Source organism: Scyliorhinus canicula, chromosome 15 (assembly GCF_902713615.1).
Source record: "Scyliorhinus canicula chromosome 15, sScyCan1.1, whole genome shotgun sequence".
In the NCBI taxonomy this organism is placed as follows: Eukaryota; Metazoa; Chordata; class Chondrichthyes; order Carcharhiniformes; family Scyliorhinidae; genus Scyliorhinus; species Scyliorhinus canicula.
The window spans coordinates 82,158,602-82,302,780 of NC_052160.1; the positions used below are offsets into that span (position 1 = coordinate 82,158,602).

Here is a 144,179-nt window from a genome sequence, read left to right on the forward strand (position 1 = left end):
TGCGGCCGCATTTGGAGTATTGCGTGCAGTTCTGGTCGCCACATTATAGGAAGGATGTGGAAGCATTGGAAAGGGTACAGAGGAGATTTACAAGGATGTTGCCTGGTATGGAGGGAAGATCTTATGAGGAAAGGCTGAAGGACTTGAGGCTGTTTTCGTTAGAGAGAAGAAGGTTAAGAGGTGACTTAATTGAGGCATACAAGATGACCAGAGGATTAGATAGGGTGGACATTGAGAGCCTTTTTCCTCGGATGGTGATGTCCCGCACGAGGGGACATAGCTTTAAATTGAGGGGAGATAGATATAGGACAGATGCCAGAGGTAGGTTCTTTACTCAGAGAGTAGTAAGGGCGTGGAATGCCCTGCCTGCAACAGCAATGGACTGGCCAACACTAAACGCATTCAAATGGTCATTGGATAGGCATATGGACGATAAGGGAACAGTGTAGAGGGACTTTAGAGGGGTTTCACAGGACGGCGGAACATCGAGGGCCGAAGGGCCTGTACTGCGCTGTAGTGTTCTATGTTCTATAATAACGCAGTCATACAGGCAACGCACAGAATGCATTAACAGATGATGGGGATACACACTGTAATAAAGCAGTCATACAGGGAACACACAGGACGGACACATAGTGATAGGAGAAACACACTGTAATAAGGCAGTCATGTAGGCAACACACATATACATACAGTGATGGGGGAAACACACTGTAATAATGCTGTGATACAGGCAACACACAGTGCATATTTACACACACACACAGTGATAATGTGGAGATGCCGGCGTTGGACTGGGGTGAGCACAGTAAGAAATCTTACAACACCAGGTTAAAGTCCAACATGTTTGTTTCAAACACTAGCTTTCGGAGCACTGCTCCTTCCTCAGGTGAATGAAGAGGTTTGTTCCAGAAACATATATATAGGCAAATTCAAAGATGCCAGACAATGCTTAGAATACGAGCATTAGCAGGTAATTCTTTACAGATCCAGAGATAGGGGTAACCCCAGGTTAAAGAGGTGTGAATTGTCTCAAATCAGGACAGTTGGTAGGATTTCGCAAGCCCAGGCTAGATGGTGGGGGTTGACTGTAATGCGACGTGAATCCCAGGTCCCGGTTGAGGCCGCACTCACAGTGATGTAATGTGGTACCACTGTTTAAGAAAGGTAGCAGGGATAATCCTGGAAATTATAAGCCAATGAGTTTTACATGGTACAGTAGTAGGTAAATTATTGGAGCGACTTCTCAGGGACAGGATTTATATCCATTTGGAAACAAATGAACTCATTAGCGAGAGACAGCGTGGTTTTGTGCCTCACCAACTTGATTGAGTGTTCTGAGGAGGTGACAAAGATAGTTGATGAAATGGTGGATGTTGCTTACATGGACTTCAGTAAAGTCTTTGACAAGGTGCCTCGTGGCAGACTGGTACAAAAGATGAAGTCACATGGGATTAGAAGTGAGGTGGTAAATTGGGTACAGAACTGGCTCGGTCACAGAAGGCAAAGGGTAGCAGTAGAAGGGTGTTATTCTGAGTGGAAGGTTGTGACTAGTGGTGTTCCACAGGGATCTGAGCTGGGGCGTCTGTTGTTTGTAGTGTACATAAATGATTTGCAGGAAAATGTAGCCGGTCTGATTAGTAAGTTCGCGGATGATGCCAAGGTTGGCAGCATGGCAGATAATGTTGAGGATTGTCATAGGATAGAGCAGGACATAGATAGATTGGAGACTTGGACAGAGAAATGGCAAATGGTGTTTAAGATAGAGTATGAGAGTAAACTTGCTCAGAATATAAAAACAGACAGTAAAAGTTTTTACAAATACATAAAACAAAAAAGAGTGGCTAAGGTAAATATTGGTCCTTTAGAGGATGAGAAGGGAGTTTTAATAATGGGAAATGAGGAAATGGCTGAGGAACTGAACAGGTTTTTTGGGTCGGTCTTCACAGTGGAAGACACAAATAACATGCCAGCGACTGATAGAAATTAGGCTATGACAGGTGAGGACCTTGAGAGGATTGTTATCACTAAGGAGGTAGTGATGGGCAAGCTAATGGGGCTAAAGGTAGACAAGTCTCCTGGCCCTGATGGAATGCATCCCAGAGTGCTAAAAGAGATGGCTAGGGAAATTACAGATGCACTAGTGATAATTTACCGAAATTCACTAGACTCTGGGGTGATCCCGGTGGATTGGAAATTAGCAAACGTGACACCACTGTTTAAAAAAGGAGGTAGGCAGAAAGCAGGAAATTATAGGCCAGTGAGCTTAACTTTGGTAGTAGGGAAGATGCTGGAATCTATCATCAAGGAAGAAATAGCGAGGCATCTGGATAGAAATTGTCCCATTGGGCAGACGCAGCATGGGTTCATAAAGGGCAGGTCATGCCTAACTAATTTAGTGGAATTTTTTGAGGACATTACCAGTGCAGTAGATAACGGGGAGCCGATGGATGTGGTATATCTGGATTTCCAGAGAGCCTTTGACAAGGTGCCACACAAGAGGTTGCTGCATAAGATAAAGATGCATGGCATTAAGGGTAAAGTAGTAGCATGGATAGAGGATTGGTTAATTAATAGAAAGCAAAGAGTGGGGATTAATGGGTGTTTCTCTGGTTGGCAATCAGTAGCTAGAGGTGTCCCTCAAGAATCCGTGTTGGGCCCACAATTGTTCACAATTTACATAGATGATTTGGAGTTGGGGACCAAGGGCAATGTGTCCAAGTTTGCAGACAACTCTAAGATGAGTGGTAAAGCGAAAAGTGCAGAGGATACTGGAAGTCTGCAGAGGGATTTGGATAGGTTAAGTGAATGGGCTAGGGTCTGGCAGATGGAATACAATGTTGACAAATGTGAGTTAATCCATTTTGGTAGGAATAACAGCAAATGGGATTATTATTTAAACGATAAAATATTAAAGCATGCCGCTGTGCAGAGACACTTGGGTGTGCTAGTGCATGAGTCACAGAAGGTTGGTTTACAAGTGCAACAGGTGATTAAGAAGGCAAATGGAATTTTGTCCTTCATTGCCAGAGGGATGGAGTTTAAGACTAGGGAGGTTATGTTGCAATTGTATAAGGTGTTAGTGAGGCCACACCTGGAGTATTGTGTTCAGTTTTGGTCTCCTTACTTGAGAAAGGACGTACTGGCACTGGAGGGTGTGCAGAGGAGATTCACTAGGTTAATCCCAGAGCTGAAGGGGTTGGATTATGAGGAGAGGTTGAGTAGACTGGGACTGTACTCGTGGAATTTAGAAGGATGAGGGGGGATCTTATAGAAACATTTAAAATTATGAAGGGAATAGATAGGATAGATGCGGGCAGGTTGTTTCCACTGGCGGGTGAAAGCAGAACTAGGGGACATAGCCTCAAAATAAGGGGAAGTAGATTTAGGACTGAGTTTAGGAGGAACTTCTTCACCCAATGGGTTGTGAATCTATGGAATTCCTTGTCCAGTGAAGCAGTTGAGGTTCCTTCATTACATGTTTTTAAGGTAAAGATAGATAGTTTTTTGAAGAATAAAGGGATTAAGGGTTATGGTGTTCGGGCCGGAAAGTGGAGCTGAGTCCACAAAAGATCAGCCATGATCTCATTGAATGGCAGAGCAGGCTCGAGGGGCCAGATGACCTACTCCTGCTCCTAGTTCTTATGTTCTTATGTTCTTATGTAATACAGCCAAGTGTGAGGTAATGCATTTTGGTAGGTCTAACGTAGAGGGGAAATATACCGTAAATGGCAAAACTTTTAGGAATATAGAAAGTCAGAGAGATCTGGCATGCAGATCTTTGAATGTGGCAACACAAGTGGACAAGGTAGTCAAGAAAGCATACAAAATGCTTGCCTTCATTGGACGGGGCATTCAGTATAAAAATTGGTAAATCACGCGACAGTTGTCTAGAACCTTGGTAAGGCCGCACTTGGAATATTGCTCACAATTCTGATCACCACACTACCAGAGGGATGTGAAGGCTTTGGAGAGGGTGGAAAGGAGGTTTACCAAGATGTTGCCTGGTCTGGAAGGTGTTAGCTATGTGGAGAGGCTGAATAGATTCAGACTGTTTTTATTAGAAAGACGGAGGGTTGAGGGGTGACCTGATAGAGGTCTACAAGATTATGAGAGGCATGGATAGAAACGATTGGCAGGCAATCTTTCCCAGGGTGGAGGGGTCAGTCATAAGGGGGCAAAGGTTTAAGGTTCGTGAGGCAAAGTTTAGAGGAGATGTGAGAGGCAGGTTTTTTATGCAGAGGGTGGTGAGTGCCTGGAACGCGTTGCCCGTGGAGGTTGTGGAAGCAGATTCATTAATTGCGTTCAAAAGGCATCTTGACAAACACATGGATAGGATGGGTATAGAGGGATACGGCACAAGGAAATGCTGAGGACTTTGGCAAAGGTTAGTATCATGACCAGGACAGGCTTGGAGGGCCAAACGGTCTGTTCCTGTGCTGTATTGTTCTTTGTTCTTTGATAGGGGTAACACACTGTAATAATGTAGTGACATGGACAACACACTGTATTTCCACACACAATGATAGGAATACACAATGTAACAATGCAATGACACAGTAACACAGTACACACACACAAACAGTTAAGGGAAACATACTGTAATAATGCAGTGAAAGAGACAACACACAGTATACACACACATTGATAGGGGAAACACACAAATAATGCAGTGATAAAGGCAAGACCCAGTACACACACACAGTGATAGGGCAAACAGACAAATAATGAAGTGATGGAGACAACACACAGAATACACACATTGATATGAAAAACACATTGTAATAATGCAGTGCTACAGGCAACATACAACATGCACACACACAGTGATGGAGCAAATGGGCTGTAATAAAGCAGTGATATAAGCAATGCACCGAATACACACACAGTAATAGGGGAAACACTGTGGTAATGCAGTGACACAGGTAACACACAATACACAGTGATAGGGAAAACAGACAGTAATAATGCAGTAACACAGGCAACACACATCACACACACAATGATAGCAGAATCACACTAATAATTCAGTGATACAGGTAACACACAGTATACATACACACACATTGATAAGAGAAGCACACTGTAATGATGTAGTGACACAGGCGCTAACAGTATACTTACATACATACATTAATATTGGAAACACACTGTAATGGTCCAGTGACAGTAAACACACTGTTAGGGGAAACACACTGTAATATTGCAGTGATATAGGCACTACACAGTGATGGGGAAACACACTGTAATATTGCAGCGATATAGGCACTACACAGTGATGGGGAAACACACTGTAATATTGCAGCGATATAGGCACTACACAGTGATGGGGAAACACACTGTAATAATGCAGTGATATAGGCACTACACAGTGATGGGGAAACACACTGTAATATTGCAGTGATATAGGCACTACACAGTGATGGGGAAACACACTGTAATAATGCAGTGATATAGACACTACACAGTGATGGGGAAACACACTGTAATATTGCAGCGATATAGGCACGACACAGTGATGGGGAAACACACTGTAATATTGCAGCGATATAGGCACTACACAGTGATGGGGAAACACACTGTAATAATGCAGTGATATAGGAACTACACAGTGATGGGAAAACACACTGTAATATTGCAGTGATATAGGCACTACACAGTGATGGGGAAACACACTGTAATATTGCAGTGATATAGGAACTACACAGTGATGGGGAAACACACTGTAATATTGCAGTGATATAGACACTACACAGTGATGGGGAAACACACTGTAATAATGCAGTGATATAGGCACTACACAGTGATGGGGAAACACACTGTAATATTGCAGTGATATAGGCACTACACAGTGATGGGGAAGCACACTGTAATAATGCAGTGATATAGGAACTACACAGTGATGGGGAAACACACTGTAATAATGCAGTGATATAGGAACTACACAGTGATGGGGAAACACACTGTAATATTGCAGTGATATAGGCACTACACAGTGATGGGAAAACACACTGTAATAATGCAGTGATATAGGCACTACACAGTGATGGGGAAACACACTCTAATATTGCAGTGATGCAAGTAACACCGAGTATGCATACACTACACATAGAGCGATAGAGAAAGACACTAATAATGCAATGACACAGGCAACACACAGTAGACGCACAGATAGAGGAAAAACACTGTAATATTGCAGTGATATAGACACTACACAGTGATGGGGAAACACACTGTAATAATTCCTGGGCAGCAGGGTAGCATGGTGGTTAGCATTAAATGCTTCACAGCTCCAGGGTCCCAGGTTCGATTCCCGGCTGGATCACTGTCTGTGAGGAGTCTGCACGTCCTCCCTCTGTGTGCGTGGGTTTCCTCCGGGTGCTCTGGTTTCCTCCCACAGTCCAAAGATGTGCGGGTTAGGTGGATTGGCCATGCTAAATTGCCCGTAGTGTCCTAATTAAAGTAAGGTTAAGGAGGGGTTGTTGGGTTACGGGTATAGGGTGGATACGTGTGTTTGAGTAGGGTGATCATGGCTCGGCACAACATTGAGGGCCGAAGGGCCTGTTCTGTGCTGTACTGTTCTATGTACTGTTCTATGTTCTATGTTCTAATGCAGTAATATAGGCACTACACAGTGATGGGGAAACACACTGTAATAATGCAGTGATATAGGCACTACACAGTGATGGGGAAACACACTGTAATAATGCAGTGATATAGGCACTACACAGTGATGGGGAAACACACTGTAATAATGCAGTGATATAGGCACTACACAGTGATGGGGAAACACATTGTAATATTGCAGTGATATAGGCACTACACAGTGATGGGGAAACACACTGTAATAATGCAGTGATATAGGCACTACACAGTGATGGGGAAACACACTGTAATATTGCAGCGATATAGGCACTACACAGTGATGGGGAAACACACTGTAATATTGCAGTGATATAGGCACTACACAGTGATGGGGAAACACACTGTAATATTGCAGTGATATAGGCACTACACAGTGATGGGGAAACACACTGTAATATTGCAGTGATATAGGCACTACACAGTGATGGGGAAACACACTGTAATATTGCAGTGATATAGGCACTACACAGTGATGGGGAAACACACTGTAATATTGCAGCGATATAGACACTACACAGTGATGGGGAAACACACTGTAATAATGCAGCGATATAGGAACTACACAGTGATGGGGAAACACACTGTAATAATGCAGTGATATAGGCACTACACAGTGATGGGGAAACACACTGTAATAATGCAGTGATATAGGCACTACACAGTGATGGGGAAACACATTGTAATATTGCAGTGATATAGACACTACACAGTGATGGGGAAACACACTGTAATAATGCAGCGATATAGGCACTACACAGTGATGGGGAAACACACTGTAATAATGCAGCGATATAGGCACTACACAGTGATGGGGAAACACACTGTAATAATGCAGCGATATAGGCACTACACAGTGATGGGGAAACACACTGTAATATTGCAGTGATATAGACACTACACAGTGATGGGGAAACACACTGTAATATTGCAGCGATATAGGCACTACACAGTGATGGGGAAACACACTGTAATATTGCAGCGATATAGGCACTACACAGTGATGGGGAAACACACTGTAATATTGCAGTGATATAGGCAGTACACAGTGATGGGGAAACACAGTGTAATAATGCAGTGATATAGGCACGACACAGTGATGGGGAAACACACTGTAATAATGCAGTGATATAGGCACTACACAGTGATGGGGAAACACACTGTAATATTGCAGTGATATAGGCACTACACAGTGATGGGGAAACACACTGTAATATTGCAGCGATATAGGCACTACACAGTGATGGGGAAACACACTGTAATATTGCAGTGATATAGGCACTACACAGTGATGGGGAAACACACTGTAATATTGCAGTGATATAGACACTACACAGTGATGGGGAAACACACTGTAATAATGCAGCGATATAGGCACTACACAGTGATGGGGAAACACACTGTAATATTGCAGTGATATAGGCAGTACACAGTGATGGGGAAACACAGTGTAATAATGCAGTGATATAGGCACTACACAGTGATGGGGAAACACACTGTAATAATGCAGTGATATAGGCACTACACAGTGATGGGGAAACACACTGTAATATTGCAGTGATATAGGCACTACACAGTGATGGGGAAACACACTGTAATATTGCAGCGATATAGGCACTACACAGTGATGGGGAAACACACTGTAATATTGCAGTGATATAGGCACTACACAGTGATGGGGAAACACACTGTAATATTGCAGTGATATAGACACTACACAGTGATGGGGAAACACACTGTAATAATGCAGCGATATAGGCACTACACAGTGATGGGGAAACACACTCTAATATTACAGTGATGCAAGTAACACCGAGTATGCATACACTACACATAGAGCGATAGAGAAAGACACTAATAATGCAATGACACAGGCAACACACAGTAGACGCACAGATAGAGGAAAAACACTGTAATAATGCAGTGATATAGACAGCACACAGTGATGGGGAAACACACTGTAATAATGCAGTGATATAGGCACTACACAGTGATGGGGAAACACACTCTAATATTGCAGTGATGCAAGTAACACCGAGTATGCATACACTACACATAGAGCGATAGAGAAAGACACTAATAATGCAATGGCACAGGCAACACACAGTAGACGCACAGATAGTGAAAAACACTGTAATAATGCAGTGATATAGGCAGCACACAGTATCCATACATACAGTGATGGGGAAACACATTGTAATAATGCTGTGATACAGGCAACACACAGCATATACATACATGCTGTGGGATGGCAGGACTGTCAAATGAGGAGAGATTGACTAGGTTGGGATTGTACTCGCTGGAGTTCAGAAGAATGAGGGGGGATCTCATAGAGACTTATAAAATTCGAATAGGACTAGACAGGGTAGATGCAGGGAAGATGTTCCAATGATAGGTGTGTTGAGAACCAGGGGTCACAGCCTGAGGATTTAGGGTAAACCATTTCGGACAGACTTAAGGAGACACTGCTTCACACAAAGAGTGGTGAGCCTGTGGAATTCATTACCACAGGAAGTAGTTGATGCCTTCATTGGACAGGGCATCGAGTATAAATATTGGTAAGTCATGCTACAGTTGTATCCAACCTAATTTACCGACTACCGCGTAAGGCTCATCGGTTTATAATTTCCAGGATTATCCCTGCTACCTTTGAATATATTCAAGAGGCGGCTGGATATAGCACTTGGGGAGAATGGGATCAAAGGTCAAGGGGAGAAAGCAGGATTAGGCTATTGAGTTGGATGATCAGCCATGATCGTGATGAATGTCAGAGCAGGCTCAAAGGGCCAAAAGGCCTCTTCCTGCTCCTATCGTCTATGTATCTATGTACACACACACACACACACACACTATAGGGGAATATAGGGGATAGGGGAAACACACTGTAATAATATAGTGACATGACAACACACTGTATATACACAGACACCAAGGGAAAACACACTATTACAGTGCAGTGACACAGGCAACACACAGTATACACACACACACATACACACACAAAAGGTAACACATAAGAACAGGCAGTGGCCTTTAATTCCCTCAAGTTTGTCCTGTCATTATGATAGAACATGGTTCATCTGTATCCTAACTCAATTTACTAGCTTTATTTCCATATCCCTTAATATCGGTAATTACCAAAAATCAATCAATCTCGGTTTTGAAATCTTCAGTTGAGAGGATTGGGGGAGGCGTGCTGAGTTCAAGTTATTCTTGGGGTGCAGCATCATTTATTTCTGACCTAATTCCTGAACAGCCTTGTTTTCATTGTTCCCACTGGGGAAAAGGTTTCTCTCTACACATCTGAGTCTGGTCTCTGAATCACATCTATGATTCCTCTGTACTCAAGGGAAAAGCAAGCTTCATTTCGGCAATTTATCTTTGTTATTTCACCCTTTTAGCTCTGGTATCATTCTGTTGGGTCTGCCCTCAATCCCGTCCAAGGCAATGCATTCTTCTGGAAGTGCTGCAACCAAGGCCCAATGATGCAGTTCCTCCAGGGGAAACACACTGTAATAATGCAGTGACACAGGCAATACACAATATACACAAAGAGTGATAGGGCTAAGAGCATATAATAATGCAGTCATACAGGCAGCACACAGAATACACACACAGTGATGGGGAAACACACTATAATGCAGTCAGACAGGCAACACACAGCACACACACACAGTGATGGGGAAACACACTGTAATAATGCAGTCATACAAGCAACACACAGCACGCACACATAGTGATGGGGAAACACTGTAATAATGCAGTCATACAGGCAACACACAGCACGCACACATAGTGATGGGGAAACACACTAATAATGCAGTCATACAAGCAACACACAGCACACACACATAGTGATGGGGAAACACTGTAATAATGCAGTCATACAGGCAACACACAGCACGCACACATAGTGATGGGGAAACACACTAATAATGCAATCATACAAGCAACACACAGCACACACACATAGTGATGGGGAAACACTGTAATAATGCAGTCATACAGGCAACACACAGCACACACACATAGTGATGGGGAAACACACTAATAATGCAATCATACAAGCAACACACAGCACACACACATAGTGATGGGGAAACACTGTAATAATGCAGTCATACAGGCAACACACAGCACGCACACATAGTGATGGGGAAACACACTAATAATGCAATCATACAAGCAACACACAGCGCACACACATAGTGCACACACACACACATTCAGGGGCAGCAGGGTAGCATGGTGGTTAGCATAAATGCTTCACAGCTCCAGGGTCCCAGGTTCGATTCCCGGCTGGGTCACTGTCTGTGTGGAGTCTGCACGTCCTCCCCCTGTGTGCGTGGGTTTCCTCCGGGTGCTCCGGTTTCCTCCCACAGTCCAAAGATGTGCGGGTTAGGTGGATTGGCCATGCTAAATTGCCCGTAGTGTCCTAATAAAAGTAAGGTTGTTGGGTTATGGGTATAGGGTGGATACGTGGGTTTGAGTAGGGTGATCATGGCTCGGCACAACATTGAGGGCCGAAGGGCCTGTTCTGTGCTGTACTGTTCTATGTTCTATGTTCTATGTTCTATGTGATGGGGAAACACACTGTAATAATGCAATCATACAAGCAACACACAGCACACACACATAGTGATGGGGAAACACACTGTAATAATGCAGTCATACAGGCAACACCTAACACACACAGTGATGGGTAAACATACTGAGATAATACAGTTACATAGGCAACACCCAGTACATATTCACGATAGCAGAAACACACTGTAATAATGTGGTGATATAGGTAACACACAATACACACACTGAAAAGGGGAACAACCTGTAAAATGCAGTGATACAGGCAACATACAGTATACACACACAGTGATAGGGAAAACACACTGTAATAATACAGTGATCTGGGCAGCACACAGTGCACACATGGTGATATGGGAAATACACTGTAATAACACAGTGACACAGGCAACATACACACGCGCATACACACACGCAGTGATAGGAGAAACACACTATCATAATGCAGTGATACAGCCGAAACACAGAACACACACACAGTGATGGGTGTGAAAAAATTCCCTATCTTGTGTCTAGAGTGGATGATCTCATACTTCCCACAGTGAACCCTATCTGACTCTTATTTAATCGATCCGTTGTAACTTTCTACTCCTACCCGTGCAAATTTACTGAGCAAGCTAACATACCCTTTGGTCATAATTTGTCGATTGAAGTACATATCTATTATTCCTACTCTATCTTCTTTATCAAATGCCTTCAGGAAGCCAACTTGTATAACATCCATAGGCATTCCCTTATATACCAGATTAGTGACATCCTAAAAATAATGAGGTTAGCTAAATGTGAAAGATAATTTAGGGATCTTTCTGATCATCTCTCTGTACTCTCTGTCATTCTGTCCCCATTAACCAAGTCTAGTCATTTCAAGCTGTTGGTGTCAGACTGTTATGTCTAATATCCCGGTGAATCTCTCCCACACATAGTCATAAGGTCAACACAGTAATAGCTTCAAAATGGGGCAACACACAGTGATATCACATTAACAAATATGCAGTCATGACACAGTACATAGAAGATAAAGGAGAAATGGGAAGGGGAGTTGGTGAATCAATAATAATAATCGCTTATTGTCACAAGTAGGCTTAAATGAAGTTACTGTGAAAAGCCCCTAGTCACCACATTCCGGCGCCTGTTCGGGGAGGCCGGAACGGGAATTGAACCCGTGCTGCTGGCCTTGTTTTGCGTTACAAGCCAGCTGTTTGGCCAACTGTGCTAAACCAGGCTCTAAATTGGGGAGTATGGAGTGAGGCACTGTGTAGGGTAAAGGGGACCTCCTGCTGTGCAAGGATTGGCCTGATGCAGTTTAAGGTGGTGCACAGGGTGCATATGACTGGGGCGAGAATGAGTGGGTTCTTCCAGGGGGTAACAGATGAGTGTGAGAGGTGTGGGTGGGTACCAGTGAATCATGCACATATGTTTTGCGGTTGCATAAAATTGGTAAGATTCTGGGCAGGAATGCTCGCGGTCTTAGCCAACATAAGTGTACTTTACCTGAATACTCGTAGTATTCGGAATAAGGTAAATGAATTGATGGCGCAAATCATCGTGAATAACTATGATTTAGTGGACATCACTGAAAAATGGTTAAAGGATGGTCATGACTGGGAGTTAAATATCCGAGGGTATCAAACTATTCAGAAGGACAGAGTGGATGGTAAGGGAGTTGGTGTAGCTCTGTTATTTAAGGATGACATTCGGGCAATAGTAAGGGATGACATCGGTGCTATGGAGGATAAGGTTGAATCCATTTGGGTGGAAATCAGGAATAGTAAGGCTAAAAAATCACTGATAGGAGTAGTCTATAGGCCATCAAATAGTAACATTATGGTGGGGCAGGCAATAAACAAAGAAATAACTGATGCACGTAGAAATAGTACAGCAGTTATCATGGGGGATTTTAATCTACATGTCGATTGGATTAACCAGGTCGGTCAAGGCAACCTTGAGGAGACGTTTATCGAATGTATCCGCGATAGTTTCCTAGAACAGTATGTAATGGAACCTACGAGGGAACAAGTGATCCTAGATCTGGTCCTGTGTCATGAGACAGGATTGAAAGTTAGGGATCCTCTCGACAGTTTGGTGGAATTTAAAATACAGATGGAGGGTAAGAAAGTCAAATCAAACACTAGTGTTTTGTGCTTAAACAAAGGAGATTACAATGGGATGAGAGAAGAGCTCAGGTAGACTGGGAGCAAAAACTTTATGGTGAAACAGTTGAGGAACAGTGGAGAACCTTCTAAGCGATTTTTCACAGTGCTCAGCAAAGGTTTATACCAACAAAAAGGAAGGACGGCAGAAAGAGGGAAAATTGACCATGGATATCTAAGGAAATAAGGGAAAGTATCAAATTGAAGGAAAAAGCATACAAAGTGGCAAAGATTAGTGGGAGACTAGAGGACTGGGAAATCTTTAGGGGGCAACAGAAAGCTACTAAAAAAGCTATAAAGAAGAGTAAGATAGATTATGAGAGTAAACTTGCTCAGAATATAAAAACAGATAATAAAAGTTTCTACAAATATATAAAACAAAAAAGAGTGGCTAAGGTAAATATTGGTCCTTTTGAGGATGAGAAGGGAGTTTTAATAATGGGAAATGAGGAAATGGTTGAGGAACTGAACAGGTTTTTTGGGTCGGTCTTCACAGTGGAAGACACAAATAACATGCCAGCGATTGATAGAAATGAGGCTATGACAGGTGAGGACCTTGAGAGGATTGTTATCACTAAGGAGGTAGTGATGGGAAAGCTAATGGGGCTAAAGGTAGACAAGTCTCCTGGCCCTGATGGAATGCATCCCAGAGTGCTAAAAGAGATGGCTAGGGAAATTGCAGATGCACTCGTGATAATTTACAGAAATTCACTAGACTCTGGGGTGGTCCCGGCGGATTGGAAATTAGCAAACGTGACACCACTGTTTAAAAAAGGAGGTAGGCAGAGAGCGGGAAATTATAGGCCAGTGAGCTTAACTTCGGTAGTAGGGAAGATACTGGAATCTGTCATCAAAGAAGAAATAGCGAGGCATCTGGATGGAAATAGTCCCCAGCATGGGTTCATAAAGGGCAGGTCGTGCCTAACTAATTTAGTGGAATTTTTTGAGGACATTACCAGAGCAGTAGATAACGGGGAGCCAATGTATGTGATATATCTGGATTTCCAGAAAACCTTTGACAAGGTGCCACACAAAAGGTTGCTGCATAAGATAAAGATGCATGGCATTAAGGGTAAGTAGTAGCATGGATAGAGGATTGGTTAATTAATAGAAAGCAAAGAGTGGGGATTAATGGTGTTTCTCTGGTTGGCAATCAGTAGCTAGTGGTGTCCCTCAGGGATCAGCATTGGGCCCACAATTGTTCACAATGTACATAGATGATTTGGAGTTGGGGACCAAGGGCAATATGTCCAAGTTTGCAGACGACTCTAAGATGAGTGGTAAAGCAAAAAGTGCAGAGGATATCAGAAGTCTGCAGAGGGATTTGGAAAAGTTAAGTGAATGGGCTAGGGTCTGGCAGATGGAATACAATGTTGACAAATGTGACGTTATCCATTTTGGTAGGAATAACAGCAAAAGGGATTATTATTTAAATGATAAAATATTAAAACATGCTGCTGTGCAGAGCGACCTGGGTGTGCTCGTGCATGAGTCGCAAAAATTTGGTTTACAGGTGCAACAGGTGATTATGAAAGAAAATGAATTTTGTCCTTCATTGCTAGAGGGATGGAATTTAAGACGAGGGAGGTTATGCTGCAATTGTATTGGCGCTCGAGGGTGTGCAGAGGAGATTCACTAGGTTAATCCCAAAGCTGAAGGGGTTGGATTATGAGGAGAGGTTGCGTAGACTGGAACTGTACTTGTTGGAATTTAGAAGGATGAGGGGGGATCTTATAGAAACATATAAAATTATGAAGGGAATAGATAGGATAGATGCGGGCAGGTTGTTTCCACTGGCGGGTGAAAGCAGAACTAGGGGGCATAGCCTCAAAATAAGGGGAAGTAGATTTAGGACTGAGTTTAGGATGAACTTCTTCACCCAATGGGTTGTGAATCTATGGAATTCCTTGCCCAGTGAAGCAGTTGAGGCTCCTTCATTAAATGTTTTTAAGATAAAGATAGATAGTTTTTTGAAGAATAAAGGGATTAAGGGTTATGGTGTTCGGGCCGGAAAGTGGAGCTGAGTCCACAAAACATCAGCTATGATCTCATTGAATGGCGGAGCAGGCTCGAATGGCCATATGGCCTACTCCTGCTCCTAGTTCTTATGTTCTCATGTTCTTAGCCAGGGTAGTGGAGGAGGAAGTGGACCCGGACCCTTTGGTGATATCTGGGGTTGCAGAGAAGCCGGAGCTCATGGAGAGGAGGAAGGCAGATGTCGTGGCCTTCACCTCTCTGATTGCACGGCGGCGAATTTTACTGGAGTGGTGGTTGGCATTGCCACCGGGAATAACGGCTTGGTTGGGTGACCTGTACGACTTCCTGTGGTTAGAGAAGATACAGTATCAGTTAAAGGGCTCTGCAGAGGGGTTTGAGAAAAGGTGGAAGGTGTTTGTTACCGTGTTTGGGGAGCTGTCCGTCGCAAGGGGTGGGGGGGGGGGGGGTGGGGGGGGGGGGGGTTGCGGGGTGGGTAAGTGGAAGGGGATGGGGGGAATGTGAAAAAAGGGGGAAAACTGTACAGACTTTATAGTCCATTGCTGGGAAGTATGCTTTCTGGGGTGTTTATGTGTTGTAACCTGTTTTGATACATGTTTGTCATAAAATACATTTTTTAAAAATGAGACAGTACATAGTGTTAACATTCATAATGATCAGAAACAGATAACCCTATGATCAATGCCCTGGGGTAACCCGGTTTCATGGTTTCCATTAAATCTCAATTCCTTTGGTGTTTTCAATTTAATCAAAATTATTTTATCTTTAAGACTCACATTCAGAATATCATGGAAGCCGATCTGGATGGGAAGGACAGAGATGGCATCGCCTGAAAAGTCCATGCCACACAGATTAGTGTCACTCCACCATGAGTGTAATTAACAAAGATGGCTCTATATACATTTGTTTAGGCCCAAGGGCCGAGATTCTCCCCTACCCGGCGGGTTGGGGGGTCCCGGCGTTGTGGAGTGGCGAGAACCACTCCGGCGTCGGGCCTCCCCAAGGGTGCGGAATTCTCTGCACCTTTAGGGGCTAGGCCCGTGCCGGAGTGGTTTCCGCTCCGCCAGCCGGCGCAAACGGCCTTTGGCGCCCCGCCAGCCGGGGCCGAAAGGCCTTCGCCGGCTGGCGGAAGTCCGCGCACGTGCCGGAGCGTCAGCGGCTGCTGACATCATCCCGGCGCATGCGCGGGGGAGGGTGTCTCTTCTGCCTCCGCCATGGTGGAGACCGTGGTGGAGGTGGAAGAAAAAGAGTGCCCCCACGGCACAGGCCCGCCCACCGATCGGTGGGCCCCGATCGCGGGCCAGGCCCCCCCCAGAACCCATCGCCCGCCCGCGCCGCCAATCCCGCCGTCACCAGACGTGCTTTGATTCCTGCCGGCGGGTAAGGCCTGTCAGCGGCGGGACTTCGGCCCATCGCGGGCCGGTGAATCGGCGCGGGGGGCCCGCCGAACCGGCGCAGCGCGATTCCCACCCCCGCCGATTCTGGGGGGGCAGAGAATTCGGGTCACGGCAGGCCGGGATTGACGCCGGCCCTGGGCGATTCTTCGGAGAATTCCGCCCAAGGTGTCTGAAAGGGGTCTAAAATGATACCGTCATAAAATTCTCACACTTGAGGAGCTGAATTCCAAGTGTGCAAATGTCAAATTCTTGTCTAAACTTGACACTAAGAATGGATTGGATTGGATTTGTTTATTGTCACGTGTACCGAGCTACAGTGAAAATTATTTTTCTGCGAGCAGCTCAACAGAACATTAAGTGCATGAAAAGAAAAGGAAATAAAAGAAAATACATAATAGGGCAACACAAGGTACACAATGTAACTACATAACACTGGCATTGGGTGAAGCATACAGGGGTGTCATGTTACTGAGATTGGTCCACAAGGGGGTCATTTAGGAGTCTGGTAACAACGGGGAAGAAGCTATTTTTGAATCTGTTTGTGCGTGTTCTCAGACTTCTGTATCTCCTGCCCGATGGAAGAAGTTGGAAGAGTGAGTAAGCCGGGTGGCAGGGGTCTTTGATTATGAATGGCTACTAATTGGCGCATTGTGAGAAGACATCCCTGGAGCTGACAAAATTCGCTACTCGTTTTGGGAGAAGCTGTTTTCAGAGATTACTATTAGGGCTTTCTGGAAGCCAGGTATTTTCTGCAAACTGGGATATTTTCCTTCAGGCTGGATATTTTCTGTAAGCCAGGGTATTTTGTTGGTCGTTCTGGGTGAGTGTGCTTAACACTCAATTTGGCTCTGTTTCTTTACTTAGCTCTGGATTCGCGAGGTATCGTTAAGATACCGCCACAAGTTCGAGGTGAAGTTCAAAGCAATAAAACCATACACCAATTAGTAAGTCCAAACAACTGAGTTTATTATAATACAATTATAATAACTACCCATGCACACGCTAAAAGGATTAAACTTATTCCTACCGCTAAATAAACTAATACTTATCTCGAAGGAACTGCCAGGTCAGGGAACAAGGCCTCTTGCTCTGCTCTGGTCTGCAGACTTCAGGTTGGTATAAGTTAAAAGGGGTCAGGAGTGTCTATCTCTGGTAGTGATCGTTGTGAGACACTTACTTGCTGGCGGCTGCTGTCCGAACCCTCTCCTCTCTCTCGTTCAAGGTCTTCTTGGCAAAAGCTGGTCGAGGTGCTGGTCCACGGAGGAGTGTTGGTCAAAGAGAGAGGAGGGCTGGATCAGAAGACTAAACCATGTGTGGGTCCTGTCTTTTATAGGTCCCAGGGATCTGCGCCCCTTTGGGCGGACTCCCTTACCTGCTTGGAATCGATTGGGTCTCTTCCCAATCGATATGTTTGAATCCCCCCCAATACTGAGGCTGTTCCTTAGCTACTGGGCGGGCTCTCAGGCTCTTTGTTTTCAAACCTTGCTGGTGCCTGAGTGTCTGGTATCCCTTACAATATTGCAGTTGCTTCCCCAATTGTGTCCATTGTCTCTGGAATCGTCCCATTAACATACTAATTATCCCGATGATTGCCTCATTAGTATGCAGAATGTTCATTTCGGTGCTGTCTGCTTTCTTAGCAGACAGAATCCACACCTGCTAGGTGCAGCCTGCTGGCGATGCAAACATTGTCCATTTTGTCCTATATGCTTTGCGTTCCTCCATTTTGTATTCAGGGAATGGCCAACTTCGGTGGCTACAATTTTCCAACAACATATAAACAGGGTCCGTGCAAGATCCCTGGATGCATCTGCATAGCAGACGGCATCTCCATGTTGGCACAGAACAGGCTGATGATCGAAACTTGCACCCGGAAGCTGCACATTGAGAAAGTTTATAGTCAGAAATGCAACATCAACACAACACACCAACTTTTTCAAATCTATCCATAGGCACCTGTCCTGACACTAGCATACTAGAAGATGCTAATGGAATGCCCACTCCACAAGATGAAAAAGATCTGCAACATTGCTTCAATTTGTTTCAATTCCTTTCACCCGATATACCCAACATTGGCCAGAAAACCTCATCTCACCAGGAAATTCTGAAGAAAACAAACATCTGTCATTTGATGGGACGATCATAAAGATAGATAGATAGAGAAATACAGCACAGAACAGGCCCTTCGGCCCACGATGTTGCGCCGAACTTTTGTCCTAGGTTAATCATAGAATTTTGGACAATTTGTCATGGCCAATCCACCCAACCTGCACATCTTTGGACTGTGGGAGGAAACCGGAGTACCCGGAGGAAACCCACGCAGTCACGGGGAGGATGTGCAGACTCCACACAGACAGTGACCCAAGTCGAAATCGAACTTGGGACCCTGGAGCTGTGAAGCAATTGTGCTATCCACAATGCTACCGTGCTGCCCTTAAGAAGTTAACCTACACTCCCTTATTCTACCCTAATCCAAGTACCTATCCAATAGCCGTTTGAAGGTCCATAAATTTTCCGACTCAACTACTACCACAGGCAGTGCATTCCATGGCCCCACTACTCTCTGGGTAAAGAACCTACCTCTGACATCCCCTCTATATCTTCCACCATTTATCTTAAATTTATGTCCCCTTGTAATGGTGTGTTCCACCCGGGGAAAAAGTCTCTGACTATCTACTCTATCTATTCCCCTGATCATCTTATAAACCTCTATCAAGTCGCCCCTCATCCTTCTCCGTTCTAATGAGAAAAGGCCTAGCACCCTCAACCTTTCCTCATAAGACCTACTCTCCATTCCAGGCAACATCCTGGTAAATCTCCTTTGCACCTTTTCCAAAGCTTCCACATCCTTCCTAAAATGAGGTGACCAGAACTGCACACAGTACTCCAAATGTGGCCTGACCAAGGTTTTGTACAGCTGCATCATCACCTCACGGCTCTTAAATTCAATCCCTCTGCTAATGAACGCTAGCACACCATAGGCCTTCTTCACAGCTCTATCCACTTGAGTGGCAACTTTCAAAGAACAATGAACATAGACCCCAAGATCTCTCTGCTCCTCCACATTGCCAAGAACCCTACCATTAACCCTGTATTCCGCATTCAGATTTGTCCTTCCAAAATGGACAACCTCACACTTGTCAGGGTTAAACTCCATCTGCCACTTCTCAGCCCAGCTCTGCATTCTATCTATGTCTCTTTGAAGCCGACAACAGCCCTCCTCACTATCCACAACTCCACCAATCTTCGTATCATCTGCAAATTTACTGACCCACCCTTCAACTCCCTCATCCAAGTCGTTAATGAAAATCACAAACAGCAGAGGACCCAGAACTGATCCCTGCGGTACGCCACTGATAACTGGGCTCCAGGCTGAATATTTGCCATCCACCACAACTCTCTGTTGTGTTTATAATGACCTCAAGAAGTCATTAACCGAAGGATCGACAGTTCATCAGTTTTATGACCTGACTGGGAAGACTGTTTGAGGTCGACGCAACTCAAAAATTATTTCGAATTAGAAGAGAAACGTATAATTCAAGGCAGCACAGTGGCACAGTGGGTTAGCACTGCTGCCTCACGGCGCCAAGGTCCTAGGTTCAGTCCCAGCTCTGGGTCACTGTCCGTGTGGAGTTTGCACATTCTTCCCGTGTTTGTGTGGGTTTCTCCCCGCAACCCAAGGAGATGTGGAAGCTAGGTGGATTGACTACGCTTAATTGCCCCTTAATTGGAAAAAATTAATTGAGTGCTCTAAATTTGAAAAAACGTAGAATTCCTACAGTGCTGAAGGAGGCCATTCAGCCCATCGAGTCTGCACCAACCTTCTGAAAGAGCACCCTGCCTAGGCCCACTCCCCCGGGTCCCTGGCGCTGTGAGGCAGCCGTGCTTAACCACTGTGCCACCATGCCACCCCTTTGGAGCATGCTTTCTCTAGAAAGGGAAGCAATTGGATTTGCCTCTAGGCTAACTATTCAATTATAGAATGTGAAACCTTAAAGCTGGCATTCGGCATCCAGAAGTCCGTCACTTACTTATTTGGAAAGAGATTTGTTGTGAAAACTGACTGTAATCTGCTTGAAATGATGCGGTGTATGAACTAGAGCAAGATAACAGCCCCTACCAGTCAAAATACATGGCTATTATTGTGATGTACACTATAAGCTGGGAAACTGCAGCGGAAAGCATCCAGTGATCCTGTAGTGCAGCAATTGTGAAATACAGTGATGGGGTGGTGACCAGAGATCTGCAGTACATTCCGGAGGCTGTAGGACCATTTTGGCCCCATTGAGATTAACTCGGAATATCTCTCTTTTTAAATTTAGAGTATCCAATCATTTTTTTTTTCTAATTAAGGGGCAATTTAGCGTGGCCAATCCACTTATCCTGCACATCTTTGTGTTATAGAATTTACAGTGCAGAAGGAGGCCATTCAGCCCATCGAGTCTGCACCGGCTCCTGGAAAGAGCACCCTACCCAAGGTTAACACCTCCACCCTATCCCCATAACCCAGTAACCCCACCCAACACTAAGGGCAATTTTGGACACTAAGGGCAATTTATCATGGCCAATCCACCTAACTTGCACATCTTTGGACTGTGGGAGGAAACCGGAGCACCCGGAGGAAACCCACGCACACACGGGGAGGACGTGCAGACTCCACACAGACAGTGACCCAGCCGGGAATCGAACCTGGGACCCTGGAGCTGTGAAGCGATTGTGCTATCCACAATGCTACCGTGCTGCCCTGGGACAGTGACCTGGGGCCAGGATCGAACAAACTCGGAATATCTCAAGGAATCATCTTTAAGGGAAAACAAATCAACATCCCAGGGTCTATGCGACCTGATATCCCCCAACAGTTGCACCAGAAAATCAGCGAGAGGGACAATATATTGGCCAGGAATCCACCAAAACATTGAAAAGCCATGAGGGAATGTGAGGCATGTGAAACCTCCATCACAACAAACCAGAAATAGCCAATATTTCCTCACAAGGTACCCAAAGATCCATGGGCCAGACTTGCAACTGATCTCTTCAGCATTAATGGTGGTGATACCTTGATTGTAACATGATGTGGAGATGCCGGCATTGGACTGGGGTGAGCATAGTAAGAAGTCTTACAACATCAGGTTAAAGTCCAACAGGTTCGAAACAAACCTGTTGGACTTTGACCTGGTGTTATAATACTTCTTATTGATGTAACAGATTACTGTTCCAAATTTCCGTTTATCCATCAATTAGATGGCACATCTCATGCAACCAATGCAGACTCATTAAGCTTGATCTTCAATCGTTTCATGGCACCACAGGAGGTTTTTTCCAACACCAGACCCCAATACACTGGACAACCCTTTAAGGTGATATCATAGAACCCCTCCAGTGCAGAAGGAGCCTATTTGGCCAATCAAGTCTGCACTGCCCCTCCAAAAGAGCACCCTACCTAGGCCCACTCCCCCACCCTATCCTCGTAAGACCACCTAACTTGCACATCTTTGGACACTAAGGGGTAATTTAGCATGACCAATCCACCTAACCTGCACATCTTTGGGCTGTGGGAATAAACCGGACCAAACCCACGCAGTCACGGGGAGAATGTGCAAACACTGCACAGACAGTCAGCCAAGGTTGGAATTGAACCTGTGACACAGCAATGCTAACCACTGTGCCACCGTGCTGCCCACATGTATTATGCTGAGTTCCCAGTGAACATTGTTTGTAAATAAAATGCGCACATTATTGTTTCACCAGCTCGAGCGTGATTGGTACCTTTACACCTGAGGGAAGAACGTAACAGATGGTTACACTGCAGCCACTGGTGCTCAGGAAGTGCATGCTATCAGAACCCCTCACCCAGGAGTGCACTTCAAAGGTGTCAGGAACCGTCGAATGTGCCAGGATGAAAGTGTCATGCACATTTCCCGGGCATCGGGTGCAGACATGCATGATGCGCAACTCATGGACACACACTAGCTGCACATTCATGGAGTGAAACCCCTTTTGGTTTGTGAAGACCACCCCCTTATGCGGCAGCAATGTAGAGGGACATGAGTCCCATTAATCATCCTCAGGACCTGTGGCATCCCAGTGATGACGGTGACTCCTGGGCAACCTGCTGGGTTTGGTCTACACACTGAAGGTAATGGATTGTGCCGACTGGGCATACAGGGCCTTGGTTATGGCACGGATGCACCTGTGCACCGAGATCTGTGAGATCCTATACAGGTTTCCACTCAGCGCCTGGAGGGACCCTGTGCCGTAAAGATTTAAAGCAACTGTCAACCTTACCGGCTATCAGGAGTGAGTGTCCTCCCCAATACCCCCACGGTGCCAGATGCAGTTCGATCTGGCAGAGATGTCACACTGTCCCGCTGCTCAGCCGGAGTCTTTGACGGCACGCTCGGTCCGGCAGGTACTCAAATGACAGGTGCTGCAGATATACACGAGGCCTGATGCGGTGCCTCCTTCCCACCTCCTCCTCGGGCTGTTGGGCAGCCAGCTCTCCATCCTCACTGGCTGGCCCCTGCTGCTCTGGGGGAGGCTCCAGTTCTGCAGGGCCCTTTCCGCACAACAATTGCAGCTCGTACAGCCTCAGTGCATCCGCCAGGACTGCAGCAGCTAGGATGATGGCAACTGCTCCTGGTTGGATTCCAAAATCCATTGTCTGCAGAGGGGTACCCCCGTGGCCCTGGCCTGCATTGCAGCCCCTGTCCTCTCATGTCCCATTCCCAACCCCCCCCTCGCACCCCATCGCCACACCCACCCCTGGCTGCTCCCCCGGCACTCTGTCCTCCACACCGCATCCCTGGTCTCGTTGGTCCCCGGCATCTGGGGGGCCTTTGGCCCGGCACCATCCCTGCCGGCAGGGGTATGTTCTGCGGCACCTGTTCTGTGCCCTCCTGTGGGATCTATGGGATCTACTGCGGGCATCCTCCATGGGTGGGCCGCGTAATACCCCAACAGCAGAGTGGTGCCCGTGTATGGGGGGGCGGGGTGGTGGGTGCCACCCATATGGCCAGCATCGCTCTGCGCAACCACGACCATTGTGGACGGTTAGTGGGGTGCACAGCAAGATTGCTGCCTTGCAGGCCACGGCAATGGCAGCCTGTGCCTGGACACAACAGTCTCTTCATTGATTCGTGAATTCTGTTTTCCAGAATTTGGCGGTGGAATTCTCCGTTCCTCAGAGTAAGCCTTGACGGGGCAAGGTTCGTGGATTTCCACAACTGCAAAACTGTCATCTTATCTTGAACAATTCAGCGACTGTTAAGGGCTAGCACCAGCGCCATGTGGAACACAATCAATTCCAATGAGAAACGGTGTGGAATTCACCGGTTTCACGATTGACACTCAGGAGGCTGACAAACTGCAGCCGCATTTACACATTTCACTCCCCAGACACACCATCCCAGCCAACAAGATGGCAGCCAGGAGAGCGGCCCCGAAATTTACAGATGCTGAGCTCGAGACCCTCGGGATGCCGTGGAGGAAAAGCAAGCTACCCTGTACCCCAGCCTGGGTTAGGAGGCTGCGTGCCACTGCCGTTCGGCACACCTGGGCGCAGGTGGCATAAGTCGCCGGCGCAAACAGCAACACCGTACGGACCAGCCTACAGTGCAGGAAGAAAATACACAACCTCCTCAGGGCAGCCAGGGTGAGTAGGCACCAACCCCAGCCCCACACATCCATTAGCCTACTCTCCCAGCCAGGAGAGCAGTAGAAGCCCGGCCCTGCACCACACGCCGGAACCCATACCGGTTGCCATTGGCCACTGAAGCCACCAACTACCCACCCCCTGGGCTCCAAGTGTTGGTCGGACTTTCTAACTGTGCGTTTTCTGTTTCCCCGCTCAAGGAGAAGGCTACCTATAACTGCCGGGAGAGAGAGAAAACTGGAAGGGGACCTTAACGGTGGCAGAGCAGCGGGTCTGGATGTGCTCAGTGGGCCGTGGAAAGGGAAGTCGCCGGGTTGGAGATCAGCTTCGGGTGGAGAACTGAGACCCAGCTCAGTTGCGATTCCCTATGACAAGTGTGTCAACCCCCCCCCCACCCAAACACGACCCTCACCCCCCACACCACCCTCACCCCACACTACCCTCACCCCACAACACACCACACTCACCACCATACCAAACTCACCCCATACTACTGTGTGGTATGGGGGGGTGACACATACCATGTGTCTTATCTTGTGTCTTGCAGGAGCTGCTGGTGATGAGGCGGGTCCTTCTGGTATCTCCTGCCCCCAGACACAGTCAGAACCCCCCCTCCCCCACCTTGACCCAAGTACGATTATGACACTGACAAGGGGGGGACCCATAAGCCTGAGACCCAGGAAACCCCGGAGCTCGAGTCCAAGCATCACACTGACTTCCCATCACAGCTGTCACCACCACCCTCCACCATCCCAGAGACACTCACTTTGTTGGGCACTTTAGTGAAGAGGTTCCTGGGACACATTCTGGTGCTCACCACACAGATGCTCTGGTACATCAGGTGGAGATAGGAACTCCCGAAAGGGCGGACAGTTGGAGGGCGGGCCGACCCCAGGGACTAGCTGCTGTCCAGACATGTTTTGGATTTCTGGACTATCTATTGTGGTGATGCAGTCACAGAGCCAGGACTACATGAAGGGTTGTCAGTGAACATCCAGCACTTGCAGGCACATGTGAATGACTCCAATCGCATGCAGGAGCTGGAGGTGGTGCCAGCCATGCGTTCCACCCAGGCCAACACCGCACAGATGGCGTCTGCTGTGCAGGCCTTGGGGACGGAGCTAAGCCGCACGTTCGGCAGCTCCCGCTTTCGTAGGACTTGTGGGCTCTTTTAAGGGCCCCAAACGGCGCTGATTCAATGATTCCCGGTGTGTAAAGGGGTCTGGAGCAATACCCCCCGGGATTTATGGTGCCGACTCGGAGTGGGGCGAGGAAAAAAACGGCAGCAGCTCCCCTGGAAAAGCGGGGGAAGGTGGACAAAATGGCGGCCGGTGGAGCCCCTGAGGAGTGGAGGCAGTGGGCTGAGGAGCAGCAGGCGGCCCTTCTGCGCTATTTCACGGAGCCGAAAGGGGAGTTGTTGGAATCCCTGAAGGTGACGACTAGTAAGCTGCTGGAGACCCAGACAACCCAGGGTGCAGCGATCCTTGAGTTGCAGCAGCAGGCCTCTGAGCGCGAGGATGAGGTCTCGGCCCTCGTGGGGAAGGTGGAGATGCACGAGGCGCTCCACAAAAAGTGGCAAGATCGTTTTGAGGAGATGGAGTTTCGGTCAAGGAGGAAGAACTTGCGTATCCTGGGCCTCGCGGAGGGGCTGAGGGGTCAAACCTGCCGGCTTATGTGGCCATGATGCTGAACTCGCTGGTGGGGGCAGGACCTTTCCATCTGCCCCTAGAGCTGGAGGGGGCCCACAGAGTACTGACCAGGAGGCCTAAGGCGAATGAACCCCCGCGGGCGGTGCTGGTGCGGTTCCATCGGTTCAGTGACCGGGAGTGTGTGCTGCGATGGGCCAAGAAGGAGAGGAGCAGCAAGTGGGAGAATTCGGTAGTGCAAATCTACCAGGACTGGAGTGCGGAGGTGGCTAAGCGGAGGGCCGGGTTCAACCGGACGAAGGCGGTGCTCCACAGCAGGCAGGTGAAATTCGGCATGCTGCCGCCTGCGCGCTTGTGGGTCACCTACAAGGACCGACATCACTATTTTGAGTCCCAGGAGGAGGCGTGGGCCTTTGTGTAGGCTGAAAAGTTGGACTCGAACTAGGAATTGGGGACTGTAGGGGTTTTTTGTATCACTGTTAATGCTGTTGCTGGCTATTCTGTTTTTTTCTGCTTTCGGATGGTGTTGGTTATGGTTTTGTGATTTAAGGGGGGTGTTGGGGGTCTGTATTTTTTTTTTGTACGGGGTTGGTGGATGGGTTGGGACTGCTATTTGGGAGCTGCGTTGGGGGGGTGGGGTGGGGCAGTGTGAAAGCACGGGCTTTCCTCTGGTTTCCCGCGCTGCGGGACGAGGGGGGTGGAGCTGGAGGCAAGGGGCGTGGATATCAGTTCCGTTTTCCCGCACTGGAGCGGTGCCAAGGAGCTGCTGCAGGGGGGAGGGGGGGGGGGGGGGGGGGGGGGGGTGACCCCATATCGGGAGGGGTCAGAGTTAGGGCGGGAGCTGCCGGGGTCAGCAGAAGTCAGCTGGCTCACGGGAGTACTATGGAGGGAGTGTCGCGGCTAGGAGGGGTCCTAGCCTGGGGGATTGGGGGGGGGGGGGGGGGGGGGATACCGGGTTGCTGCTGGATTGGCCAGGGAGGAGTTGGTGCGGGTCGGGGGGGTCGGGGTGAGGTTCTATCGCCATGGGAAACGGGCCGAGTGGGGGGGTGCTGGCCAGGGGCGAGCAGTCGATGGGCTATGGCTAGTCGGCGGGGGAGGGGGGGGCGGGGTGCCCCCTGATCTGGCTGATCACGTGGAACGTGAGGGGGTTGAATGGGCCGGTTAAGCGGGCCCGGGTGTTTTCACATCTGAAGGGGCTGAAGGCGGACATGGTCATGTTTCAGGAGACTCACCTGAAGGCGGCGGACCAGGTAGGTCTGAGGAAGGGGTGTGTGGGGCAAGTTTTCCATTCAGGGCTCGACGTGAAGAACCGGGGGGTGGCGATCCTGGTGGGGAAGTGGGTGGCGTTTGAGGCGTCTGAGTTGGTGCCTGATAGTGGCGGCAGATATGTGATGGTGAGCGGTAAGCTGCAGGGGGAGAGGGTGGTGTTGGTAAATGTATATGCCCCAAATTGGGATGATGCTGGTTTCATGAGGCGTATGTTGGGCCGCATTCCTGACCTGGAGGCGGGAGGCCTGATCATGAGGGGGGGGGACTTCAATACGGTGCTGGATCCTCCACTGGATCGTTCTAGTTCTAGGACGGGCAGGAGGCCGCCGCCGGCCAAGGTGTTGAGGGGGTTTATGGACCAGATGGGAGGGGTGGATCCCTGGAGGTTTGGGAGGCCGAGGGCTCGGGAGTACTCTTTATTCTCTCACGTGCACAGGGTTTATTCCCGTATTGATTTTTTTGTCCTGAGTAGGGGGCTGGTCCCGAGGGTGGAGGATGCCGAATATTCGGCTATAGCGATTTCGGACCATGCTCCGCATTGGGTGGATCTGGAGATGGGGGAGGTGCGGGACCAGCACCCGCTTTGGCATCTGGATGTGGGGTTGTTGGCTGATGAGGAGGTGTGCAGGAGGGTCCGGGGATGTATTGAGAGGTACCTCGAGGCCAATGATACTGGGGAGGTCCGGGTGGGGATGGTTTGGGAGGCTCTGAAGGCAGTGATTAGGGGGGAGCTGATTTCTATCCGAGCCCATAGGGAGAGGGGGGAGAGGAGGGAGAGGGAGAGACTGGTGGGGGAGCTGCTGAGTGTAGATAGGAGGTATGCGGAGGCCCCGGAGGAGGGATTGTTGGGGGAACGGCGTAGCCTGCAGGCCAAGTTTGATTTACTGACCACCAGAAAGGCGGAGACACAGTGGAGGAAGGCGCAGGGAGCGGTCTACGAATATGGAGAGAAGGCGAGCAGGATGCTGGCGCATCAGCTCCGCAAGCGGGACGCGGCTAGGGAGATTGGTAGAGTGAAGGATAGGGGTGGGAATGTGGTGCGGAAGGGGGTAGAGGTCAATGGGGTCTTCAGGGACTTCTACAGGGAACTGTACCTGTCGGAGCCGCCGGTGGTGGTGGGGGGAATGGAGAGCTTTTTGAACAGGCTGTGATTTCCAAGGGTGCAGGAGGAGCAGGTGGAGGGACTGGGGGCGCCGATCGAGTTGGAGGAGCTGGTTAGAGGGATTGGCCACATGCAGTCGGGGAAGGCGCCGGGACCGGATGGGTTCCCGGTTGAATTTTATAAAAAATATGCGGACCTGTTGGGCCCCCTGCTGGTTCGGACCTTTAACGAGGCATGGGAGGGGGGAGTTTTGCCCCCGACGATGTAACGGGCGCTGATTTCCCTGATCCTGAAGCGAGATAAGGACCCCTTGCAATGTGGATCATACAGGCCAATTTCACTGTTGAACGTGGACGCCAAGTTGCTGGCGAAGATCTTGGCCACTAGAATAGAGGACTGTGTGCCGGGGGTGATACATGAAGATCAGACGGGTTTTGTGAAGGGGAGGCAGCTGATCACTAACGTGCGAAGGCTGCTAAATGTGATAATGATGCCGGCGGCAGAAGGAGAGGCGGAGATTGTGGTGGCATTAGATGCGGAGAAGGCCTTTGATAGGGTTGAGTGGGGGTACTTGTGGGAGGTGTTAGAGAGGTTTGAGTTTGGGGAGGGGTTTATTAAATGGATGTGGTTGCTGTATGAGGCCCCGATGGCGAGTGTAGCGACAAATGGGAGGAGGTCCGAGTACTTCAGGCTCTACCGTGGGACGAGGCTGGGGTGCCCCCTGTCCCCCTTGCTTTTTGCGTTGGCAATTGAGCCTCTGGCCATGGCGCTAAGGGAGTCGGGGAGGTGGAGGGGTCTGGTGCGGGGTGGGGAGGAGCACCGAGTGTCACTTTATACAGATGACTTGTTGCTGTATGTAGCAGACCCGATGGGGGGAATGCCAGAGGTGATGGAGATTCTTGCTGAGTTTGGGAGTTTCTCGGGCTACAAGTTGAACCTGGGCAAGAGCGAGCTGTTTGTTGTACACCCAGGAGATCAGGAGGAGGGGATTGGTAGGCTCCCGCTAAAAAGGGCAGTGAGGAGTTTTAGGTACCTGGAGGTTCAGGTGGCTAGGAGTTGGGGGACTTTGCATAAGCTTAATTTTACTAGGTTGGTGGAACAGATGGAGGAGGGGTTTAAAAGGTGAGACATGCTACCGCTGTCATTGGCGGGTAGAGTACAGTCCGTTAAAATGACGGTGCTCCCAAGGTTTTTGTTTTTGTTCCAGTGCCTCCCCATTTTTATTCCGAGGGCCTTTTTTAGGAGGGTGAACGGCAGCATCACGGGATTTGTTTGGGCGCGCGGGACTCCGAGGGTGAGGAGGGTCTTTTTGGAGCGGGGCAGGGATAGAGGGGGGCTGGCGCTGCCCAACCTCTCTGGGTACTATTGGGCGGCTAATGTCTCGATGGTACGCAAGTGGGTAATGGATGGGGAGGGGGCAGCATGGAAACGGATGGAGATGGCGTCCTGTGGAGGCACGAGCCTGAAGGCACTGGTAACTGCGCCGTTTACCACTCCTTCCAACGAGGTACACTACGAGCCCGGTGGTGGCGGCTACCCTCAAGATTTTGGGGCAGTGGAGGCGACACAGGTGGGACGTGGGGGGCTCGGTGGAGGCACCGCTGCGGGGGAACCACCGGTTTGTCCCAGGGAACATTGATGGCAGATTCCTGGCGTGGCACAGGGCGGGCATAAGGAAGTTGGGAGACCTGTTAATTGACGGGAGGTTTGCGAGCCTGGGTGAGCTGGAGGAGAGGTTTGAGCTCCCCCCGGGGAATATGTTCAGGTACCTTCAGGTCAAGGCGTTTGCTAGGCGGCAGGTGGAGGGGTTCCCTTTGCTGCCCCCACGGGGGATAAGGGATAGGGTGCTTTAAGGGGGTGTGGGTCGGGGATGGGAAGGTGTCTGACATCTACCAGGTGATGCAGGAGGTGGAGGAGGCGTCGGTAGAGGAGCTGAAGGCTAAGTGGGAAGTGGAGCTGGGGGAGCAGATTGAGGAGGGGACATGGGCGAACGCCCTGGAGAGGGTGAACTCCTCCTCTTCATGTGCGAGGCTTAGCCTCATCCAGTTCAAGGTACTGCACAGGGCTCATATGTCCGGGATGAGGATGAGCAGGTTTTTTGGGGGTGAGGACAGGTGCACTAGGTGTTCGGGGAGCCCAGCGAACCATGCCCATATGTTTTGGGCATGCCCGGCACTGGGGGAATTCTGGCAGGGGGTGGCGAGGACGGTGTCGAGGGTGGTAGGGTCCAGGGTCAAGCCAGGCTGGGGACTCGCGATATTTGGGGTTGGGGTGGTGCTGGGAGTGCAGGAGGCAAAAGAGGCCGGTGTTTTGGCCTTTGCGTCCCTAGTAGCCCGGCGGAGGATCTTGTTGCAATGGAAAGATGCGAGACCCCCAAGCGTGGAGACCTGGATCAATGACATGGTGGGATTCATTAAGCTGGAGAAGGTCAAATTCGCCCTGAGGGGGTCGGTACAAGGGTTCTTTAGGAGGTGGCAGCCTTTCCTCGACTTTCTGGCCCAACGATAGGGAACCAGGTCAGCAGCAGCAGCAACCCGGGGGGGAGGGGGAGGGAAGGGGGGGGGGGGTTCAGGGGGGTATTGTTTATGTTAATTTAATTTATTTTTAATTTATTTTGTTGTTCATCGGGTTTGGGGGGGGGGGGGGGGGTTCGTTATATGCGTTGTTACGGGTCCGGGGGGTGTTTATTATTGTTATTATTATGGTTCTGTTGTTATACATTTTTCAAAAATTTCAATAAAAATTATTTTTTAAAAAAAGGTCTGGGGCAATATGTGATTGTGGTGGCCGAAGCCCAGGGCAGGGCTGCCTATCACAGGCAGCGATGTGTCAGAACCACCTGGGCATTGCTGCAGCACTGCTGAGCGTGACCCAGTCATAGCAGGCCATGACTGGAAACATCGGCAGCATTGCCCAAGTGGTCCGACATGGCACAGATCCAATGGGTGGTGGCCCAGACCCAGTGGGAGATGCTGTGGTCACTAGTTGATGTGGCACAGACCCAGAAGGTGGTGGCATAGTCAATGGCTGATGTGGCACAGACCCACAGGGTGGTGGCACAGTCGCAGTGTGATGTGGTGCAGTCGCAGACAGAGGTGGTCCACTCCCTGTGCTTCATGGCTGCAAGCAGACCCTGGCCGAGACGAGAGGGGACTTCTAGGACTGGCACACCAGGTGGTGGGGGAGCATCAGAGAATAGCTCTACTCACACTGGAGAAGCCAGGGGCCCGTTCGGCACCCTGATGGAAGTGGAGGTGGTGATGGGGCCTGTGCCGGTGACTCCTGCAGAGGAGGTGCTGGAATTCCACAGCAATGTGATCGACTCTTAAATGCCCTCAGGGATGGGCAATAAATGCTCAGCCACCGATGCCCACATCCCATGAATGACTAAAGAAAGAAAAAGCACAAATAGTCTCGCTGGGACAGGGGCCACCAGGGTGAGAAATCGTTATCCTAGTACTCCTGAGGATACACTTTTGGATTCAACACCCTGAAATGTTTTGTCCAATAATATACTTTAATAGTTTACGGTAATACCTGGGATGGGTTGCTTTATGTTGAACTGATGTTTTGAGATCACCCCAACTTACTTGGAATGTATTTTAGTGTATGGATAGATTATGGCATCAACTAAAATGAATGTGACCACATGGCTTCTGTTGGACATGTCCACCTTGGAAGCCAGTATTTCGGAGTAAATATTCAACAAGAATGGACCTGTGTGTAAGTGGAATGGATGGTTTGATATGACATCATTTGCACCTTGTGGGTATTCCCAACTTCTACAGCAGAGGTCAATTTGAAGAAGAGAATTTAACCAAGGGAGCTTCATATTTATTGCTGTAGTTTCGATAGATTACACTGTGTCAGGATTAATCTAGAACGTGCTTGAGGTGGACTTGCAATTCGTTCCTTAAAAGGAACTCCCATAGCATATACTTCAAGCGTTGTGGCCTAACAATATTAAAGATTTAGAGTGTGCAAAACCTATACTTATATTCGGACACAGGTTGGAACCATTTTGGTTCTGTGCTACATTTGGAGCTCCAAATGCCAACCATGCATCCTGAGAGGTTCGGACAATAGGAATTTGACCTATTATTTTCCAATGAGACAGCCTAATGAGGTGAACAGGACTGAGAGACATGTCAGACTATCAGTTGGGTATCTCTGGTGTGGAAGCCAGGCGGAGATTTCAGTAACATTCTTCACACCTGACTTCAAACCACTCCCCCTATCTTGCGGTTCTCAATTCTCTACGTTGGCATCCTGTCTGACCAGACCCTACACTTTAGAATTCCTTCCCCAAATCGTCCTGCCTGGTCACCTGTCTCGTGTGGCTGGTACCAAATTGTATTTGATAGCGATCCTGGGAAGAGCATTGCCTTAAACGCGCTTATGTAAGGGCAGCGGGCATATAGGTATACTGCCCTGTGCAAGTTCCGCTCATCATCCTGACTCGGCAACGTCCCTCTTCGCTGGGTCTAAAACCTGGAACTCCCTCCCTAATGGCACGGTAGGTGTACCTACACCAAAACATGAAGCTCGCCACCACCTTCTCATAGTTACTGGTGGAGAAAGAATAGTTAGATTGCTAATGATGCCCACCCCTTGAACACATAGAAATAAATGCACGTTGATTGTTCTTGTACAGTAATGTAAAAAAATAAATAAATTTAGCGTACCCAATTATTTTTTCCAATTAAGGGGCAATTTAGCGTGGCCAATCCACCTAACCTGCACATCTTTTGGGTTGTGGGGGTGAAACCCACGCAGGCACGGGGAGAATGTGCAAACTCCACACAGACAGTGACCCAGTGCCGGGATTCGAACGCGGGTCCTCAGCGCCGTAGGCAGCAATGCTAACCACTGTGCCACCGTGCTGCCCGTTCTAGTACAGTAATGACATTTTCGTGAACTACTGGAGGAGGAATCCTTCGTTGAGTGGTTATTCTGACAAAATCGAAAGCAGTAATCTGCAGTAGTAGAGTTAAACTGCTCATTCATTACAAGTACCTCAGGTGGAGAAAAAGTTCCACAGATTGATATCAGAGGGACAATGTGCTGGTTACCAAAATCCTTCTGCAGACTACATGCGTATTGTCCAGTATAAAATGCCCTCTTCGCCATGTTGTTAGGGTCTGGTCCTATTGAGGGAACTGGGCCATTGAATCTGATGGATTAGATTGATAAACGGAAACTACATCGCCCACCGTCATTTACAGTCCATCTTCTTCACTTGTATGGACTTGGGAGATGCATTTCTAAGGTGGGCAAGTGTTCTTTAACCGCCCTATTACTGACATTCTGAAATGTTTTCATGAAGAATGCAGTAGAACCAATTCTCACATATACTTCAAATGTCCTCTTCATTCAACTTTCGAAGATATGTACTTGGGCGTTTAATCGGGTTAAAACCACTGTTTAACTGGAGTCTGACCGATAATTTGTTCTCTCAAATTAGTTTCAAAATATCAAAAATATCTTTAAACATGTTCCAAATGTTGTTCCACCATAGATGATTAGAATGTTATTATATCACAAAAATCTTTGGAACATGTTGAAAAAATATCTTTGAAATTTTGAAACTAATTATTTAAAAGTTTGTTGCAGTTCTCGTCGAGTGCTCGCATTACTGAAAGTATGTTTCATTCTTTCATGGGAGGGTTGGCATGTGCCGTTTGAAGTGTGTCATTTCCATTCCTGCTTCCGTCACCCGAGCAAATATGTGAAATTAATCACAAAGTTCTCATTAACTGCATGCACAGGAAGGAATCTAGTCTGTGCAATCCCGACATGAAACTGGAACTTTCCCAAGGAGACTTTTCAAAATTCAGGAAATCTAGATAGCATTTTGCGTGACCTCTTCCGGAGAGCCACTGAGGTCTAAGGATTGACTCTTGCACTTTCGCTTCTGTGACTGATGTCCCTCCAGAGGCGGTGATTGGGGACATAACGGAAACTTGAATGGGGCTTTTTGGGTCTGGGCCTCAATATTAATGCAGAAGATCGGCTCGTGCTCATCATGTCATTTTCTATTTGGAGATCAGATCGCTAATGGCCGAAAGTTACTGTACTGTTGATTGTTCAACTCTACAGAAATCCTCCAATCGATATCTGCGATGGGCGTTTGATGATGTACTTGTGATTTAGAACATGCCATTCTGTGTGTATTGATTCCAACCACGGGGTCTCATATTAATGGAAAATTCATGCATTGGGCACACGCTTTGATCTATCCCATTCACACAGCCGTTAGAAAGGCTGTCACATTAGGAGAGGTTTCAATCTATAATCAGTCTGAGAATTTGTTTTAAACTTTTCATTGAGTTAACGTTCCTTCCTGGACTTTGCCAACAACGCCGCCTGAGTAGGTAAATAGTCCTTTCCCTAAATATGCAAAAGTCGCCATAGTCCCAGAGGCTGGTGTTCCTGTGAGAGGGCTGATAGTGACCACACCTCCCAGGTTCATAGGCCATGAAGCAAAGAAAATATAGTTTCTGGGATTCCTAACATGGTAAAGGGTGAGTGAAAAACACTCAGAACCCAACTAACTAGTGCTGAGCTGACAAATAAAAAGGAAATCCCTCCATTCAGCAGCTCCTTTTCCGTAGAACGTCTCAAAAGGGCTTTCCAGCCAATGATGCACTTTCTGAATGATGTGGAGATGCCGGCGTTGGACTGGGGTGAGCACAGTAAGAAGTCTTACAACACCAGGTTAAAGTCCAACATGTTTGTTTCAAACACTAGCTTTCGGAGCGCTGCTCCTTCCTCGGGTGAATGAAGGCACTGGGTTACTGGTGTGATTACTGGCAGCAGCTAATTTACACACAGCAAGATTCCACAAACTACAATGTGAGAATCTTTCTGTAACGTTGATTGAGGGATAATCCCTCCTGCTCTTCTTCGAAGTGGGGGCCGTGGGATCCGTTTTTACATCCCACGAGCCGGTAGATGGGTTGGTCACACAGCAACGTGACTGCAACATCCAGGGAGCAAGTCTGTGCGCTCAGGACAGGGTCCGTGTTGTTGGCAAAGTTCGGAGGGAGCAGTTAACTCGGCGAGGTTAGTGTGGGCTTGCTCAAGTTAAACCACAAAACAAGATCCCAGAACAATGCAAAAGAGCCAAGTGGTCGGGTTTAATGCTTAGAAAAAGTGCACATATCTGTAAATTATCAACTCAGAACTTTCGCAAGACTATACAGAAGAATAAAATGCATCTTCTGATTGAATGCATATTTAAAAATTTTACAGAAACGTTACGAATGACTAAACAAACCGATCCGGGTTTAAAAAAAAACCCTTTCCTTGTACAATATAATGAGATCGTCATCCTAATTACAAACTATCAACTCCACTGCAGTGCCAGATAGCAAATATTAAAAGTCAACAAAATAACTGCTCAAATATGCGGTAAAAATAACATTACAAAGTTAAACACTTCAAATAGATGTGATTGAAAATCTTCACGGGAGACGGTCATAAAACGGGGGGCCACTAGTTCATTAACTATTCACACCAAGATAAGGACGGGGCCTTTTTGTTTTCGTCCAGTATTTATGAAAGCGCCGAGATCTTTTTCCTCCGAATTGACTCCAATGCGGCTTCCTTTTCTTTCAGGATCTCCTTCAGTAGTTTTATTTTCTCATCGCGTGGGGTCTTGTCTCCTGGAGGAAGGGTTTGGACGAGAGGGAAGTTCTCCCGGGTGCAGGGTTCTGTTTGCCTTGTGTGTACTGGCTTTGAGCCACTGAGCCTGTCGTGACCAGAGCGAGTGGCCATGTGGGCCTCTCCCCCAGTCTCCTGTCCGGGCAGACAGCTGTAGGCGTGTTCCGATTCCCTGTTCAAGACCCACTTTTTACAACGCTGTTTCTTGCTGGTCGACGGGCATTTGCTTTTTCTGGCCTTACTCTTCTCAGCCGCTTTGGTCTTGATCTGAAACGAATAGAACCAAATATTAGCATGAGATTTGCATTTGTTTGCTTCTATAATTGTCACCCGAGGTCCTGGAAAATGATGATATGGAGATGCCGGCGTTGGACTGGGGTGAGCACAGTAAGAAGTCTTACAACACCAGGTTAAAGTCCAACAGGTTTGTTTCAAACACGAGCTTTCGGAGCACGGCTCCTTCTTCAGGTGAATTCACCTGAAGAAGGAGCCGTGCTCCGAAAGCTCGTGTTTGAAACAAACCTGTTGGACTTTAACCTGGTGTTGTAAGACTGGAAAATGATGTGCGTGTTCCAGGCTGAACATTGCCATCTGAGATTGGTGCTGTCGGATGTGATGAGCCGAGTGACTTTCTTAAAGGGAGTAAGTCACACGTTTCATGCAGTACATTGCTGAAAACATTATTCAGCCTGCGCCAGCCCTCCCTTCTATGCCGAAGACATAAAGCAAAGACGTTGCCCTCTGTGTTTACATTAAGCATGTATAGTTGGGCCGGATCCAGCACTGCCCGGTGGAAGGGCTGAATGGTCTCACATGGCACCCCGCGCCAGTTAGGGTTGTGGTTTTCGCCCATCGTCTCTTTGCCAACCTCCCCTCCATCGTGGACAAAGGCCCGATGGTCAAAAATATGTGCGAAACTTAACTCATTTATGCATTGTCCAATTCTTATTGATGTGTTTCGAAGTTTGAGCACACCCTGATGAGTTTTGCACACAGGGGCTCTGGCATGGATCATATAAATCGAAGCAACTGGGGTGTGTTATTATAACCCAGATAATTCTCGACCACAGAACGCCCGAGGTCGCTGGATCATTGAATATATTCAAGGGTGGGAAGCGTGTGCTGTCTTAACACTCGGGTAGGTAAAGAGTCAGAGGGACGCAGGAAGGTGGAGTTGAAGCCCAGGCCAGAATAGGCAATATTTATTGAATGGCCGCACAGGCTGGAGGGCTGTTCTTGTGTTATTTATTGCATCAAATAGCTGGTGATTTATCAGACTTGAGCTAGAAGAACACCTTCCACAAGAGCCAACCAAATAGCAATCAACATGCCCAACCCTAAAACTTATTTTAGGGTTCAACACTTAACGAAAGAAGCTTGGATCCAAGGTCAGTTTTGGAAAGAGTTTAACAACTATCTTGTAGGGCAGATTGAATAAATGGCGCCGGGACTTTCCACTCTTTCTCATTCGGGTTAACAACTGGTATTTCAGAGGTTTCAGAGGCAGCTACTGTATACAACCAAACGATTAGACAAGCAACACCTATAAAGAGCAGCAAGTGCACGGCCCATCAAATATAACAGGGCAGGTCATAATTGCAGCATTTCTCTCTCACTGAGCATTGAGTTGAAAGAGAACTGAGAGTTTTAATACGTATACCCGGTAGCCGATATATTCAAACACTCCAGAGGAGTAACGCAAGTGGAATGCTGAACATTCTGCTCAGAACAATGAAGTGTAAATCAGGCGCCAATTTGAGTATCGTGCCCATTTTTGAGCACTTCAGTATATTCAAGCCCGAAGGCAAGTACTGGATCGGGTGGGGTAATGTCTATTTAATTGTTATTGTATATTCTCTTTTTGCACTATGTTCACTCGTTTGTTATTATGGTTACTACTGTTTTATTATGAAAAATGCTGCAAAACCTTAATAAAAATACTTTTAGAATGGGGATTAAATATGCTTCAAACGTCGAGGTCACAAACGGAGACAGCATGAAGGGTACTTTATAGAAAGATACAAAATAGCAATTGTTATAGCAGTACAACAGGGACATTACTTTTGCTGAACCACAAAAAATGCTAATTTAGGATTAAACTCAGGAAGTTTCTTTTCAAAGATAGAATTTTACATAGATAATTTTCCCTCCCCAAGAAACAATTGGTTAGTGTCAGATCTTTCTGAATGGGTGAGGTAAGGCAGTTTGAATGGATTTTTCCCAGCTTTAGCTAGGTGACCTTGTGAACAGAGATGACAAATCCAAGTGAACAACTTTTAGCCAAAATATACGAGTGGAAAGATTAAAACATTGTCTAACTCTTGATCCTCTCTCACCATTATCATGATTTAACTAAACCAATGGACTTTCTTTTAATTCTAATATACAGGACAAAGAGGAGACAGAGTTGGAATTCTGAAATGCTGTTAAAGTCAACGGAGTGTTCTTGGTCATGGCAGCAACATGTGTAGGCTTGCAACTAGTTGTAGCATTAGCAAGTCAGTTTGTATGCATGGGACAAGTATTTACTTGACTCTAACTTATTGAATTACAGATCAAAGAGGTATAATTACATTTATTGCAGAGGCGGTTATTTGATTATTTCTGGTTGCAAGGTAAAATGGAAAATGCATTTGATGCACTCCACGTCAATGTATGTATCATGCGGATGGTGATCTGGAAAGGCAGTCACTCAATTCTGTTGCTTCTTTCACAACCTCAGGATATCCCAAAACACTTTGGAACTGATTAAGATATTTTAAAGTGTAGTCACCATTGTAGGAAGGGCAAACAGCTAGCACCCACAAACAGCAATATGATAGTGACTAAGTATTTGTTTTGAGATTTTGATTGCTAAGCATTGAGAAAAACACCAAGAATAACTTCCCTACTTTTCTTCAATATAGTGCCTTAGAGAGAAGATGGCCCTAGAGGTTAAATGTCTCACCTGAAAAATACACCTCTGCTGAAAGTGGTACCAACTGAGCTATGGCTAGAATTATAGAATCCCTACAGTGCAGAAGGGGGCCATTCGGCCCTTTTAATCTGCACCGACCCTTCAAACAACCACCCTACCTAGGCCCAATTCCCAAAGCTATTCCTGCAACCCCACCCTAAGGGGCAATTTAGCACGGTCAATTCACCTAACCTGCATATCTTAGGACTGTGGGAGGGAACCAGTGCACCCAAAGGAAATCCACGCAGACACGGGGAGAATGTGAAAACTCCACAGTCACCGGAGGTCAGAATCAAATCTGGGTCTCCAGTGCTGTGAGGCAGCAGTGCTAACTACTATGCCACTGGGCTGCCCCTACAGGCACCAATAAAGTTATGCTTGCACAAAGTTGAAGCATGTGAACCTAAATTCCTTCCATAAAGGCAGTATTTTGAATATGAAACCTGACACTACTCAACATTCAAAATCAGTCTGAGCCATTGATGAAACACTGATTTGACAGAACTGAGCAAAAATCAGCCATCACTCCCACTTGCAGCCGACTATATAAAAAGCCAAAAGATTAAATGGAAAACTAATTCCCAAAGGAGATTTAGCAATAACATTGCCACAGCAGTTAACAAGGCAACATCTCCTTTCAGGCATGAAATGCCATGAGCAGTTTTGCGCTGACAGCAATGTTTAGTGCTTGCGATCACAAGGAACCAGCTTTCTCATTCACCCATCTGTACTATCAGTTGTGAAAAAAAACTGCACAGAAAATCCACCTATGCTACTATTTAAGACCATGGTGGAAATGTTGTGAATCACATTTGTTAGCTAATGGGAATCTATCTGCCTCTTGGATTGTTTGTTCTAACAATCAGCAAAGTCTACATTGAGTGTTGGACTGGACTAGAAAGAGAAAAAGTTTGGAATTCCCTTCCAGAAGGCATTCAGAAATACCATATACATAGAAGTCTGAACATTTAGATTCAGTAAGCCCCTCACACATCCTCTTGCCACTCAGATCCAAGGTCACACAGAGGTCTATTTATGCGCCAAGGATGAACAATATATAGATATTAATCTGGTGTAATTATTTAAATATTTAAGTTTTACATCTGTACAATTCACTGTAGTTCCACATGCCTCCATCAGATTCTCAACTTGACTATTCCCGACTCAACTCAAACTGAAAGCATATGCTACCCACATCGAAAGTTGTTAATCTTGCTCCAATGGAGCTTATCCACATCCATCATGAACAAAGTAGGTAATTTACACAGATGCAGAAGCTGGCCAGAACTATCATAGAATTTAAAGTGCAGGAGGCTATTTGGCTCATTGGCTCATCGAGTCTGCACTGGCCTTCGAAAGAGCACCCCATTTCAGCCCACACTTCCAACCTATTCCCCGTAACCCCACCTAACCTTTTTTTCTGGACATTACGGGCAATTTAGCATGGCCAATCCACCTAACCTGCACATCTTTGGACTGTGGGAGGAAACCGGAGCACCCAGAGGAAACCCATGCAGTCACGGGGAGAACGTGCAGACTCCGCACAGACAGTGTCCCAAGCTGAGAATCAAACCTGGGACCCTGGAGAAGAGAAGCAACTGTGCTAATCAATGTGCTACCATGCTGCCTAGTTTTGGATAATTATTTTAAAGCTCTATTCATCTGCATAAAGCACAAGTTGGTTCTAATCAATGGTCACCATTACTTCATACACAATGGGTTTACCTGCAGTGGGATAAATGCAACCAAAACTTCAGATAGCTGGTCAGACAGTCCTTGACCAGAAAATAAAGGTCTCTCTGAGCATACTTAGCCACCCAGGTGAAAAATTAGAGAGTTGGGTTTTTGTCGCCTTTTTACTGATGCATGCTGACTTTAGTACTAAGATTCTAATTCCAAGGGCTTTCTGGTCTTTTTGGCATAAGGCAAAATTTTCCATTGCAGCATTTAATCCAATTGCTGCTAAACCACCAGGTTTTCTCTGGTGTCATCTCTGAAAGCCAAGTATCCTTTTGTTCCAGGTGAATCTTATGAATCTTAAGAAGGATTCTTTAATGCAAGGAAGTCGAGCCTTAATTTTACACCTCCATCTCAAGCAAAATGGACATTTAGAAGGCACTTGAACGTGTTCCAAATTGCAATTTTGAAACCAGCTGCAATTCATTTCACTGGATGTTACATTAGAAACCTTTATTAAAATCTCAGATCTAAAGATATCTTATTCATCCTTTAAAGGGAATGTACTTCGGAGCAGTAATTAGTCCATGCATGTTGAGATACTTTTGTTTGTTGAATGGCAATTTCCTATAGCTGACCTTTTCTTAGGTAGTGTCGAACTGTCCTCAATACTTTTGGAACCTCCTTTGAATCTTTAAGACTGGTTATTGTCAAGAGCCTATCCTCTAGTCTAAAGTGATCTCTATCCATAGGTATTAGACCAGGTACAAGTCTGGGGGACTCCTGCAAGCACGTTTCACTTTGTCCAGTCCAAGTTTGTGTTCATACAGATTACTAGTTTTATGAAATATGCTCTCACCTTTCTTTGTAACGATGCAGAAATATATTTTATATTGAATCCATTGTCCATTTGGAACTAGCAGTTCATTAGTTATTAGTCCTTTCAGAATCAGTGTACACACAAAGTCTACCAATCAGTTTGTTTAAAGGCAGCTAAAGCTGCAAGGTTTCAGAATGTAAACTTTCTGTTCCACCAAATGAAGCATTTCTTCAGCCGGTATCCTCAGCAATAAGATATCAGAGCACGTTATTTTTACTTGGTAGATTGTCATAACATGGATGGCAGAATGGTTCGTGCTAGAACTTGCAAATTATTTAGTTCACGGTCAATCATTTGCTGACCAACAAGCGTTTACCTTTGGTTATATTTACATAAACTACTTAACAGAATTAATAATCAGAGAAGCATTGCTTTAAATCGTGGGGGATTTTATTCTAATAAGCCAATTTCCTTTCTTACAGCTATTTTATCATTTCCGGCAATTCGTCTAAATTTTCATGTGCTGAAGTATAAAGAATATTCCAAGCAGCAATTTTGCCAAGTTGTACACAAGCCAATTCAAATTACCATTGACATTACCCAATGGTTTCCCACATACAAGTTGATAAATGTTGCACTGTGGATAGGGCTGTTCATATGTTTTATTTAATAATTAGTGGCACCTGTAAATAGAGGTGGGACTCTTATTCACCCTCATAGTAAATATATGTTCTCTTCCAATGCAGGAGATCAAATTGTTATTGCAATTTCCAAAGGTTGAAATTCTGGAACTTAAGTAGGGACTCAGCATGACTCAACATCTTTCCTTGATATCACTGACTTGCCTAGTTGAAGCAAAGGTCAGTTCTGCCCATATGTATACAAGTTCACCAAGTATATTTTTCTAAAGTCACAGGGTCTAAACCTTAATTAGAATCTGAAGTATCTCTGTAAAAAGGTGTTTACTGCATAGTGGCTTGTCAAAAGGCATGAGCAGGCAAGCTGGAAATCAATCATCAGTAATTTTGATAGTTATTTTGGATCTGAAGGCCCAACCACAAAGCGGCGTGAAATATTCAATTGGAGCTTTGACACATCTAATGGTCAGGCTCAAATAAACAAACAGTGCATCAGTAGCCCAGCACCCATGACCTAAGCATTGCACTAATCAATAGCTCAACATACACTAGCCACAGTGTGAACCTGAACCACTTCTTGAGTTGCCAGGGTAAAATAGAGGAGCACCCTACAACCCCATCAACATTTTGCAAGTTTCTAACATTTAAAAGAGTACAAGTTAACTGAAGAAATAAATAACTTAGTACCACCCAAGTAGTACCACCTCTCTAAAAAAATCTACTAATCTTACAACGAGAACAGATTCACAAAGTGCCTCGACCAACATATTGGGATTCTCAAAACACAGAAACAACTTAAAATGCACTGAGAAAAAGTTCCATCAATTCCCCAAATTTCCTATTTATCAGGGAATAAATCTTAATAAACCCTATCAAAGTGACAGATAGAAAATACATTTAAAAAAAAATTTAGAGTACCCAATTCATTTTTTCCAATTAAGGGGCAATTTAACGTGGCCATCCACCTACCCTGCACATCTTTGGGTTATGGGGGCGAAACCCACGCAAACAAGGGGAGAATGTGCAAACTCCACATGGACAGTGACCCAGAGCCGGGATCGAACCTGGGATCTCAGCGCTCTGAGGCTGCAGGGCTAACCCACTGCGCCACTGTGCTGCCAGATATAAAATAAATTAAATGACAATGCAGTTTGGCAACAAGGCGGCCGTAAAATTGAAGTCAATGGAAAACAAGGGAAAATTGCTCCACTGGCTGGAGCCATAGGTAGCACAACAGAAGATGATTGAGTGAGACCAACCCTCCCAGCCCCATTACATTGCTGCTGCTGGGGTTCCTCAGGGCAGTTTCCGAGGCCCAATCATCTTCAGCTGCTTCATTAATGAGGTTTGAAGTGGAGCGATCTGCTGATGTTCATTTCCACTTGCGATGCCTCAGATAATGGAGCAATCAGTGTCCACATTCAGCAAGTCTTGGATAACATTCAGACTTGGCTTAATAAGTGGCAAGTATAATTTGCACCACACAAGTGCCAGCAATGACTCATCTCCAACTGAAGACAGACTAACAACCTCCCCATGACATTTAATGGTATCATCATTTTTTTCACAGAATTTACAGTGCAGAAGGAGGCCATTCGGCCCCTCGAGTCTGCACCGGCTCCTAGAAAGAGCACCCTACCCAAGGTCAACACCTCCACCCTATCTCCATAACTCAGTAACCCCACCCAACACTAAGGGCAATTTTGGACACTAAGGGCAATTTATCAAGGCCAATCCACCTAACCTGCACATCTTTGGACTGTGGGAGGAAACCGGAGCACCCGGAGGAAACCCACGCACACACGGGGAGGATGTGCAGACTCCGCACAGACAGTGACCCAAGCCGGAATCGAACCTGGGACCCTGGAGCTGTGAAGCAATTGTGCTATCCACAATGCTACCGTGCTGCCCTACAATGCTACCGTGCTGCCCTACCCTACCATTCACATATTGGGTTCACCAGCCACTAGAAATCTTAACTGAAATAGCCATATAAATACAGTGACAGCATGACAGAAGCTAGGTGTTCCAGAATGAATGATTCATCTACTGACTTCCCAAAATCTTTCCACCATCTACAAGACTCAACCCTCCTAGATAAAGCGGAGCTCTAACAACGTGCATGAAGCTTGACAAGAAATAGATCAAAGCAGCCTGCTCGACTGGCACCCAAACTGCCACCTTAAAACATTCACTCCCTCCATATAAAAGATGTATTGCCGCAACTTGCCACGCCTGAATTCACTCCCTAACAGGGATGTGCAAGTATTATCAACAGTTGGACAGCAGCAAAAGAAGCAGCTCACCGCCATCTTCCCATGGACAATAAATGCTGACTTGGCCTGTGATGTTCACATTCCCTGAATCAATGAAAATTAGATAGATCTTAAAGTGCAGAAGAAATCTACGGCATGGGACACAGGTGTTTCAAACTCAGCACCAACGTAGTAGGTACAACTGTGAACCCAGAAATACAGAATCACAGAATAGTTACAGCACAGGAGTTGGCCATTCACCCTGTCCTGTCTACGCAGCTCTCCAAATGAGCAACACACAGAAGAAAATCAGTAGGTCAAACATATATTAAATGCAATAAAATAGAAAGTTATGCTACCATATATTTGTCCCTTACATTGTACAATATAATGCAACCACCAGCCTAATTATAAATCAAACTTGCTACAATTTAAAATGACAAATATTGATATTCAAAAGTAGCGGCTCAATAATGCAGCAAAAGAAACATTTTAAGGACAAGCACTTTGAATATTCGTCATCTTAAACTTATCAAGAGAGACTGAGATCACACAGAATGGTGATCATGTAGGTCTTCAGATAAATAGTACAGCAAGGACACAAAATCTTAATTTTGATCAAGAACTTTATAAAGGTGTCAAAACCATTTTCTTTCGTATTGCCTCCAACGCGACCTCCTTCTCCTTCAGAATCGCCTTCAGCCGCTTGATTTTCTCATCTCGTGTAGTTTCGTCAATACTTGAGGAAGGGAGAGAAGAGTAACTGCATGCTGCACTGATCTCAGTCGTAGGGGAGCATTCCATTGAGGGAGTTGAGGTGCTGGGCTCAGAAACAGGATTTGTGGAGTCAGTCGAGGGGTTGGGTACACTATCTGTCCCAGTGCTGAAAGTCGTCATGGGGAAGGATTCCATTATCATGTTGTCCTCCAGCACGGAGATAGCCTGAGCAGAACTGGTGAACACCTCCTGTCCACAGTGAGAGTCAAGGCAAGAGGTTGCCTCTGTATTGTGGGAAGGTGCTTCTGCATTGTATACAGGAAGGCAGCTATAGGCATGCTCAGATTCCCAGTTTGGAATTAACCGTTTTAGACATTGTTTCTTTTCTGACACCGGGCAATGGATTCTTTCTGCTTTTCTTTTCACTGGTGATTTAGGCTCAAGCTTAATCTAAAATAGGAAACACAAGTTAAAAACAAAATTAGCACATATTCATCAAATATTTCAAATTCATGGGCATATAAAGTCATGAGACTTTTTTTAAGCATAGATTTACATGTTTAAGGAACACGCCTTGAGTTTTACATTCAAATTCAGCCAAATTTATTTTAAACCTGTGAAAGGAGTTTTAAGATACCTTCTTCTGCTGGTACCAGCGTTAGCTCAGTTGATAGCAGACTGACGTCTGATTCAGAAGTTGTGTTCAAGTCCCATTCCAGAGACTTGAGCAGATAATCTGGACTGGCACTTTAGTGTGGTGGAGAAAGTGTTGCATTGTCAGATGTGCTGCTGCCTTCCACATAGGATGTTAAAACAGAAATGCCCTGACTGACATTACAAGTGGATTCAAATGTTACCATGGCATAATGGAAAGTTGAAGGGTGTTTAGGCCTTGTGCCCTGGCCAATATCAATCTCTCCACAGATGGTCCTCAGTTTGTAGAGGTTTGCTAGTTGCGAATTGGCTGTATCGCTGCATTCCTATAGAGACTTCACTTTAAAAGTACTTCATTGAATGTGAAGTGCAGAAGATGTGAAAGGTTCTGTTAGAGGCAAGTTCTTTCTTTCTAATGATTCCAATATCAAATCTTATTATCTTAAAACAAAAAAAATGACACAAAGAGGAGCTTTAGCAGTTCCTGACGATAAAGGGTAATATTTGGCTTAACACAAAGACACTTATATGAGAAAGTGTCTGGTTTGAGATGTGCCTAGGCACCAGTATGATATATTTGGCTTCAATTGTTCTAGACTAAGGGGAGGGAAATATTTTTGGCAGGATTTATGTTCCTGATGGCGATCCAGTAACTCCTGTTGGCAAAAGTTTCAACATCAACCAGGAACAGGATTGGATTCTGCTCTGATTTCCAGTCAAACAGGTGCTAAATTCCCATTTTAAGGTCAAATATGACGGATGGTCATTTGACAGCAGGACTGAAGATCTCTGTCCCAAAGAATTGCACAACCCCACACAAACATCTTAACAAATGACAGTGCTACTGAAATCAAGATATATATACCTCAATATTCTTTGAATGGTATGCAAAATATTCTGTCTCTGTAGGTTCCTCTCTTTTAATGGCTGGAAGCACCAAATTCATTTGCATCTCTTTACTAACTGCCTCAGTCTTTGCATTATCCATTTTCCTGGATAGACAAGAAGGTAACTCTAGTGGGTCAGAGGTTGTGGGTGAATTGCTCTTTTCCCATTGTTCCAGCTGTTTTTGGGATATTCGAGTGAGACAGATTCGGAGATTGGCGTGAATTCCTGCCTTCTTCAGTAACTGCTCATCGGTTTCGTCTCTAGCAGTACCACAAATCCACTTTGAATGCTGTCATGAAGTGGGAACAAGGAAAACAGGAGGAAGAACGTTTTTAATCATGAAACAAATAAAAACATATTTTGGCATATAAAAGCTGAATAAACTTAAGATTGCAGTACTCACAAACTGAACTGCCTGCTGGAATTTAAAACTAGATACATTTTAATACAAGAGATGACAACATTTAAAGCACAATTACCATCATGCCAATGATAAAATATCCAATACTTTTGATTCACAACTGTGGTGTCTTAAATGGCCTACAATTTACACTGCAAATAACTCACTCCCCATGCAAGTTCAAGGGACGCACAAGCAAATAAATTAGCTGGAGATCAAGAGGCAAATCATGCAAGGTGGAACTCAGGTTATCTCCTTAACATTACATCTCATGAAATTCTGCCCATCTACACTGTCCTGCATACTTCGTGTAAATTGAAATAGTAGGAGGGAATTCCAGGGATCTATTTTTGTTCAGATTTAAACTTTTTATGGAAACAATATTCTTTAAAAAGAATCAAAACACTTCTTTAAAAAACTTCAAGGTGTCTGTTATGGGCCAGGGTTTAGAGAACCCAAAGTGTATAATGGAGTTCCCCAGACCCCAACTTTTAATAGATTGCCCATTCTACAGATGTGGTACAGCAGAAATGGAAAAGTATTTTTTAAAAGCAAAACAATGTTTATTCTATCCTTTTTGAAACATAGAGTGAACAGCCATTAATTTAAATACAACCCCCAAAGAATACAACACTAAGTAATCCTTTAAGCTTTCCTTTCAACATCCATATGACTGAAAACACCTTTTACCAGAAGCACATCAGGTTAAAGTCACTACTGTTATTAGTTTTAAATCACCAGGGTCGCTTTACAGTCTTTAGAGAGATTCATGCACCTTCTGGCTGTGACTGCAGCTATCGAGCTCTGAAAACGAAACTAAAACACGCCCTGCAGCAAAACAGCCTAAAACAAAAGTAAAAACTGACAGACAGCCCAGCTCCACCCACTCTCTGACATCACTGCAGTAGTAAACACCCATTTCTTAAAGGTACTCCCACTGCAGCTATTTATTAACACCCATTTCTTAAAGGTACTCGCACATGACTGTCTGATATGATTCTGTCCATTGGGTTACAGTCATGTACAATCCACGCCAAGGGCAGCACAGTGGGTTAGCCCTGTTGTCTCATGGCACCAAGGTCCCAGGTTCGATCCCGGCTCTGGGTCACTATCCGTGTGGAATTTGCACATTCTCCCCATGTTTGCGTGGGTTTCGCCCCCAGAACGCAAAGATGTGCACGGTAGGTGGATTGGTCACGCTAAAATTGCCCCTTAATTGGAAAAAATGAATTGGGTACTCAAAATTTATTTTAGAAATGTACACTGCATGCTATTAGCAGCAGATAAAGTATGACGGGGCAGCACGGTTGCACAGTGGCTAGCACTACTGCATCACAGTACCAAGGACCAGGGCTCGATTCCGACCTGGGGTAACTATCTGTTTGCAACATCTCCAATGTCTGCGTGGGTTTCCTCCCACAGTCCAAAGATGTGTCGGTTAGGTGAATTGACCATGCTAAATTGGTCCTTAGTGTCCAACAGTTAGGTGGGGTTACGGTGATAGAGTGGGGGCATTGCAGTGTTAATGTAAGCCTTCTTGTGACAATAATAACGATTATTATTATTAATTGGGCCTTGGTAGGGTGCTGGCCGGAGGCCTCCTTCTGCACTGTAGGGATTCTATGATTCATGGGTCACATTGGACTAATCGACCCATTGCAATTAATTGAACTCTTCACAGACTATTACACTGCAGAAGAGGCCCTTCAGCCCATTGAGTCTGCACTGATGCATGAAAGACCCTGACCTGCCCACCTAATCCCACTTGCCAGCTCTTGGTCCACAGCCTTAAATGTTATGGCGGGCCAAGTACTCATCCAGGTACTTTTTAAAGGATGCGAGGCATCCTGCCTCTACCACCTTCCCAGGCAGTGCATTCCAGACTCACCACTCTCCGGGTAAAGAAGGTTTTCCTAAAATCCCCCCTAAATCTCCTCCCCCTCACTTAAAACTTGCGTCCTCTCGTAACTGACCCTTCAACTAATGGGAATAGTTGCTCCCTATCTACCCTGTTCATGCCCCTCATAATCTGGTACCCCTCAATCAGATCACCCCTCAGTCTTCTCTGCTCCAGAGAAAACAACCAAAACCTAACCAACCTCTCTTTATAACTTAACCGCTCCAACCCAAGCAACATTCTGGTTAATCTCCTCTGCACCCCCTCCAGTGCAATTACATCCTTTCTATAATGCGGTGACCAGAATTGCACACAGCACTCCAGTTGTGGCCTCACCAAAGTTCTATACAGCTCAATCTACCTCTTACCCGCCATTTGACCATCCAGTCTATATCTTACTGTAACCCAAGACACTCACCCTTACTGTCAAATGGCCAATCTTTGTGTCATCTGCAAACTTACTGATCCTAGCCCTCACAGTCATCTATGTAATTTATATACATGATAAACAATAGGAGGCCCAGCACCGATTCCCGAGGTATGCCAATGGTCACTGGCTTCCAGACATTAAAGCAGCCGTCTGTCAGCCCCCCCCCCCCCTCTGTCTCCTACCACCAAGCTAATTAGGAATCCTCTTATCAAATCACCCTGTATCCCATGTGCATTTGCCTTCTTAATAAGTCTCCCATGTGAGACCTTGTCAAAGGCTTTGCTGAAATCCATGTAAACTACATCAACTGCACTACCCTCAACAATACACTTGGTTACATGCTCAATCAATTCAATCAAATTTGTTAAGCATCGCCTCCCTCTGACAAAGCCATGTTGACTATCCCGAATCAAGCCTTGCCTCCTGAAGTGGAGATACATTCTCTCCTTCAGAATCTTCTCCAGTACTTTCCCAACCATTGACGTGAGACTGACTCGTCTGTAGTTCTCTGGCTTGACTCTACAACCTTTCTGAAATAGTGGGACCACATTAGCTGTTCTCCAGTCCTCTGGCACCTTCCCTGTGGCCAGAGAGGAATTAAAAATTTGGGCCAGAGCCCTGGCAATTGCCTCCCTCACCTACCACAGCAGCCTAGGATACAGTTCATCCAGACCTTGAGATTTGTCCACTATTAGGCCTGCCAATTCCTCCAATACCTTGTCACTCCCTATGACAATTTGCTCAAGAACCTCAGTCTCTCTCCCCGAATTCCATAAATATCTCCTCATTCTCTTGGGTTAAGACTGATGTGACATATTCATTCAACACCATACCAATGTCCTCTGGCTCCACCCGCAGATATTCCCATTTCGCCCTTAATGGGCCTTACTCTTTCCCTGGCTATCCTCTTCCCATTGATACACTTATAGAATATCTTGGTATTTTCCCTACTTTAACCAACCAGAGCTTTCTCATATCCCCTCTTTGCTCTCTTAATTGATTTCTTGAGTTCCATCCTGCACTTTCTGTAGTCCACTAATGCCTCTGCAGGCTTCCCTTATACTTTTACGAAAGGGAAAATGCTGGAGAATCTCAGCAAGTCTGGCAGCATCTGTAGGGAGAGAAAAGAGCGAACGTTTCGAGTCCGATGACTCTTTGTCAAAGCTAACAGACAGAGAGAGTGGGAAATATTTATAGTGTGGAGTGAGAGTCTTTCATTCTCACTCCACAGTATAAATATTTCCCACTCTCTCTGTCTGTTAGCTTTGACAAAGAGTCATTGGACTTGAAACGTTAGCTCTTTTCTCTCCCTACAGATGCTGCCAGACTTGCTGAGATTTTCCAGCATTTTCCCTTTCGTTTCAGATTCCAGCATCCGCAGTAATTTGCTTTTTTCCTTTATACTTTTTCCTTCTCATCATACCCTGAATGTCACTGGTCATGAAAATCGCTCGTCACGAGTAGGATTCAATGAAGTTACTGTGAAAAGCCCCTAGTTGCCACATTCCAGAGCCTGTTCAGGGAGGCTGGAACGGGAATTGAACCGTGCTGCTGGCCTGCCTTGGTTGGCTTTAAAAGCCAGCGATTTAGCTCAGTGTGCTAAACAAGCCCCATGGTTCTCTGGGTTTGTTACACCGTCCTATTATCCTAGAGGGAATATATTGGGCCTGTAGCCTCCCCATTACATCTCTCATTTCTGAATGCGCCCCTCACCCCCCAGACACTGTTCTTCTGTAGGTTTCCCCACAAGTAACTTTTTCCAGTCCACCTTGGTCAGATCTTGCTTTATTTTGTTAAAAATCTATTCTCCCCCAATCCAAAACTTTTTGAAACTTGTCTACTTCTTTGACCATAACAAATTTAAATTGAACCATGTCAATTTGGGCAGCACAAATGGATGGCACTGTGGCTTCACAGCGCCAGGGACCAGGTCTGATTCCCAGCTGGGTCACTGTCTGCAGAGTCTGCGCGTTCTCCCCATGTCTGCATGGGTTCCCTACGGGTGCTCCATTTTCCTCCCACAGTCCACAGACGTGCAGGTTAGGTGGATTGGCCATGATAAATTGCCCTTAGTGAGCAAAAAGGTTAGGAGGGGTAATTGGGTTACAGGGATAGGGTGGAAGTGGGTCGGTGCAGACTCTGCACTGTATGTTCTATGTTCATGTTGTGGTCGCTTTTACCAAAACGCTCCCCCACTAACACATCAACCACCTGTCTGGCTTCATTCCCCAGAATTAGGTCCAGTACTGCACCATCCCTTGTTGGATCCTTACTGAGCTAAACAGTTCTCCTGTATACATTTTAAGAACTCTACTCCATCAAAGTCCTTAATATGATGGCTATCACAATTAATTTAGGGAAAGTTGAAATCACCTAATATAATTACCCATTATTTTTACACCCCTCCACGAATTGTGCACATTTTTGCTCCTCAATTTCCCGCTGACTATCTAGGGGTCTGTAATAAACACTTAGCAACGTAGCTGCCCTTTTTTAAATCCTCAGCTCTACCCATAGAGCTTTATTTGATGCCCCCTCCAAAATATAATCTCTCCTCACTACAGTAATTGCAATGCCTCATCCTCTTTTACCTCCTCCTCTTAAGTCTTGCCTGAAGATTCTATATCCCAGGATGTTGAGCAGCCAATCCTACCCCTCACTCAACCATGTCTCTGTGACAGCAATTATATCATAATTACACATGTCAATCATTGTCCTCAACTCATCCATTTCACCTTTAATACTCCTAGCATTAAAGTAGAGGCCATCTAGACTCGTCTTACTCCCTTGAAACCTACTACCGCTGTATTCCCTCTAACCTGCTATTAGTCTGCACCCCTCCCCTTGCCAAACTAGTTTAAACTCTTCCCAACAGCACAAGCAAATCCACCAGCAAGAAAGTTAGTCCCACTCAGGTTTAGATGTAGACCGTACTGCTTGTACAGGTCCCACCTTCACCAAAGATTTTCCCAATGGTCCAGGAATCTAAAACCCTCCCCCCTGCACCAAATCTTAAGCCACATATTCATCTGTACTATTCTCCTATTCCTGTATTATAGATAGAGATAGATAGAGAAATACAGCACAGAACAGGCCCTTCGGCCCACGATGTCGCGCCGAACTTTTGTCCTAGGTTAATCATAGAATTTTGGACAATTTATCATGGCCAATCCACCCAACCTGCACATCTTTGGACTGTGGGAGGAAACCGGAGTACCCGGAGGAAACCCACGCACACACGGAGAGGATGTGCAGACTCCACACAGACAGTGACCCAAGTCGAAATCGAACTTGGGACCCTGGAGCTGTGAAGCAATTGTGCTATCCACAATGCTACCGTGCTGCCCTTAAGAAGTTAACCTACACTCCATTACTCTACCCTAATCCATGTACCTATCCAATAGCCGCTTGAAGGTCCCTAACGTTTCCGTCTCAACTACTTCCACAGGCAGTGCATTCCATGCCCCCACTACTCTCTGGGTAAAGAACCTACCTCTGACATCCCCTCTATATTTTCCACCATTTATCTTAAATTTATGCCCCCTTGTAATGGTGTGTTCCACCGGGGAAAAATTCTCTGACTGTCTACTCTATCTATTCCCCTGATCATCTTATAAACCTCTATCAAGTTGCCCCTCATCCTTCTCCGTTCTAATGAGAAAAGGCCTAGCACCCTCAACCTTTCCTCATATGACCTACTCTCCATTCCAGGCAACATCCTGGTAAATCTCCTTTGCACCTTTTCCAAAGCTTCCACATCCTTCCTAAAATGAGGCGACCAGAACTGCACACAGTACTCCAAATGTGGCCTGACCAAGGTTTTGTACAGCTGCATCTTCACCTCACGGCTCTTAAATTCAATCCCTCTGCTAATGAACGCTAGCACACCATAGGCCTTCTTCACAGCTCTATCCACTTGAGTGGCAACTTTCAAAGATCTATGAACATAGACCCCAAGATCTCTCTGCTCCTCCACATTGCCAAGAACCCTACCGTTAACCCTGTATTCCGCATTCATATTTGTCCTTCCAAAATGGACAACCTCACACTTGTCAGGGTTAAACTCCATCTGCCACTTCTCAGCCCAGAAGAGGCTGTTCCCCTCTCTAACAAACAAGGATGCTGTTTTGGATACTGTTGGGAGGGATGGCCAATTGGGGGAAAACAACAGCAGCGGCCAGAGCAGTGGCACCACGGCTGTCTCTGTTGTTCAGCAGGGAGAGTCAAAGCACAGAAGACTACTAATCATGGGGTCTCCATGGTCAGGGGTGCAGATAGGTGCTTCTGTGATCCTGAGAAAGACTCCAAGATGGTGTGTTGCCTCCCTGGGTCTGGGATTTCACTGAAGGGTTGCAGGGCATCCTGCCGAGGCGGAGTGATCCGGCAGAGGTCATGGTATCTGTTGGTACTAGCACGTGGCACTCGGAGTAATCCAGAAATTACAACCAGAGAGGTCCTGCTCTTTAGTCTATCGCCTAACACCATGAATTCTTGATGCAAGACCTCATTCCTCTTTCTACCTATGTCATTGGTACCAACATGTACCATGACCTCTGCCGGATCACTCTGCCCCGGCAGGATGCCCTGCAACCGTTCAGTGAAATCCCAGACCCAGGGAGGCAACACACCATCTTGGAGTATTTCTCAGGATCACAGAAGCGCCTATCTGCACCCCTGACCATGGAGACCCTATGATTAGTAGTCTTCTGTGCTTTGACTCTCCCTGCTTAACAACAGAGCCAGCCGTGGTGCCACTGCTCTGGCCGCTGCTGTTGTTTTCCCCCAATTGGCCATCCCTCCCAACAGTATCCAAAACAGCATCCTTGTTTGTTAGAGAGGGGAACAGCCACGGGGGATTCCTGCACTGACTGCTTGTCCTTTCTAGCAGTCACCCATCTGTCTGCCTGCACATTGGGAGTGACCAATCTCTTCCAGAACAAAAAAAAAAGTTTCTCCTTTGATGATAGATTTTCATGGAACAGAAGCCTGACGGAGCGGTCTCCATGGAAAACAAAAAAAAGTATTAATTTTATGCTATTGTAGGATGTGGGGTGGAATGGAACACCTTCCACTTACAACTAGTGTTAATATCAAGCACTTTCAAATTAGATACAGCATGATTAAAGAGAGAATAAAGCTCTAGTTACTAACACACCTTAGCTTCCATCAACAAAAGCATCAATGAGACAATCTTTCTTTTCCTACCCCGTAAGACATAGGAGCAGAATTAGGCCACTCGGCCCATCGAGTCTGCTCTGCCATTCAATCATGGCTGATATTTTTCTCATCCTCATAACCCCTGATCCCCTTTTTAATCATGAACCTATCTATCTCGGTCTTAAAGAACAGAGATTTGGCCTCCACTGCGGCAAAGTGTTCCACAGATTCACCACTCTCTGGCTGAAGAAATTCCTCCTCATCTCTGTTTTAAAGAATCACCCATTTAGTCTGAGATTGTGTCCTCTGGTTCTAGTTTTTACTACAAGTGGAAACATCCTATCCACATCCACTCTATTCAGACCTTGCAGTATCCTGTAAGTTTTAATAAGATCCCCCTCATCCTTCTAAACTCCAGTACTGACCCAAAGTCCTCAACCGTTCCTCATACAACAAGCTCTTCATTTTAGGGATCATTCTTGTGAACCTACTCTGGATTCTTTCCAAGGCCACACATCCTTCTTTAGATACGGGGCCCAAAACTGTTCACAATACTCCAAATGGAGTCTGACCAGAGCCATATACAGCCTCAACAGTACATCTCTGCTCTTGTATTCTAGCCCTCTTGACATGAATGCTAACATTGCATTTGCCTTCCTAACTGCACCTGCATGTTAACCTTAAGAGAATCTTGAATAAGGACTCCCAAGTCCCCATGTGCTTCTGATTTCCTCAGCATTTCCCCATTTAGAAAATAGTATGCCTCCATTCCTCCTTCCAAAGTGCATAACCTCACACTTTCCCACATTGTATTTCATCTGCTACTTCATTGCTGACTCTCCTAGCCTGTCCAAATCCTTCTTCAGCCCCCCTGCTTCCTCAATACTACCTGTCCCTATACAGATATTTGTATCATCTGCAAACTTAGCAACAGTGCCTTCAGCTTGAGTTTCTTTCGCACTGTTAATTTGGCAATGTTACGGTGTGACCTATGCATAACAAAAACCACATTTAAGCCACCAAACATACTTTTTTTCTGAAGCAATGTGATCATGACATAGTGAAAGCTAAATGGCATCACATCAAAATTACTCAAATGCCCCATGATTTCAGTAACAAATGGTACGTGGCGCATGCCACTGCCGGTAACCTAAGAAATAGTACAGCTCTTGCACACTAAAGCGCTGAGTTGATGCCATTGAATAGCCAATCTCAGTTGGATAAAAACAAGAGAACAAAATGACTGAAGGTGCATTTCAAGGAAGCATATTGAACAGTCAGTTCAATAACGCAAGCCTGATAACACTCAACCAGTTTCTAATCTTTAATAGTTCCAAAGACAAGTGCAAAGGCTGATACTTTATATGATGTTCTCTGGAATGTGTTGTGGGTTACTAAATGAGAGTCATTAATAAAAGTATGAAAGTTTTCATTTGTAAATATTACATACTCAATAGACACACAAAATGCACATTATCCAAATTGCCAGTAAATTCTCGTAAAAAATAATTTATAGACTTGATGTTGACTGAAACATAGAGCACCAAAGTCAAGATGTTTTGGTTAAGTTGGCAGTAGGGGCTCTCCAGTTTGCCTCAGCAGCCTGAGGTAGGAGAAAATCAGCAGTAGTCCCACATCTAATCCACTAACCCTCAGATGTTTGGGCAGGAAAGCAGCAGACTCTGCACCCCTTGGATTTCTGTACAGTCTTTGTACATAACTCCAAGCAAAATACCAAAAGGTAACATGCTGCTTGGTACAATGAATCATAGAATTTACAGTGCAGACGGAGGCCATTCGGCCCATCTAGTCTGCACCGGCCCTTACAAAGAGAATCCTACTCCAATCCACATATCTACCCTACCCCCGTAACCCCCACTTAACCTTATTGGACACTAAGGGCAATTTAGCATGGCCAATCCACCTAACCCGCACATCTTTGGACTTTGGGAGGAAATCGGAGCACCCGTTGGAAACCCACGCACACACAGGGAGAATGTGCAGACTCCGCACAGACAGTGACCCAGCCAGGAATTGAACCTGGGACCCTGGAGCTGTGAAGCAATTGTGCTAACCACTATGCTACTGTGCTGCCCCTGGGCTCACCAAGAGTCGCACAAAACTGCTAGTTAAATGTGTAGCTCATCTGAATCTATAGGTATCTAATACCAAAGTAGAGACAGAATCATAACTGCTACTCACATATTCTTTACAGCTATAAAAGTAATTTCATTCTCAAAATCAGTTTGCTGCTTCATCCGAGCATAACTTCAACTAATTGTCAAGCAGACAGTTGAGTAAATAGCATGTTTGCTTTTAGCTGAATATTTGATTGTTTAATCCCTCCGCCATTAACTGATTGGAAAATTGCTTTGACTTATTTCCGGCCAGATATTTTTACTGGGTGAGCAAGCCAAGGACGATAGGCTGGTTTCTCCGCCGGCGGGATGCTCCGTTTTGCCGGCAGCGATGGAGCTGCCCCACAATGGGAAATCCCATTGACTGGCCGGCATAACAGAACATCCCTCCGGCTGGGTGAAACAGAAATGTGGTGCGGCGGGACACGAGAATCATGCCCCATATTTTCTGTGTAATGTTAAAGTGATAAACGTAGGTTCCTGATGGCAGACTGACACAAAAGGTGAAGTCACACAGGATCAGAGGTGAGGTGGTAAAATGGATACAGAACTGGCTTGGTCACAGAATGCAAAGGGTGTTTTTTTTTTAAATGGAAGGTTGTGACTAATGGTGTTCCACAGGGATCTGTGCTGGGGCCTCTGTTGTTTGCGGTGTACATAAGGAGGAAAATGTAGCCGGTCTGATCAGTAAGTTCGCTCATGACACTAAGGTTGGTGGAGTGGCAGATAGTGTTGATGATTGTCAAAAGATTCAGCAGGACATAGATAGGTTGGAGAGTTGGGCAGAGAAATGGCAAGTGGAGTTTAATCTGGACAAATGTGAGGTAATGCATTTTGGTAGGTCTAATATAGAGGGGAAATATTCTGTGAATGGTAAAACTCTTAGGAATACAGAAAGTCAGAGAATCTGGGCATGCAGGTCCACAGATCTTTGAAGGTGGCAATACAAGTGGACAAAGTGGTCAAGGTAGCATACAGAATGCTTGCCTTCATTGGAAGGGGCACCAAGTATAAAAACTGGCAAGTCATACTACAGTTGTATATAACCTTGGTAAGGCCGCACTTGGAATACTGCGCACAATTCTGGTCGCCACTACCAGAAGGATGTGGAGGCTTTGGAGAGGGTGTAGAGGAGGTTTACCAGGATGTTGTCTGGTCTGAAGGGTGTTAGCTATGTGGAGAGGCTGAATAGACTTGGACTGTTTTCATTAGAAAGACGGAGATTGAGGGGTGACCTGATAGAGGTCTAAAAGATTATGAGAGGCGTGGCTACAGTGGATGGGTAGGCAGCCTTACCGAGGGTGGAGGGGTCAGTCACAAGGGGCATAGGTTTAAGGTCCGTGGGGCAACGTTTAGAGATGTGCGAGGCAGATTTGTTACGCATAGGGTGGAGTGCCTGGAACACATTGCCAGGGGAGGTTGTAGAAGCAGCTACATTAATGGCATTCAAAAGGCATCTTGACAAACACATGGATAGGATGGGTAAAGAGGGATACGGCACATGGAAATGCTGAGGGTTTTGGCAAAGGTTGGTATCATGAGCGATACAGACTTGGAGTTCTAAACAACACCCGGGACGTACAAACAGAAGTTAAAAAAAACCCTCAGTTCCACAAAAAATGGAAGTCTTGCTAGAGTTCAAAACAAAATACTTCTGTGTAGTTCAGTATTACAACAATCAGCAGACAATCTGCAAAGTATTATTTAACAGTGTGAAGTGCTGCACAATTAGAGCACAAATATTTCTTCATTCTATCCAACTATGGACGGCAGGGTAGAACAGTGATTAGCACCGTTAGTTCACATCGCCAGGGACCCAGGCTTGATTACAGGCTCAGGTCGCTGTCTGGGCGGAGTCTGCATGTTCGCCCCATGTTTGCATGGGTTTCCTCCCACAAGTCCCAAAAGACGTGCTTGTTAGGTGAATTGGACATTCTGGATTCTCCCTCAGTGTACCAAAACAGGTGCCGGAGTGTGGCGACCAAGGGATTTTCACAGTAACTTCATTGCAGTGTTAAGATAAGCCTACTCACGACACTAATAAAGGTTATTATTAAACGTCAAACTATGAAAACACTTACCTCGTGCAGAGTGCCTGGTATATCTTGAGCTCTGTGCTGGTCATGGATACTTTGGACACTGACTGCCGTTCTACAGTAATCTGTGGGCTGGCTTAAAAATTGTTTCTTCTGTTCAACAGGTTGAGGATCCTCTGGTTCCTCTTTGATATTGGTCAGTAAATCAGTCTGCCGTAAAATAGCAATTCCAGCATTCTCTTTCTCAGCATGATTCATGGAAGCTGGAACACTCTTGGGGCACGGACTAGGCAATCCACCATTCTTTTGTACGACTAGGTAGACTTTACCATTGTACATAACTAGGGCATTTTCCTTGAATGGAGAAAATAGGTCAGCCGCTGTTTGTGCAGGTGTAGTTAATGGCGATGGTGCCGGGTTGGTGTTGCTGCTCTCTGTGTGTTGCTGATCAGCCAAGCTTTTCAAGATCTTCGAGGCCAAGTTATTAGAAGATTTAACTGGAATAAGGCAGTGCGCTAAAGTTTGTGGATTCTTCTGCACCACCCATTTCATTGGACTATCCGTCGACAGGATTTGTTCATTTGAAACTACTCCACCATATGCAAAGGTAGCAGGTGCAGTTGGGTTTGGAAAAGAGGCATCACCTGTGATGAGGGTGGTGGACAGGTTCAAAATGCTCTTGGGGCGAATGTTCGGGAGGCGCTTCTGCACCGTCTTCACGGTGTTCACTGGGCAAACATAAATGACAGTCGGAGATGACTTTGTGAATTCGGTTGTATTAGTGAGACTCGATGCTGCAGTAGATAAAATTTTCTGCTGGATAGCAAGGGGAAGTGAAGATGCGGGAACAGATTTGACTTCTGCATTTGCAGGGATCTGAAGATGATGGCCAGCAGGCAATACTGGAGACTTTAAAAGCATGCACGTGTTCTGGTCCGTGGCTGAAATGCAAGATGCTTGGGCATTCTGTCCAGCTGGACCAGCTAAAGTAACTGCCGTTAGATTATAAGCCATTTGATCAGGAGCCAAAGTGGGCGATGCTTGGGCCCTCTGCACTGGTGCACCAGGCAAAGTAACTGTTCTTAGGTTATATGAATTTTGGTCTGCTGGCAAAGTAGATGGTTGGGTTTTTTGTACAGTTGGATCATGCAAAGCAACTGTTCCTAAATTATAAGATTTTTGCTCCGTATTTAAACTTGGAGTTGTCTGGGATCTTTGCACAGGTAGACCAGGCAAAGTAACCGTTGTTAGGCTAGGACACTGCAAAGATGCAACTGCTGGTGCTGTAAATATGTTGTCCTGTGACGGATTGACAGGGGATGTCACACTTTGGCTGGTTGATCCTTCAAATGATGTTATTAGAAACCTTGCTGTGTTGCTGTGCTGCAACACAGGAAAACATGCTGTTGGAGCACTGCACGCTGTTGTTTTAGATGGCGTTGCAACCTGGAACACAGTTGAGACATTTACTTTGGAAGAGGTACTACCGGTGGAAAGGGGAACAGAAACGGGGATGTATTGTCCGGGGATGCTGGAAAGTGGAATTAATTTCAGGAGATTCTTCCCATCCAGACTCGTAGTCTGCACAATCCGATACATGCATCCTGAATTGCTAGGAGAGACATCAAAAAGTTTTAAGTGAGACAGGCAGAATACAGTACTCATAACCAAGTTTCAGAAAATTCTGTCCATTTATTGTGTTAATTGTAATAATTCTGATCGCATAAGTAATGATTCTATCTTAACTGAACTGTGAGAAAATGATGGTTTTTCGGAGAAAAAAACCCCTCATACATACAACAGAACACCATTGTATAATTTCCCATACCTGAAGTGGAGTAATATTTTTAAAATACGCTTTTGTCACAACTATTACAAATTCCACGTATAGAGTAGTTCCCCTATTGCCTGTGTTCCCCCGCAAGTAATCAAACTGAAAAGGTTGAAAACGGTAGAAGACAGAATTCGTTAGGTGATCAGGTTTGAACTTTCACAACCTGAAGGGAAAAGGGCAGAGGGAATAAATAGTTCACAATTTGAAGTCCCATGAAAGGATAAACTGAATTAGGAGACTGCATGATGAAATTAAAGCTACAACCAAGAACAAGTCCGTGGATTGATAGGTAGCAAATGCAACCCTACTATTCAAGAAAGAAAGACGAGAAAAAACAGAGAACTGTAGGCCAGTTATCCTGCCAGTAGAAAAAAAGCTATAACCTATTATAAGGAATGTGCCAATGGGAAGCTTAGAAAATCATAAATATAACTGTGAAAGTCAACACAGATTGATGAAAGGGGAAACATGTTTAAAAACAGCATTTAGGAATAAGAGGATAATTTTCAACTTGCCAGATTGTAATCAGTGGGGCATAGCAAGGATAAATGCTTGGGCTTCTGCTATTTACAAATACTAATGACCTAGATGTGGGAACAAGAGTTTGTATCTAAGTTTGCTGGTGATGTAAAGATAGGTGTGAAACTAAGTTGTGCGGAAAATGCAAATAGGATGCAAAAGGACATAGAAAGGAGTGAATAATATATATGTTGCCGAGAAAGAATTGAGAACAAGAGTAGAGGCATCTTAACACAATATCAGTGAGACCATACCTGGACACAGTGTACAGTCTTGGATGGCCTTTTTAACCAGGAAAGGAAATACTTAACTTGGAAAGAATGCAACAAATACTCAGATTGATTCCTGGGATTGGATGGATGGGAGGTGTGGAGTGGATTGTACTATGTGGAGAAATTGAGCAGACTATGCCTATACTTCTTACAGTTTAGATGAGCGGTGATCTCTTGAAACATACATTTCTTAATGCCTTGACAGGGTAGATACTGAGAGGATGTATCCCCTGTCTAAGTTGTTTAGAGCTGGGGGGGGGGGGGGTCACAGTTTCAGAGGTCAATAAGAACATTACTTCACTATATATGATTTTATGCTTGCTGGTCAATTGACAGGGAGCCAATGTGAAATGCGTACTGAGAAATGCTAAGCCCTCCCAGGGAGGATGGGAAGAAGGCATGCACTAAAAACAAGAAGGGTATGGGCTGGTGCTTTTAATGAGCTCCCTCAGGGGGGACAACCACTGCGGAGCTCTCTCAGGGAGCTGCAGACCTGTAAGAAATTGGGCAGAACAGTAGCACAGTTGCTTCACAACTCCAGGGTCCCAGGTTCGATTCGCGGCTTGGGTCACTGTGCGGAGTCTGCACGTTCTTCCCGTGCCTGCGTGGGTTTCCTCCGGATGCTCCAGTTCCCTCCCACAGACCAAAGATGTGCATGTTGGGTGGATTGGCTGTGATAAATTGCCTTTGGCGTCCAAAAAAGGTTTCGGTGGGGTTACGGGGGAATAGGGTGGAGGCGTCGGGTGCTCTTTCCAAGAGCCGGTGCAGATCCGATGGCCTCCTTCTACACTGTAAATTCTATGATTCGATAAGATGGTTGTATACCTTTGGGGCATTCTACCCCAGAGAGCCGTTGATGTTCAATCATCGAGTACGTTGAAGGCTGATATCTAAAGATGCCTGGATACTGAGGGATATGGGGATACTGCAGGAGGATGTGTTTGGGGTACAGGATCAGCCCCAATGTTATTGAATGGCTTGAGGCGTAATTGGCCTACCCTCTTCCTGTTTCTAATGTTCTTATAACAGCCAAGAATAATTTTATCTCGCAAACTAAATAGGCAACAAGATTATTGAGTACCACCACAAGACTCCCCTTCACATCCTACTGATCGATACATTTCCATGTGCCCGTTGCATTATTTTTGTTTCTGACTGCTATATTCTTGTGATCTGTGTATATGGACCTCAAATCTTTTTGGATGTCACTGTTCCTAGTTTTTCACCAGTTAGACGACTATCAACACCACAATCCAACGAACATACCCGAGTTTACTCCTTGTGTATGTTTCTTTTTTTGAAATAAATTTAGAGTATCAATTTTTTTTTCCCAATTAAGGGGCAATTTAACATGGGGCCAAACCACCACACCTGCACATCTTTTGGGTTGTGGGGGTGAAACCCACACAGACACGGGGAGAATGTACAAACTCCACACGGGCAGTGACTCAGGTCCGGAATTCAAACCCGGGTCCTCAGCGCTGTAATCCCAGTGCAAATCACTGCGCCATCCTGTGTATTGTTTGGACAATGGCATCCAAGTGCAGCACTCAACCCTACTTGCGCAGATGCAGAAACAGATGAGGCATGCTCACATGTGCTTAATTTCTGCAAAGGCACTCAAGAAATTCAGTCATCACTAGCGTAGAGGCATTTCAAGAATCAATTGAGGCCAAATATTAAAGGACACGGAGGGCACATGACATCCCAGCAAAATATCAAAAGAAAAAAAATAACCAATTTGAAAGTTGTGGTAGTAAGGCGAGGCCTCAAATTGTGGACACTGCTCAAGTCAGTGAAGAGAAAAAGTGTGCCATGCGGGCAAATCCACAGCTTAATTAGACAATGGTCATCTTTTCAAAAACAGGCTTGCATTACGTACCACTTTTAATAACCATAGGACACCTCAAAGTGCTTTAGAGCCAATGAAGTCATTTTTAGAGTGTAGTTACTACTGTAATGGAGAAGAACCGACGGCCAAATTACACTCAACAAAGTCCCAGAAACAGCAAGGTGATAATGACCAGAATTTGTTACATTGAATGATTAAATATGAGGCAGGACACGGGAGAGAAAAAAAAATCCTTTGCTCTTCCATATGCCCACGGACTATTTACATCCACCTGAACAGAGTTTAACGTCTCATTTGGAAAGACGGTACTGCCAAGAGTGCAGCAATGCTTCAGTACTGCCTGTCTGTCAGGACAGATTTTCTTCCATGGAGCCCTTGAACTCAAAGCCGACATTTGGAATTAAGAGTGCGACAGCTAAATCAGAGCTGGCATCTTAGGTTTAGAATGGTTCTGGAACACATTTGACTCTGCTAACTTGTGGTTAGCATGCAGCCACAAACCAAGTAATAACCCATTGCCAAAACCATTCAGAACCAGCCAACCCGGAGAGAGCCTGCCCACTGCCAGCCCAATTAACGCCAGCTACCCAGAGAGAGTCGGCCCACTGCCAGCGCAATCAGTGCCAGCTAACCCAGAGAGCTAACCTCTGCCAGCCCAAGGATTACCAGCTAACCAAGTGAGGGCCTGCCCACTTCAAACGCATCAAAAACAGCTAATCCGGTGAGATCCTGTTCACTGCCAGCCCAATAATAACCAGCAATCCTGGTGAGTCTGCCCACTGCCAGCCCAATCAGTACTAGCTAAACCAGAGAGAGCCTGCCCACTGCCAGCCCAATAAATACCACCTAACTTGCAGAGTGCCTACCCACTGCCAGCCCAAAGAGAGCCAGCGAACCCTGTGAGAACCTTCCCACTGCCAGCCCAATTAATACCAGCTAACCCAGAGAGAGCCTGGACACTGCCAGCTCAATCAATACCAGCTAAGAGAGAGCCTTCCCACTGCCAGCCAATCGGTACCAGCTAACTAAGAGAGCCTGCCCACTGCCAGCCCAATCAGTACCAGTTAACTAAGAGAGCTGGCCCACTGCCAGCCCAATCAGCAGCAGGTGAACCGGAGCGAGCCTGTCCACTGCCAGACTAATCAGTACCAGCTGTGAGCCTGCCCACTGCCAGCCCAATCAGTAATAGCCAAGGGAGAGCCTGCCCACTGCCAGCCCAATCAATGCCAGCTAACCCAGAGAACCTGCCCACTGCCAGCCCAATCAATGCCAGCTAACCCAGAGAACCTGCCCATTGCCAGCCCAATCAATGCCAGCTAACCCAGAGAACCTGTCCACTGCCAGCCCAATCAATACCAGCTAACCCAGAGAGCCTGCCCACTGCCAGCCCAATCAATGCCAGCTAACCCAGAGAACCTGCCCACTGCCAGCCCAATCAATGCCAGCTAACCCAGAGAACCTGCCCATTGCCAGCCCAATCAATGCCAGCTAACCCAGAGAACCTGTCCACTGCCAGCCCAATCAATACCAGCTAACCCAGAGAGCCTGCCCACTGCCAGTCAAATGAACACCAGCTAATGCAGAGAGATCAAGCCAGTCAGCCCAATAAATATCGGTCAATCCGGAGCGAGACTGCCCACTGTCAGCCCAATCAATGCCATCTAACCTGGAGATTGTCTGCCCACTGCCAGTGTAATCAGTACCAGAAAACCCTGAGGGAGCCCGCACACTGCCAGCCCAATCAGTACCAGTTAACCGATACAGCAACTGCCCACTACCAGCGATGCCTGTCAGAACCTCTTACTGCCAGCCTAAACCATACCAGCTAACCCAAAGAGAGGTTGCCCACTGCCAGACCAGTCAGTACCAGCTAAGAGAGCCAGCGCACTAACAGCCCAATAATCACCAGCTAACCCAGAGTGAGCATGCCCACTGCCAGCCTAATCAAAACGCACTAAGGCAGAGAGAGTTAGACAAATGCTAACCCATTCAATGGCAGCTATCCCAGAGTTAGCCTGCCCACTGCCAGCCCAATCAATACCAGCTAACTAAGAGAGCCTGCCCAGTACCAGCCCAATCAGTACCAGGTAACTAAGAGAGCCTGCACACTGCCAGCCTAACCAATACTAGCTAACCCAGATAGCGCCTGCCCAAAGCCAACCTAATTAATATCAGCTAACCAAGAGAGAGCTGCGCACTGCCAGCCCAATCAGTACGAGGTAACCTATGGACCAGCCGCTCACTGCAATACCAGGTAACCCAGAGCGAGCTAGCTACTGCCAGCCCAATCATTATCGGCTAACTCGGAGCGTGCCTCTCCACTATCAGCTCAATCAATGCCAGCTAACCCGGAGATAGTCTGCCCACTGCTAGTCTAATCATTACCAGCAAACCCAGAGAGAGAATCTATCCACTGCCAGCCCAATAAGTACCAACGCTAAACCAGTGAGAGCCTGCCCAATAAATACCAGCGCTAACCCAGAGACAGCCTGCTCTCTACCAGCCCAATCAGTACCAGCTAATCCAGAGACTTCCACTGGCAGCCAATTAAATACCAGCGCTAACCCAGAGAGCCTATCCACTGCCAGCCTAATCAGTACCAGCTAACCCAGTGTCTTTCCACAGCCAACCCAATAAATACTAGCGCCAACCCAGAGAGCTTGCCCACTGCCAGCTAACCCAGTGAGAGCCAGTCCACTGCCAGCCCAATCAGAGCCAGAAAAGAGTCTGCTAACTGCCAGCGCAATCAATGTCAGCTGAGGGAGCCTGCCCACTGCTATGCCCAATCAATACTAGCAAACCACGACAGAGAGATCATTCCGACTGCCAGCCCATTTAATACCAGCTAACCCGGTGAGAGCCTGTCCACGGCCAGCCCAGCCATAACCAGCTTACCCGGAGAGAGAGCCGGTCCACTGCCAGCCCAATCATAACAAGCTTACCCGAGAGAGCCAGTACCTTACCAGCCCATTCATAACTAGCTTACCTGGAGAGTCGGTCCACTGCCAGCCCAATCATAACCAGCTTACCCAGAGAGAGCTGGTTTGCTGCCAGCCCAATCATAACAAGCTTACCCGGAGAGAGACGGTTTGCTGCCAGCCCAATCATAACCAGCTTACCCGGAGAGAGCTGGTTTGCTGCCAGCCCAATCATAACCAGCTTACCCGGAGAGAGCCGGTTTGCTGCCAGCCCAATCATAACAAGCTTACCCGGAGAGAGACGGTTTGCTGCCAGCCCAATCATAACCAGCTTACCCGGAGAGAGCTGGTTTGCTGCCAGCCCAATCATAACCAGCTTACCCGGAGAGAGACGGTTTTCTGCCAGCCCAACCATAACCAGCTTATCTGGTGAGAGCCTGTCCACTGCCAGCTCAACCGTAACCAGCTTACCCGGAGAGGGAGCCGGCCCACTGCCAGCCCAATCATAACCAGCTTACCCGGAGAGAGCCGGTTCGCTGCCAGCCCATTTAATACCAGCTAACCTGGTGGGACCCTGCCCATTGCCAGCCCAATCAATACCTGCTAAACCGGAGACAGCCTGGCCACTTCCATCCCAATCAGCACCAGCTAACCCAGAGAGAGCCTTCCCACTGCTAGCCCAGTCAATAACAGCTAAACTAGAGACAGCCTGTCCACTGCCATCCTAATCAGCACCAGCTAACCCGGCAGGAGCCAGTCCACTGTCAGCCAAAGAAGAACTAGGCAATGCGCCTCAATGACTACCGTCCGTTGGTCCTGACTGGAGTCATAATGAAGTGCTTCGAGAGGTTGATCATGAAGCTCATCACCTCCATACTCCCAGAATGCCTTGATCCACTGCAATTTGCATATCATCGCAACCAGTCCACAGCAGACATCATTTCCCTGGCCCTACACTCATTCCTAGAGCATCTCGACAACAAGGACTCCTTCATCAGACTCCTATTTATTGACTACAGCTCCGCCTTCAGCACCATAATTCCAGCAAGCTCATATCAAAGCTCCAAAACCTAGGACTTGGCACTCCACTCTGCAACTGGATCCTCAATTTTCTGACCAACAGACCACAATCAGTAAGAATGAACAACAACATCTCCTCCAAAATAGTCCTCAATACCGGGGCCCTGCAAGGCTGCGTACTTAGCCCCCTACTCTACTCCCTGAACACACACACTACTGCGTGGCAAAATTTGCTTCCAACTCCATCTGCAAGTTTGTTGACGATACGAGCATAGTGGGCTGGATCTCAAATAACGACAAGTCAGAATACAGGAGGGAGATAGAGAACCTAGTGGAGTGATGCAGCAACAACAATCTCTCCCTCAATGCCGGCAAAACTAAAGGACTGGTCATTGACTTCAGGAAGCAAAGTACTGCACACACTTCTGTCAGCATCAACGGGGCCAAGGTGGAGATGGTTAGCAGTTTCAAATTCCTAGGGGTGCATATCTCCAAAAATCTGTCCTGGTCCACCCACGTCGACGTTACCACCAAGAAAGTACAACAGCGCCTATACTTTTCTCACGAAACTAAGGAAGTTCGGCATGTCCACATTAACCCTCACCAACTTTTACAGATGCACCATAGAAAGCATCCTATTTGGCTGCATCGCAGCCTGGTATGGCAACTGCTCGGCCCAGGACCGCAAGAAACTTCAGAGAGTCGTGAACACAGCCCAGTCCATCACACGAACTTGCCTCCCATCCATTGACTCCATCTACACCTCCCGCTGCCTGGGGAAAGCGGGCAGCACACGGCAGCACATGGGGCTGGTTTAGCACACGGCTAAATCGTTGGCTTTGAAAGCAGGCCAGCAGCTGCCAGCCCATTCACAACCAGCTTACCTGGAGAGAGCCGGTTTGTTGCCAGCTCATTTAATACCAGCTAACCTGGTGGGACCCTGCCCACTGCCAGCCGAATCAATACCTGCTAAACCGGAGAGCGCCTGCCCACTGTCAGCCCAATCGAAACCAGCTGAACCGGAGAGAGCCTGGCCACTTCCAGCCCAATGAGCACCAGCTAACCCAGAGAGAGCCTGCCCACTGCTAGCCCAGTCAATAAGAGCTAAACTAGAGACAGCCTGTGCACTGCCATGCTAATTAGCAGCAGCAAACCCGGCGGGAGCCTGCCCACTGCCAGCCCAATCGGTACAAGCTAACCCAGAGCTTGTCCACTCCCAACCCAATCAATACCAGCTAACCCAGAGAGTGCCTGCCCACTCCCAACCCAATCAATACCAGCTAACCCAGAGAACCTGCTCACCGCCAGCCCAATCTGCACGAGCTAGAGTGCCCACCACCAACCCAATCAATACCAGCTAACCCAGAAAGTGCCTGCCAACTGCCAGTCCAATCTGTATCAGCTAACCCCGAGCCTGCCCATTCCAACCCAATCAATACCAGCTAGACCAGAGCCTAGCAACTGTCAGCCCAATCTACATCAACTAACCCAGAGAACCAGCTCACTGCCAGCCCAAACAATACTAGTACTGACCCAGAGAGTGCCTGCGCACTACCAGCCCAATCAATTCCAGCTAACTCAGAGTCTACCCACTGCCAGCCTAATACCACCAAACCCTGAGAGATCCTGCACATCGCCAGTCCAATCAGTACTAGCTTACTAAGAGAGCCTGCACACTGCAGGCCCAGCCAATACCAGCTAACCTGGTGAGCGTCTGCCTAATGCCAGTTTAATAAATACCAGCAAACCCAGAGAGAGCTTGCCCACTGCCAACCAAATCAATGCCAGTCCCAGAGAAAGCCCGACCACTGCCAGCGCAATTAAAAGCAAAATAACCCAGAGAATCCATGACATGCCAGCCCAATCAATATTAATGCCTGCTAACCCGGTGTTAGTCTGCTCACTGCCAATCCAATCAGGACCAGCAAACCCAGACAGTCTTTCCACTGGCAGCCCATTTGGTGCTCACCCAGAGGGATCCTGTCCACTGCCAGCCCAATCAGGAAGAGATAACAGAGATTACCTGCCATTTCAGCCCAATCAGTACCAGCTGACTGAGAAAGGGCCTGCCCGCTGCCAGCCCAATCAGTATTCATGAAGACCCATCTTCTCAGCCTTGCCACCTGCCTAAGATGTGGTGATACTCTAGTTAAACCATCACCAGTCAGCTTTCCCGTCAAAGGAGAAAGCAGCCTATGGTCATCCGTGACTATGGCGACTTTCCAGCTAACCCAGAAAGTCTGCCCACTGCCAGCCGACTAATTAGCCCTAATCTAGAGAGTCTGCCCACTGCCAGCCTACTAAATACCAGCTCTAATCCAGAGAGCCTGCCCACTGCCAGCCCATAAATACCAGCTCTAATCCAAAGTCTTCCCACTGCTAGCCCACTAAATACCAGCTCTAATCCAGAGAGTCTGCCCACTGCCAGCCCATAAATACCAGCTCTAATCCAAAGTCCGCCCACTGCTAGCCCACTAAATACCAGCTCTAATCCAGAGAGTCTGCCCACTAAATACCAGCTCTAATCCAGTCTGCCCACTGCTAGCCCACTAAATACCAGCTCTAATCCAGAGTCTGCCCACTAAATACCAGCTCTAATCCAGAGAGTCTGCCCACTGCCAGCCCATAAATACCAGCTCTAATCCAAAGTCTGCCCACTGCCAGCCCACTAAATACCTGCTCTAATCCAGAGAGTCTGCCCACTAAATACCAGCTCTAATCCAGTCTGCCCACTGCTAGCCCACTAAATACCAGCTCTAATCCAGAGTCTGCCCACTGCCAGCCCACTAAATACCAGCTCTAATCCAGAGTCTGCCCACTGCCAGCCCACTAAATACCAGCTCTAATCCAGAGTCTGCCCACTGCCAACCCACTAAATACCAGCTCTAATCCAGAGTCTGCCCACTGCCAGCCCACTAAATACCAGCTCTAATCCAGAGTCTGCCCACTGCCAACCCACTAAATACCAGCTCTAATCCAGAGTCTGCCCACTGCCAGCCCACTAAATACCAGCTCTAATCCAGAGTCTGCCCACTGCCAACCCACTAAATACCAGTTCTAATCCAGAGAGTCTGCCCACTAAATACCAGCTCTAATCCAGTCTGCCCACTGCTAGCCCACTAAATACCCGCTCTAATCCAGAGTCTGCCCTCTGCCAGCCCACTAAATACCAGCTCTAATCCAGAGTCTGCCCACTGCCAGCCCACTAAATACCAGCTCTAATCCAGAGTCTGCCCCACTGCCAGTGCACTAAATATTAGTCCTAACCCAGAGTCTGCCCACTGCCAGCCTAATCAGTACCAGCTAAACCAGAGACAGACTGCTCACTGCCAGCCCAATTAGTATGAGGTAACACGCAGGGCGCCGACCCACTGCCGGCTCCTCCCAAACCGTACGGCCTTTGAGGAGCAGCGCGGTGACCCCTTCTACTGGGAGCTGGGGGCGATGCCGAGGCCGAGATGGAGAAGCTCACGCTCGGACATGATAAAAAGCACAGGTGAAAGGGAGGGGGGGGGGGGGGGGGGGGGGGAGCGCAGAGCCTGAAGGAGCGGGCCGCACGGTAACATGCCCCACAATGAGGAAATGGCCGCTATGCCAAGCCTCCCTACACCTGAATGGAACGGTTTCGGGGCTCGAACCGCCATCCGAGTCACCACAGAGCCTCGCCCCCGCCCCAGACCGCGCGCGGCCCCGCCCCAGACCGCGCGCGGCCTCGCCCCCTGTTGAGCTCGAGCTGTAGAACATACAAAAGGCCATTGACCTTAGTAATAAATGGCCGCCGAGTACAGGTTATTGGTGCCTCTCACTCTCTGAACTGCCATGTAATCCATAGTTTCATCAACAAGTTTGTTCATCCTGTGCACTGAAAAACCAAATCCAAGGCACATGGACATTTGGGGATCTATCCACAACCTGGGCACTGAATTGCGCAGCAATCCAAACCCCCTGTCCCATCTACCAATAGTATATTTGAACTCCGTGGGAAAATACAGAGTGTCTACAGATCATAGTTCACACACCCAAACAGCTTCCTCAAATTCACACCCAATGATACAATACGGATCCTCAATTCTCCAACTCCAGCAGAGTTCTTCCAGACAATTACACCACAGGCTTTTTCATTCCACATCCAATGCAATATAGGGTTCTTCAAATTCACGATGCATTTCCTCAACTCTACAATTAGTACATCAATAAAGGATCTCAAATATCTAATCCAATGGACAATGTTCTCCACAAACCACTTATAGCAAATCATTGGGAGGATTCCTCATTCTACAACTTGTGAACTAATGTACTTGCAATGGTTCTTCTATCTTTAAACTCAAAAGTCTTTTACAGCAATCGAATGCCTCAATTTTTGTAACTGTAATGAACTCCAATTGGCTTTATTGGTTGGCCAATTGGAGTATGAGCTCCCTCAATGATAGCTTATTGAGGGGACCCATATAATCACCTGTGTAGGTTTTGTGAGCCTGTCTTGAGTTGACTGGACTACTAGCAGGACTGTTTGTAGCTGCTCCTGTAATATCGTTTTTGTAAATAAATATTGGTGACGGAACTCCTGCCTCCTGTGGATTACTACAGTGGCGACGAGGTAAACTACGAATTTTGCGAAGACCAGCTGCCGCACTCGGAGGGTAAGCCATGCCATTTTAAAAGTGCCATTTTTGGGAGGTTAGAGGCATTCGACCCGGCTATTGAGGACTGGTCCCAGTATGTGGAGAGAATGTGTTACTACTTCCAGGCAAATTATATACTGACGGACGAAAGGAGACGGCTTATCCTGCTGCCGGCGTGCGGACCCTCCGCTTTCGCCATCATACGTAGTCTGACTTATCCCGATGCGCCAGACAGGAAAACTTTCCAAGAAGTAACGGAATTGGTGAAAGAGCACTACAACCCAAAACCACCCCTCATTTTGCGTAGTTACAGATTCTACACAGCGAAGCGGGAAGACAGGGAGTCAGTCACGAATTTCTTGACCCGGCTGAGAAGGCTGGCGGAACAATGCGAGTTCGGCCCGACGCTAAATGAAATGCTTCGGGACCGGTTAGTGTGTGGTATAAATGACCTCACAATACAGAAACGCCTGTTGGCGGAAACGGAGCTAGACTGCAGGCAGGCGTTACAGCTTGCACTGTCCCTAGAAAAGGCAGCAAGTGGGGCGCAGGAACTACAGGGCACGCCAATGGAGGTAGATACCTGTGAGTGGGACTACAACAACGGGTCCTGCTACCAGATAGCCGCTCTCAGGAAAAACCTGAGGAATAGAGGGAAAAAGGAAAACCCCAGAACTGCCCCCCAAGTCTGCCAGGACTAACTGGAGACAGAGGGAAGTACCGGCTGAGGCTCCCCCAACAGAGAAGGAGCGTTTCTGGCACCAGACAGAGTGGGGTAACAACGACAGAAACCCTAGAAGGAGGTGGCAAAAGAGGAATAGCAGGTGGGGACGCTGGGAAGTACACAACCGAGATGCCCCATCCTCCTCCGAAGGGGAACAATTATATAATATTACAACTAAGAAAGCAGAACCCATTAGGATTACCCCACGGATGAACGGGCAGCCGACAATAATGGAAATAGACACGGGTGCGGCCGCATCAGTAATGGGAGTGGCAGCATTTAGAAAAATCAAAGATGGACTCCAGCCACTAACCCTAACAAAAACATCGACGAAACTTAAAACCTACACAGGTACCTACCCCTGGAAGTTCTAGGCACGACTCATGTACCTGTGGAATATGAGAAACAATTGCTCAGATTACCGTTGACGATAGTAGAGGGCTCCGGACCGAGCTTAATTGGACGGAACTGGCTGAAAGACCTAAAATTAGATTGGAGGAAGATTTTCCAGAGTGGAAGCGGGCAGTTGAGTGGAGTACTCCAAAAATACCCGGAGATCTTCCAGGAAGGTTTGGGGGAAATCATAGGCGCCAAAGCAACTTTGCACGTGGACCCAGAAGCCCTTCCGAAATTTTGTAAGGCCAGGCCGGTACCTTTCGCGTTAAGGAAGAAAGTAGATGGCGAAATAGAAAGGTTACAGCGCAACGACATTATCAGACCAGTACAATTCTCGGAATGGGCAGCGCCGGTGGTACCAATTTTGAAGCCAGACGGCTCGATACGTCTCTGTGGAGATTTCAAACAGACAGTAAACAAATACGCACTGTTGGACAAATACCCAATCCCGAAAATAGACGACCTATATGTCAAATTGGCAGGTGGGCTTTTGTTCACAAAACTAGATATGAGCCACGCCTACCTGCAGTTAAAACTGGACAAGGGCTCCCAGAAGTTTGCTACGATCAACACCCTGAAGGGCCTTTTTCGTTATACTAGGCTACCTTTTGGAGTGTCATCAGCCTGCGCTATATTCCAGCGTATGATGGAAAATATTCTGCAGGGACTACCGCAGGTGGCGATTTATTTGGACGATGTCTTAATCACGGGTAGGACAAACAGGGAACACTTGAGGAACCTGGAGGAAGTGCTCAGGCGTTTCGCAAAGGCAGGCGTACGGCTAAAAAGGGAAAAATGTGTTTTTCTGGCTCCACAAGTGACGTACCTGGGATATAAAGTAGACGAGTCAGGCTTGCATCCATTAGAAGACAGAGTAAGGGCAATAAAAGAAGCCCCAGCTCCCACCACGGTCCAGGAGTTACGATCATTTCTAGGGTTGGTAACCTATTATGGAAAATTTATTGAAAATAGGGCGTCCATCCTAGAACCCCTCCACCAGCTACTAAAAAAGGGGCAAGAATGGAAATGGTCCACCGCCAAAACCGAGCATTTAGGGACATTAAGGAACAGCTGTCATCCGAAAATGTCCTTGAGCATTATGACCCAAGGAAGGAGTTGGTGGTCACTTGTGATGCATCCCCCTACGGGGTAGGAGCCGTCTTAGCCCATAGAGGAAGGAATGGGGAAGAACGGCCAATAGCCTATGCTTCGAGGACCTTGGCGATGGCTGAGAAGAAGTACGCCCAAATCGAGAAGGAAGGACTGGCGGTGATATTCGCAGTAAAAAAATTTCACCAGCATCTGTACGGGCGGAAATTCACCATAGTGACGGACCATAAGCCGTTATTAGGGTTATTAAAAGAAGACAAGTCAATACCCCCGATTGCGTCAGCTAGAATCCAACGCTGGGCGTTGCTACTGGCAGCGTATAGATAAGTTCTGGAGCACAGACCGGGAACGCGAGTAGCAAATGCAGATGCTTTGAGCAGACTTCCCCTCCCGGACACTCCGCCGCAAATACCAAAAATAGAGGAGACATTAATTACTCTAAATTTTTTGGACACCCTACCAGTAGACACACAACATATTCGGTTGTAGACGCAAAACGACCCAGTTTTAGCCAAGATGAAGCATTTACTGCTAACAGGGGAACTGGAAAGACCAGTGGAGCCCCAGATGCACCCATACTGGAGCAGAAGGGACCAAATAACCGTAGAAGACGGTATCCTCTTATGGGGAGCCCGAGTAATCGTCCCAGCTCAGGGCCGTCAGGCAATCTTAACCGAGTTACATCACGGACACCCAGGGGTGTCTAAAATGAAGATGCTAGCTCGAAGCTACGTTTGGTGGCCAGGTTTGGACACAGACATAGCAGCCTTGGTACGTCGGTGCCAGGAGTGCCAACAGGGGCAAAGAGTGCCACCAGCAGTGCCATTGCACCCGTGGGAATGGCCAGGCAGACCGTGGACCCGCCTGCATATTGACCACGCCGGCCCTTTCATGGGCTCAATGTTTTTGGTGATAGTGGACGCCCACTCCAAATGGTTGGACGTCCACCGGGTAAACACGGCAAGCACAGCATCGACAATTGAAAAGCTCAGGGCCTCGTTTGCAACACGTGGACTTCCGGAGGTATTGGTGTCTGACAACGGAACGGCATTCACAAGTGGGGAATTTGGAAAATTCCTGAAGGAAAACGGAGTCCGTCACATCAAAACGGCCCCTTACCATCCAGCGACCAACGGCCTGGCAGAGAGAGCGGTCCAGACACTTAAAGCGGGACTCAAGAAGCAGCCGGCAGCGTCAATGGACACTAAGCTCTCCCGCTGGCTGTTTGATTACAGGACCACACCGCATTCCACAACGGGCATACCGCCAGCTGAACTCTTAATGGGAAGGCGGCTGCGAACGAGGCTGAGTCTCCTTTTCCCAAATTTAACGGGGAAAGTGGAGAAACAACAGGAGGCCCAACGCAGGAGGCATGATAATAGTCGGCAGCAGAGACGTTTCCAGGTGGGGGCACCGGTTTGAGTCAAGAATTATGGGAATGGACCAACGTGGGTCAAAGGCACGGTAGAGTCCCAAACAGGGCCCATATCCTATGAGGTTTCAATAGGAGGTAAGGTGCTGAAGAAACACCTAGACCAAATAAGGGCAGCGGAACCACACCTGGAGGCAAGTGAAGCAGGACCGCCTCAAGCTGGGATAGCCCAGACGGAAAGGATACCCACCCCCAGCCCCGAACAATTTCTCCAGACTCCGTCATCCAGTCATCAGAGTCGGAGATGGACACACTCGACGAGGCCGACGCGACACCTCTCCCCGAGGAGGAGGACGAACAACTTCCAAGGAGGTCGTCAAGGAAAAGACGAGCACCTATAAAGGTACACCCCGCCCACTTCGGAGAACGACCCGGCGGACGACACAGAGGTGACAGACCCAGACATGAGGAGCAGGAAGAAGCTCAGAGGAATGCCAGCTGGCAGGAATTCCTCGGACCTTGGGGGGGGGGGGGGGGGGGGGGGGGGGGGGAGGGGTGTAATGAACTCCAATTGGCTTTATTGGTTGGTCAATTGGAGTATGAGCTCCCTCAATGGTAGCTCATTGAGGGGGCCCATATAATCACCTGTGTAGGCTTTGTGAGCCAGTCTTGAGTTGACTGGACTACTAGCTGCACTGTTTGTAGCTGCTCCTGTAATATCGTTTTTGTAAATAAATATTGGTGTGGTGACGGAACTCCTGCCTCCCGTGGATTACGACAGTAGCCAACAGCATTCTCCTGCTCTTAATCTGGACCATATATTAATGGTAAAAATAGATTATTCTACTTTCCAGTGTAGCAAGCATCACATTCAGAACTGTACCAAATGTTCTTCAATTTCAGTCATTGCTTCAGTAAACAGGGGAGTTCTGCCCAGTGTCCTGACCAATATTCCTCAACCAATAGCAAAAATGCAGATGATCTGATGATCAAATTGCTGTTTGTAGGACCACGTTGGCAGAAAATTGGTCACAGTTTTCTACATTATCTCAATAGGTCTTGTCATCACTACAGTGACTGCATGACCTGTGCACTTATACTTCATTCATATCTCACAGTATTTACATTATCCACTCATGCCCAAAGCTCTTTGGTAGTTCAAATTAAACCAGCATATCCCCCACTTTACCATTCCCACCAAGCCAGGGAAAAAACCCTGTTTCAATGAAGAGTGAAGGAGGGCATGCCAGGAGCAACATCGAGCTTACCTAAAAATGAGGTGGCAGTCAACCTGGTGAATCTGCACAGGACTACTTGAGATGAGAGTGACTGCTCTTGACATCAAGGCAACATTTAACTGAGTGTGGCATCAAGGACCCCCAGCAAAATAAGTGTCAATGGGAATCGGGAAAAACTCTCCGTCGTACCTGGCACAAAGGAAGAGGGCTGTTGTGATTGCTCCAGGACATCACTGTAGGGGGGGCAATGTCCTAGGCCCAACCATCTTCAGCAGCTTCATCAATGTCCTTCCTTCCATCAGAAGGTCAGAAGTGGGGATAATCGCTGATGACTGCACAATGCTCAGTATAATTTGTGACTCCTCAGATACTGAAGCAGTCCACATGAAATGCAACAATGCCTGGACACATCCAGGCCTGGGCTGACAAGTGGCAAATAACATACAGGACACAGGCAAAGACCATCTCCAAGAGAGGATCTAATCATCACCCCTTGACATTCAATGGCATTACCATCACTGAAACGCCACTCTCAACGCCCTGAGGGTTGCCTCCCCAAAGCCTGTCCACCATATGCAAGGCACAAGTCAGGAGTTGATGGAATACTCCCCCACTCGCCTGGATAACTGCAGCTCCAACAACACCCAAGAAGCCTGACACCATCTAGTACAAAGCAGTCCACTTGATCACTAAACCTTCTACAAACATTCACTCCCTCCACAACCAATGAATAGTAGCAGGCGTGTGTACCGTCTACAAGATGCACTGCAGGAACTCACCAAGGTTCCTTAGGCAGCATCTTCCAAACCCATAAACACTATCTAGAAGGACAAGAGCAGCAGATACCTGAGAACACCACCATCTGGAGGCTCCCCTCCAAGGCACTCATCACCCTGACTGGAAATATATCACTTTCCTTCACTGTCGCTGGGTCAAAGTTCTAGTACTCTCTCCCTAACAGTACAGTGGTGTAACTACACCCCAGGGACTGCAGCAGTTCAAGAAGGCAGCTCACCACCACCTTCTCAAGGACAACTAGGGTTGGGCAATAAATGCTGGTCTAGACAACGACAACCACATCCCCAAAAAAAATATTAACTTACAAACCAATAGCATTTCTCCATGGACATCTGTGAGAAGTTCCAAATACTTGCGGTCTTATATCAACAACCTGTATTTATTTAACATAGTAAAGTACCTCAAGATATTTACTGGAGCATTAACATACAAAATTTGAAACGGACACCACAATGAAGTTTTTGGATAGGCGACCAAAAGCATGGTCAAAGAGATAAGCTTTGCAAAATGTTTTAAAGCAGGTAAGTTAGGTGGATAGGTCGACAAGATGTTTAGGGGGGCAATTTCCGAACTTAGGCCCAAGGATCGTTGTTAATAGCAGGGTGATGGAAATCAGGGATGGACAAGAGGCCAGAATTGGAAGAACATATAAATCTAGAATGGTTGTAGAGCTGTAGATGGCTAAAAAGATTAGATGGGCTGAGGCCATGAAAGGATTTGAACACAGGGACAAGAATTTAAAATTTGAGGTGTTGCAGGGCTGGAGGCTGATGTAGGTCAACAAGCACAAAGGCAATGGTGAACTCGACTTGGTGCAAGTTAGGGTACAGGCAGCAGAGTTTCAAAGGAGCTCCAGTTCATGGAGTACAAAAGATAGGAGGTTGGCGCAGTGCATTGAATCTGGAGGTAAGAAAAGCTTGCAAGAGGATTTCAGCAGCAGATGGATGAGGGAGGGGAGGATACAGATGATCTTTGGGAGATTAAATGCTGTGACCAATTGGAACAGTAGATATGTTATCAAACTGGCTGCTCCAAAATCGATACACCAGCAGAATTCAACAATCTCAGTATTCCACATCCTAAGTGCCATTATGGTTTAACCTGCTGTATCTGAAATAAACATGTGCTAATCTATTCACCAATGCAACTTCTCCATGCTTCTGGATTCAATAGTATTCACCATTTTAGATCACCACCACCAATATTTGTCTGTCATTTTCTAATCCTGTACACCAGTAATGCAAAACTTTTGAAATATTTCAACATGACTACATACTTTCCCAGAATGTCAAAGACATTGTAATCAGTCTTCTTCCACACTGGCTCTTAAATCTCAGAGCCTGTAAATCCACTACCTCAGTAATCTACAGTCCATTTCCATAAATTGATCTGTGCATTCCACTCTTCCAAAGGCTGGACAGCAAATCATCTCTTGATGACTTAGCTTAGAAGCTTGTACATCATCATCCTTCAGATATGTTACTCTAGAATCTCCACAAATTGTATCCATTCATGTTGCCACTCCCACAGCTTTGTCACAAGGCTCCTTCATAGAACTGGAGAACCCCCCCCCCCCCCCCCCCCCCGCCCCCGTACATACAACCTGTAAACCAATAAAAAGACTTGTATTGATAGACACCTTTCACAACCTGACGCCATCCTAACATGATTTACAGCCAATGAGTGTTTTGTTTGCAGTGTAGTGACTTGTGATACAAGAAACACAGCAGCCATTTTGCACACAGCAAGCTGATAAGAGCCAGATGATCTGTTTACACAATACTGATTGAGGGATAAACATTGGCTGGGATAATCGGGGTAAAGTCCACGATGAATCTTCAAAATAGTGGTGTGTGATCTTTTACATCTTTGCGAAATGGCAGATAGTAACTCCAACATTTCAGCATTCTGTCACTGGAATGATATCCTAGATTGTGTTCAGGTCTCTGGAGTAGGACCTGAATTCACAACCTTTTGGTCAGAGGCAAAAGTGCAATCTCTGAAACTAGTCGAACTTCAGAAAGTGCACATCAACAGTGGCTCACTGGTCTCTAGAAACCTTCACCAGTCGGGTTCCCCGAACCAACAGTTTCAGTCCTGATTGCAGTTAGTTGTTTTTGCAAACGAACCATGTTCACTCTTTTACTCAGGAGGATTAGCGGAATCCTGAGATCATTAAAGGGAACGATTGTAAGTAAACATGATAATGGTCCCCTAGATAGACTGTCTTCAAAAACATCTCTCATAGATGCCTTGTGATGTTGTGCATGCTATTTCATAGCTCCGAATCTCATCGCTAACTTGTTGCTCTGGTTAGCACTAACCAGCTGTGTAAGGACGCAGTGAGTGCCTGAGGCTGTGTCCCAATGAATGTGCTCCTTTCAAATGGGAGGAAGGGGCCTAGTATTGAGAGAAAGAATTACCGGCTGAGCTCAGAGGGTAAAACCTGCTGATATCCTGGATTAGAAGGCACTTCATTGTAGTGAATGCAGAGACCAAATTCAGAACAGCTACAGCACAAAAAGACAGTTAGGGATGGGCAAAAATGCTGGCTTTGCCAGCAATGCCCACATCCATGAATGAATTAAAAAGATGAAGCAGAAACCAAAGCCTGGGATATCTCTTTGGAGGAAGCAATCAACTGGGCCTTATAGATAGAGGTAGGAGGGTTAAGATTAGGGTCAGAGAAGGAGCAAGGGGTCTTGGGTTAGGATTCAGTGAGAGGACAGAGTATGGGGCTGGAAGGGAGAATACGAGTCTGGCAAAATTAAATTAAATTTACAATCTTAAATGTGCAACAATAGAAAACAATCCTGTTGACATCATTTAAGAAGGGGAACAAATCATCTGAAAATGATTAAATAATGGATAGCCTTTTCCAAAATTAGTGAAAATGGTTGGATTTGTTTTTATTTTAGGTAAACCCTACTAAAAGTACTATTCTAAAATAATGGGTGCAGTCATGCTGGGTGGGATGAAGCAGTTCCCATATCTAACACAGAAAGGAGCAGGACAAAGATTGGCACATTGCCTTGGGGCAGCACCTCTCATGTGGTGAAGTAAAGGAAGTCCAGAACAGACAGCATGCATCTTTTGATTAAATTATATAGATTATATGGAAAAATCCAGGAAGGGGTGAAAAGGGAAAATAATAAGGACTAGAACATAGAACATAGAACAGTACAGCACAGAACAGGCCCTTCGGCCCTCGATGTTGTGCCGAACAATGATCACCCCACTTAAACCCACGTAACCCATATACCCGTAACCCAACAATCCCCCCATTAACCTTACACTACGGGCAATTTAGCATGGCCAATCCACCTAACCCGCACATCTTTGGACTGTGGGAGGAAACCGGAGCACCCGGAGGAAACCCACGCGCACACGGGGAGGACGTGCAGACTCTACACAGACAGTGACCCAGCCGGGAATCGAACCTGGGACCCTGGAGCTGTGAAGCATTGATGCTAACCACCATGCTACCGTGAGGCCCCTAAGGTTTAAAGTCTGCCTGCTTTGCAACTTTGATGAAATTGATTCTCTAGCACAGAAACCGCTATTTGTTCATTCTTTAAATTTACCAGGAAGGAGATGTTGGATAACCCCAATCTCATCAACCATAATCCAAATTGAACTACTTCCTTTTTAACTGCTACAACCAGTAAAGAATAAAGCTATAAAATGATGGCTGTTAATCACACAAACAAGATTTTCAAGAATAAGCACTTTCCTGTTGGACTGGAACAATTTAGAGCAGGGGTGGGCAAACTACGGCCCGACAAAGGTTTTTATGCGGCCCGCCAATGAGGTGCCCGGAATCATAACCGGCATTTTTGAAAAGCCGCCGGGGAAAAGCCGCTGAAGTAAATGCGCTTATACTTCAGCGGCTTTTCCCCATTTACTTCAGCGGCTTTTCCCCGGCGGCTTTTCAAAAATGCCGGTTATGATTCCGGGCACCTCATTGGCGGGCCGCATAAAAACGCGGGTAGTGGGGTGGATGAGTGGGGCTGTCTCATTGGTCGGTTTAGTTGGGTGTGCGACCAATAGGAGTCCAGTTTACAAACAATAATAAGGCTTATTGTTTGTAACCTGGACTCCTATTGGTCGCACACCCAACTAAACTGACCAATCAGGCAGCCCCACTCATCCACCCCACTACGCGCGTTTTTATCGTTGACTCGGCTAGGCTGTGCTTCTGTCCGTGTTAAGGATCAGCACAAGCAACTTGACACCTGATTTCAACAAACTGGTAAATGACTGCAGTCAGATGCATCATTCTCATTGACATTGTTCTGTTACTTACTGAGTTACTTTGTTTTTCAAATAAATGTGCTTTTTTTTCTTTAAAGACCTTTTATTTTGGCTATTTAAAATATTAATTGTTTTACTTAATATACTATGCGGCCCTTTAAAATTGTGAATTTCTGAATGTGGCCCTTGCACGGAAAAGTTTGCCCACCCCCGATTTAGAGCATTTGCCTTAAAGCTTCTACGACTAGACATTGGATGTGTCAGCCATGGTCTCAGTTGGCAGCACCATTATAAAGATTTGATCACAAAAATCTAGGCTGACACTCCCGATGTTGTGCTGTGGGAGTGCTGCACTGTCACAGGTAATGTTTCTTGGATGGGATGTTAAACTGAGACCCGACTGGTGGACATAAAAGTGCTTATGATGCTATTTTGTCAAAGGGTAGGGGAGTTTTGTCTGGTCAGTCACATTGCTGTTTGTGGGAGCTGGCTGCGCACAAATTGGCTGCATGTTTCCTGCATTACAATCGTGGCTACACTTCAACGCCATGTCATTTGTTATAATGCGCTTTGGGATGTCTCAGGTCAGGAAATGTAAGGGGTTTTCCTTTTAGTCAAACCATTGCAGTTGCAATCAAACACAATTATAATTGAATGTACTGAAAGAGGCCTTCAAGAGGTTAGGGTCAATTAGACAGATTCCGAGGGAGATCAAAATGAAGCAGAACAATAGAATCACAAAAGCACAGGAGGAGGCCATTCAGCGCATTGTGCCTTTGCTTGGTTAGTTAATCCCACTGCCCCAGGTTTTTCCCAGTAGTGCAGAAAAGATGTTCCTTTTCAAGAGATTATTCACTTTCCTTTTGAAATGACTGTTTTCAGACTCTGCCACACTTTCACAGTGCATTCCAGGTCATCCTGACTCCCTGCTTTGCAACCATCCCTAAATGCCATAGTACAGTGGAGCACCAATGAGATAATCTAAAATTGAATAAGGGATTAAAGAAATAATAATTGAGCAGCTTGCATAAAAGAACAAAGCATCTGCTCGAAATGTAATCAGTAAATAGTCAAAGAAAGAGTGGGGCCAACTAGGAATGAATAGATCTTCTTGTGGAGGCAGGAGCTCCGGTTGAGGTACGAAATGAGTACGTGGTCTTCATTAGAGAAGAAGCTGCCAATCCAAAAGCGATTGTAGTAATATTGGATCAGGTAAAGGGACAAACAAGGTTGTAAACACTCGAAGTCACGGGAGCATCCTCGGTCACAGAGAAATAAGGATGAGGACTGGAGAGCAGTAAACATTACAGCCATGTTTAAAATGGCACAAATGCCACATCATGTTTAAAATGAGTAAACCTGTCAATTGCAGGCCAGCCAAACTAATGATGGGGCAATATTTTGAAAATTAAACAGGTGTTGGAAAAGTTTAGGCTAACGAATCTAAGTAAGTACAGTTTTGTTAAAGGCAAACCATGCTTGGTTAATTTGATTGAACAAAGAATACAGCACAGGAACAGGCCTTTCGGCCCTCCCAAGTCTTTACCAGTCATGATACCACCCTCAGCACTTCCTAGTGCCGTATCCGTCTATACCCATCCTATCCATGTATTTGTTGAGATGCCTTTTGAACGCATTTTGAGTTCTATGACAAGTAATGAAGTAGTTGATTTGGGTTGTGTGGTGGATATTGATGAATATGGACCTTCAAAAAAGGTGATGGCTGGGATGTGGGCATCGCTTGCAAGGCCAACATTTGTTGCCTCTCTGCAACTGCTGGGCAGTTAAAGCGTCACACATTCCAGGGTAAAGATAGCAAATATCCTTCCTTAAAGTGTTCTTATAACTATCGATGATTTCATGTACACCATCAGCTTTCAATTCCAGCATTTAAACTCCACCAGTTGCCGTGGTGGGATTTGAACCCGTGACTCCCAGAGCATTAACATGGGTCTTTGGATTAATAGCCCAGTGACATTACCACTACACCAACCCCTAAGCGACCCATGTGTGTGCTGGTTTCATTGAAACCTCCCCAGCTATTGTCAGCAAAGTTACCAAATAACTGAAAGTGATCTCTCGATCCGAAAAACAGAAAGCAATGAACATGTCAACCAAAGGGACAGGAGCAGTGTGCACACAAAATTGGCTAAGAGATAGAAAAGAGAGAGTAGTGCTGAACAGTTGTTTTTTTCCAGACTAGAGGCAAGTATGCAGTGATGTTTCTCAGGAGCTAGTATTCGGACCAGAGTTCCTTTTGCTACATATACCCATTTTGGTAGGAATAACAGTAAACGGGATTATTATTTAAACGATAAAATAGTAAAGCATGCCGCTGTGCAGAGACCTGGATGTGCTAGTGCATGAGTCACAGAAAGTTGGTTTACAGGTGCAACAGGTGATTAAGAAGGCAAATGGAATTTTGTCCTTCATTGCTAGAGGGATGGAGTTTAAGACTAGGGAGGTTATGTTGCAATTGTATAAGGTGTTAGTGAGGCCACACCTGGAGTAATTGTGTTCAGTTTTGGTCTCCTTACTTGAGAAAGGACATACTGGCACTGGAGGGTGTGCAGAGGAGATTCACTAGGTTAATCCCAGAGTTGAAGGGGTTGGATTATGAGGAGAGGTTGAGTAGACTGGGACTGTATTCGTTGGAATTTAGAAGGATGAGGGGGGATCTTATAGAAACATTTAAAATTATGAAGGGAATAGATAGGATAGATGCGGGCAGGTTGTTTCCACTGGCGGGTGAAAGCAGAACTAGGGGACATAACCTCAAAATAAGGGGAAGTAGATTTAGGACTGAGTTTAGGAGGAACTTCTTCACCCAAAGGGTTGTGAATCTATGGAATTCCTTGCCCAGTGAAGCAGTTGAGGCTCCTTCATTACATGTTTTTAAGGTAAAGATAGATAGTTTTTTGAAGAATAAAGGGATTAAGGGTTATGGTGTTCGGGCCGGAAAGTGGAGCTGAGTCCACAAAAGATCAGCCATGATCTCATTGAATGGCGGAGCAGACTCGAGGGGCCAGGTGGCCTACTCCTGCTCCTAGTTCTTGTATATGAGTGCCTGGACTTGAGCATACAAGGCAAATGACCACAAAACTCCAACATATAGGGAACAATGAGGAAGCAATAGACTGGTGACATAGACAGAGACATGGCTGATAATACTTAAAGCAGAGGAGTGTGATGATAGTGAGGAAGAATAGGGAGAGGCATTATAAACTAAAGGATACAGTTTTAAATGAGAAGCAGGAACAGCGAAAAGATTTATTACAAAGGTGCAAAAATGAGACACTTCAGGTATGTGGGGACACTAGAGATGCTGGGGTTCTTCTTCTTAAGGCAGAGTCACCCAAGAGATTCAGAAGAGATGTCCAAAAATCACGAATAATTTGATTAAATAAGGAGAGGATCAGTAACAAGAGAACACAGAATTGGGTGCCTGACCAGAAGAACCAGGAAGTACAAAGACAGAAAACCATTCAGGTGCCAGTTGTGAGAATCTGGAATTTACAGCTAATGAAAGCAGTTTCAAAACTAACTTTTCAAAAAGTAATTGGATTAATATTTTGAAAGGAAAACAGATCCCGAGATATTAAGCATGGGCTAATTGGATAGTTGTGCAGAAGGGTTAACATGGGTTTGATGGAGTCAATGGAGTCCTTCTGTGCTGCATCCTCCTCCAATTAGAATTTCAGGTCACAAACCACCCTTTCCTGTATGGATTTGAAAAAAAATGTAACACCAGGACATGGTAAAAGGCTTTTCCCACATATACTGTGAGCTATGTTGAAAATGTGGAAGACAAATGATAAGGGCCTTATACGGTACAATGCATATTCCGTTCTGTTCATTTGAACTGGTAGCCTGACAATCATCAGACAAGGTACATACTGCTCTATGTCAGCCTGTAGTCCAGCATTCAGACTTCAACAACTGCTGCCATTTATATGCCAGAATAAAAAGTTCTAAACAAGGTTATTGATTATAGATATAAAATCAGGAAGTTGGTCAACGGGTTTAAATTTAAAGCAAAGGTTTAAATGGTTCATCTTGGCGTGTCAACTAGACAGCTAGCCGCGATGTTTGTCCCATTCTGTGCCAGATTAATAGTTCAGGTATGTTTAAACTCAGGTAATTTCAATGCCGTTAGTGTGCAGTCATAGAAAACTGGAATGCATCAATGATTAAACTACTCTCACATTGTGCAGAGACCGATCAGATTTCCTGGTTAAAAGCAAATTACTGCGGATGCTGGAATCTGAAACGAAAGGGAAAATGCTGGGAAATCTCAGCAAGTCTGGCAGCATTTGTAGGGAGAGAAAAGAGCTAACGTTTCGAGTCCGATGACTCTTTGTCAAAGCTAACAGACAGAGAAAGTGGGAAATATGTATACTGTGGAGTGAGAATGAAAGACGAGTCATAGCCACAGAAACCCAAGGAAACAGGGTGCTAATGGCCACAGATACCAAGGGAAAGAGTGTTAATGGCAGTCCCCAGAGAGGACAAAAGATGTGAAAGGTCAAACAGCAGGGAAACGAACATCAGAGGATGAACTGTAGGTGTGGGGGAAGGGGGAAGCAAAGAGGAGAAAGGTGCAGGAAAGATGGATAAGATTGGGGGGGGGGGGGGGGGGAATTAAATGTATATTAAAAAAGAAATGGTAAAAGACAGTTAAAATGAAATGAAAACAAATGGGTCGAGGTGGGGCCGATCATCTGAAGTTGTTGAATTTGATGTTCAGGCCGGAAGGCTGTAACGTGCCTCAGGCATTCTCTTTCATTCTCACTCCACAGTATAAATATTTCCCACTTTCTCTCTGAAATCAGACTTGAAACGTTAGCTCTTTTCTCTCCCTACAGATGCTGCCAGACTTGCTGAGATATTCCAGCATTTTCCCTTGCGGATCAGATTTCCTGGGTTATCGCAGACATGGGTTTCAGCTCTTCGTGTCATCCCATCCAACGGGAAGAGGATTATAATGTTCATAAAGCCCTGTGGATTACATTGGCCTGTCAGCTGGAGGTGGTCAGGAGCCTGCGGTTTCTCTGCCGGGGTTAAAACTCGTTATTGAGACGGATTGTACAATTTGAGAACAGATAGATGGACAATTCATAAAATCTTGCTTGACTGTGTGCGGTTGTGAACTCAGTTGTCACCCAAATGAATGGTTTAAAAGATGGTGAGGTCTGATTATGTAAAGATGAGACATGAAGGTTCAGTTAGGGCGCTTGAGAGTTACAAGTTAGCCAGGAAAGACCGAAAGAGAGAGCTAAGAAGAGCCAGGAGGGGACATGAGAAGTCCTTGGCAGGTAGGATCAAGGAAAACCCTAAAGCTTTCTATAGATATGTCAGGAATAAAAGAATGACTAGGGTAAGAGTAGGGCCAGTCAAGGACAGCAGTGGGAAATTGTGAGTCAAGTCGAGGAGATAGGAGAGGCACTAAATTAATATTTTTCGTCAGAATTCACACAGGAAAAAAACAATGTTGCCGAGGAGAATACTGAGACACAGGCTACTAGACTAGACGGGTTTGAGGTTCATAAGGAGGAGGTGTTAGCAATTCTGGAAAGTGTGAAAATGGATAATTCTCCGGAGCCGGATGGGATTTATCCTAGGATTCTCTGGGAAGCTAGGGAGGAGATTACAGAGCCTTTGGCTTTGATCTTTATGTTGTCATTGTCTACAGGAATAGTGCCAGAAGACTGAAGGATAGCAAATGTTGTTGCCTTGTTCAAGAAGGGGAGTAGACACAACCCCAGTAACTATAGACCAGTGCCTTATTTCTGTTGTGGGCAAAGTCTTGGAAAGGATTATAAGAGATAGGATTTACAATCATCTAGAAAGGAATAATTTGATTAGGGATAGTCAACAGTTTTGTGAAGGGTAGGTCGTGCCTCACAAAACTTGAGTTCTTTGAGATGGTGACCAAACAGGTGGATGTGGGTAAAGCAGTTGATGTGGTGTATATGGATTTCAGTAAAGCGTTTGATAAGGTTCCCCACGGTAGGCTATTGCAGAAAATACAGAGGCATGGGATTGAGGGTGATTTAGCCGTTTCGATCAGACATTGGCTAGCTGTAAGAAGACAGAGGGTGGTGGTTGATGGGAAATGTTCAGCCTGGAGTTCAGTTACTAGTGGTGTACCACAAGGATCTGTTTTAGGGCCATTGCTGTTTGTCATTTTTATAAATGACCTGGAGGAGGGCAGAGAAGGATGGGTGAGTAAATTTGTGGATGACACTAAAGTCAGTGGAGTTGTGGACAATGCGGAAGGATGTTACAAGTTACAGAACGACATAGATAAGCTGCAGAGCTGGGCTGAGAAGTGGCAAATGGAGTTTAATGCAGGAAAGTGTGAGGTGATTCATTTTGGAAGGAGTAACAGGAATACAGAGTACTGGGCTAATGATAAGATTCTTGGAAGTGTGGATGAGCAGAGAGATCTCGGTGTCCATGTACATAGATCCCTGAAAGTTGCCACCCAGGTTGAGAGGGTTGTTAAGAAGGCGGACGGTGTGATAGCTTTTATTGGTAGAGGGATTGAGTTTCGGTGCCATGAGGTCATGTTGCAGCTGTACAAAACTCTGTTGCGGCCGCATTTGGAGTATTGCGTGCAGTTCTGGTCGCCGTATTATAGGAAGGATGTGGAAGCATTGGAAAGGGTGCAGAGGGGATTTACCAGGACGTTGCCTGGTATGGAGGGAAGATTTTATGAGGAAAGGCTGAGGGACTTGAGGCTGTTTTTGTTGGAGAGAAGGTTAAAAGGTGACTTAATTGAGGCATACAAGATGATCAGAGGATTAGATAGGGTGGACAGCCTTTTTCCTCGGATGGTGATGGCTAGCAGGAGGGGACATAGTTTTAAATTAAGGGGAATTAGATATAGGACAGATTTCAGAGGTAGGTTCTTTACTCAAAAGACTAGTAAGGGCGTGGAATGCCCTGTCTGCAACAGTAGTGGACTGACCAACATTAAGGGCATTTAAATAGCCATTGAATAAACATATGGATGACAATGGAATAGTGTAGATGGGCTTTAGATTGGTTTCACAGATCAGCGCAGGTCGACACAACATCGAGGGCAGAAGGGCCTGTACTGCGCTGTAATGTTCTATTGATACTAATCTATCGGGTTAATTCCCAGTCTGATTTCAACCCGAAATAGTAAAACCAATCGATGAAATTCAATTTAAACACACCCTCAGGAAAATCAAGTTTAACAATTAGCTGAATAAATGAAGACACCAACAGAAAGGAGAGAGGGTATAATTGAGAGTTTGGGTCAAGTTAGAATCAGAGATTGATGGGAAATGGAATGAGAGTTTGGTCAAGTTAAAATCAGAGCTTGATGGGAAATGGAATGTCAAGTTTGTGTACTATGTGTACGTGCCTTGTGAGTTGAATTACTTCTGTGTTCGGCTTGGTATGGCCTTGACGCGATCGTAACTGCCTGTGGGAATCTGTGAATTGTCTGTGGGAACCTGTAAACTGTCTGGGAACGAAACGCAACCGTGGGATGGGATACTCCTTCCTTGTTAAAGAATTGCTATGAGATGCAACCAATGAGCTAACTGTGTGATTAATGATTGAAATAAATAATTATATGAAGGAGGGGTTTTACAAGTATATAGTTAACTGTAACTAAGAGACAATTGCCTTCACTTGCTGTAACTCTGAAGTTACACTTGGGTAGCCCCGCGTTAAATAAAAGGTTCTTTGAAGTTATCTGGTGTTCGACTGATGATTACCTCCGAACTGAAAATTTAGAATTCTCATAATAAACAGCAGGGAATAGTAATATACAGTAGGGTATAATGAAACTGTGGTAAAGTAATAAAGCATCAGGGCGTAGTAATAAAGCATCAGGGCATAGTAATAAAGCAGCATGGTGGCGCAGTGGGTTAGCCCTGCGGCCCCATGGCGCTGATGTCCCAGGTTCGATCCCGGCTCTGGGTCACTGCCCGTGTCGAGTTTGCACATTCTCCCTGTGCTTGCGTGGGTTTCACCCCCACAACCCAAAGGTGTGCAGGGTAGGTGGATTGGCCATGCTAAATTGCCCCTTAATTGGAAAAAAATAATTGGGTATTCGAATTTTTTTTAAAAATAAACCAGCAGGCGTAGCAATAAACCAGGAGAGAACATTATTAGGGTATAATAATACAAACAGCAGGGTACAGGACTAAACGGGCAGGGTACAGGACTAAACGGGCAGGGTACAGGACTAAACGGGCAGGGTACAGGACTAAACGGGCAGGGTATAGGGGGCAGCACGGTAGCATTGTGGATAGCACAATGGCTTCACAGCTCCAGGGTTCCAGGTTCGATTCCGGCTTGGGTCACTGTCTGTGCGGAGTCTGCACATCCTCCCCGTGTGTGCGTGGGTTTCCTCCGGGTGCTCCGGTTTCCTCCCACAGTCCAAAGATGTGCAGGTTAGGTGGATTGGCCACGATAAATTGCCCATAGTGTCCAAAATTGCCCTTAGTGTTGGGTGGGGTTACTGGTTATGGGGATAGGGTGGAGGTGTTAACCTTGGGTAGGGTGCTCTTTCCAGGAGCCAGTGCAGACTCGATGGGCCGAATGGCCTCCTTCTGTAAATTCTATGTAAACGGCAGGGTATAGGACTAAACGGCAGGGTATAGGACTAAACGGCAGGGTACAGTAAAACACAGCAAGGTATAATAAAACTGCAGGGCATAGCAATAAACAGCAGGGCATAGCAACAAACAGCAAGATTAAATCAGTAGGGTATAATAATAAACAGCAGTGTAGATTAATAAATCAGCAGGGAATAATAATAAACAGCAGGGTTAGTAATAAATGGCAGGGTTAGTAATAAATGGCAGGGTTTAATAATAAACAGCAGGGTACAGTAATAAATAGTGCAGACTAATAATTCAGCAGGGATTAATAAATAAATAGGGGCTAGCGATAAGCAGAGGGGTTCGCGATAAGCAGAGAGGCTGGTTTAGCTCACTGAGCTAAATCGTTGGCTTTTAAAGCAGGCCAAGCAGGCCAGCAGCACGGTTCGATTCCCGTACCAGCCTCCCCGGACAGGTGCCGGAATGTGGCGACTAGGGGCTTTTCACAGTAACTTCATTGAAGCCTACTCATGACAATAAGCGGTTTTCATTTTTCATAAGCAGAAGGGTTCGCGATAAGCAGCAGGGTTTAATAATAAACAGCAAGGTACAGTAATAAATAGCAGTGTAGGTTAATAAACAAGCAGGGTACAATAATAAACAGCAGGAGTAGTAATAAACAGAAGGGCTAGTAAAAAAACAGAAGGGCTAGTAAAAAAACAGACGGGTTAGTAAAAAACAGAAGGGGTAGTAATAAACAGCAGGGTTTAATAATAAACAGCAGGGTATAGTAATAAACAACGATGTGTAATAAACAGCGGTGTATCGTCACAAACTGCAGGGTATAGTAATAAACTACAGGGTAAAGAAGTTCGCAGAAATGTGGCATTCGTCAAAAATGAGAAGGAAGAGTTAACTCAAATTGTCTCCGTATCCTTAACATGAAACCAAGCGAAATGCCCACATCCGGAGGTCCCCAAGTGGATGGAGAGAGGAACTGCCTCTCGGATCACACCAACAATCTCTAAGCACGCTGCTGATTGACTGCAGAATTCTGCCCTGAGCACAGATCAGGTAGCTCATCAATCCCTCAACAAACGCTCTCTTTTCCAGCATGATCGCCCGTTCAAATTTTGCGGGAACATTCAGTCAGGGACACGGACCGGGAGCCCTTTCCCCTCAGCTATGCAGCCACACCCCTGGGTCTGAGACTCCACTGATCTGAATCAACAAGCTCCGACTTCAACAATCCCAATCCACGTGGCGACTCAAGTACAAAGACTGCATTCCAAATCCCACATGCCCATTCAACCAGCTCGACAGGCACGCAACCATTTCCACACACTGCTCTGTGGAGTACAGCCTGTAATCCCAGATTTCATTTAGTCGATGGTCTGGAAATGAGCCACTTGGCCAGCCCGTTTGACAAATCACCACCCGGATTGACCAATCCGCCCACTGAACAAGATGTGGCAGCCAAACAGCTGTCAGACCAGCAGCTCAACCCCAGGCGGTGAATCCAAGGACATGTCAGCATCTGACCATCATAACAGCCGCCATTGTAATGGTTACTGAACCACATGGGGTTCTGGGAGCAAACAGCACATTGCTTAGCAAATCACCCAGACTGGCTGGGTAAAGGCAAACATCACAAATGGACGATCAAAACGACCACGACCTCCTCAATCCTGCATTTGGGATCTAGTAGTTAAGTTGGGAGAGTTTAAATGTACAAAAATGCCGTGGACCCGGATCTTTACCCGCACATATACATCCAGGTCAAGGAATACCTCCATGGCTGCGCGTAGCTTTCGAGTTGCAGTTAACGGGTCGGGTCACAGATCAGACCAAAACTTTATGTGGGTTTGAAGTATTTGAAAGCCATTCATTGAGGAAGGAATCTGAAGCCAATATTTTCCTTAACGCGGGATTATTCACGAATCAGAGCGCAGGAGGCAATTCGGCCCATCGAGTCTGCACCGACCTTGTGAAAGCGCACCCTGCCTAGGCCTCCTCCCCCACCCTACTCCCGACAACCCCACCTAACTTGCATATCTCTGGACACAAGGGGCAATTTATCATGGCTAATCCACCTAACCCGCACATTTTTGGATTGAGGGAGGAAACCGGAGCACCCGGAGGAAACCCACACAGACAGTGCAAACTCTACACAGTGATTTAAGGCCGGAATCAAACCCGGGTCTCTGGTGCTGTGAGGCAACAGTGTTAACCACTGTTCAACTCTAATCTTTCCCCATTAGTAACAGCTCCTGCGCTTAAACTAAATTACATCGCAACAGATCAAAGAATCGTCCAATTCCCTCTGGGCATTTTTGGGGGGGGTTTTATGTTTGGCTCAAAACCCAGGAACAACGTCTAAGTATCAACCGGTGGGGAGAAGTGTGACTGGGAGGTCGAGTGGAATTTGATATCTATCCGAGACTCTTATGAATGGCGACCAAGTGCTGTTTAATGTCAGGTATGGAACCCCTGCTATCCAGTTACCGCCCTTCCCCAAACCCCGATACAATCTGGCTTCTAAACTCAGCAATGGGTGAAAAGTATGAATACGCCTGTTACCTCGGAAGCACGGACAGTGCTGCGATAGAGAACTGTTTTCAGTTTAAACCGATGGACCGTTACAGTGATCAAAGGTGTCTCACTCATCACTACTCTCAAAAGCAATACACATTCTATTCAATTAATTCCAGTTTATAGTGACTTTCACGAGTGATTGAAACCAGTGCCCTGCGGTTAAATTGCACCGTTGCTAATGTGTAATTACTCAAACAAAGCGCAATACTAGACCAATAAAGTGCAATCACTGATCAGGCTCCGAATATTAGTCTGTGGCAGATATGTCACATATATCACACCCTCGGGAACTCTGCAGAAGTGGAAATGCCTTAATGCATTTCCAACCGGATGGTACGGCACAAAGTATTATCACTTCAACCGATCCACGTGTGGTGGAAAATCTCCATTAACATAGAGACTAAACCCAGGGCCCTGTACAAAATGTAAAATTACAAGTGAAAGTCTCTTGCATTCCAGAGTGCAATCTGGTACAGGAGTCTCCGAGTCGGAATGATTTACAATCCAGATGAAAACCAGCTTTAAAAAAAAGCTCTCCTACAGCGGCTTCAGCCACCACACGTTGTCCCGGAGTGCTTTTCCGCCTCAGAATGCATCATCTTGGTGCCTCCTGGAGTTCATTAAATAAAAGAACAACTACCTTCTGATGCCCTAACTAACAGCACCTCAATGCAATGCGGCTGATTGGAAGATCACCATTAGTGTCCGGGAAAGCTGGGTTCCTGCCTGGGTCTACCTCTTGCTTCACCCAGCGGCAATATCCCGCCTCTGCTTCTGGCACATCCCACCGGAAACATCGTGCCCACCGGAAGCACCGTGCCCACCAATCAGAGTCCGACCTCAGCACACTCGCTCCTCCCCCATTGGTTGAAAGACGCAACCGCTGAGACGGAGCCAATGGCTGAGCTCCAACGTGATGACGCCAGCCCAGTGTCGTCAAACATTCCATGAGAGCGCCCCCCGCGGCCAGAGGTGGCAACCGGAAGGCCCGGAGCCCCACAAGAATCCCGCAGACCCGCCGGCCGCAATTCTGTAACACGGCCGGGGGCAGTCCTGTAAACCAACCGGCGGGAATCCAGGAAGCCGGTTGGAACCCCGGAACCCGACCGGAAGAATTCCAGAGCCTGGCCGGAATCCCGGAGCCCAGAGGGCGCTCAATCCCGTACCAAAATTCTGCCCTCAGCCGGCGGCTGTGTGTCCTACACGGGCAATTCCCGCAGGTAGCGGCGGTGACGGGATTCATCTGAGACCGGGAGGGAGGAGGGTACAGTCACTGGCTTTGGTCGCCTCGTGTTGCAGGGCGTGTCTCGCCGTCAAGTGACGCTGCAAACATCTGTTGCTGAAGTGATTTTTTTTTGGGGGGGAGGAGGGTCCCACACTCCCCTCATTGTTACATCTATAATAGCAAGCTGCCCCCGTCATTTTGTCCCCGCCCCCTCAATCTGCCCCGTCACAAACACTCAGTTGCAACCTGAGCGTCACTCTCACTTTGCTCAGTTAATAGTTGGCTCAGAATACTCTTATTAAAGTACATTTCGATGTAACTCTCCATTCAGTCATTGCATTGGAGGCGATTGAACAGAAAGGTCTCTAAACTAGTAGCACACCAGCGTTGGCTGTCAAAGTGACATTTACAAGGCGCTGTTTACTGTACCCTGCTGCAAGCTAAAGGGTTGTCAATAACTCGACCCGTGAATTCTGACATTGCCCAGTAGGCGGCTATGTTGTTTGTGAATCGCAACAGAAACAGGTAGAAAACTAAAGACCGGAGTGGCAGTTATAAATGAGTATAATTACTTACCACTGTATAGTGCCCGAACTGTCTGCATCATGTAAAACCAGGGGCGGGCGGTCATTCATGGTGAAGGCTGAGAGAGACGCCCTGCTTGTTCGCCCGCAGTCTATGTGGCCAACTGTAATCTTGTCCCCTCCAACTCCAACCACTGCTGTATCGATTCCTGTATCCAGTTTCCCCTATCTCCTTCTGTATCCACTCGCTTCCGGAAACGCAATTCCGCCTAGCTCCTGTATCCTCCTCTTTCCGCAGGTTCCTTTTCTCTCCTGTACCTGCAGTTCCCCTCCCCCACCCCGCTCCTGTAACCGCAGTTTCCTCCTCGTTCCTGTATCCCCAGTTTCCTCCTCGCTCCTGTATCCACCGTTTTCCCCCCGCTCCTGTATCCGCAGTTTTCCCCGTCTCTGTATCCAGTTTTCTCCTCGCTCCTATATCCGCAGTTTCCTCTTCGCTCTTGTATCCGCAATCCCCTCCCCTCCCCTCTGTATCCGCAGTTTCCTTCTCGCTCCTTTCTCCACCACCTCCTCCGGTTGTTGTTGTAGCGCGGTTGGCTCGGCAGCGCCACTCGGCGGCGGCCGCCGCAATCGCACCCGACTCCCACAATCCTCAGCAGAACCAGGCAGTACGAAATGGCGCGGGGTGGGCGAGTGGAGCCTGAACAAGATCCAAGCGGCGAAGCTCAGAAAACTGGAGCGTTCCACCCTGTTAAAAAAAAACAAAAGCAAGACAGCTGGTTAACAGGGAGGCGAGGCCAAGGCACTGCACAATCTGACAGACATCAGAGTGCTGGACACTTACACAAAAATAAACTTGATTGATTTAACCTCGGGGAGGGCGGCGGGTGGACACGTTTCAATCAAAAAAAGTTGCGTGCTGCAAGGTGAGGCGGCACTAAAGCGGGAGTTGGAAAAGTGCGGTTTGCCTCAAACCTCCATCCAACGGCCGGCGTCTCCACGCAAGGAGTCAACACGGGCACGACGCAGCCACGCACGCGCGCTTCGCCTGCTCTGATTGGGCTCTGGGTGAACCCTGACCGCCAGCTACCGCCAATCAGAAAACACCCCGCCCCCTCCCCGCGCTCCCGCTCTGGTGACATGTCCTAGGACAGAGGGGACCTGAGAGAGCATCGGCTGGCTGGGGAGGTTAGACGACGGGGGGAGGTTAGACGAAGGGGGGAGGTTAGATGAGAGGTGAGGTGGGGTGGGAGGTTAGACGAGAGGGGGTGGGAGGTTAGACGAGAGGGGGTGGGAGGTTAGACGAGAGGGGGTGGGAGGTTAGACGAGAGGGGGTGGGAGGTTAGACGAGAGGGGGGGAGGTTAGACGAGAGGGGGGGGGGAGGTTAGACGAGAGGGGGGGGGAGGTTAGACGAGAGGGGGGGGGGGAGGTTAGACGAGGGGGGGGGGGGGAGGTTAGACGAGAGGGGGGGGAGAGGTTAGACGAGAGGGGGGGGGGAGGTTAGACGAGGGGGGGGGGGAGGTTAGACGAGAGGGGGGGGGGGAGGTTAGACGAGAGGGGGGGGGGAGGTTAGACGAGAGGGGGGGGGAGGTTAGACGAGAGGGGGGGGGAGGTTAGACGAGAGGGGGGGGGAGGTTAGACGAGAGGGGGGGGGGAGGTTAGACGAGGGGGGGGAGGTTAGACGAGAGGGGGGGGAGGTTAGACGAGAGGAGGGGAGGTTAGACGAGGGGGGGAGGTTAGACGATAGGTGGGGGAGAGGTTAGACGAGAGGTGGGGTGGGAGGTTAGACGAGAGGTGGGGTGGGAGGTTAGACGAGAGGTGGGGTGGGAGGTTAGACGAGAGGTGGGGTGGGAGGTTAGACGAGAGGTGGGGTGGGAGGTTAGACGAGAGGTGGGGTGGGAGGTTAGACGAGAGGGGGGAGGTTAGGCGGGAGCTGTTGGGGAGGGGGATATAGGGGAGGGCTGTTGGGGGGGACATAGGGGAGGGCAGTTGGGGAGGGGGGTATAGGGGAGGGCTGTTGGGGAGGGGGATATAGGGGAGGGCTGTTGGGGAGGGGGAATAGGGGAGGGCTGTTGGGGAGGGGGAATAGGGGAGGGCTGGTGGGGAGGGGGAATAGGGGAGGGCTGTTGGGGAGGGGAGGGCTGTTGGGGAGGGGAGCGGGGGTGCGTGCTGCGGAGCGGAAGGGGGCGTTGCTGAGCGGGGGAAGGCGGGTTGGGGAGCGGGGGAAGGCGGGTTGGGGAGCGGGGGAGGGCGGGTTGGGGAGCGGAACGGGGGTGTACGGGAGGGTGGGTGTTGGGGGAGGGCGTGTTGGGTAGCGGAACGGGGTGTACGGGAGGGTGGGTGTTGGGGGGAGGGCGTGTTGGGGAGCGAGGGAAAGGGGGGGTTTGGGGAGGCGGTGGTTTTGCGGAGCAGGAGGGGTGTTGGGAAACGGGGCGGGGGCTTGGGGGGGGGGGGTTGGGGAGGGGGGGGGTTGGGGAGCGGGGGGGGGGGTTGGGGGGGGTTGGGGAGGGGGGGGGTTGGGGAGGGGGGGGGGTTGGGGAGGCGGGGGAGGGGGGGTTGGGGAGCGGGGGGGGGGGGTTGGGGAGCGGGGGGGGGGGGTTGGGGAGCGGGGGGGGGGGTTGGGGAGCGGGGGGGGGGGGGTTGGGGAGCGGGGGGGGGGGGGGTTGGGGAGCGGGGGGGGGGTTGGGGAGCGGGGGGGGGGGTTGATGGAGAGTTGGGGGACGGGGGTGTTGGGGAGAGGGAGGGTGGTGTTGGGAAGCGGAGGGGGGGTGTTGGGAAGGGGAGGGGGGGGGTTGTGGAAGCGGAGGGGGGGGTGTTGGGAAGCGGAGGGGGGGGGTGTTGGGGAAGCGGAGGGGGGGGGTGTTGGGAAGCGGAGGGGGGGGGTGTTGGGAAGCGGAGGGGGGGGGGTGTTGGGAAGCGGAGGGGGGGGGTGTTGGGAAGCGGGGGGGGGGGGTGTTGGAAGCGGAGGGGGGGTGTTGGAAGCGGAGGGGGGGGGGTGTTGGGAAGCGGAGGGGGGGTGTTGGGAAGCGGAGGGGGGGTGTTGGGAAGCGGAGGGGGGGGTGTTGGGAAGCGGAGGGGGGTGTGTTGGGAAGCGGGGGAGGGGTGTGTTGAGGAGCGGGGGAGGGAGGTTGAGGAGCGGGGGAGGGAGGTTGAGGAGCGGGGGGGAGGTTGAGGAGCGGGGGGGAGGTTGAGGAGCGGGGGGGAGGTTGAGGAGCGGGGGGGAGGTTGAGGAGCGGGGGAGGTGGTGTGTTGAGGTGCGGGGGAGGATGAGGAGGGGGGAGGAGGATGAGGAGGGGGGAGGAGGATGAGGAGGGGGGAGGAGGTTGAGGGGCGTGGTTGAGGAGCGGGGAGGATGTTGAGGGCGGGAGGGGAGGAGGTTGAGGGGCGGGAGGGGAGGAGGTTGAGGGGCGGGAGGGGAGGAGGTTGAGGGGCGGGAGGGGAGGAGGTTGAGGGGCGGGAGGGGAGGAGGTTGAGGGGCGGGAGGGGAGGAGGTTGAGGGGAGGAGGTTGAGGGGCGGGAGGGGAGGAGGTTGAGGGGTGGGAGGGGAGGAGGTTGAGGGGTGGGAGGGGAGGAGGTTGAGGGGCGGGAGGGGAGGAGGTTGAGGGGCGGGAGGGGAGGAGGTTGAGGGGCGGGAGGGGAGGAGGTTGAGGGGCGGGAGGGGAGGAGGTTGAGGGGCGGGAGGGGGGGGTGGGAGGAGGTTGAGGGGCGGGAGGGGAGGAGGTTGAGGGGCGGGAGGGGGGGTGGGTTGAGGAGCGGGGGAGGGGGTGGGTTGAGGAGCGGGGGAGGGGTGGGTTGAGGGGCGGGAGGGGGGGTGGGTTGAGGGGCGGGAGGGGGGGTGGGTTGAGGAGCGGGGGAGGTGGTGGGTTGAGGAGCGGGGGGGGAGGTTGAGGAGCGGGGGGGGGGGTTGAGGAGCGGGAGGGGAGGAGGTTGAGGGGCGGGAGGGGGGGTGGGTTGAGGAGCGGGGGAGGGGGTGGGTTGAGGGGCGGGAGGGGGGGTGGGTTGAGGGGCGGGAGGGGGGGTGGGTTGAGGGCGGGAGGGGGGGTGGGTTGAGGAGCGGGGGAGGTGGTGGGTTGAGGAGCGGGGGGGGAGGTTGAGGAGCGGGGGGGGAGGTTGAGGAGCGGGGGGGGGGGGAGGTTGAGGAGCGGGGGGAGGTTGAGGAGCGGGGGGGGGGGTTGAGGAGCGGGGGGGGAGGTTGAGGAGCGGGGGGGGAGGTTGAGGAGCGGGGGGGGGAGGTTGAGGAGCGGGGGGGGAGAGGTTGAGGAGCGGGGGGGAGAGGTGGGGGGAGGTTGAGGGGCGGGGGGGGGAGGTTGAGGAGCGGGGGGGAGAGGTTGAGGAACGGGGGGGGAGAGGTGGGGGGGGAGGTTGAGGAGTGGGGGGGAGAGGTTGAGGAACGGGGGGGGGAGAGGTGGGGGGGAGGTTGAGGAGCGGGGGGGAGGTAGAGGAGCGGGGGAGGTTGAGGAGCGGGCGGGAGGTGAGGAGCGGGGGGTGAGTTTGAGGAGCGGGGGGAGGTTGAGGAACGGGGGGGGAGAGGTTGAGGAGCGGGGGGAGAGGTTGAGGAACGGGGGGGAGGTTGAGGAGCGGGGGGGAGGTAGAGGAGCGGGGGGGGGGGAGGTAGAGGAGCGGGCGGGAGGTTGAGGAGCGGGGGGGGAGTTTGAGGAGCGGGGGGGAGGTTGAGGAGCGGGCGGGAGGTTGGGGGGAGGTTGAGGAGCGGGGTGGGAGGTTGAGGAGCGGGGTGGGAGGTTGAGGAGCGGGGGCGAGGTTGAGGAGGGGGAGGGTTAGGGGGGGAGGTTGAGGAGCGGGGGGGGGGAGATTGAGGAGCGGGGGGGAGATTGAGGAGGGGGGTGTAGGGAGCGGAAGGGGGGGAGCGGGGGAAGCGGGTGGTTTTGGGGAGCGGGGCGGGTTGGGAAGGGGGCGGTGTAGAGTTGAGGGTAGGGGGCGGGATGGAGAGCTGGTATTTCCCGCAGCCCAGCATTCACACTCCAACGACACTGCTCACACTCCGCTCTGACAAGAGAGCTCTCGGCTGCCAATTCCCCCAGCCAACAACAACACTCAGATCTGCGGGTCCAGCAGGAGAGCTGGAATCATTCCTTACTCCAATCTCCGAGTTTAACAGTGAATTGGATTGATTGCAATTTATATTTTTTCGCAGATTTGTCTCCACTATACAGAACATGCTGCGTGTGTTTTTCCCCTCGCGGTTTGCAATTGTTTCAAACTCAGACGGAGCAACTGAACTCATAGAGCAATGATCAGTGACATAGACAGATTTCAATATGAGTGTGTTGTTGGTGAAAGCTGGCGCCTCAAATATATTCAGATCCAACTGCATTCCCAGTTGCTTCTCAATTCTACAGGAAATAGTTCGCGTATGCTTGCATTTCCTGTCGCCGATACGCAGCCTGCCGAGGCGGTGTGTTTGCAACATTTCCAAAGCATGTTTCAGCAGTGTAGCAGTGTGCCAACTGTGCTGCACACAGGCGGTTCGCTTCCGCAGTTATTTACTCTCTCCCAACAGGACCCGGAAGTTTAGCCTTTGCATTTCTCACACAGGTTGCCACAATAAAGAATAATAAGAACACATTTCCGAAAAATCGTGCGATTTCCGCCTTCTATCGGGGCTTTTTCAAAGTTCCTGATTTTAATGATCCGAAACAGTAACTTAACCCTCAGCGCTCCGCCCCTCTTGTGTGTGAGCGAATGCAGCCGCCATGATTATCTGGCCGAGTGTTTCTCACTGGCAGCTACGCAGCCGCCTGTGCTGTCAAGGGCGGGAGCCAGGTTGGCGGCCGAATGATTTCACTCTAGCGTTCTGCAAGTTTCCGAGCGGTCGCCTGAACCGACTATTTGTTTCACAGCAGCTTAATCCAGTTTGTATTTCAGCCGTCAGTGTACGGAGGTCAGGGGAACTGTCATTGTAGGTTACTGCCTGCCTGCCTATCCGAACCAGAACGACCCCAGTGACTCTGCCAGTGGCCGAAGGCGCCGTTTGAATTTAAGAAGTAATCGCGCCAGATTTCTATCGATCTCCTCTCCCCACTCAGGCAGAAAAGTAGCGGTCCCAGTTTAGTTCACTCCTACAAGACCACCTGTAGTACAATTGGTGTGTGTGTGTGATTGTATGTTTCCTCTGTATGTATGTGTGTGTTTTACCCACGTTTGTGTACATCACCCCACCGTGCCGAATGTTGCATTTTGAGTCTGTGTTACCCGTGTGTGTGTGAGCGATTTGACCCTTTGTGGTTGTCTTTTGTCCCTTGGTATGTATGTCCCTGTGTGCATGTGCAGTTCATCTCCCTGTATATGAGTGTTTGTCCCTGGATATATTCTGTCGCTGTTCATACTTTGACTCAGTGTGGGCGAGTTCCCGATTTTGTTTGTTTTGCCACATGTGGCAGTGTGCTTTGCCCTGTATATGCGCGCATGCATTTAGCCCTGTGTATGTCCACAAGTATTCACCCCTGTGTATGTGCACACGTATTCACCCCTGTGAATGTGTATACATATTCACCCCTGTGTATGTCCACAAGTATTCACCCCTGTGTATGAGCACATGTATTAACCCCTATGAATGTGTATACATATTCAGCCCTGTGTATGTGCACATATATTCACCCCTGTGAATGTGTATACATATTCACCCCTGTGTATGTGCACATGTATTCACACTTGTGTATGTCCACATGTATTCACCCCTGTGTATGTGCACACGTATTCACCCCTGTGTATGTGCACATGTATTCACCCCTGTGAATGTGCACACATATTGACCCTGTGTATGTGTACACGTGTCACCCTTGTGTATGTGCACACATATTCACCCCTGTGAATGTGCACACATATCCACCCCTGTGTGTGTGCACATGTTTTTACTACTGTGTATGTGCACACATACTCACCTGTGTATGTGCCTATGTGTTAATCCCTGTGTATGTGCACACATATTCACCCCATTTATGTGCACGTATATTCACCCCTGTGTATTTGCATACGTATTCACCCAGTGTATGTGCACACGTATTCACCCCGTTTATGTGCATGCATATTCACCCCTGTGTATGTGTACAAGTGTGCACCCCTGTGCATGTGCACACATATTCACCTGTATATGTGCACGTGTTCCCCCGGTGTATGTGCACACATATTCACCCCTCTATATGTGCACACAATTTCACCCCTGTGTATGGGCACGCGTATTCACCCCGTGTATGTGCACACATATTCACCCCATTTATGTGCACGCATATTCACCCCGTGTATGCGCATACTTATTCACCCAATATATGTGCACGCATATTCACCCCGTTTATGTGCACGCATATTCACCCGTGTATGTGCATACTTATTCACCCTATGTATGTGCACACGTATTTACCCCTGTGTATGTGTGCACCTATTCACCCCATTTATGTGCACGCATATTCACCCCTGTGTATGTGTACAAGTGTCCACCCCTGTGTACGTGTACATGTATTCACCCCTATGTATGTGCACACATATTCAGCCCTGCGTATGTGTGTTTTGGCCTATGTCTATGTGTTTACCCTGTTGCTTTGGTCCTGTGGTGATGTGTATTTTACCCCTCTCTGTGTCATTTAGCCTTGTGTGTCGTGTTTGTTTTTATCCTGTGTATGTATGTTTTGTCCCTGTGTGAATTCTGTCCAGGTAAGAGTGATTGCCCTGTGTGTTGGGTGTGTTTATGTATTTTACTCCATGTGTATATTCTGCCCGTGTGCAGTTACGCTTTGCCCAGCCTGTGATTTGCATCTGTACAAGTACTCTCTCTGTGCGAGCACCTATGGGTTTGGCCTCTGTGTATATTTCCCTTCTGTGTTTGTTACTCCTGTGTGTGTGTGTGTATCAGTGGGTTAGGGGGTTTGCCTCTGCCCATAAGCGTTCTTTACCATAGTTTGTAAGTGTGTTTCACGTTGGTCTATCAATAATTTTTGCCCCTGTGTGTTTAGGTGGATTTGACCCCGCGTATGTTTTCTGTTCTTCCGCCTGTGTGTGTTTTCCCCGTGTGTGGTGTTGCCCCTGTATGTGTACAGGTAAGTTTTGTCCTGTTCCAGTGAATTTGATCTCTGATGAGTGGCCTACTTGGGGCTAATACTCTTTTTCTATCACTTTGCATCCTCGAAAGGTGTTGTGGGAAGGACGTTTCTTTAATAACAAATAGACCTTGTTATTTTCTTCCACAAACTCGATCTCAGCCGGTTGTTTCTGTTCATGTAGCCAAATTCCTCCTCAGGTTTTGCGAGTATGCGCACTTGCCTCCCCCGCCCACCCCACGAACAAAGAAACATTCCTTCCCTCATTGTTATTATTTTTCCCAGATTCTTCTTGCCGATGTTGTCTTAAAGTGGGTTGTGCAACTTCAGAACAATTGGCAAGGTAATGCTGCTCGGGTCTATTGAAAGGATTGCAATGACGGGTTTGGAAAGTAAACCATTTCTGACTTGCAGATGACGAGGCGGCTGGCTGATTAGAGGGCGCTGTGTGTAGGCGGCAGGAAATCCTGTGTCACAATCACACCGCCGTATTAGCATAGATTTTGCATTCGTGGCTGGAACGTTACCTAGATTTCCTATCGAAGCTAATTTTGTCCGAAGGCTCTGTCTCGGCCTGGTGCTTTTGTGAAGACGGAAGTAAACTGAATAAGGTCACGTCTGAGCGGGTTGTGTACGGGAAACAACAGGGTGAAATAAACTGAATCATTTCTCTCGGTTCTTGTTATCTCATTTTATCTTTCAAATAAACCAATTTGACGCAATTCACGGAACTATGATAGGCGGAGTGATTCGGATTAAGCTGCTCCGTGTTTGTAAAAGACACACACACACACACTCAAGGGAGTGGCCGGGCCGGTACATTATACCTTGCAATGGAAAATCTGATGGAGCCTCCAGGCCACGCGGAAAGAACTGAGGGCTGGTTCCTCCATTTCCTGTTAAGAACTCGGTTTCTGTTGATGTGTCACTCTCTAAACACTGACTCGCGCTGATCCAGCCTCTGCTAAATGCTGACTCACCCAGACTGGGTTTTTAAAAAAAAACAGCAGCAATCTTGCAGATATGGAACTCTGAAGCCTCCAGGCGTTTCCCCACACAAAGGTGTATAGAATTCTGGGACGATGCGGCACAGCAGGAGATAACCTGGTCCTGGGTGACTGTACAGCACCGGGTTCGAGTTGCCCAATTTGCCCCTCTCTCCTATCCCTTCCCTCGTTGACCTGCAAATGTTTCCAAGTATTTATTCAATTTTGTTTCCAGCTCCATTTTAGGCGCCGCATTCCAGCGCATAACAACTCGCCGTGGAGAAGAATGTTTCGTCACGTTGATTCTGCTTTTGTACCAATCGCCTTCAATCTGTGTCCTCTGGTCGCCAACACTTTTGCCACGAGGAATAGGTTTTCCTTAGTGATTCTACCCAAACATTCATGTTTTAACACCTCTATCAAATCTCTTTCCCTTCTCTTTCTCAAGGTTGGGCAACCCAGCTTCTCCAGTCTTGTCTTTCCACCTGACCCAAGTCCCCCATTCATGATGTCAATCTAATAAATCTCTTCTGGACTCTCTCAAAGCTGTTGGCATTCTCCCTAAAGTATACTGTCCCGGAGTGAATCCAGTACTGCTGAGGCCTAGTCAGTGTTTTCTGAAGTTTTACCACAACCTCCTTGTTATCTCATTTTATCTTTCAAATAAACCAATTTGACGTAATTCACGGAACTATGATAGGCGGAGTGATTCTTTATTCTCTTTAACTCAGAATCACGCAGCGCAGAGTCACACAGTGCAGAAGAGGCCATTGGGCCATCGAGTCTGCACCGACCTGTGAAAAACACCTGGCCCACCTACCTAAGCCCATTCACCAGCACTTGACCCATAGTCTTGAATGATTGAAGCCTTCAATAAAGTTGATGCAACTGGACCGTTATATGAAAGGCTAGTCTTTAAATTTGCAAACCTAAGGTGGAAGCAAATCTTACAAGATCCGTGAGAAGTGTGCACACAGTCAGTATTGGCTATCTTCAGTCCTGGTAGAATGCACCGCTCACTTCCTTGAAATAGTATATTTTTTAGTTTCTAACCATCCCTAGGAGATCCAATTGACTGTCCACGTTGGTGTCCTCCACCAAGCTAAAGGTAAATTGCCCCGGTTTGAATTCAAACTGGCGGAAAAGGATGTTCAGTTGCTCTTTGCGGAGATAATCGGCAAATTGATTCTCCACAGATATCCTACACTGCGAGTGCTGCTAAGGGATTGGGCCGGGGGACAGGGCGGGGGAGGGGGGGGGGGGGTGGTCACAAGGGGGAGAGAAGATGTGGAGGTAGGGAGGGGGTGGGGCTGGTTGTATTCATTATTAAGGTGAACCATGTTAGCGAACGGAATACGTCCTATATCGGACACCTTTTTCAGCTTCAAGGTCCCCAGGTTAAATGGAGAAATACTGCAGAAAGCTGCAACACAAAGGGACTTGGGGGCTTGTGCACGAAACACATAAAGCTAGTACGCTGCAGCAGCAGGTAGTCAGGAAGGCCAATGGAATATTGGACCTTATTTCAATGGAGTTGGTGTATGAGTACGGAAGTCTCGCTGTAACTGTACAAGTTGCTGGCGAGACGACATTTGGAGTACTGTGATCTGTTTTGGTCCCCTTATTTAAGGAAGATATTATTTCATTGGAGTCAGTTCAGGGAAGGCTCACTAGGACGATCCCTCCTATGGAGAGATTGTCTTATCAGCAAAAGTTAAACAAGTTGGGATCTTCTCATTGGAATTAGAGAAGAATCAGCAGTGATATCATTGAAACATCTCGGATTTTTAAGGGGTTTGACAGGCTAAATGCTGAGAGGTGTTTCCCCTCATGAAGAGTCGAGGACCAGAGGGTATAGTCTCAGAATAAAGGGTGCCAAGTTAAGACTAAGCTGAGGAGGAATTTCGTCTCTCAGAAGATTGTGTCTTTGGAATTCCTTGCCACAGAGAGCTGTGGGGAACAGAGTCTTTGGGCGGCATTCTCCGCCAGCCGGCTTCAGAATCTGAAAACGATTCTCTGCCTCATTACTGACGGTGAGTTCACTTGTGGTTTTAAAATTCAGAAAATATGTGCCGTGGCTGCTGATGGAGAGGGGGTACCAAAAGTATCCAACATCGTTATAGTGTGCTGACAGTCATGCTGCTGGCATGGGGGTGGGTGCTTCTGCCAGGGCCGGGGGAGTTGCAGGGTGCAGCTAGGAGGTGGGGTCAGGGTGGACGAGCCTGGAAAACCATTTTCACAGCCTGCATGCAGCCATGTGACTGCACATGTCACTGACTGCCCCCTATGAACTGGATGCCTCCCCAGGCTGCCGCCTAGATGTCCTCTGGCTCCAGGCGACCCATCAATGGATGGGCACACTCCAACACAACCAGTGCCATCTTGTTGGCTATAATGAGTGTGTGTGGGGAGTGGAGTGCTAAAATGAGGCTGCAGCTTATCAGCCTGGAATGCTAATCCTGACTGCGGTGAATCAGACACCGTTTTTCATTGGAATCACTCATGTTCTAGTAGCGCCAGGGTTAGCCCATTAACAGTTCCTGAATTGCTCAGGACCACCGCCAATTTTGCTGTCATAGAAGCCCAGAGATTCTGTCCCAGCATCAACACTTAGGGTGGGATTCCCCATTAGCCAATGCCAAAATCGGGGGGCTGGATTCTCTGGTCGCCGAATCTGAAATTGTGTTCGCCGAACGATCGGAAAATCCAAGTTCCTGACCAAATTGGGGCAGTGCCGCTTTCACGATGCTCTTCCCCCTCCAAAGCAGCACACTCTGTGAGTACGGTGCGCCATGTATGGACAGCCTCAGGACATTGCCTGCAGCACGGTGGCATTGTGGATAGCACAATGGCTTCACAGCTCCAGGGTCCCAGGTTCGATTCCGGCTTGGGTCACTGTCTGTGCAGAGTCTGCACATCCTCCCTGTGTGTGCATGAGTTTCCTCCGGGCGCTCTGGTTTCCTCCCACAGTCCAAAGATGTGCAGGTTAGGTGGATTGGCCATGATAAATTGCCCTTAGTGTCCAAAATTGCTCTTAGTGTTGGGTGGGGTTACTGGGTTATGGGGATAGGGTGGAGGTGTTGAACTTGGGTAGGGTGCTCTTTCCAAGAGCCGGTGCAGACTCGATGGGCCGAATGGCCTCCTTCTGCACTGTAAATTATATGAACCCACCCCCATGCTCTGCCCCCTGACTGGCTGAGACGACGTGGGTCGCGTGTGGTCTCACCCGTCGGGAACCTGCCATGGGCATGACAGCTACAGACTCAGTCCAGCACTGTCACAGTTGGGGGAGGTGCTAGGGGCACTGTGGTGGCGCGGTCTGGGGCGCCTGAGCCGGCCGAAGGGGGGGACTATTTCGCAGGCCAGGTCGATGAGCAGCGGCCGCCGTGCGCATGTGCGGCCATGGCCCCGACAATTCTCCAGGGAGTATCGACAGCTAGAGTCGGGTGCTCTGTGCTGCCATCCTACTAGCCCCCAGCAAAACAGGGTGGCCGATTTGTGGCAATTTCTCTGGTGGAAAATGCCACTGTTCCCACGCTGGCATGGGTCATAGCCCCAGAATTGGAGACTCCAGCCCGGCGTGTGCGATCGGGTGGAGAATAGCTTCCGATGCCAAAATCGCAGCAGGGGGCGGGTTGACGCCAAATCGCGAAGCTCCATCACTTCGCAACACATTTCGTTAGTGGGCCATCTACGATTCTCCACCTTTGATGGGCTGAGTTCCCGATGATGCGGTCCACATCTGCTCTCAGCAATAGTGAACCTGTCATGGTGGCTGCTGAGAGGGAGAGAGCATACAGGCAGTGTCCAACACCGCCATTGTTCGCCGATAGTCATGCACTGGCCAAGGGGTATCTGTCAGAGGGAGGGGGGTGTAGTGAAAGTTGGCCAGAACGTTGGCTGTAGGGTCGGGGTGCACAGGTATGCAATATCATTACCGTAGCCAGCAAAGCAGCCATGCAGGTGCACATGCCGCAGACAGCCACTTTAAACTTGGTGCCCGAGTCGGTGATTCCCTCGGGGCACCCCCCTGGGTGCTCTCTGGCCACAGTCAACCCATCAGCTGTATGGACGCTCCAACACAACCTGTCCCACCTTTTTAGCTTCGATATATGTGTGTGGGGGGAGTGTGCATCTGCAGCTTGTCATCCCTGAGCATGTCGATCACAGGCGCAAATCCTGCACCATTTTCCATGGGTTCCAATGGGGTTCCACACGGCACCAATCCTGGCCCCTCATCGGTGCAGGTGCAGTGTCAATTTTCCTGTCGTAAAGGTCCACGGATTCTCCGTTGGCATCAACATTAGTCTCTGAAACGGAGAATCCAGCTTTTTGTGTATATTTAAGGCTGAGATAGATTCTTGATGAGTAAGGTAATCGAGGGTTACGGGAAAGGGCCGAAAAGTGGACGCGAGGCATGTCCGATCAACCAGGATCTTATTGAATGGTGGAGCAGGCTCCAAGGGCCGAACGGCCTACTCCTGTTCCTATTTCTTATATCAATTTACCACAACCTAATTTCCTATAGCTTGAAACTCCTTGCAGCGACAATGGGTTTTAATCCACCCTAAACAGATGGTTCCTCATTGTAGCATCGTGGTATTTCCTTCCCATCAGCGGGTGGGAGGGTCTATTTATTCTAATTCCTTACACCGTGAAATCTCCAGACCTTCATTAGAGTCACAACCTCTAGTTATTTGGAATTTACATCACAGAGACAGGAAACTCGGTTCAACTGCCCGATACCAGTGTTTATGAACCACCTCATCGTTTTTTACTCCACTACCAACACAGATTTGTATTTCTTTCTCCATCATATACTTACGTAACTTCCTATTAAAAATACATATAGTCGCTCGGTAGTACAGGGCTGTGGCTGAAAAAAGAGACTTCCTTCTTGAAGCTTTTCGTCTTGCACTCATCAGGCAAGAATACAATGTAAGGGAAATCAACAAACATATACTTGTATCAGAAGGTGATGCTGATCGGGTAAAAGCGGACTCTGATTGGTAGAGGGATTGCCATGTAGAATACACCAGTTGATAGTGACTGACAGTTAACTGCCAATTGCTTTTTTTTAGCAATACTTAAACATATCTATATTATTCACCCATTCTACCTGTTAGGAAACTTCACTCCCTAATCACGTCCTGTGTGAAAAAAATCTCTTATTGGATTTGTTAATCGCTATCCTCTGTTTTGGTCCTTAATATTGGACTGCCCCATATATAAAAATCTCTTCTCTATTTTGCTCTAACACCTTTATAATATTAGAGACCTTTAATAGACAACTTCTCACCCTTCCAGTCTAGAGCGAAAAACAGAGTTTGTTCAATCTTTTCTGATAGGTAGAAACTCTTAGTTCTGCTATCATTCTTGTATTTCATTTCGCACCGTCTCGTGTGCTTCTATGTATTTCTGTCAATTTTCTGATGTCGCCACAGTTAGTCCTGTTCTGGACGAAACCTTCGAACTCAAATCACTAATTCCCTTTTGTCATAAAAAAAAAATCCCCTGTTTTTGACAGAGGAAATTCGAATCACCTCTCGCTCACGTTTTGAAGGAATAAGTTGTGTTTTTAATATCCATTTCCTTTGCTCCGGTTTGAAGGATGAATTGATCTGATTCGCTCCTGAATGTCAGAAGGCTAGACGAGGCAATAATGTAGTTTGTAAGTTCCGGTTTCGGAGTTTGAAGGGGATTCCACGTGTTGATAGTTTTGGCGCCTTTCTCATTTTATGTTCAGGTTCCCTGATGCTTCAATTCCGATTTTCAATAAAAAGCTGGGTTTACATTATTGCTCTATTTTAATCTGTCTCAATACATCTTATGGCATTTCGGAGGCAAATAGATCCAGCATTCCACGTGTAATCTAACTAATATTTTACAAAGAATCAGCAAAATCTGCCTTTCGACTTATACATCACGCGTCTACTTCAGAACTCGAGCATTTGATTTATATTTTGTAACTGATGCCGTAAACTAGAGTGCATCCAACATTTGTCGGGATTTAGTTGCTTAGATTGACGATTTTAATAATACAAGTGCTAAATTATACTACACTTTGCCACCCATTATTATATATGTTTATACGAACAGCAGAGATGCGATATCTATACATACGCGACCTTGATCTCTTCAATGTTAAATGTTTTCTCCAGTCCGTCAATCTGAATTGTTAAGTCTATTTCTATTCCCACCTTTATTCCTTTCCCTCCTTTAAGCATAGCATTTACACACCTTGAACGGTCGCACCGATTCCTTGTAAAAACATCTTTGCATTTATATAGCGACTTTAGTGTAGTAACGTCCCAGGGGGTCCTCCCTCGTCCTGAGCGTTATCAAACAAAGGCTGGCACCGAGTCGCACGAGGAGCTATGAATCAGGAGCAAGAGTATCCACTCTGCCCCTTCCTGCTCCGCCGTTCAATAAAGTCATGCTGATCACTTGTGGCCTCAACCGCACAGTCCACCTACCCTCCCCAATAACCCTTGAATCCTTTGCTAATCAAGAATCTATCTAGCTCTGCGTTAAAAAATCTTCACTGCCCCTGCCCCTACCGCTCTCTGAGGAACTCTCGTGACCCTCTGAGAGAAATAAAATCTTTGCAACTCTGTCTTAAATGTCCTTATTTTAATATGGTGCCCCCGTTCTAGATTCTGCCACAAGGGCAAACATACTTTCATCATCCACCCTGTCAATACCCCATCAGGATCAATGAGATCACGTCTCATTTTTCTAACTCCAATGCATACAAATCCGACCTGTACTTTCCTCATAAGATAGGTCCCTTCCCCATTCCAGCCATCAGATGAGCGAAACTCCTCTGAACTGCTTATAACGCAGTTATATGCTTTCTTAAATAAGAAGACCAGAACAGCACCCCAGATGTGGTTTCATTAACGACCTGTACAACTGGAGGACAATATCCCGACTTTTGTATTTCTTTCCCTTTGCAATAACCTTTTGTAATTCGAAATAGTGACAATAAAACCAACTCTTGGTCAAAGAAGTAGATTGTTAAGGAGTGTCTCTGAGGAGGATAAAAGTGGAAAAGAGGCAGAGTGGTTTAGGAAAGGAATTCCAGCGTTTGGGTTCTCGGTAGATGGAGGCCTGGCTGCAAATCGTGGGATCATTAAAATGAAAAATACGCAAGAGGCCTAATATGCTAATATGGAGGAAGGTAGATAAGTCAGAAAGTTGAACGGTGGCGCAGTGGTTAGCACTGCTGCCTCACGACGCTGAGGACTCGGATTTGATCCGGGCCCGGGTCACTGTCCGTGTGGAGTTTGCACTTTCTCCCCGTGGCTGTGTGGGACTTACCCCAACAACCCAAAAGTGTGCAAAGTAGGTGGATTGGCCACGCTAAATTGCCTCTTAATTGGGAAAAAAATTGGGTACTCTAAATTAATTTTAAAAAAGAAAGTTGGAGGGCTGGAGTTAGGGTGAGGCGAAGCCGAGGAGGGATTTGAAAATAGGGATGAGATTTTAAAATTGTGGTGTTGCTCAAGCCGGAGTCAACGTGGATTAGCCAGCACTCGGATGATAGGTCAGAGATTACCCGGGTGATAGGTCAGGGAGCACTCGGGTGATATGTCAGAGAGCACTCGGGAGATAGGTCAGAGAGCACTCGGGTGATAGGTCAGAGAACACTCGGGAGATAGGTCAGAGAGCACTCGGGTGATAGGTCAGAGAGCACTCGGGTGATGGGGGAGGGAGGGTTGAAGATGGGAATCTAACCATGAGTGTGTAGGGAGAGTTAAGTCTAGAGGTAAGAAAGGCATTACTTGTGGGGTTCGGCTGCAGATGAGTGGAAGTAGCTGTAGAGTTGAGCCATGTGATAGACTTGGACGTGGACAGTCAATGCAATGGCATAATAATTGGCCAGGAGCTAACTTCTGGGTCAAGTAAGACATCAAAGTTGAAAAATGTCTCGTTGAGCCTCAGACAATCGCCAGAGAGATAGGTGGATTCAGAGACCGGGGAACGTCATTATAGGCCGTGATCATAAGCAGTGACTTCATGGATTTCTGCTCATCCAGTATTGGGCTTCGGACAAGCAGTCTGACAATTGGAAAAATGTAGAGAGAGGGGTGCCGGTGAGGTATATCTGGGTGTCCTCGGTGTACATTTGAAATGTACCACACAACACACTGCCCGTCATTACTGCTTTGCTGCTTGCTGAAAATAAATATGTTGTATTAGCGCAAATTGGGTATTTGACTTGAGCTCCCTTCCTCTGGCCCCGAGTGATGTTCGCCCAGGAGAATATTTCACGCTTCACTCTTATTTCCAAAGACAAGGAACATTCATCTCCGTCAAGTTAATGAGTAAGCGTGGCGAGGAATGTGTGCTGCTTGGGGCATCGTTGGTCAACTATCAAGTTCGAATTGTAGTTATTTACTAGCCGTTTAATAAAATTTAGTCTCAATTAACATCAATCTCACGCGGTTTCGTGTTAGGTGCAAGCCTAATGTGAGGAAGGTGAAACTTAGTGATGCTACCTCACTGTGATCCCATTCTGCTTCCGTCACTCACCAGCTAATTTCTGTACTGCAGAACCCGGGGTGATATGGGAACAGGCTGGACGGTTGGAAAGTGTAAGTTCAGTCCTCCACACAGAAAAGCACGGCGCTTCCATGATTTTAGTTTGGATTAACCACTTTTGGCCTCGCGATTCCTTGGACTCATGGAGCGATACAACATAAAAGGAGACCATTCAAAGTGGAGTAGTGGTTAGCACTGTTGCCTCACCGGCGTTGAGAACCCGGGTTCGATCCCCGCCCCGGGTCACTATCTGTGTGGAGGTTGCACATTCTCCCCGTGTCTGCGTGGGTTTCACACTTAAAACCAAAAGGTGTCCAAGTTAGGTGGATTGGCCATGTTAAACTGCCCCTTCATTGGGGAAAAATAATTGGGTACTCCAAATTAAATAAAGGTACACATTCAGCCCATCGAAATAATGCTGACACTTTGAAAGAACTATTCAATTAATCTTTCCCCTGCTCTTCCCCAAATCCCCCCCCCCCCCCCTCTATCAGTACATTCACTGATGAGGGCAGAGCGACACGTCAACACGGAAACAAGAATCCTGACCCATAGATAGTTTACAAATGAAAGTCCCAAGCATCATCTTCAAATTAACTGTAATAATAGTGCCAAATGAAAAGCTAATATGTAAAATTCCCCAGTGTCCCAAAACATCTTGGAAACCCGAGTCTCTATTTATTAAGAGTTGCTGGCTCGTTTCCACTAGATTCTAGACCCTAACACAGCTTCTTCAGTTACTTTGTGTTGTATGGTTGAATTTTAATTTCAGGCTTTAAGCTTAAACCGGTTACTTTAGAATTCTTAAAGTGGAAATTCAGGAAGGAAATTGAGAAGATCGAGACTGTTCATGACAGGGAACTCAAAAATGTTTTGAGCACCAAGGAGTCTTCAGGAGACAGACCGGGTTAGACACATGAAATGTAACGGAGATGAATGCAATGTGTGACACGTTTTAACAGGAAGTATTTGGAACGGCAATAAAATATTATGTAACAACAAATGAGTGCGGATGCTGGAATCTGAAACCCCCCCAGAAAACACTGGACAATCTTAGCAGGTCTGACAGCATCTGTGGAGAGAGAACGGAGCTAACGTTTCCAGTCTGACTGTCAAAGCTAGGATATATAATGTAAATATAAAATAGAAATTAAGTATACATTCCAAACGATATCACAGCTCCTTCGCTGCCCATTCGCCACAAAGTGAATTGTTCAAGGCAAAGCCCTGGTCGGTAACAGCTATTTCACAGAATGGGGACATCTCATGTGACAAACAGGACAATCGTCAGGAGCAAGTTTCTGCTGTCAGTTAACCAGTGAATGGAGTCCCCCAGATTAAATATCAATATTAGTCAAGAAGCAACAAAACAAATTGCGATCTTCAACCTTTTAGTCTGTAGCGTTTGTAACTTTTTTTGCGGATGAGTAAATCGATGGCAGCAAATGTGGGAAGAGGTGCGCAGCGGCCGCCTGGGTTATCACAGTAAGAAGCCTTACAACACCAGGTGAAAGTCCAATAGGTTTGTTTCAAATCACTAGCTTCCGCAGCACTGCTCCTTCCTCAAGTTCTTCTGTGTGGGAGCATCAACTCCACAATGGGTGCAGGCCCGTCCATTGCTCAATTGCTAAACTGAGAGCCCATCTGGGCACTAAACTACCTGTCCTTCTCACAGAGCTGATTGTGATGAAGCGTATGGGGGCAGTCAGGTTATGCTTGTGTTTCTACCTGAGGTTAAAGACATTACTGAAGGAAGAACCGACCAGGGGTTTGATGGATGTTTAACCCGAGGTACACCTGGTCTAGAAGTTCTCAATACTGACACTTGGGCGCAATAATAAAGTCTTCCTTTCCCGGATAATGCTTACTTCCATCTTTAAAGTACACAGTCGTATCCCATAGCAAAGAGACACGGTCGGTTCATCAGCTCAGTAAAAGGAGAATTCCCTTCCGAAACGTCACCTCTCTTTCTCTCTCCACAGATGCTGCCAGAGTTGCTGAGTTTATCCAGCATTTTCAGTTTTTATTTCAGATTCCAGCACCGCATTATTTTGCTTTTGCATTAGTTAGAATGATATACGGGTCACTGTAATGAATCTCATTCTTCATGGACTTCCAGGACATGTTTACAGTTTAAACAATAATCTGAAAAGTAATCAGGAGGTTTTAATCACGGCTGGCAACAGAATTCAGGAGATTTCTGCTGGTTGTTTTGAAATGTATGTTATTCACTGATATTTTTCACGCATGAGTCACCTGATTTGGGTACAAAATAAAACTGTTTCTATTCTGTCACAAGAATATTCGCCAGTTGAACGAGAAATAAGGAATGTCACTTATTGTTGATCATAGAATCCCTACTGTGCGTAAGGAGACCATTCGACCCATCGAATCTCTGCCGACCCTCCCAAAGAACACCAGACCAAGGACCACTCCCGTCCTGTCCCTGTAACCCCACCTAATGTGTACATCTCTGGACATAAGCGGCAATTTATTGAGGGCAATCCACCTAACCTGCACATCTCTGGATTGTGTGAAGAAACCGGAGCACCCGCAGGAAACTCACGCAGACGCGGAGAGCAAGTGCAAACTCCACACAGTCACCCAAGGCTGAATCGAACCCGGGCCTCATAAGACCATAAGACATAAGAGCAGAATTAGGGCACTCGGCCCATCGAGTCTGCTCCTCCATTCAATCAAGGCTAATATTTTCTCATCCCCATTCTTCTGCCTTTTCCCTGGGCTGGTTTAGCTCACTGAGCTAAATCGCTGGCTTTTAAAGCAGATGAAGGCAGGCCAGCAGCACGGTTCAATTCCGGTACCAGCCTCCCTGAATAGGCGCCAGAATGTGGCGACTAGGGGCTTTTCACAGTAACTTAATTGAAGCCTACTTGCGATAATAAGCGATTTTCATTGGGCAGCATGGTAGCATTGTGGATAGCACAACTGCTTCACAGCTCCAGGGTCCCAGGTTCGATTCTGGCTTGGGTCACTGTCTGTGTGGAGTCTGCACATCCTCCCCGTGTGTGCGTGGGTTTCCTCCGGGTGCTCCGGTTTCCTCCCACAGTCCAATGATGTGCAGGTTAGGTGGATTGGCCATGATAAATACCCTTAGTGTCCAAAATTTCCCTTAGTGTTGGGTGGGGTTACTGGGTTATGGGGATAGGGTGGAGGTGTTGACCGTGGGTACAGTGCTCTTTCCAAGAGCCAGTGCAGACTCGATGGGCTGAATGGCCTCCTTCTGCACTGTCAATTCTATGATAATCTATAATAACCCCTGATTCCCTTATTAATCAAGAACCTATCTATCTCTGTCTTAAAGACACTCAGCGAGTTGGTCGCCACAGCCTTCTGCGGTAAAGAGTTCCACAGATTCATCACCCTCTGGCTGACGAAATTCCTCATCATCTCAGTTTTGAAGGATTGTCCCTTTAGTCTGTGATGGTGCCCTCTGGTTCTAGCTTTTCCCACAAGTGGAAACATCCTCTCCGCATCCATTCTAGCCAGGCCTCTCAGTACCCTGTAAGTTTCAATACGATCCCCCCTCATCCTTCTATACTCCAACGAGTACAGACCCAGAATCCTCAACCATTCCTCATACGACAAGTTCTTCATTCCAGGGATTATTCTTTTGAACCTCCTCTGGACCCTTTCCAAGGCCAGCACACCCCTCGTTAGAAACAGGGCTTGAAACTGCTCACAATACTCCAAATGAGGTCTGGCCTGAGCCTTATACAACCTCAGAAGTACATCCATGGTCTTGTATTCGAGCCCTCTTGAAATGAATGCTAACATTGCATTTCCCTTCTTAATTGCATACTGAACCTGCACATCAACCTTAAGAGAATCGTAAACACAGACTCCCAAGTCCCATTGTGCTTCTGATTTCCTAAGCATTTCCCCATTTAGAAAATAGTCTATGCCTAAATTCCTCCTTCCAAAGTGCACAACCTCACACTTTTCCACATTGTATTTCATTTGCCACTTCATTGCCCACTCTCCTAGCTTGTCCAAATCCTTTTGCAGCCCTCTTGTTTCCTCAATACTACCTGTCCCTCTACAAACCTTTGTATCATCTGAAAATTTAGTAACAGTGCCTTCAGTTCCTTCTTCCAGATCATTAATGTACATTGTGAAAAGTTGTGCTCCCAGAACAGACCCCCGATGCACACCACTAGTCACTGGCTGCCATCCTGAAAAAGACCACTTTATCCCCACTCTCTGCCTTCTGCCAGTCAGCCAATCCTCTATCTATGCCAGGATCTTACCCTTAACACCATGGGCTTTTAACTTATTTAACAGTCTCCTATACGGCACTTTGCCAAAGGCCTTCTGGAAATCGAAATAAATCACGTTCACTGATTCTCCTTTGTCTAACTTGCTTGTTAACTTCTTAAAGAACTCTAACAGATTTGTCAGACACGACCTCCCTTTGACAAAGCCGTGCTGACTCAGTCCGCTTTTATTATGCACTTCCAAGTACTTTGCGATCTCATCTGGTTCCTTGAGGTAACCATTATGCCACCGAGAGACTGGAGAAGCTGGGGTTTGCTCTGCTCGGAGCAGAGGAGGCGGAGACAGATGTGGTGTTCAAAAGTATAAGGTGTTTTGACAAAGAGACTCACTGAAAGGGTACACAGATGTTAGTTAAATGTCAAAAATGGAGGTGGTGGAGGGTCGGGGCCGGGGGTTGGGGGGGGGGGGGGGGGGGGGGGGGATGCTGCGAAGATCAAGATAATAGTTTTCAAGCAGCGAGTTATGATCTGGAAAGGAAAATGGGGACAGGAACTTTCAGAAGGACAATAAACAGCGTGGTTATGAGGAATGGGCGGGGTAATAGGACAGATGGCTAGCAATGACACAACAAAACAAATGGGCTCCTTCGATACTGAACATGCTCATAAAACATGTGAACATAGGAACAGGAATAGTCCGTTTCTTCTCCTCCAATAGATCATAGTTCGCCTGTACCTTAACTCCTTAATGCCGTTGAGCATAATACCGTTACCTAGCGAACAGTATCAATGGTAGGTCTGACAGTTTCAATTGGCTGCCGACTCAACAGCTTTTGGGGGGTGGAGCTTCCCAATTTCCAGCACTCTTTCAGCGAAGAAATGCTTTCTGACACTATCCAAGTAGCCTAGCTCCATGTTAAAGTATTATCCCTTTGTTCTGCACTCTCCCACCAGAGGGAAACGTTCCAGTCCCTCTATCCAAAAAAAATCAGTATATTGTTTAAATGGAGAAAGGTTGCAGAACTCTGAGGTACAGAAGGATCTGGGTGTCCTGGTACATGAACCACAAAGTTAGTATATAGGTGCAGCAAGTGATTAGGAAGGCACATTGAATGTTGGTGTTTATTACAAGGGGGTGGAATGTAAATGTAGGGAAGTTTTACTGTAGCTGTGCAGGGCCTTGATGAGACCAGATCTGGAATACTGTGTACCGTTTTGGCCTCTTTCGAAAAATATGTAATTGGTTAGCAGTTCAGAGACGGTTCAGTCCACGGGTTTCTGGGATGAGAGCTTAATTTACGAGGAAAGGTTGAGCAGATAGGATATTTCCAATTGTGGGACAGATTTGAACCAGGAGACAAAGTATAAGAATGCTGTTTCAGACAAAGATGAGGGGGTTTTCTTTTCTCTCTCAGAGGGGTTAGTCTGTGGATGTCTCTTCCCAGGAGAGCACTGAAAGCTGTGTCATTGAATATATTCAAACCTGAGTCAGACAGATTTTTGATAGACAAAGGAATCAAGGGTTATGGGGGACAGGCAGGAAGTCGGAGTTGGCACACAGCCATGAGCTTATTGAATGGCGGAGCAGGCTTGAAGGGCTGAATGACCCCCCTCCTGGTTCCTAAGTCATGTGTTCCTATGCTGCCTAATCATTTAAAACATCACTGTTCGATCACTACTTCACTTCTATATCATAAGAGATGCCAAACAAGTCTCTGCAGTCTCATCTCCTAATTTAGCCCTTTTAACCCCGGTATCTTCCTGCCAACTTGCACTCTCCCTCCTCCAAGGCAATTATCCCCAAATCTGCCGCCAGTATTGCAGATGGGAGCTAACGTCGAGCTGGGCCTCTTGAAATTAAGGCCAACATTCCTTTTCTCTTTTCAATTATTTTTTGTTCTTGACCAACAGTTTTTGGTGAATTCTGTGGGTGTATCGCGGAATCTTTCTACTCATCGGCAATCCATAGCTTCTTACCATATGGAGAGTATCCTTCCGAGATTTCAAATGGATAGGCTCACAGTTCCCCGCTTTGAATTCCATCTGTCACCTTTTCGAGCATTTGGTGAATCCATTGTGTTCCTTTGCATCGTTATCATGGAATCATAGAATATAATCATAGAATCCAGACAGTGCAGAAGAAGGACATTCAGCCCATCGAGTCTGCACCGACCCAATGAAAGAACGCCCCACCAAGGCCCATTCCCCCATCCTAATGCCGGAACCCCGCCTAACCTGCACACCCTTTAGACACTACGGGGCAATTGTAGCGTGGCTAATCCACCTAACCTATATATCCTATGTTCCTATCCACATAAAGATTGGCATAAAAACATAACATGAGGCAAAACATGTCTGCGCGTGAGTGGTTAGAGCAATAGTGCAGACACGGTGGGACAAATGGCCTCCTTCTGTGCTGTAGCAATTCTGTGACTTTGAAACATATAAATATTTAGGGCACTGGGCTATGGAACTTACTGTCGTCACCAGGCTCAGAGACTCTTCATTCACTTCATTTTCAAATGCCGTGAGAAGCTGCATCGACCAAACACATCATTCGGGGACATCACTGTTCACACCCTGCCAATCTAAGAACATACCCATTAGCCCTATCCTTTCTCCAACCAGCTTACCAACTCTGTTGGAGCTACAGGTGACGCCGAATTCCTCCCCCATGGGAGTACTGAGGACAAATAAGGTCTCTGGTTGGCTGGCAGCTCTCCTCGGGGTCCTTGATCCTCAGGAAGGCCTGTCGCTGGACAAGTGTCTGAGTGGCACAAGATTCTCTCCAGCCACCGTCCAGGACCCGTCTTCCCCACGAGATTCCGCCTGATTTATCCTTTGCAAATCTATTTTGTCCTTGTCGAATTAATTTTTATCCGAATAGAACCTTCACGATACGCAGAATGAGATTACCAATGAGTCACTTTGAGAGCAGTTCTGATCTATGATCTTAGACCCACGAGGATTTTACTGGAAATTTCCCAAACTTATTCCTCAAAGAATCTGTACATTAAACGGACGAAATAATGTTTTGTGGAGGTCGAATCCAATTGTTGAGATGAAGGGGCGTTGCTGACTGTTAATAGCGCCTAACCTCTTGCCTACTCTTATAATCAAGCCTTTCAAGGGTTCGGGGAAAGGGGTGTCCCAATCACTGCTGGAACAAACAAGGAATTAGCTCCATTAGGACGGGGTCCACCTGAACTGGACTGGGAACCGGGTGTCTGCGGAAAGGATAATAGGCGTGGACACGAGGACATTAAACTAGTAAATGCAGGGAGGACATAGATGTAGAAAAAATGTAATAACGAATATTAAACAAGGGGAAAGGAACAGAGTAGAATCAGCGGCAGATATTGTGCTTCGCGTGCCCCACAGATAAACAGAAAATTAAAAAATATAAGGGCACCGCTGGCTCACAGCGCCGGGGACCCGGGTATAATTCAGGCCTTGGTTGACTTCGTGGAGTTTGCACGTTCTCCCTTGTCTGCCTGGGTTTCCTCCCGGGACTCCTATTTCCCCCGCAGTCCAAAGATATGCAGGTTAGGTGGATTGACCATGCTAAATTGCCCCTTAATATCCATAGGTTAGGTGGGGTTACGAGAATAGGACAGGGGTTTACGCCTGGGTAAGGTGCTCTTTCGGAGGGTGGGTGCGGACTCGATGGGGCGAATGGCCTCCTACTGCACTGCAGCCATAGTCTGATAATTAAACGGGGAGAGAAAATAAGAAATGTTTGAGGTAGAAACAATATGAGAACAGAAGGAGAGGTTGGGATGATTGGCTCCATGCTACATAAAACAGTAGCAAGAAGGAGTGGCAGAATTTTACTTCTTGTGACCGAAGATTTCTTTCTGGAAAGCAATGGATTTATTCCACCTTCACACACGTGTGTTCCAATATGTTGGTTATTGTATAACAATGCAGAGAGCATGCTTTGAGAGATAATATAAGGTTCTACTTACATACAGTTATTTATTTGAATGTTTAAGCTAGAATCGTAGAATTATGGTGTGGTGGATTTCGGCACATTCTGTTCATGATAGCCACTAAGAATTAATTCAGCCGAATCTCACCTTCCAGCTGTTGACTTGGATATTCAAGTGCTTATTTTTGAAACGCGATTGGGTTTCGGCCTCCCGTCATTGATATCCAAACTCCCAGCGCTCTCCTTAATTCGTCTCTAATTCTCCTCCCAATTACTCTAAAGCTATTCATATTCCTCTTCCCGATTCCCGTCCCCATCCCTTCCCGGTTATTAACCTACTTGCTAATAGAACCAGCTAATTACTAACCATCTACCTAGGCCTCTCAATTTTATACAACTCACATAAATCAGTATCCTCTGCTCTAAAAAAACAATCCGAGCCTAACCAATCTTTTGTCACAGTTTAAATGTTCCATTCTGGGGCAGCACGGTGGCACAGTGGTTCGCACTGCTGCCTCACAGTGCTGAGGCCCCAGGTTCGATTCGGGCTCTGGGTCACTGTCGCTGTGGACTTTGCACATCCTCCCTGTGTTTGCGTGGGTTTCGCCCCAAACGCTAAATTGCCCCTTTATTGAAAAAAAATAATTGGGTACACTAAATTAACAAACAAATGTTCCATTCTTGGCATCATCCTATGGAATCTCCTCTCCATTGACTCTTGGGGCATCACACCCAACCTGTAACGTGGTGACCAGAGCTGTACACAGCATTCTAGCTGTGAACCACCTCGTGATCTAAACAGTATATTTTCTTTGCTCTAGAATGTATTGGCCAGTAAAGGGGAGTTCCGCCTATGCCATCTTAACCATATCATCTACTTATCTTGCTACCTTCCTGGATCAGTGTCCGTCCACTGCAAACTCCCTCTTTTCCTATACATTTCTCAGTGTCCTACCATACTATTGTATGTTCCATCATTTTGGTTCTCCTCCACTTTTCGACTCAGAATTGCTTTTGCCACTTTTCTTGCTAACTGAGCAGCACTGAACTTTGCTAGAATTCATAGCGTTTTTCCACACCATCACCCATGCAGTCACTTTTTGGAAATTTTATAATCATTTCCCTTACATTTCAGTCGAAATCATCAAAATACACCACGAATAGGAAGCACCTAATACTAAACCCGACTAAATTCCACGGGGAAAAGCCTTAACACCCCACTGATCAGCGCCCTTTGGTTCCTGACATTCAGCCAATTTTATATCTAATTCGCTCTTTACTTGGTATTTTAGGCGGGGCCTTGTTAAATTCCATGCAGGCCATATCACATGACTTGCCTTCTTTGTTACTTCCTCAAAATTTTCAGCACGTTAGTCAGGCATGGTTAGTGGTAAGATTGCAACATTGCACTATTGCCAAATTTGTGGATGCCACAGAAGTAGGTGGGAAGCCAAGTGGTGAAGATGACACAAGTAGTCTACAGAGGGATATAGACAGGGTAAGTGTGCAGGCAAACATTAGCAGGTGGAATATAATGTAGGAAAATGTGAAGTTATGCACTTTGGTAGTGTTATGGGCCAGGGTTTAAAGAACCCCAAAGTGTATCATGGAGTTCATCTGACGCACAACTTTTAATAGATTGTGGTATGGGGAGCAAACGGCCCACTCTACAGGTGTGGTACAGCAGAAATTCAAAAGTATTTTTAAAGCAAAACAATGTTTATTCTATGAACTCAAGTTAACCTTTTTAAAACGTACAGTGAACATCTTAGGAACCATTCATTCAAATAGAACCCCCAAAGAATACAACACTAAGTAATCCTTTAAGCTTTCATTTTAACATCCATAAGACTTAAAACACCTTTTACCAGAAGCACATCAGGTTACAGTCACGACTGTTATTAGTTTTAAATCACCAGGATCGATTTACAGTCTTTAAATTACAGAGAGAGACTCTAATACACCTTCTGGCTGTGACTGCAGCTATCCAGCTCTGAAAACGAAACCAAAATACACCCTGCAGCAAACAGCCTAAAACGAAAGTAAAAAGATGACAGGCAGCCCAGTTCCACACACTCTCTGACATCACTGCAGTAATAAACACCCATTTCTTAAAGGTACTCTCACTACAGATATTTATTTACATACCCTTTTATAAACACCCATTTATTAAAGGTACTCTCACATGACACCTCCTCCCAAGAGAGAAAAATAATCCATCAAATTCAAGATGGTTTCATTTTACACCTTTTCACTATCCTTTAAGAAATGCACACAGTAAATATACTTTTTCGTTCAAAAAAACAACAGACGCAAACAGGCATAATAATATAGTCCATTTTTTTCGTTTTTCTTCCTCCAGCTGAAATTCTTCTCAATTGACAGTCTCTTTGAACAAGAAGGTCTCTGCACCATCCGTCCATTTCTCTCCGCCTCGGCATTTCTCTTTAAAGTCACATAATTTAGTTCAATCTGATCACAGAGTCCCTTGCAATTCTCTAACACAGGAGCATTGGTAATGGCATAACTTTGAATTGGTATATACCATCTGGAGTCACAAAAGCTGAAATCACCTTCACCCTTTCGGATAAAGGTACCTGCCAGCAACCTTTAAGTAAATCCAGTTTGGAAATAAAAGCTGATTGTCCCACTTTCTAAATACAATCCCCGAAACGTGGGATAGGATAAGAGTCCGTTCTTGTAACTGCATTAACCTTTCTGTAGTCCACACACAACCGTTGGGTACCGTCTGGTTTAGGTACCATCACTATGGGTGAGCTCCATTGGCTGCAACCCACTTCAATGAAGCCATTTTTAAGCATAATCTCAATCTCTTTGTTAACCTGTGCCAATTTTAAAGGGTTAAGTATGTATGGATATTGTTTAATTGGAACAGCATTTCCCACATCTACATCATGTATAGCCATTTTAGTGCTTCCCAATTTATCTCCACAAACTTCCCCATGTGTTATCAATATCTCGTCCAGGTCAGTTCTTTTTTCTTCTGGAAGGTAACTCAACAATTTATCCCAATTTTTAAGAGCATCCTCATTTTCAAATTTAAATTGAGTTATGTCAAATTCACAGACATCTGGATTTGGTTCGTAACTTTGAGTTAGAATCATTAAAACCTCCTCCTTTTTCTCTCCTTCCCTTTCAAAGTACCTTTTAAGCATATTCACATGACACATTCGGTGAGTCTTCCTTCTATTCTGTGATTTTAACCACATAATTCACCTCACAATTTCCTTTCAATCTGATGAGGTCCACAAAACCTAGCTATTAAAGGCTCACCTTCCACTGGTAACAACAATAAAACTTTATCTCCACTGGCAAAACTACGAACTTTGGATTTCTTGTCCGCTACCTGTTTCATCACATTTTGTGCAACTTTCAAATGTTGTCCAGCCAATTCACCTGCTCTATTTAATCATTCCCTAAAATTTGACACATAATCCAATAATGTCATTTCTCACTCACCAATTTTTCTTTAATCAATTTAAGTGGTCCTCTTACCTCATGACCAAAAATTAGTTCAAAAGGACTACATTTAGTTGACTCATTAGGTGCATCCCTAATTGCAAACAATACGAATGGAATTCCTTTATCCCAATCCTCCGAATAATCTTGACAATAAGCCCGCAACATCGTCTTTAATGTCTGATGCCACCTTTCTACCGCTCCCTACGATTCTGGAGGGTTCTTTGAATAACCTCGAGGTAAAATGTGATCCTTGATCCGTTTGTATTTCTGTGGGTAGTCCATATCTAGTAAAGAATTTAAGTAACTCCTCCACAATCTTTTTACCTGTAATATTACGTACTGGAATAGCCTCTGAAACCTAGTAGACACATCCATTTTAGTCAAAAGGTATTGATTCCCACTTTTCGCTTTAGGAAGCGGTCCTACACAATCAATTAGGACCCTTGTAAAAGGTACCTCAAATGCTGGAATGGGTATTAAGGTTTTATCACTGCTTGAGGTTTACCTATCACTATCACTTGACATGTGTGACATGATTAACAAAATTTAACTACATCTTTATGTAGTCCAGGCCAATAAAAATGTTTTTGGATTTTAGCTTGAGTTTTCCTTATTCCCAAATGACCTCCCACTGGTACGTCATGTGCAACTCACAAAACTGCCTTTCTGTACCCTACCGGCAATACTACTTGATGAACGTCTGCCCACTTTTCATCCGCCTGTATATGTAAAGGTCTCCATTTTCACATAAAGACATCACTTTTACGGTAATAACACTCAGGTATACATGCAGATTCTTCTTCCGTGTATGCTTTCTGGCACTCCTGTTTTATTTCTATATCTTTATTTTGTAACTCCGCCAATTTTCCTGAACTAAAAATATCTGCCTCATCCTCCACCTGTTCTTGTTCTTTTTCAACCATGTGATCAAAAATTGTTTCTGAAAATTGCACTTCACATCTTCACTCTTTGATTTCTCCTCTTGTCATAACCTGTGACTTTGCGACCTTGTTACTACACAATCCGGAAAATCCCAGGATATTCGTCCTTCAACACTTCAGTTGTCTGATTTTCCACTGGCTTATCAACCACAGTAGGCATTACTCCCACCTGCGATCCAGCTATATTATTACCCAAGATAAACTGTATTCCTGGACAAGATAATTTCTCTATTACTCCTACGACCACTTCACCACTCTTAACTGGACTTTCCAGCCTTACCTTATATAATTGAAAACTACTCTTACCCTGAATTCCACATTTTACCACCCTTTTCTGGCAACATTCTTCCGAAACTACATAACTACATCTCTTACCATTAAAGATTGACTAGCTCCCGTATCTCTTAAAATTGTGACTTCTTTATCTGCTCCTCCAGATACACATGAGTAAACTTTACCCACACAAGTAAATTCATCAAAGAGATCTGCCACCTTCTTGTCAATCACCTCTTGATCAGGCTCTGCAATCGTTTACACCTTCTTCGCTTCACTTGGGCTTTCCATTACCACTTTAACAAACCTTATCCTGTTTTACCACAGCTTTTCTTCAACCACCAACACTGTGACTTTACATGGCCTAGTTTATTACAGTAAAAACATTTGACATTTTTCATTTCTTTTCCACCCTCCTGGATTTCTTTTTTAATCTGAGGTACACTCTCCTTATTATCTCCCATCAGATCACCTTTACCTTCACCACTTGAATATTTCTCATGTTCCCAGTTTCTATCCCTCACAGACTGAAACTGATGTCGGAAACCAAACTTTGATTTATGAACTAATTCATAATCATCTGCCATTTCTGCTGCTCATCTCGCAGTTTAAACCCTCTGCTCTTCCACATGATTGCTCACTACATCATGAATTGAATTTTTAAACTCCTCCAAAAGTATTAATTCTCTGTGAGCTTCATACGTTTGGTCTATTTTCAAAGCCCTTATCCACCTATCAAAATTACTCTGTTTGATCCTTTCAAACTCCATGTACGTTTGACCAAATCCTTTCCTTAAATTTCTAAACCTTTGTCTGTCGGCTTCAAGCACTATTTCATATGCAACTAAGATGGATTTTTTCACTTCCTCATACGTCCCAGGTACCTCCTCCGGTAGTGATGCAAACACTTCCCTCGCCCTACCTACCAGCTTTGTTTGAATCAGTAATACCCACATGTCCTGTGGCCATTTCATTTGTTTAACTACCTTCTCAAATGAAATGAAAAAGGCTTCTACCTCCTTCTCATCAAACCTTGGTGATGTTTGGACATATTTAAATAAATCTCCACCAAGCCTTCGACGTTGACGCTCTTTCTCACTATCTTCATCACTGTCCACCAACTGGATGTTTCCCTTTATGTCTGCCAATGTTAACTGACTGTCATGTTTCATGGCCATTTTCTGAAGTTCAAACTCTCTCTCGTTATCTTTTTCCCTGATCTGTATCTCCCTTTCTCTTTCTTTTTGTTCTGCTCGGGCTATTCTTTCTGTTTTCCTTCCTTCTCTCTTTTTCCTCCCTCTCTCTTTCTCTCTCCCTCTTTCTTTTTCCTCTCTCTCTCTTTCGTATTCAAGCTGCTTTAATTCTTTCTCATGTTCCATTTGTTTAATTTGTAACCGAATTTCTGCTATTTCCAATGAGTTAAACTGTATGTCAGACAACTTTAAATGCTTAGCCCATGCCAGAATTATCTCATCGTTTCGCATTTTGTCAGGTAATGTCAACTGCAATGTTTTTGCCAAATCTAACAGTCTGCTTTTAGTCTATGTCCGTAAGGTACTGCGCGTGACCGTCTCCACTCCCAAACACTTCGGAGCCTCTGAAAGAGCCATTGTGCACAGCACACTCCCTACTTAAACTAAAATACCACACCTGAAAAGCAACCACAATATGCACACCCCTCACTGTCTTTAAGTTCACTAAGTCGATCCAATAGATAGACTTTTATCCCCCTCGAACCCCCAATTTGTTATGGGCCAGGGTTTAGAGAACCCCAAAGTGTATTATGGAGTTCACCTGACCCACAACTTTTTTAAAAAATTCAGATTACCCAATTATTTTTTCCAAATAAGGGGCAATTTAGTGTGGCCAATCCACCTACTCTGCAGATTTTTGGGTTGTGGGGGTGAAACCCACACAGACATGGGGAGAATGTGCAAACTCCACACGGACAGTGACCCAGGGCCGGGATTGAACCTGGGACCTCAGCACCATGAGGCAGCTGTGCTAACCACTAGGCCACCGTGCTGCCCTTTGACGCACAACTTTTAATCGATTGTGGTATGGGGAGCACACGGCGCATTCTCCAGGTGTGGTACAGCAGAAATTCAAAAGTATTTTTAGAAGCAAAACAATGTTTAAACAATGTTTATTCTATGAACTCACGTTAACCTTTTTAAAACATACAGTAAACACCTTAGCAACCATTAATTCAAATACAACCCCCAAAGAATACAACACTAAGTAATCCTTTAAGCTTTCCTTTTAACATCCATAAGACTTAAAACAGCTTTTACCAGAAACCCATCAGGTTAAAGTCACGACTATTATTCGTTTTAAATCACCAGGATCAATTTTCAGTCTTTATATTACAGAGAGAGACTCTAATACATCTTCCGGCTGTGACTGCAGCTGTCAAGCTCTGAAAACGAAACTAAAACACACCCTGCAGCAAACAGCCTACAACGAAAATAAAAAGCTGACAGACAGCCCAGCTCCACCCACTCTCTGACATCACTGCAGTAATAAACATCCATTTCTTAAAAGGTACTCTCACTGCAGATATTTATCTACATACCCATTTATGAAAACCCATTTCTTAAAGATATTCTCTCATGACAGTAGGAAGAAGAAAAGGGCTGAATATTATTGAAATGGGCAAAAACTGCAGGAAACTGCAACACAGAGGGATTTGCGGGTCCCCGTGCCTAAATCTCAAAAAGCTAGCATGCAAGTTCAGCAGATAATTGGGAAAGCAAATGAAATGTTGGACTCCCTTTCAACGGGGATTGAGTATAAAATAGGGCAGTCCTGCTGAACCTATTCAAGACACTTGTTAGTCTATACCTGGGATACTGTGAACAATTCTGGTCCCCTTATCTAAAGAAAGATACACTACGATTGGATGCAGAGAAGGTTCATTTAGCTAATTAAATTACGCTAACGGCCTGTAATTGCTCAATCTACCCTTCCTCTCTTTTAAGCAATTGTATAATAGTAAGTAAAGGTAAAGTCACCATAGTCCCTTCCCCGGGGAGAGCTAACTGGTGGTGATTTAACCTGAGGAGAAACACACCTCAGGCGAGGGACAAGGGTGGGAAGGCTTGTTTCAACCTCATCCACCGGGAATATGAACCTGTCCACCAGGTTATGGACAACCTCATCCACCAGGAATATGAAGTCGCGCTGCTGGCCTTGCTCTATCCAGCTAACTGAGCTAAACCGTCCCTATAACACTCCCGTGGCACCACTTCGGTCGTCAAAGAAGATTGTAAAACGATGGTAAAACGTCTCCACTATATCTTCCCTTGCTTCCTTAGCAGCCGGGAATGGATTTTATCTGGGTCTGACTTTTCATTTGCTTTTAAGTATGTAAATCCCCCTAACACTTCTCTGTCACCATGTTTAGCTAATCAGGTCATTTCATACTTCTCTTTCTCCCCCAGAATGTCTCCTCTTTCATGAAAACATATAAACATATAAAAATAATTCATTCAGAAACATATCTTTGTCTTCTGCCTGGACACAGGTTCCACATTTGGTTTCAAATAGACTATTGTTTCCTTAGTAATGCTCTTGCTTTTCATGTATTTACACGAATAAATTTCCCTTTATTTACTCGCCAATTATTTAATCTCTTTGCTCTTCTAATTGCCTTTTTAATGTCACCCCTGAACATTCTATACTCTTCCACGCTTTGTGCATTATTGCGTCTTCAGTATTTGACATGATATATTTTGGCTGAATCCCATTCCACACAGTTTGACATCCAGAGCAGTCGAATTCTCCTCCTTGACTGCCTCCCATTGCCCTGATTTACGTTCAAATAGTTTGCAATTCAATTTCGTGAAATCACTTGTCTGATTAGTAAAGCTGATTTTTCCCCAATTTAAAATATTTACTGCCGGTCTACCTTTGCACGTTTTCTATAACCTACTCTAAATCTAACTGAATGATGATCACCTCCACCAAAATGCTCTTCCACTGATAATCCCTCTCACTGCCTAATTTCATTTCCTGAAACGAAATCCAGAACTGCCATTTGTCTTACTTGGCTTGGAGGTAGGGGCTGAAAACGCTCTCCTCTATACATTAAACACAAGTGCTGCGCCCTCTGTGACATTTACACTGATTACATTCCAGTTAATACCATGTAATAGAAATCCCCGACTATTGCTGCCGTATTGCCACGCGGAGGCTGCACGGTGGCACAGTGGTTAACACAGCTGCCTTTCAGCGCCCCGGTTTCAATTCCAGCCTGCGGTGACTGTATAGAGTTTGCACTTTCTTTCCGTGGGTCTGCGCGGTGTTCCTCCCACAGTCCAAGGGTGTGCGGATTAGCCATGCTAAATTGTCCCTTAGTGTCCAAAGGTTAAGTGGTGTTACAGGGATAGATAAGATGGGGGAGGGGGGACTGGTAGGGTGCTCTTTCGGGGGATCGGTGCGGACCCGAATGGGAATTCATGATTATAAGATTAATTATTAATTTCTCAGAAATGTGCCTGCCTGTCGCTGTTCTATCTCCCTAAAACTGTTTGGGAGGAGGCGGAGAGGCGTTAAAAGGACACTTGGGCCCTTTTTTTTTATCTTCAGTGACATCTTGTATTGGAGATTTCTATCTACATTGTTTCCGGTAAAGTGGCACCAGGGCAAATGACCATTGTATGGAACGCCAAATAATATCCGACAAAATTGCACCCCGACCCCTCCCCCACTTGTATTGTTCGGTTCTACACCTTCTCAGCTTCAGGACCCGGATTCCCTAACTTCTCAAACTTCCTTTTATTCTGAAACTGCCCATCCCGGATATATTCTGGAAACCCACTGTTACCATTGATTTTGGAGTTCCGTCTGCAGCCGAACCGCGGATTTGTACAATGTTTCCTTTCGCAGCTTCAAGAACCAAGTTAATAGATATTGTGAAGTCATATTCGGCATTTAATGTTGAAAACGAACATGACACGAACACGTTCGAATCGAATTCTCTGAAGATAAACAGAAACAGTCCCACTCATATCTATTTTTTAACTACAGACTACCTTGTCAGTTCTTAAATAATAATCACATTATTGGCAGAAATAGGGTCTAATTCCATTTTAAATCCACTTCTAATTTGATAAATTTAAGTTGTCGTTGATACTTTTTTGAGGGAAAGTATATTAGTTATAACATTAAATTGAACTTTATACTTATTGTGATAACTTTCTTATTTCTAGTTTTATATTTTATTTATGTAAATATACATTTTGTACAAGTTTATCGACATCTCGTTGTTTTTGTACTATCAATCATGGACACAGGTGACTTGTACACAGAAATATACACCCAGAGATACTTCATAAATTATAGTAGAGGCGTAAACGAAGTTGCAACTGTCACCAGGGTTAAGGAAACGTTATGTGGAGTACCTGCATTTTTAGAAATCTGACAAGCGGAAAAGAAGGTTGTGAGGCTGACGGCTTTGGTTGAATATCTGATTCGACGACCTCGTAGCATGTTGGTCCAATCACAGAGCCGTTACTGTGCAGAATAGGCCATTCGGCCCATCTGTCTATACCGGCTTCCCAAAGAAGAATTATGACTTGATGCCATTCTTCCTCTCCCCCCCCCCCCCCCCTTTCCTTGCCGCCAACGCATTTTCAGGTAGTGCATTCCAGATCCCACCCACCCCGCTGTTTGCAAATCTCTCCAAGTCGGTGCCCTGTCATTCCCGACCCTTTTAGGAGCCGAATCAATCTCGCCCTACCCATTCTGGCCAGCTCCAGAAGTCGGTTTGGGAATTTCAATCTGCGCCATCAGCATTACCTTATACCACTCAGGGGCGCAGTACCCAGACCCTTAAATAACAAAAGAATAAAGAACAAAGAAAAGTACAGCACATGAACAGGCCCTTCGGCCCTCCAAGCCTGCACCGACCATGCTGCCCGTCTAAACTAAAATCTTCTACACTTCTGGGGTCCGCATCCCTCTATTCCCATCCTATTCATGTATTTGTCATGATTCCCCTCAAATGTCACTATCATCCCTGCTTCAACCACCTACTCCGGCAGTGAGTTCCAGGCACCCACTACCTTCTGTGTAAAAAACTGGCCTTGTGCATCTCCTCTAAACCTTGCCCCTTGCACCTTAAACCTATGCCCCCTAGTCATTGACCCCTCTACCCTGGGGAAAAGTCTCTGACTATCCACCCTGTCAATTCCCCTCAATTCTGTAGACCTCTATCAGGTCATCACTCAACCTCTGTTGTTCCAGTGAAAAAAAACGAGTTTATTCAATCTCTCCTCATAGCTAATGCCCTCCATACTAGGCAACATCCTGGTAAATCTCTTCTGCACCCTCGGTAAAACCTCCACATCCTTCTGGTAGCATGGCGACCAGAATTGAACACTACTCCAAGTGTGGCCTAACTAAGGTTCTATACAGCTGCAACATGATTTGCCAATATTTATACTCAATGCCCCGGCCAATGAAGGCAAGTATGCCGTATGCCTTCTTGACTACCTTCTCTACCTGTGTGGCCGCTTTCAGTGGCCTGTGGACCTGTACACCTAGATCTCTCTGACTGTCAATATTCTTGAGGGTTCCACCATTCACTGTATATTCCCTCCCTGTATTAGACCTTCCAAAATGCATTACCTCACATTTGTCCAGATTAAACTCCATCTGCCATCTCTCCGCCCAAGTCTCCAGATGATTTAAATCCTGCTGTATCCTCTGACAGTCCTCATCGCTATCCGCAATTCCACCAACCTTTGTGCCATCCACAAACTTACTAATCAGACCAGTTACATTTTCCTCCAAATTATTTACATATACTACAAACAGCAAATGTCCCAGCACTGATCCCTGTGGAACACCACTAGTCACAGCCCTCCAATCAGAAAAGCAATCTTCGCTCAAACACTCAGTTGGACTTTAACCCTTCCAGTGTAGACCCTGCTCTCTTGCTCTAATGTGCTGCACAAAGTGATGTAGTTTGCCAAGGTCTATGTTTTCTAGTCCCCCCAAAACACTCACCATCTCACCCTCTCTTTTCAGTGAGAACCTACACATTTATATCATTTCTCCTCGAATCCGATTATACTATCCACTTCGAAGGACAATGCAACGGTGTTGAAAACCTGAAATAAAAACATAATATTTTTTTTTTTATAAATTTAGATTACCCAATTATTTTTTCCAATTAAGGGGCAATTTAGCGTGGCCAATCCACCTACTCTGCACATTTTTGGGTTGTGGGGGCGAAACCCACGCAGACACGGGGAGAATATGCAAACTCCACACGGACAGTGACCCAGAGCCGGGATCGAACCTGGGACCTCAGCGCCGTGAGGTGGTTGTGCTAACTACTAGGCCACCGTGCTGCCCTATAAAAACATAATATGCTGGAAATAGGAGAACGAGGAGATTTATTTCCCCCTCTTCCTCAAAAGGTGTGATCAGTCTGTGATCAGTTTTTTAAGGCAGTGTTTTCATAGAATTTACAGTGCAGAAGGAGGCCATTCGGCCCATCGAGTCTGCACCGGCTCTTGGAAAGAGCACCCAACCCAAGCCCACACCTCCACCCTATCCCCATAACCCAGTATCCCCACTGGGGAGTTCCAGGATGTTGTCCCAACGGCAGTGAAGGAATGGTGATATATTTCCAACTCAGGATGGTGAGTGTCTTGGAGGGCAACCTCCAGGTGGGTGGGGTTTCCAGGTATCTGTGGCTCTTGTCCTTCTAGATGGTAAGTCATGGGTTTGGAAGGTGCTGTTGAAGGAGCCTTGATGAGTTACTGCATTGCATTTTGTAGTTGGTACAAACGGCTGCCACTGTTTGCCAAGGATGAGGGGAGTGAATGTAAGAGTTGTTGGAGGGGCTGCCAATCAAGTGGGCTGCTTTGTCCTGGATGGTGCTGAGCTTCTCGTGTGTTGTTGGAACCGCATTCATCCAGGCAAGTGGAGATGATTCCATCACACTCCTGACTTGTGCCCTGTCGATGGGGACGGTGGGAATGTAGAGTTGAGTCTAGAGTTTGGGGGCAGCACGGTAGCATGGTGGTTAGCATAAATGCTTCACAGCTCCAGGGTCCCAGGTTCGGTTCCCGGCTGGGGCACTGTCTGTGCGGAGTCTGCACGTCCTCCCCGTGTGTGCGTGGGTTTCCTCCGGGTGCTCCGGTTTCCTCCCACAGTCCAAAGATATGCGGGTTAGGTGGATTGGCCATGCTAAATTGCCCGTAGTGTCCTAAAAAGTAAGGTTAAGGGGGGGGTTGTTGGGTTACGGATATAGGGTGGATACGTGGGTTTGAGTAGGGTGATCATTGCTCGGCACAACATCGAGGGCCGAAGGGCCTGTTCTGTGCTGTACTGTTCTATGTTCTACAATCAGATCAGACATGGCCGGCGTCAGCTCCTAATTCACACCCTGGTATATTTGTTATTCAGCAGGATCCACAGGTCAGCAGGACCAGAGAGCATCTTTGGAGACATAAAAGGGCATTAACGATGACCTGTGATCGCAGAGTCAAGATGGCTGCTCCCGCTGAATATTTTCAGCAGCCACATATGTTTACAGTAAGAAGTCTTACAACACCAGGTTAAAGTCCAACAGGTTTGTTTCAAACACGAGCTTTCGGAGCACGGCTCCTTCTTCAGGTGAATGGAAAGGCTTGTTCCAGAAATGTTTATATAGACACAGTCAGAGATGCCCCGGAATGCGAGCACCTGCAGGCAATCAAATCATCAAAGATGCAGAGAGAGAGGTAACTCCAGGTTAAAGAGGTGTGAATTGTCCCAAGCCAGTTCAGTCGGTAGGCCTCTGCAAGTCCAGGCTTGTTGGTGGGGGCCGAATGTAATGCGACATGAATTCCAGATCCCGGTTGAGTCCGCATTCATGCGTGCGGAACTTAGCTATAAGTTTTTGCTCAGCAATTTTGCGTTGTCGCGTCTCCTGAAGGCCTCCTTGTAGAATGCTGACCCGGAGATCAGAGGCTGAATGTCCTTGACTGCTGAAGTGTTCCCCAACTGGAAGGGAACAGTCCTGCCTGTTGATAGTCGCACGATGCCCGTTTATTCGAGGTACCTCATACGCTGCAGGAAAGGATGTCCCGAAGCGTGGTACATTGGCGAGACCATGCAGACACTGCGACAACGAATAAACGGGCATCGTGCGACTATCAACAGGCAGGACTGTTCCCTTCCAGTTGGGGAACACTTCAGCAGTCAAGGACATTCAGCCTCTGATCTCCGGGTCAGCATTCTACAAGGAGGCCTTCAGGAGACGCGACAACGCAAAATTGCTGAGCAAAAACTTATAGCTAAGTTCCGCACGCATGAATGCGGACTCAACCGGGATCTGGGATTCATGTCGCATTACATTCGGCCCCCACCAACAAGCCTGGACTTGCAGAGGCCTACCGACTGAACTGGCTTGGGACAATTCACACCTCTTTAACCTGGAGTTACCTCTCTCTCTGCATCTTTGATGATTTGATTGCCTGCAGGTGCTCGCATTCCGGGGCATCTCTGACTGTGTCTATATAAACATTTCTGGAACAAGCCTTTCCATTCACCTGAAGAAGGAGCCGTGCTCCGAAAGCTCGTGTTTGAAACAAACCTGTTGGACTTTAACCTGGTGTTGTAAGACTTCTTACTGTGCTCACCCCAGTCCAACGCCGGCATCTCCACATATGTTTACGTACAGTTCAACTGGCCAAGATACCTGACCTTCAGGCATTAGAACATATAGAAAATGGAATATTACAGTGAAAATAATCTCTGCTGCCGGATTGGACAAAGCCTTTAAAGTTATGGAGAAGTCGGGTATACTCATTAGCAACTTTAATCCAGTGACTCGGATTCGCGGCGGCCACAACACCAATCACAGTGAGCCGTAAGGCACTATTCAAACCACACAGAGATGCTGCTGCTGTGGTTGACTACAGCATACATGGAATATTGTTTGAAATTGTTATTCATCTCAGTGGAGGTAATTTCCACCCCTTTCAAAGGCAACAGCTTTAGCAGAGCTGCCACCTCACCGAAATGTGGACTAATTATTGAAATCTTGTAGCCAAGCTTGGGTATCGCGTTCGGAATTCTCTTTCCTCTTCGGACGCCCCTGGGGTATCAGACCGACTTGTCTTGGAAAATGAACGGCCCACTGCTTCTGGTTGTAGATGATCAGCATGTTCTTCCATTTAACGGGTTCAGACAGACAGACAGTCACCAGCCGATGGGCCGGAGACGGTCTGTACTTGATGGATGTTCAGAATTTGGAAGACCAAGGGCAAGGGAATTGGAAAAATAATGTCCCCAGGTTCCGGCCCAAAAAAGTCTCTTAACACTTGCCTTAAAGGTAGACCCCTAATAATGCAGCCCTGTTTTGGTTTCGGGTGTAACATTCAGTCGTCTTTCCTGGGTGTCTGGAAAAAATCGCCAAACTCCTGTTAAATCCTGAATAACTGTTGCTGTCATTTTCTATTTACCGGCATTTCGTCAAAATTGACCCATTGAGCCAATGAGAGATTCTAAACTACCAATCATGGCTTCAAACTAGATCTTTCAAATAGAAGTACCGCATACCAGCCCAATCCCAGGCAGGCACATCTTCAAGATCGACAGTAAACATGCCAATGCTTTTTCGGAAATGTGTATGATGGTGATTACAGTGCCAATGATATTGTGTGTGCATCCATGTCCAATCAATTTGTATTGATCACTAGTTGTTCCTGTTCCACATGACGATGCTTTGCTTTCGGACTCCTCTATTAACAGAGGGGCAACGTTACAAATGAACCCTCCCGACTGTCAGGGTTCACTGAACCAGTCACCAAATCGGAAACTAGCAACCACCGGTGGGGCGAAGCTGCCCTGGTTTCAAATACGGATAGTCCTGACTCAGCAGCTGTAGTGAGTATCATGGAGCACAACATGAAACCTAGACGAGTAAAAACATCGTGTTGGTGGTAGCTAGAGGTAACCAGCTACTGGTAACATTCCACCAACGGGTGTTGTTATTTGTGTGATTGCAGCATTTCGGTGCGCTGTAGCCAGTGACTGACTTTGTAGCTACTATAGGGCGTCTAAATATCGCTACGTTTTTTATAGTCACAGTAATGCGGGTTCGAATTCCAGGTCATCCTGTAAAGTAGTGAATTAATTCTCCTTTATAAAGGAATGATCGAATCAGACAGAAGCAACAGAGTTTTACAGATTTGATTTCACCACAAACCCGGCCTGCAGGGCAAACATCTTAGAACGTTAAGGCAGTTAAACATCGAAACAAGGAGGAGCCCACCTGGCCCCTTGTGACTCGGGCTGATCGCTGACGGAGCTGTGTGGACCAGGCATCAGTAATAGAACAGTTACAAGCGTCTGAGAGAAGAAATTCCTCTTTATCTCAGTCTTGAATTAGCGCCCCTTTATTCTGACACTATGCCCTTTGGTCCTAGACTCCCCCACCAGGGGAAACATCCTCTCAGCATTTACCTAATCAAGCTCCATAAGAATCCAAGATGTTTCAATGAGACCACCTTTCATTCTTCTCAATTCCAATGCGCAGAGTATGGAGTACAAGTCAGCACCAGGAATAATTTAGGAACTGTAGACGACAAGAGAAAACAGAACAGAGAGGCAGAGAGAATAGACTAACAACTGTCGCAAAGGTTATTGACAAGGCTTACCCAGGCATTTATATGGTACAAGGGTGGGAAAATAAAGGCTGGAGCTGATAAAGGCCAACAAGTCGATTTACGCATTGAGGCAGAGGGCATCAGGTATTGATGTGGAGATGCTGGCGTTCGACTGGGGTGAGCACAGTAAGAAGTCTTACAACACCAGGTTAAAGTCCAACATGTTTGTTTCAAACACTAGCTTTCGGAGCACTGCTCCTTCCTCAGGTGAATGAAAAGGTGAATGAAGAGGTCATTCACCTGAGGAAGGAGCAGTGCTCCGAAAGCTAGTGTTTGAAACAAACATGTTGGACTTTAACCTGGTGTTGTAAGACTTCTTATCAGGCATTGAGGCAGAGGGCATCAGGGCATTGAGGCAGAGGGTGGCACGGTAACACAGCGGTTAGCACAGTTGCTTCACAGCACCAGGGACCCGGGTTTGATTCCTGCCTTGGGTTACTGTCTGCACATTCTCCCCGTGTCTGCATGGTTTTCCTCCCAGTGCTTTGGTTTTCTCTCACAATCCCTGGAAGACATGCTTGTTAGGTGAATTGCACACCCTGAATTCTCCCTCCGTGTACCCGAACAGGCACCGGAGTGTGGTGACTAGGGGATTTTCACAGTAACTTCATTGCAGTGTTAATGTGAACCTACTCATGACAAGAAAGATTATTATTATTATAACTGAAGCACTGTATTAACAATTTACATCTGTCCTTACCAAAGAAAAAAATCGCTGCTGCAGATAAAGTGAAAGAGTTAAATCATTGAGCTAAAAATTGATAAAGAGGAGGCTGGAAGTCTCAAAAGTTGATAAGTCACCAGAAACAGATGCAACACATCTGGGGATATTCAAGAAGTAAAGGAGGAAATTATGCGCTGGTCATAATATTCCAACCTTCCATGAAAACAGGAGAGGTGCTGATCTGGAGAATTGCAGTTGTTCCAAAACATGCATTAGGACAAATCTAGTAACAATAGACCAGTCCATTTAAATTCCGTGATTGGTACATTTTTAGAAATGATAATCGTGCTGTTAGGATACCGGCTCAATATCGGGTGAGAATCCCAAGCAATTTGCAATTTGTAAAACTGTGAGGAAAGGATACTTCACCCCAGGAATGATGACTTGACCAATAGGTGTCTTTTATGTTAAAACTTATTTGAATTTAAACACAGAATGAACCACATTCACATCAAATAAATAGCTTTACAATTAACAGTGAAACAGTTCTTAAATAAAAGGAAACACTTCAACTCACTATCTACACCTGCCACTGTATATATTCAAACAAAACATCCCAATACATAGAGTCATGGAGTCATAGATGTTTACAGCATGGAAACAGGCCCTTCGGCCCAGCGTGTCCATGCGGCCCAGTTTCTATCACTAAGCTAGACCCACTTGCCCGCATTTGGCCCATATCCCTCTATACCCACACTGCCCATTTAACTGTTAACTTCTCTTTAAAGGACAAAATTGTACCCCCCTTTACCACTGCCTCTGACAGCCCGTTCCAGATGCTCACCACCCTCTTTGTGAAGAAATTTCCCCTCTGGTCTCTTTTGTATCTCTCCCCTCACACCTTAAACCTATGCCCTCTAGTTCTAGTCTCCTGTACCTTTGGGAAATTATGTCAACTATGTACCTTACCTATGTGCCTCATTATTTTATAGACCTCTATAAGATCAACCCTAAATCTCCTATGCTCCAGGGAAAAAGGTTCCAGCCTATCCAGCCTCTCCTTGTAACTCAGACCATCAAGTCCTGGTAACATCCGTGTAAATCTCTTCTGCACTCTTTCTAGTTTAACAATATCCTTCCTATAATAGGGTGACCAGAACTGAAGACAGTATCCCATGTGTGGTCTTATCAATGTCTTGTACAACTTCAACAAGACACCCCAACTCCTGTATTCAATATTCTGGCCAATAAAACCTAGCATGCTGAAAGCCCTCTTCACCACCCTGTCTACCTGCAACTCCACCTTCAAGGAGCTATGAACCTGTCCTCCTTGATCTCTTTGTTCTGTAACTCTCCACAACTCTCCACCATTAACTGAGTAGGTCCTGCCCTGATTTGATCTACCACAATGCATCATGTCACATTTATCCAAATTAAACTCCATCTGCCATTCATTGACCAACTGGTCCAATTGATCAAGATCATGTTGCAATCTTATATAACCTTCTTCACTTACCACAGTGCCACTAATCCTGGTGTCATCTGCAAACTTAATAACCGTGCCTCCTACATTCTCATCCAAATCATTTATATACATATAACAAATAACAGTGGACCGAGCACCGATCCCTGAGGCACACCACTGGTCATGAGCTTCCAGTTTGAAAAACAACCCTCCACAACCAATCTTTGGCTTTGGTCGCCAAGCCAATTGGCTACCTCACCCTGGATTCCATGAGATTTAACCTTTTGCAACAACCTACCATGCGGAACCTTGTCAAAGACCTTGCACAAATCCATGTAGAAAACGTTGACCGCACTGCCCTCATCAACCGCTTAGTTACCCCTTCAAAAACTCAGTCAAGTTCGTGAGACATGACTTTCCCCTTACAAAGCCATGCTGACTTTCCCTAATCAGTCCTTGCCTGTCTAAATGCCTTACATCCTGTCCCTCAGATCACCTTCCAACAATTTACCAACTACAGAAGTAAGGCTTGCCAGTCTGTAGTTCCCAGGCTTATCCCTAAAGCCCGTCTTAAACAAGGGCACAACATTTGCTACCCTCCAATCTTCAGGCACCTCTCCTGTGGCTGTCGATGATTGAATTATCTCAGCTGGGGGGCTAGCCTCCCACAATGCCCTGGGATACATTTCATCAGGTCCTGGGATTTATCTATCTTGGTACACTTTAATAACTCCAGCATCTCCTCTATATTATGTACATTCCTCAAGACATCACTTATTTCCCTAACAGTCGTGCCTTTTTCAAGATACTGATGAGAAAAAATAATTTAGGATCACTCCCAGTCCTTGTGAATCCACACATAGATAACCTTGTTTATCCTTAAGACAGCCTACTCTCTCCCTAGTCGTCTTTTGCCCTTTATGTATCTGTAAAAGCTCTTTGGATTTTCAGTTTATAATCCACTCATAAATAAAGTTAGCAATCAGAGTTATTTGCTGTTCTCTATGCAGACCTTTGGAGAATGACCCTTTTAGAAACAACCGGAAAATCTTTCTATCTTGTTAGACTCAAATCCTACATCCATACTGCCTAAAGCACAGACAGATCTGGCTCCTATTATTTACATGATCTGTATCCCACTAAGAAGTCCGATGAGCTGCTTATCTAGCACTAAACACCACTACCTCATACATTATCCACACCACAGGGAATCTCCTTTCTGTAAACAATATTCCATTAGCTAGCTATATGTAAACAAGTAAATGGTTATAATCAATGATTATTTCACTTTTATGGCAGCTTGATTACAGCTTTAGTAGATAGTCTGTATTTGAATCAAGGGTTTTCAATAACATTACTACAATAAAATATAATCTATAATAATTTCTTACATTCATCACAGTAGACACAATTAGCATTATTTGGGTGTGTGTAGATTAATTAAGGAAAGTTGGTACGAAATTTTTAGAAGCAAATCATGTTTAACTCACTTGAGTAAGTTTTTATTGAGGCGACAGAGAATTGAAGGTAATGTTATTGAAATGATGTACGTGGACTTCAAAAAGGTGTTTGATAGTCACAGGACAGGTTTGCAGCACAGCTGAAGTTCATGCAACAAAATGATGCTGGCAGTATGGATGCTGAGTAATAGGAAACAGAGCAGCAATCAGCGGATGTTTTGCAGACTGGACAAAGGTGTAACATGAGATTTCTCATTGTTTGTTACCGGGATTGTTTCTTGGTATTCTGGAAATATATATATATATATATATTGATGGTCTAGACCTAGGTTCACAGAGCACTATTTCAAAATTGGAGTTGCCACAAAATGTACTGCGAACTGTGAGATGAATAGTGTTATACTTGAAGTGGCCATAGACAGGCTGGGGGATGAGTGGACACCTGCCAGCGACACTTTATAAAGAGTGCAAAGTAATACATTTTGGTAGGAAGAACAAGACGAGACAATATAAAATAAATGGTGCAATTCTAAAGGGATACAGGAACAGTGACCTGAGGCTGCATAAATACAAATGATTGGATTTGGCTGGGCACATTGAGGAAGTGGTTAAAAGGGCATATTGCCTCCTCCTGCACTGTAATCTTGCTGTGATTACTGCTCTGCTCTTCAGAGGAGCTCCCACAGACACCGTGGGATGAGTGATCTCCTGCGCTGTTCTTTCAATGATACTTACCCCTTGTATTCTGGTCCTCTGTGTACAAAGACATCTGTCTGTGACATTTTAATGATTCACCTACATGGACCCTGAGACTTTTAGACACTTCACTGTTTCTAGATTTTGAACTTTAAGACAGTTCTCTGAGCTACCTTTTCTAGGTCCCAAGTTGGCGACTTCACACTTGCCAACGTCGAAATTGGAATTTGCCATAGTTTGGACCATTCACGTCATCATTTTATTCTTCCATCTACACTGCGCACAATAATGCCTACATTTTGTCCTCGATATATTTGGTGGAGTGGCTCTCTACTCCATCATCCTATACAGCAAATAATTGAGCTTTAGTTTCAGATCCCTGTGAGAAACCACCAGTCACATCCTGTCATTAGAATACATTTCCACGTTATTTTCTGGATAAAAGCAAATTACTGCGGTTGCTGGAATCTGAAACGAAAGAGAAAATGCTGGAGAATCTCAGCAAGTCTGGCAGCATCTGTAAGGAGAGAAGGCTTTGTCAAAGCTTTGACAAAGAGTCATCGGACTCGAAACATAAGCTCTTTTCTCTCCCCACAGATGCTGCCAGACTTGCTGAGATTTTCCAGCATTTTCTCTTTCGTTCCACGTTATTTTCATTGATAATAGCAACATGATTAGTTTTCTATCTGCACACACTGCTCTCTACCCCATTAGAACATTGCACAACATTGACGTATTGATTTTGGTATCCCTTTCAAGATTCTTTAGCTGCTCCGTTTCTCTACCTCTAATTTCTGCCTTGTAATATATTATTGTCCTTTATGTCTTTCCCATTGGCCAGAGCCTGTGTCAGTTTTGGTTTTTCTATACGCTTTACCGTTTAATATTTTGTGGTCACTTACCTCTAGTGTAGTCCATGGAATACATTTGTCAAATAAAGTTATTGACCCTTAGGGATGTAAATTGGTTCAGTGTCACTTTTTTTAAAAATGAGGGGGGTGGGGCGCGTAATTGGGTAGTGCATGGTTGGAGGTGAGTGAGGGGGTGCTGTGGGGTTAGTGAGGGGGGAGGGTTTGTTGGGAGAAGGGTAGGATAAGGTTGACGAGGTGGTAGGAGAAGGGGTGGTAAGGAGAGACGGGATGTGAGAGGTGGTGAGGGCTTTTGGGAGGCACTGATGAGGGGTGGGAAGGGCTGGTGAGGGGAAGGGGGCACGGGGTGATGAAGGGGTGAAGGGAAGGTGTGATGAGGGGGTGGGATGGTGGGAAAGGGAAGGGAGAGAGAGGGTGTGTCTGGTGAGGGGGAGCGAGAGTCTGGTGAGGGGAGGGGATGGGGAGGGAAGGAGTGGGAGGGGCTGGTGATGGGGAAGGGAGGCACGGGCTGGTGATGGAGATGGGGGTGGGAGTAGGGAGGTACTAGTGATGTGGAAGGTAGGGAGGGTGTGGGGGAGGGAGGGGCAGGAGATGGGGATGAAAGGGAGGGAATGGGGTAGTGAGGGGCTGGTGATGGGGACGGGAGGAAGAGAGTGGGGAAGGGAGGGGCTGGAGATGGGGAAGGGGGAAGGGAGTGGTGGAGAGGGGCTGGTGATGGAGATGGGGGAAGGGGCTGGAGATGTGGACGGGGGAAGGGGTGGAGATGGGGACGGTGAAGGGGCTGGAGATGGGGATGAGGGAGGGGGCTGGAGATGGGGACGTGGGTGGAGATGGGGCCGGGGGAAGGGTTGGAGATGGGGCCAGGGGAAGGGGGTGGAGATGGGGATGGGGGAGGGGGTGGAGATGGGGACACGGGAAGGGGGTGGAAATGAGGACAGGGAAGAGGGTGGAGATGGGGACAGGGGTGGAGATGGGGCCAGGGAAAGGGGGTGGTGATGGGGCGGAAGGGAGGTTGTGCTGGGGAGGAACTGGTGCATCCATTTCCTTCCGGATTCTCGCCCTGCTTCGCCTGAACAGTTGTTATGCTGTTCTGAAGATGCAAAGACATTGTCCTCTTTGAGCTTCCATGAAATTAATATGCAACGCGGATTTTAGGTCAGTCTCTTCCAATTGAGGATCAGAGAACGTACAGTGCAGGAGGAGGCCATTTGGCCCATCGAGTCTGCACCGACCCTTGGAATGAGCACTGGACCTTGGAATGAGCACCCTATTTAAGCCCCACACCTCCACCCTATCCCTGTAACCCAGTAACCCCACCTAACCTTTCTGAATACTAAGGACAATTCATCATGGCCAATGCTGCTAACCTGGACATCTTTGGACTGTGGGAGGAAACCAGAACACCAGGAGGAAACCCATGCAGACACGGGGCGAACGTGCAGACACCGCACAGCCAGACACCCAATGTCATGATTGAACCCGGGTCACTGTAGCTGTGAGGCAGCAGTGCTAACCACTGTGCCATCATGCCTCCCAACTGGGCAACTGGAATGAAGCCTTTGTCAAAGATCCACAAGGAAGGCGCTCGGTTGATTTCAAAGTTGCTGAAATTGAAGCCAATCATTGTTGCGGAGAATGAAGAACTGAAAGGTAGAAAATGGGTTTGGTTGGAGGAGTCGCTTTGGAGTTGGGACTGGAAGCGGCAAATATGATTCTGTCGCCCGAGCGCGTGTCACCACTGTTTCCACTTCACATGAGTGACTTAGAGTCTGGATCCAAAATCAAATTAGTTAGGAAGGGCAGCAGACTCTGGAACGGGGGCAGATGACAAAGGACAGCATGATATGCTGGTCGGAAATAGAAAAGCGAATGAAATTCAACAAACCAAACAGAGAAACAGAAGATAGCAGCTGCGCGGGTAAAGAATTGTTGGTGAAAATAGGACAGTGGGCTAGAGTCAGACATAGGCATGATATCATAGAATCACAGAATACAACAGTGCAGAAGAGGCCCTTCGGTCCATCGGGTGTGCACTGACACATGAAAGGCCCTGACCTGCCCACCTAATCCCACTTTCCAGCACTTGGCCCATGACCTTGAATGTTATGACATGCCAGGTGCTTATCCAGGTACTTTATAAAGGATGTGAGGTATCCCGCCCCTACCACCCTCCCAGGCAGTGCAATCCAGACCGTCACCACTCTCTGGGTAAAGACGAATTTCCTCAAATCTCCCCGAAACCTCCCACCCCTCAGTTTGAACTTGTTCCCCTCGTAACTGACCCTCCAA

At 46.7% G+C, this 144,179-nt stretch overlaps 1 protein-coding gene across 6 annotated transcripts; it reads right to left on the reverse strand.

The window, feature by feature from the left end:
* Positions 1-35,548: 35,548 nt before the first annotated feature.
* lrif1 (ligand dependent nuclear receptor interacting factor 1) lies at positions 35,549-95,655 on the reverse strand. Of its 6 annotated transcripts, none has more exons than XM_038819521.1 (6): positions 95,464-95,655; positions 94,675-95,367; positions 58,810-60,376; positions 46,684-46,995; positions 45,093-45,614; positions 35,549-36,368 (listed from the first exon to the last, which is right to left on the reverse strand). In XM_038819521.1, the coding sequence occupies exons 2-6, from the start codon at positions 94,731-94,733 to the stop codon at positions 35,994-35,996; spliced, it is 2,835 nt and encodes a 944-aa protein (XP_038675449.1). In that variant the 5' UTR covers positions 94,734-95,367; positions 95,464-95,655; the 3' UTR covers positions 35,549-35,993. The 6 variants fall into 6 exon arrangements, with proteins under 6 accessions (XP_038675449.1, XP_038675450.1, XP_038675448.1 ...); XM_038819522.1 differs by having other exon boundaries at positions 95,490-95,644; XM_038819520.1 differs by lacking the exons at positions 94,675-95,367; positions 95,464-95,655 and adding an exon at positions 94,040-94,209.
* Positions 95,656-144,179: the final 48,524 nt, after the last annotated feature.

Bases quoted from the DNA above. Each gene is read 5' to 3' on its own strand.
- lrif1 (XM_038819520.1), bottom strand. From the start codon at position 94,116: ATGAATCCCGTCACCGCCGCTACCTGCGGGAATTGCCCGTGTAGGACA. The intron at 60,377-94,039 runs GTACGGGATTGA...TGTCTCTCCTAG, and splicing joins CGGCTGAGGGCAGAATTTTG to CAATTCAGGATGCATGTATC. The intron at 45,615-46,683 runs GTATATATATCT...TTCCTATTTTAG, and splicing joins ACCATTCAAAGAATATTGAG to ATTAAGCTTGAGCCTAAATC.